Source organism: Phyllobates terribilis, unplaced genomic scaffold (genome assembly GCF_046119375.1).
Source record: "Phyllobates terribilis strain yellow unplaced genomic scaffold, ASM4611937v1 Scaffold_5__5_contigs__length_657084704, whole genome shotgun sequence".
In the NCBI taxonomy this organism is placed as follows: Eukaryota; Metazoa; Chordata; class Amphibia; order Anura; family Dendrobatidae; genus Phyllobates; species Phyllobates terribilis.
In genome coordinates, this window is record NW_027362765.1 from 650,489,588 (window position 1) to 650,633,766 (window position 144,179).

Below are 144,179 nucleotides of genomic sequence, written 5' to 3' on the forward strand. Positions count from 1 at the left end.
AGGGGTTAACAGGGAGTCCAATTTCAAAGTTAGATATAGAATCAATCATTTTTAGCGGACCATTTACACAATACAGGGAAAAAATTGTGATATTCATACCTGGCATCCTATATTTTAAATGTAGAACCCCAGGATAGCTATGGAAATTAATAAAGCAAAACTATAATCAGGGCCATTTGGTTTCAATTAAGGTGTCCAGCATTTGGCAGATACCCTAATAGAAAATAAACAGAACCCCATTATAGATAAAGAGATACGTCTCATGGTTTTTGCATCCATCATGCAACAAATACAGCTTGCACAAAACTGATGGTGAAGTATTCATGTACAAATGGTGGTTCTGGTGACGTATTCCGATTCTAGGGACATATTTGTAACGGGTCTGGGAGGCGGAACCTCTGGGCTACTATACAAGGGAGCGGTCCTTGTAAGGGAGCGGGTGGCGACCAGGCAGGCAGTCACAGCAGGTGACCGGGACAGTCTCTGGGTGTACGGGCAGGAGGTCACGGCAAGTGATCAGGGCAGTCTCTGGAAGAACGGGCTGGAGGTCACGGCAAGTGACCGGGGCAGTCTCTGGAAGAACGGGCTGGAGGTCACGACCTGTGATGGCTGAACCTCCAGGTAGGCTAGCAAGGCAGATGGAGGATGTGTGCTCCCAGGTGAGCAAGCGAGAGTCTCTGGAATAGCAGGTGGTCACAGCACGTGACGGCGGAGCCTCCAGGTAGGCAAGCAGGCAGGTAGCGGAGAAGCGCTCCCAGGTGAGCGGGCAAGAGTCTGGAATAGCTGGTGGTCACAGCACGTGACAGCGGAGCCTCCGGGCAGGCAAGCAGGCAGGTAGCTGATGTGCGCTCCCAGGTGAGCAGGCAAGTTGGTCCTTAGACAGACTGACCGGAGTTGCAAGGCAGACCGTCGGACCTCAGGCAGGCAGGCAGGTAACAGGAAATCAGGCAGGATTAGGACAGCAAGCTGGCAGGAATCTGGCAGGTAACTGGCAGGTAACTGGCAACGGGACCTGAGGGCTGAAGCAGAGTAGAACGGTGCAACAACATTGCTCGGGCACCTCCATTTTGGAGGAGGTGCCTTATATATGGTAAAGTCCTCCGGCCATTGGCCGGGGACTCCTTAGGACGGCGCGCGCGGCCCCTTTAAGAGGGAGGGAGGGCGCGCGCGCGCGCCCTAAGCACAGTGGCCGGGAAGGAGCGCGCGCTGCCAGCAGAGCGGGAGAGGGACGCCGGGCACGGAGCAGAGCGGTGAGGGGAACAGCGTCCCTGCCTAGCAGAGGGCAGGGACGCCGGCACTACAGTACCCCCCCCTTTAGGCCCCCCCTTTTTTAGGCCAGATAGAAATTTAGCTAGGATGAGAGGGGCATGGATGTTCTCCCGGGGCTCCCACGTTCTCTCCTCAGGACCAAACCCCTTCCAAGCTACCAGAAAAAAGGTCTTTCCTCTTACCCTTTTGGTGGCAAGAATGTTCTCTACCTCAAACTCGTCCTCAGCAGAAACCGGAGCAGGAGGCGTACCTGTAGACTTGGAAAAAGAGTTAAGCACCACGGGTTTGAGGAGAGATACATGGAAGGAGTTAGGGATCCGTAAGTTGGCCGGGAGTTTCAATTTATAGGCCACCGGGTTGATCTGACTGATGACCTCCAGAGGACCGATGAACCGAGGCCCTAACTTGTAAGAAGGTATCTTGAGTCGAACATATTTAGATGAGAGCCAGACTTTATCTCCTGGACGAAATTGTGGAGGATCCAGGCGTTTTTTGTCAGCGTGTCTTTTCATACGCTCGGATGACAGAAGGAGTGCGGACCGGGTACTCTCCCATATGGAGGAAAATTTTGCTAACGAGAGATTCCGCAGCCGGGTTGTCCACAGAGGTGGAGACAGGAAAAGGAATCCGAGGATGCTGACCAAAGACTACAAAAAACGGGGATTTGGAGGAGGATTCGCTCTCGTGATTATTATAAGAGAACTCGGCCCATGGTAGGAGATCCACCCAGTCAGAATGGTGGGCATTAACGAAGTGCCGGAGGTAACTGGTCAGGTTCTGATTGATCCGCTCCACTTGACCATTGGACTGTGGGTGGTAAGCGGAAGAGAAGTCCAGGGTGACGTCTAGTAGTTTACAAGTGGCTCTCCAGAAACGTGAGGTGAACTGTACCCCACGATCCGACACGATGTGGAGGGGCAGGCCATGAAGACGGAAGATGTGGCGGATAAAGTCTTTAGCCAGCTCGGGTGCAGACGGAAGGCCTGGCAGGGGAATAAAGTGAGCCATCTTGGAAAAGCGGTCAGCGACCACCCAAATGACCGTACAACCGGCAGAGACGGGGAGATCAGTTATAAAGTCCATTGCTATATGCTGCCAGGGGGCAGCAGGTACAGGAAGCGGAAGGAGGCGTCCGGCTGGCAGATGTCTCGGGACTTTGTTGCGGGCGCAGGACACACAGGCAGAAACAAAGTCTATTATGTCCTTGTGCAGGGTAGGCCACCAATAGTGCCGGGCAATAAGCTGGAGGGTCTTTTTCTGACCGGCGTGGCCAGCTAGTTTAGACGAATGGCCCCAGTGTAGGATCTTCTCCCGATCAGGTACTGAAACAAACGTCTTACCGGGAGGGAGACTATTTAGACTCACGGGAGCCACCTGCATTACTCTGGCGGGATCGATGATATGTTTAGGTTCTTCCTCGAGATCGGACACCAGAAAGGATCGGGACAAGGCGTCTGCTTTGACGTTTTTGTCAGCCGGGCGAAAATGAAGAACAAAATCAAAGCGAGCAAAAAACAAGGACCACCGGGCTTGGCGCGGGTTAAGTCTCTGGGCATGCTGGAGGTAAGCCAAGTTCTTGTGGTCAGTGTAAATTATTACCGGATGAAGAGCCCCCTCGAGTAGGTAACGCCACTCCTCCAACGCCAGCTTGATGGCCAATAACTCTCGGTCTCCTATGGAATAGTTGCGCTCAGAAGAGGAGAAGAGTTTGGAGAAGAAGCCACAAGTTACCATTCTCCCGGAAGATGATTTTTGAGTAAGTACCGCTCCGGCTCCAGAGGAGGAGGCGTCAACTTCCAGGAAGAACTGCTTGTTGCCGTCCGGGCGATGCAGCACCGGGGCGGAAGAGAAGGCCTGTTTTAGGGAAAGAAAGGCCTCCTCTGCTTCGGGCGGCCACTCTTTGGGATTAGTACCCTTACGAGTGAGCGCGGAAATTGGGGCAGTCCGGGAAGAGAAGTGCGGGATGAAGAGGCGGTAATAGTTGGCGAAGCCCAGGAACCGTTGAATAGCCTTCAACCCCTCTGGTCGGGGCCATTTCTCGATGGCAGACAGTTTCTCAGGATCCATTTGTAGGCCGGTCTGAGAGATAATGTAGCCCAGAAACGGAAGCGAGGTCTGCTCAAAGAGGCACTTCTCATATTTAGCGTAGAGATGGTTCTGCCTGAGCCTGAGCAGGACCTGACGAACATCCCTCCGGTGAGTCTGGAGATCCGGAGAGAAGACCAAGATGTCGTCCAGGTACACCACTACGCAGGAGTAGAGAAGGTCCCGGAAGATGTCATTGACCAACTCTTGAAAGACGGCAGGAGCGTTACAGAGGCCAAAGGGCATTACCAGATATTCATAGTGGCCGTCCCGGGTGTTGAATGCCGTCTTCCATTCATCCCCCTGACGGATACGAACCAGGTTGTACGCCCCACGGAGGTCCAGTTTGGTGAAGATTCTAGCCCCCCTCAGACGATCAAATAACTCCGGAATGAGCGGAAGGGGGTACTTATTCTTCACCGTGATCTGGTTAAGGCCTCTATAGTCTATACAGGGACGGAGAGAGCCGTCCTTCTTTTTGATGAAAAAGAAGCCTGCTCCCGCCGGGGAGGTAGATTTCCGGATGAATCCCCTGGCCAGATTCTCCTCAATATATTCGGACATCGACCGGGTCTCAGCAGCGGATAATGGATAAATACGCCCACGGGGAGGAGAAGTACCAGGTAACAGGTCGATAGGGCAGTCGTATGGTCTATGAGGGGGTAGTGTCTCTGCCTCCTTTTTATTAAAGACATCAGCATAAGACCAATAAGGAATCGGAAGTCCAGGTAGATTAGCTGGGGTAGGAGAAGGACGGACGGGATGAACGGGAACCAGACAGGTCTTATGGCAGCCCTGTCCCCAGCGAAGGACTTCTCCGGTCTGCCAGTCAAGAACGGGTGCATGTTTCTGGAGCCAAGGTAGGCCTAGCAAGAGGGCGTGAGAGAGTCCAGGCAGAACATGGAAGGAGATACTTTCAGAATGCAGCATTCCCACCTGCAGAGTAATGGATTCGGTGATGAGTTGGATGGGGCGTGGTAAGAGCCCCCCATCCACGGCAGCAACAGACAAGGGTACAGCCAGAGGTTTGGTGGGGATGCGGTATTTCTCTACCAGGGACTGTGAAATAAGATTCCCGGCTGCTCCAGAGTCCAGTTGGGCTAGTTCGAAATAACGGTTCTCCCCGTAGACGATTGAAACTGACAACAGCAGGGATGGAGAGGATTTATTCTTGTCTAGGTGGACCTCTCTGAGCGAACCTAGACACAGGCGTTTCCCGACCTCTCCGGGCAGGCACGGATCCGGTGCTCTTTACTGCCACAGTAGAAGCAGGTCCCCTCGGCACGGCGTAAGTCCTGACGGGTCTTGACCATCTTGGTCTGGTCGACCTGCATAGGCTCAGGAGGGTGTACCTGGTTAGAGACAGAAGGAGTGACGGGTTTCTGAAAAGTAGGAGCTAGACGTGGTAACCTCCTCTCACGGGTGACCTCTCTGGCACGCTCCTGGAACCGTAGGTCAATCCGGGTGGCAAGAGTTATTAAGTCATCGAGAGTGGTAGGAATGTCCCGACCGGCAAGTTCATCTTTAATACGGCCGGACAGACCCTCCCAGAAGACGGAAACCAGGGCGTCGTTATCCCAGGCCAGCTCCGAGGCAAGGGTACGGAAACGTATGGCATATTGGCCCACGGTGAGACTTTCCTGACGGAGGCGTAGCAACGATGATGCGGATGAGGTCTTCCGTCCGGGTTCGTCGAAGACTTTCCGGAAAGCCGTGAGAAAAGCAGGCAAGTTGGACACCAGGGGGTCTCCTCTCTCCCATAGAGGATTTAGCCAGGCCAGGGCCTCCCCGGTGAGATGGGACATGATGAATGCAATTTTGGCTCGGTCGGAGTTAAACTGGTGGGACAATAGTTCAAAGTGCAGGGTGCACTGATTTATGAAGCCCCGAGCCTGGGCTGAGTCGCCTCCGAAGCGAGGAGGTGCAGAAAGCCGAGGTCCGGGGTAGGATATCATGGTGTTAGTGGACAGCGGAGCTGCCGGATTGCGAGACATGGCACTGGCGGAGGTTGTTGGTGGAACAGTCAGAGTGTCCAGGCGAGTATTGACATTCCGCAGGTGACCCAGGATGGACTCCTGTTGGGACCTTTGACGGGACAGTTCATGACACAGGTCCGAGAGCGAGGGAGCTTGGGTGCCACCGGGTTCCATGGCCCGAGCAAACTGTAACGGGTCTGGGAGGCGGAACCTCTGGGCTACTATACAAGGGAGCGGTCCTTGTAAGGGAGCGGGTGGCGACCAGGCAGGCAGTCACAGCAGGTGACCGGGACAGTCTCTGGGTGTACGGGCAGGAGGTCACGGCAAGTGACCGGGGCAGTCTCTGGAAGAACGGGCTGGAGGTCACGGCAAGTGACCGGGGCAGTCTCTGGAAGAACGGGCTGGAGGTCACGGCAAGTGACCGGGGCAGTCTCTAGGTAAGGGGTAGGTACGACCTGTGATGGCTGAACCTCCAGGTAGGCTAGCAAGGCAGATGGAGGATGTGTGCTCCCAGGTGAGCAAGCGAGAGTCTCTGGAATAGCAGGTGGTCACAGCACGTGACGGCGGAGCCTCCAGGTAGGCAAGCAGGCAGGTAGCGGAGAAGCGCTCCCAGGTGAGCGGGCAAGAGTCTGGAATAGCTGGTGGTCACAGCACGTGACAGCGGAGCCTCCGGGCAGGCAAGCAGGCAGGTAGCGGAGAAGCGCTCCCAGGTGAGCGGGCAAGCTGGTCCATAGACAGACTGACCGGAGTTGTAAGGCAGACCGTCGGACCTCAGGCAAGCAGGCAGGTAGCTGATGTGCGCTCCCAGGTGAGCAGGCAAGTTGGTCCTTAGACAGACTGACCGGAGTTGTAAGGCAGACCGTCGGACCTCAGGCAGGCAGGCAGGTAACAGGAAATCAGGCAGGATTAGGACAGCAAGCTGGCAGGAATCTGGCAGGTAACTGGCAGGTAACTGGCAACAGGACCTGAGGGCTGAAGCAGAGTAGAACGGTGCAACAACATTGCTCGGGCACCTCCATTTTGGAGGAGGTGCCTTATATATGGTAAAGTCCTCCGGCCATTGGCCGGGGACTCCTTAGGACGGCGCGCGCGGCCCCTTTAAGAGGGAGGGAGGGCGCGCGCGCGCGCCCTAAGCACAGTGGCCGGGAAGGAGCGCGCGCTGCCAGCAGAGCGGGAGAGGGACGCCGGGCACGGAGCAGAGCGGTGAGGGGAACAGCGTCCCTGCCTAGCAGAGGGCAGGGACGCCGGCACTACAATATTCATGTAGTGATGGTTGTTATGGTGTTGTATTCATGTAGTGAATATGATTCTGGTGATATATTCATCACAGGAACCATCATCAGTACATGAATACAAAGCCAAAATTATCATCAGAACCCAATTAACGCACCAGAGCCAGTAATAGTACATGAATATAGCACCAGAAACATCATCAGTAAATAAATACGTCACCAGAACCTCCATCAGTACATGAATGCATCACTCACTAGATCAAAATTCAGAACATGAATACAACACACCTACCATGACTATATCACCAGAACCACTATCAATAAATTAAAACATCACCAGAACCTTCATCAGTACATGAATATGTCACCAGAACCACGATAAGTACATGAATACATCACCAGGACCACCATAAGTTCATGAATACATGAATAGAACCAAAAGTACTTAAATACAAGAACCAAGCTTAATACAATGATCAATTGTAATATCAAGTCAGCCCCATAAGCAATTGTATCGCATGATCTGCAACTACCAGTATGCCCTTAACAATGGTAAGGAGACACTGGGAGATGTTATTAACAGCCATCATCACACTGTGGACCATACAGGAACCACAATACTGATGAGAATTAGTATCACAAATAAACATTTACATATAGGTCAGAGGCGTAGCTAGGGATTTGGTTCAGGGGGGGGCGAAACTTCTGAGTGGGCCCCTAACCATGTAACCATGATTACAGCTATGGTGGCACACCCTAATAGTGGATGTAGAAGTCCCTAGCAGATGACTGTGTTGTTACTAAAAGAAATCTTTATATAAAGACCAACACTGATATTACCGCCATATAGTGGTAGATACCAGTCCTGCAGAACATATAAGAGATTACAGTACAGTTATAGATGGTGATTTACAGATGATGTTCTATCTGATGGAGTTATTAACTTTTCCCATCTTTTCCATCTGGCCCAGACTGACATGGCAACTTCTTCCAGCCAGGACTTGGCTGCAAAGATTATAACAAAGACACATCTGACTTCTCACATTTCAGGCACCGTTATCCCCAACCTGGACAAACTCCTCCTTATCGTGCTGATACCCCAATACTGAGCCGCTGCTGCCGTATGTGTCCCTATTACTGCACCTGCTGTGTTGTACTGTGTGCCCTCTAATTTTCCTCCTACTGGAGCCCTAGATTCCCCTTTCATTGCATTTATAAAGTATATGGCCCTACTGTACCCCACCTCTCAACTCACCCAGAAAAGTATAGTGACCCCAACACAGTATGATCCCCCAGCTGCACTCCCATATAGTATAATGCACCCCAATTCAGTATAATGCACCCCTTATAGTATAATACACACCCATATAGTATAATTACACCCCATATACAGTATATATAGTATGGGCAGCACAGTGGCTCAGTTGTTAGCACTGCAGCCTTGCAGCGCTGGAGTCCTGGGTTAAAATCCCACCAAGGACAACATCTGCAAGGAATTTTTATGTTCTCCCCGTTTTTGCGTGGGTTTCCTCCCACACTCCAAAGGCATACTGGATTTAGATTGTGAGCCTCAATGGGGACAGTGCCGATAATGTGTCTTAATTGTTAAGCGCTGCGGGATTTGTTGGGAATATGTTGGCGCTATATAAATAAAAAGATTATTATTATTTTATCATTATTATAGTATAATGCACCCCATATAGTATAATGCACCCCCATTCAGTATAATACACCCCATTCAATATAATGCACCCCCATGCAGTATAATCCACTCCCATATAGTATAATACACCCCCATTGTCCTCAATACAATTTAATGGTCACCAAAATGTTTTTTAAAAAATAATAAAATACAATACTCACCTCTCCTCCTCCTTCCCCACAGCTTGAGTTCTAAGTGTCGCACATCTCAGCATAGAGGATGCCACTTGGTGACGTTATTGACGCGCCCCCTGGGCCAGTGCTGTAGTGCGGCGCACGTGTGCGCGGGGGAATACCTGGAGCCGGATCCGATGGGGGTAGTAGTCTCCGAGTGGCGGGGACCCAGTCCGTGCCCAGGGTGGTCAAACTAAGTGTGTGGCAGTCTTTGTAGATGTTGTTTAAGTGTCGACTACGCCACCCGTTGATTTGCGGTCGCAAGGCCGCCGCTGCAGAACAGTCCGCTGAGGCCGGTGGTATGTGTGCAGCAATGGTGGTATAACCCCCAACGGGAGAGGTATGGCCTCAGGGCAGCTGGTGCGGGTGAAGGGAGTGATAGAAAGGGCGTCCCGGTACCTTTAGTGCTGGTAGTGCGATGGAACACAGAGACTGATTGCAGTTTTCAATGCTTTACTCACAGATGTTATCAGTGTCAGTCCTGCAGGTGATGACGACCCGAGCCGTGCTGCGTCCACCAGGTACGGGGCTCGACCAACCCCCAGGCAGTTCCAGAGTGTGACCTTGAACTCCTTTCTCCGTTCCTTTCTCTGGCCGTCCCCACTAGGGACCCACCCATGTCCAGCTTCCTCGGGCCTTCTGGTGGCGAAACCTATCTCCGGTTTCCCTGACCCTATGTGGCGTGCCTTCGTGGTGAGTGTAGTGAGTGGTCGCGCCAAGACGTGGCCACGACCTCCGGTTCCTGGCTGAGGATAAGTGGCCTCCACCAGTTCGGGATCCGGTACCCTGATCTGCCAACCCTTCACCTGCTGACTCCTAGCGTGTTCCCTCTTCCTTCATGTCTCTGGGCCTTTCTCCAGGTTCCATTCCTTCCTTGTTCCTTGTTCCTTTCCTCTTGTCTTTCTCTCTCTTGCTCCCTTCAGGAGCAGCACCCAGACAGGGCTGCTGCTCCCTGTCACTACTCTTCTCCTCTTTTTCTGTCTGACTGAACTCCTAAGATGGTGCCCACCTTTTATACTCCCTCTGACACCCGAGCCCAGGTGACTAGCCACCAATGGGCTCCTTCCTATGCCCAGAGTCCCTCCCCTCTCTGCTCCTGCACCACTGGGATATTCCTCCCCCCCTCCCACTCCAGCCAGGGACAGACGCTGTCGTACCTGCACATCTATCTGGTGGGAGTACCGTTGATCTGTCCCCCGGAAATGGGATGTATGTGGTGCATGCAGCTAACTGAGTTCTAGTCCACACTCCATCCTTACCCGGGAGTGGAATACCACACCTCTGGTTCGAGGTGCAATACCCCTGTAGCAGCCGAGCCCTCGGGGTGCTACATTATCGTGCTGAGACGTCAAACGCCGAGGAAGAATGATGGCTGACGCTCCCTCCTTTATCGCTTTCAACTGTATGAGCAGTGGATTTTCCATCTAAAAACGGTTTCCCCTTTGGGCTTTAACAAACAGCTACATTTTGGGTGTTTTATATAAATGTTCTAATCTGTATTTTCTATGCAATTGTTTGGTCTATGGTATGAAATGCTCTGCACAAAAATCCAGTTTTTCTCCTATAACTAACATTCTAATTGTTAAAATGGTTACTCTAAGGGTAACCTAAAGAGTGCAACATTTGAGTATCAAAATGATTGTGATAATAAATAATTTCCACTTTTATCCTTGAATTGTTCCTAATCCTCACACCCACCACAAGAAAAGGTGTTTTCTGTAAGCTAGGGCTGAGACCAGGGGTGACACCCAGCTGCTATCCTTGTGCATATGCTGCCTACACTGGTACTGTAAATTGGCAGTTTTTAAGACGGGTTGTAATATCATTCCTCACTGGTTGATATTCTTGTGAGTTTGGTTTCTGCTGACCTTGAGAAATTGGGGGAGTCACGTTCCTACTCTCCATACAACTGTTCCAAAGAGGAGATCCGTGCAATCAATGATCTCAAACAAAACCACCACGTTGTCATTAAGCCCTCAGATAAGGGTGGCAATGTGGTGGTTCTGGATACGGATCAATACAGAAACATGTATTTGGATCTGTTGAAAGATGGGGAGGGATATGCGACTCTTGTTGGCAATCCTATGTGGAAATTTCATTCCGAATTGAAGAGTCTTCTCGATGAGGCACTTGAGAGGAGACGAATTATGAAGACAGAGTTTGGGTACCTCCTTCCTCAGAACCTGATACTCGCAACCTTTTATAGTCTTCTCAAACTGCACAAAGGGGTTAATTCCCTCAGAGGGAGACCTATAGTATCGGGGGTTGATGGGTTGTGACAAAACAATGGACAATATCTAGACAGGATACTAAGACTGTTCGTATTCTCATTACCATCATATACCAGAGATACGACAGATCTTTTACGAAATATTGATAACATCCCTGTGAGGACCTGGCCATTAATAAATACTTTTCCAGCACTGAGCACCCATTTTCATCGATCTTATTTTTGCATTTCGTTAGAAATGTGCTTGCTGTGTTTTGTTAGGATTTGTTTGCTCATCAGTTCAACCTAAGGTATCAATTCCATTCAGTGACCTTATCTCAGGGGCCAAGATGTAAAGAATGCATGCAGAGGAGCCGTCACCACAGGAGGTCTGACATGCAGTCTCATGTTAAAGTAAATGATTAAGGGGGAGGGAGTCATCACTTCTGGGCTTTTGAAGGGGCTGACCCCAGGGAGTAAGAGAGACACATGCTTTCCACTTGGATGGAAGGACATTGAGGCTATGTGCCCACGTTGTGGACCTGAAGCATATTTTTTACGCTTCTCCCTGGCGGGAAAATCGCATGCTGATATTACATGCGGTTTTCCCGCCAGGTAGAAGCGTTTGTGAGGCGTCTTTGCATGCATTTCCGCATGCGGGTTATCAAGCACTTCTCCAAGCATCACTTGGAAAAGTGCTTGACAACTTGTTCAGAATGGTAAAAAATAAAAAAATAAACTTTATACTCACCTTCTGATGCATTCTCTGCCCCGTCCGGAGGCATGAGCGGCTCACGCTGTTGTGTGCAGGACCTGCGGTGACGTCATTGAGTCATGTGGTGGGTCACATGACTCAATGACGTGGCAGGTCCTTCAGACAACAGCGCGACGGAGGGAAAACATCAGAAGATAAGTATAAACTTTATTTTATTCTTTTTTTTACAGGTTCTTTGGTACCCAGGTCTGGAGGAGAGTCTCCTCTCCTCCAGACTTGGGTACCATCCGCACATTGATTCCGCTGCGCTTCCGCAAAATTAATGAACATGCTGCGGATTTTTGACTGCAGCATATACGCTGCGGAAAAATCCGCAGCATGGGCATTGACATTGCGGAATGCAATTGGGGACCATGGGGTGCGGATCTACATGCGTTTTTCAAGCGTTTACGCTGTGGAAATTCCGCAGCATATACGCTTGAAAAACGCTACGTGGGCACACAGCCTCAAGGAAGAGAATGGAGACTGTGTACTTGGAAGGATGGATGGATAAACATGTTACCATTATGGATTACATCTTTTGGATTTAAACTTTCTTAAAAGGACTGTTGCTACTAGATACTTGGGCTTTCATCGTTTTATCTGTCGTCTAGAAGATTGTGGACTGTGGCTACAGACTATACTGGCTGGAGATACGAAATCTGTGGGCCAACCAAAAGTTGGGAGACAGTGAGTATGGTGTTATACAAAGCCAATGGAACTACTGAACCCAGATTGGGAACTTAAGGACTGAGAGAACTGCATTTTGGCCATTTACCTGAAGTTACATAGTTACATAGTTTATAAGGCCGAAAAAAGACAAGCGTCCATCCAGTTCAGCCTATTTCTTGTGCACTGCAGCTATTCCGCAGCGTTGATCCAGGGGAAGGCAGCAAAAAACCATGCGGTATAGGCCAATTTACATCATTGAGGAAAAATTCACTTCCCGACACCAATCTGGCAGTCAGATTAAATCCCTGGATTAATTAATGAAGCATAAGATGTAATTTTATTGTTCTCAAGAAAGGCGTCCAGGCCTCTCTTGAACTCATTAAGTGAGTTGGACATCACCACTTCCTCTCCCAGAGAGTTCCAGAGTCTCACGGCTCTGACCGTAAAGAATCCCCTTCTATGCTGGTGCAGGAACCTCCTTTCCTCCAGACGCATAGTGTGCCCCCTCGTCTTTGTCACCATCCTTGGTATAAACAGGTCATGGGAGAGATCTCTGTACTGCCCCCTGATGTATTTATACATGTTTATGAGGTCTCCCCTAAGCCTTCTCTTTTCCAATGTAAATAGGCCTAATTTTGACAACCTCTCTGGGTATTCTAGTCCCTCCATTCCCTTTATTACCTTAGTCGCCCTCCTTTGTACCCTCTCTAGCTCCAATATGTCTTTCCTGAGCACCGGAGCCCAGAACTGTGCACAATATTCTAAGTGCGGCCTTACCAGGGCTTTATACAGAGGAAGAACAATGTTCTCATCATATGCCCCTATTCCTCTTCTGATGTATGCCATGACTCTATTTGCCTTCGCAGCTGCTGCCTGACACTGGGCACTCCAATTTAAATTGCTATTTACCAAGACGCCCAGGTCCTTCTCCATGTCAGATTTCCCCAACGGTTTCCCATTTAATATGTATGGGTGACTGCTGTTTTTCTTTCCCATGTGCATGACCTTACATTTATCAGCATTGAACCCCATTTGCCATTTTTTGGCCCAACTCCCCAATTTATCTAAATCCTCCTGTAGCTGTGCCCTATCCTCATCTGTATTAACAACTTTACAAAGTTTAGTATCATCTGCAAATATTGCTATTTTACTCTGCAACCCTTCCACTAGATCATTAATAAATATATTAAATAATATAGGGCCCAAGACAGACCCTTGAGGTACCCCGCTAGTAACCCTGACACACCCTGAGCTTACTCCATTGATAACCACCCTCTGCTTTCTATCACTCAGCCAGCTATTTACCCACTTGCACACATTATCCCCCAGACCAAGCATTCTCATTTTATATACCAACCTTTTGTGTGGCACGGTATCAAACGCTTTGGAGAAGTCAAGGTCTACAACATCCACTGACTCTCCCCGGTCCAGCTGTGAGCTCACCTCCTCGTAGAAGGCCATCAGGAGCGATCCCTCATGAATCCATGTTGATATGGAGTTAGACAGTTATTATCATTAAGATATTCTACAATAGCATCTCTAAGAAATCCTTCAAACAATTTACCCACAACAGACGTTAAGCTGACTGCTCTATAGTTCCCAGGGTCACTTTTAGACCCCTTTTTGAATATTGGTACCACATTTGCTTGGCGCCAGTCTAGTGGGACAGTCCCTGTCCATAAAGAGTGCTTGAATATAAGATACAGTGGCCTGTCTATCACATTACTTAATTCTTTTAGTACCCGGGGTGTATGCCATCTGGGCCTGGTGACTTGTCTATTTTGATATTATTTAGGCGTTTCTGAACTTCCTCCTGGGTTAGGTGGGTGATATTTAGCGGAGGGTTTACTTTATCACTCTGCATTTCCTCCGATAAATTGTTTTCTTTTGTGAAAACAGTGGAGAAGAAGCTATTGAGTAGGTTTGCTTTACCCTCATCGCCCTCTATGATTTTACCCAGGTTATTTTTCAATGGGCCAACTCCATCAGTTTTAATCCTTTTACTGTTTATATAGTTAAAGAACAGTTTGGGATTCGTTTTACTTTCCTTGGCAATTAGTCTCTCTGTCTCCTCTTTTGCTATTCTTATTTGCTTCTTACAGATTTTGTTTTTTTCTCTATAAGATATTAGCGCTTCCTCGCTGCCTTCTTGTTTAAGTTTACCGAAAGCCCTTTTTTTGTTTTTCATTGCCCTCTTGACTTCCTTATTTAGCCACATTGGCTTCCTCCTATTCCTAGCCCTTTTATTCCCATAAGGTATGTACCTTCTACAGTGACTATGTAGGACTGTTTTGAAAATGTCCCATTTTCTATCCGTGCTCCTATTACTAAAGATACTATCCCAGTCTATAAGGTGAAGGGCATCTCTTAGCTGAAGTTCAGTGTTTTTGTGACTCCCTTGCTGGGCACCCTACTGAAGCACATGTGGAATTGTATAATGTTGTGGTCACTATTTCCCAGGTGCCCCCCGACCTGCACCCCAGTTATTCTGTCTGGCCTGTTAGTTAATATTAAGTCTAAAAGGGCCGTCCCTCTAGTTGGTTCCTGCACAAGTTGTGACAAATAATTGTCTTTGATAATTGACAGAAACCTGTTTCCTTTCTGAGATCTACAGCTTTCGGTTTCCCAGTCTATATCGGGGTAGTTGAAGTCCCCCATAATAATCACCTCGTTATTTTTTGCTACTTCGTCTATTTGTCTCATTAATAGACTTTCCGTGGCTTCTGCTATATTTGGTGGTTTATAACAGACTCCTATGATAATTTTATTTCTGTTTTTTGCCCCATGTATCTCCACCCATAAGGACTCTACCTCCTCATTTCCCTCCCATACATCCTCCCGTATTGTAGGCTTTAGACACGTCTTTACATATAGACAGACTCCACCCCCTTTCCGACTTCTTCGATCCCTTCTAAACTGCCCAGTCATAGCTTTCATCTAACCATGTCTCGGTTATTCCCACTATGTCATAGTTACCTGTAGATATTTCTGCTTCCAGTTCATCCATCTTGTTTGTCAGGCTCCTGGCATTTGCTAGCATGCAGTTTACACGATTTTGTTTTGTTCCAATCTTCTCCCTGTGGATTGTATTAGAAATTTTCTTACCTCCCTTCCAAGTATCTTGTCTTGGACCTTCTTTGTCGCACTTCATATCTTTCATTAGTATGTTCTCTGGTTGCATGTTCGTGTCCGGCATTTTTCTTCCCATCCCCTCTTCTTCTAGTTTAACGCCCTCCTGATGAGTGTTGCGAGTCTCCTGGCGAATGTGTGTTTCCCGGGTTTGTTGAGGTGTAGTCCGTCTCTAGCAAGGAGTCCGTCATAGAGGTAATTCACACCGTGGTTCAGGAATCCAAATCCTTGTTGTCTGCACCATCGTCTCAGCCAGTTGTTCACATCAAGGATCCTGTTCCATCTCCTGACGCCATGCCCGTCTACTGGAAGGATAGAAGAAAAAACTACCTGCGCATCCAGTTCTTTTACTTTCTTCCCCAATGCTTCAAAGTCCTTGCGATTAGGTCCTTCTTTGCCGTGTCATTGGTGCCAACATGTATCAGAAGAAATGGGTGGACATCCTTGGAACTGATGAGCTTCGGTATCCTATCGGTAACATCCTTGATCTTCGCCCCTGGGAGGCAGCATTGCTTTATTACCATGGCTGTGATTAATAAAATATTGTTGCATCGTTAACCTACCAAGGGGATTACTTACAACCCACAACCTCAGATCTCTACAAGTGGTGGCAAGCGGTGGGATCACCTATCTCTGGACAGCATACCAGGGAAAGTTACTGAGAGGTGACTTGGCTGAAGAGATGGCAGACTCCATCTACAAGAGGCTCAATAAGGAAGATCTGAGAGCTCTTTGCTCTGAGAGAGAACTAGAGTGGTTGCCGGAGGACAATCGCGCTACCCTAATGCAACACTTGGACGATTGGGACCAGGAACAACCACATGAGGAGGTCAGTTCAGACATGTATGAGGGACGACTGTCATCCAGATGGGGAACAACCGACTGAGTTGAGGAGGATGCTGGACGCGCTAGGATAGCGGGCCATGGAGATAGAGCGAGCGGCAGTGTTAAGCAAATATCTGGGTGTGCACATAGCAGTACCCCCATCCGCCCCAGCGCAGAGGACAGTGGATAACAGGAGAAAGGGACCTTGTACCTTGTAGGATATCTACAATAAAGGGTTACAAGCTACAAAACATTTTCTGTCCACCAGGGGTACACAGTTTAAGGCACACAATGACTTCACATTGCTGCTGTTAGAGTTCTGTTTCAAGAGGAACTTCTTTGTGTTTGACAATGTGTTCTACCACCAGCTCAGGGGCACTGCGATGGGGAGCCCTTGTGCTCCCACATACGCAAATCTGCTCCTGGGCTGGTGGGAAGAAACAATTGTCTTCACTGGGGATGATGAGGAGTTTTTAACTGACAAGATCAAAATGTGGGCCCGTTATATAGATGATATATTCATCATATGGCGTGGCACCACAGAAGAATTGGATCTTTTTGTAAAACGAGTAAGACGGAATTGCTCGGATGAAGTAGTCTTTAAACAACTAGCTGACGAGGTTATGAGGATATGAGGTTGAGAATCAAACAGAGGGAGTATCCTGATCGTGTCCTAATAAAAACGTTTAAGGACACTAGGTTTCTATCCAGACCAGAAATGTTGGTGTCTAAAACAAAGGTTACAGAAACTGAAAATGAAGTGATAAGATTCATACTACATTTTCGAATGGCTCGGCTGGGGTGAGAGATATTCTCTCGAGACAATGGCCGGTCCTGATGTTTGATTCTGACTTGAGAGGTACCCTAGGTGATTGCCCACAGATAACATAACTTAGGGGTAGGTCCCTTAAAGACAGATTGGTTAGGAGCCACTTTTTGGTACATAAAGAACGTAAATGGCTGAACCATAATGCCCAGGGATGCTATAGAGGTGGAAGCAGAGGAGTAGCTAGGGTTTTTGTTCGGGGGGGTGGGGGGGGGGCAATACTTCTGAGTGGGCCCCTAACCAGGTAACCCTGATTACAGCTATGGTGGCACACCCAGATAGTTGATGTAGGAGAGCCTCAGCAGATGACCACGCTGTTACTAAAAGTAATCTCTATACAAAGATCAGCACTGATACTACCGCCATATGGTGACCATATATTGATAGATGCCAGTCCTGCAGAACATATAAGAGATCATAGTACAGTTATATATAGTACCTTACAAGTGACGTTCTTACTGATTAAATTGTTCACTTTTCCCGTCTTTTCCATCTGACCCAGACCAACACAACAACTTCTCAATCCAGGACTCAGTCTCAGGTCTGCAGAGATCACAACAAAGACACATTTGACTCCTTACATTTCAGGCCCCGTCCCCATATATTCCCAACCTGCTCAAACGCCTCATCCTGCTGATAATCCAATACTGAGTTGCTGCTGTTGTGTCGCTATTACTGCACCTGCTGTGCGCCCTCTAGATGGTAAAACAAACCTCTAAAATATAGTAATGCCGTGTGTAAGTGTCCTAGAAAACAGTGCCCACATTGTGCCCCCTAGAAAGTAATAGTGCCCACTGTGTCCCCGTTTGAAAGTCATAATAACCTGAGTTCTCCTATAACAATAAGTGCCCACTTAACATTTAATAATGTCTTGAGTCTCCCCCATGTACAGCTCCCCTGTACACAGTATGATGCTTTCTTATACAGAAAGTGCCCCCTCACTGTATAGTACCCCCCACAGAGTATACTGACCCCTTAGTAACCTCCAAACTGATGGCTCCCACACTGTATGATGGCCCCCACACTGTGCAAAGACCCCACATTATCTCCCACACTGTATGATGGCCCCCACACTGTGCAAATACCCTAACTGTAATTCACACACTGTATAAATAGTCCTCAATATAGTATAATGCTCCCCCCATAGGCAGAGTCTGTAGTATAATCCCATCCATAGGCAGAGTCTGTAGTATAATGTCCCCCCCATAGGCAGTCTGTAGTATAATGTGCCCCCATACACAGAGTCTGTAGGTAGTATAATCCCCCCATAGGCAGAGTCTGTAGGTAGTATAATGGTCCCCCCCATAGGCAGAGTCTGTAGGTAGTATAATGCCCCCCCATAAGCAGAGTCTGTAGGTAGTATAATGTCCCCCCCATAGGCAGAGTATGTAGGTAGTATAATGCCCCCCCATAGGTACAGTCTGTAGATAATATAATGACCCCCCATAGGCAGAGTCTGTAGGTAGTATAATGGCCCTCCCCCATAGGCAGAGTCTGTAGGTAGTATAATGCCCCCCCATAGGTAGAGTCTGTAGGTAGTATAATCGCCCTCCCCCACAGGCAGAGTCTGTAGGTAGTATAATGCCCCACCATAGGCAGAGTCTGTAGATAGTATAATGCCCCCCCCATAGGCAGAGTCTGTAGGCAGTATAATGTCCCCCCATAGGCAGAGTCTGTAGGTAGTATAATGGTCCCCCCTATAGGCAGAGTCTGTAGGTAGTATAATGGCCCTCCCCCATAGGCAGAGTCTGTAGGTAGTATAATGCCCCCCCATAGGTAGAGTCTGTAGGTAGTATAATGGCCCTCCCCCACAGGCAGAGTCTGTAGGTAGTATAATGCCCCCCCCATAGGTAGAGTCTGTAGGTAGTATAATGGCCCCCCCATAGGCAGAGTCTGTAGGTAGTATAATGGCCCTCCCCCACAGGCAGAGTCTGCAGGTAGTATAATGTCCCCCCCATAGGCAGAGTCTGTAGGTAGTATAATGTCCCCCCCATAGGCAGAGTCTGTAGGTAGTATAATGCCCCCCCATAGGCAGAGTCCGTAGGTAGTATAATGTCCCCCCCATAGGCAAAGTCTGTAGGTAGTATAATGCCCCCCCATAGGGAGAGTCTGTAGGTAGTATAATGCCCCCCCATAGGCAGAGTCTGAAGGTAGTATAATGTCCCCCCCTTAGGCAGAGTCTGTAGGTAGTATAATGGTCCTCCCTATAGGCAGAGTCTGTAGGCAATTTAATGGCCCTCCCCCATAGGCAGAGCCTGTATGTCAGGACTCTGAATGTTTTGTTTTCCTTTGGGACATTTCTGCCCTTTTTCAAGATGGAATCTTCTGTATCATGTGCCCTTACCTCCTGCCCTTATAACTACACCCCAGCCTCTAGTCCAGTGCTAGTGTATTTTGCCTGAGATCCTCCTTCAAGTGACTTCCTGGCTTTCTGCATGCTCCTGAAGTTCTGCTGGAATCTCCTGTTTCCTGAGAGCCTGCTTCATACTCTAGTTTCCAGCATTTCTCGTGCCCCTGGCTGTTTTGTGCTGGTTCCTCTGCACCTCTGCCCTCCATCGGCTTTGGCTCTCAAATAAGCTGCTCTGAGTTCTCACTCTCCTTATTCGGATGGTTGCTGAGCACGGGACTGGTCTGCACTGTCCGAGACTTTTACCCGGGCCTCTTTGATTGCTTCTGCATTGTATGGACTTGCTGATATATACATATATAACGGTGAACTAACCTTGCAAAGACTCATTATTCTGTGAACTTAAGACTTTGAGATTTCTCTGCATTTTTGTGTAAAACACTGTGTGCTTTAATATAGACTTTTCACCTATAAACTGTGTACTGTTGTGTCTAACTCCACGCAAACAGTCTCCTTAGTTATCCACAATAATTGTTACAGGATACTCTAGCCACTTTAGGAGACTGCTGGAGCAATGACTGCAGAAAGCAAGTTAGAGCAGGTGTACGCCATAATTAGATCTCTGCAGAAAGATGTGGAAGGTGTGCAAAAGAGACTTGGAGGCCTTGAGCACAATCAGCAAGTGTTTGGACAAACTTTACAGGACTTAAGTACCCATATGGCGGCTCAGGAAAACAAACTTGCTGGCTTGGAGTCCCAATATGGACGAGCTTTCCAGGACTTAAACACGCAAATAGCGGCACAAGTGACTTTACCCTCTGGTCAACCGCCACCAGTCAGTCCACCTAAGTTGCCACCATTCAGGTTTAATGGTGATCGTGACAAATTTTGCGGTTTTGTGAACCAGTGTATGCTATATTTTGATGTGCATGCTGACCATTTTCCTACTGATCATTCTAAAGTATTGTGTGTAATTATGCCGCTGACCTCATGAGCGCTCGCCTGGGCGAATCCGATCGAGTCTCGTGATCCATGGTTAAATGATTTGGATGAGTTCTTGGCCGCTATGACATTAATGTTTGATGACCCCAATCGTCGCGCAACTGCGGAGTCTGCTTTATTATCTGTACGCTAGGGTAAACTCTCTGTTATTGAATATGCGACTGAATTTAGGAGATTAGCGGTTGATACTAATTGGGACAGTTATGCACAATTGCCTATTTTTAAGAAAGATCTGTCTAGCATTGTGAAGGATGAACTAGCCCGTTCAGAGTCACCACAAGAGTTCGAAACGTTTATACAGCATTGTGTACGCATAGACATTCGTCTTACTGAGCGTAGACAGGAGAAATTGGCTGTATTTAATCGTATGTCTAATTTTTCCTTTCCTCCAAAAGAGCCTTCAGGTAAATCATCTCGGGAGGTAGAGGAGGTGGCCATGCAGATTGATTCTGTGCAGAGGCGTGAGAGTAATGAGCACCGGGAGCACCGCCTGCGAGAGAGGCTATGTTTCTACTGCGGTCAGTCAGACCACTTCCTAATCAACTGTCCTAAGCGGCCTAACAAGGTGCTAGCAGCAGTAGGGGAGTATGATAACTGTGACGATGAGTCTGACATCTCTGAATGTAGCCTGCCATTAAACCCTGTTTTCCATTCTGTCTCTCTGACTACACCTCCCAGGGAGCTGCAGGAAAAGAACTCTCACTGTTCTCTCCCTATTAAGATTCTGTGTACAGGGCAGTGGATTTCCAGTGCGGCTATGATTGACTCTGGCGCAGGGGGCAACTTTATGGACATTACTTTCGCCAAGGAACATGGCATTGAGATACCGCGTAGAGCCTCTCCAATTACCATGGAAACAGTGGATGGGTCACCCTTAGTCTCTGGGCCTGTGGATCAGGAAACGGTACCCCTTGAAATTTTGTTGGAGCCTAATCATCAGGAGCAACTTTCTTTTCTATTAATTTCTTCTCATTTTCCTGTGATTTTAGGCATCCCTTGGTTGCGTGCTTGGAACCCGATTATCAACTGTGAGACCAAGGAGATTACCTTCCCGACAAGGAGCAACTCAGCGATTACAGAAGCCGTTCCCGAGTCCAGAGATAAAGAATCTCCTGCACAGGTTTTTTCTTTACCTTCTGTGTATAAAGAATTCTCTGATATTTGTGACCAGAAGAAAGCAGGTCAGCTTCCTCCACATAGGCATTATGACTGTCCCATTGAGCTGCTTCCTGGGGCAGCTATTCCTTTCAGTAACGTATACCCTTTGGCGGCACCTGAGCTTCAGGCCCTGAAGGAATATATTGATGAAAATCTGGCTAAAGGCTTCATACGCCCTTCTTCCTTGCCAGCAGGGGCGCCTATATTTTTTGTGAAGAAAAAGGATGGGACCCTGAGACCCTGTATTGACTATAAGGAACTTAATAAGGTAACCATACGGAATCTCTATCCTTTGCCGTTGATTCCCGAATTATTGGAGAGAGTTCGTCATGCCAAGATATTCACTAAACTGGACCTTCGTGGGGCTTATAATCTGGTGCGTATTCGTTCCGGTGATGAATGGAAGACAGCATTCAGATGTCGGTATGGACACTTTAAATACCTCGTGATGCCCTTCGGGCTTTGTAATGCCCCTGCGACATTTCAACATCTTGCTTATGACATTTTTATAGATCTATTAGATCAGTTTGTGGTGATCTATTTGGACGATATTCTAATTTTTTCTGACTCTCTGCAGGAACATGAGAAACATGTCAAATCTGTTTTGAAACGTCTGATAGAGAACCATCTGTATATCAAGCCGGAGAAATGTGAGTTCCATCGTTCTGAGATCCAGTTTTTAGGTTATATCATCTCTCCTCAGGGGCTGAACATGGAATCTGGTAAGATTCAGGCAATCCTTGACTGGCCGGTACCTAAGAACGTTAAAGAGGTCCAACGTTTTATCGGTTTTGCAAATTTCTATAGACGTTTTATTCGAAATTTTTCTGATATCGTTTGGCCCATCACTTGCTTGACCAAGAAGGAAAAGCCCTTTAAGTGGTCATCACAGGCTCAAGAAGCTTTTCATCGGTTTAAGACCCGTTTCACCTCCGCACCGCTGTTGATCCACCTTTCATTGTGGAGGTGGACGCTTCTGATAATGCTTTGGGGGCTATTCTCTCCCAAAGAACTGGAGAGAAGAGTCTGCTACATCCTTGTGATTTCTTTTCCTGTAGACTTACCTCAGCAGAAAAGAACTACGATGTGGGAGACAAGGAATTGCTGGCTATTATTGTAGCTTTCAAGGAATGGAGGCACCATCTGCAAGGAGCCGCACAACAGATTGTAGTATTGACTGACCATCGCAATTTAGAGTTCCTTAGATCCGCTAGATGTCTTTCTCCTTGGCAGGCTCGTTGGAATCTATTTTTAAATCAATTTAACTTTGTTATTTCGTACCGCCCAGGTTCTTGTAATGGGAAAGCTGATGCTTTATCCCGAATCCATGCTGCGGATTCCGTACCTGGAGCCCCGTCCAAGACCATTCTATCTGATGCCAACTTCATCGGAGTGATCCACAATCAAGAATTATGGAAGGAGTTCAAGGAGGCCTATGACGGTGATGTATTTTTGGCCAATCCTCCTGCTGATATCAATCTCTTTCTTAGGGGTGGCATGTGGTTCAGAGATCGACGTATCTACGTCCCTGAGGCCGTCCGTCTGCAGATCCTCAAGTTGGTCCACGACTCCAAGTTGGCTGGTCACAGGGGGGTACAGAAGACACAAGAATTCCTAAACAGATTTTTCTGGTGGCTGACCTGCCTGAAGGATACTAAGGACTATGTGCTCTCCTGCGAGGTATGTGCTCATTACAAGACTCCTCATGTGTCACCTATGGGTCTTCTGCAACCATTACCTGTTCCGTCCCATCCATGGGGGTCTATCTCAATGGACTTCATCGTGGAGCTGCCTACATCGGGTGGTATGAATACGATCCTGGTGGTAGTTGATCGTCTGACCAAGGCTGCTCATTTTGTTCCTTGCACTGGCCTCCCCTCAGCTAAGGATACAGTGAACTTGATTATACAAAATGTTTTTCGGCTGCATGGGGTCCCGGATGAGATCATCTCTGACCGTGGAGTGCAGTTTACCTCAAGATTTTGGAAGGGGTTTTGCTCTGCACTCAATATTAATGTCTGTCTTTCTTCCGCTTATCACCCTCAGACAAATGGCCAGACCGAGCGTACCAATCAGACTTTGGAACAATATCTAAGATGCTATATCAGCCATCTTCAGGATGATTGGTTGGAGCTTCTTCCATTAGCTGAATTCTCTTACAACAACTCTCAGAGTGCCTCCACTAAGTTAACACCTTTCTTTGCCAATTTGGGTTTTCATCCGAGTATTTTTCCTAGGTCTCCGATTAATGCTCCTGTTCCAGCTGTAGAGGAAAGGCTGACTGCAATGAGGCAAAATTTGGAGGTTCTGAAGGAATCTCTGACCTCGGCTCAGGAACGTTACAAAAGATCGGCTGATAGATTCTGTAAACCAGCACCCATGTTCAAGGTAGGAGATTCCGTGTGGTTATCCACTAAAAATCTAAAGTTGAACGTCCCTTCACAGAAGCTTGGACAGAAGTTCATCGGTCCTTTCAAGATCAACGGTATTGTGAGCTCTGTGGCCTGCCGTCTGAAGCTGCCTAGGAATATGAAGGTACTTCCAGTTTTTCATGTTTCCTTACTGAAGCCTGTGTCTCCTATTACCTTCCAGGGACGTGTTGTGCCACCTCCACAGCCTGTAGTGATTGATGGGCAAGAGGAATTTGTGATGGAGGAAGTGATTGACTCAAGGATTCGCAGGAATCGGCTTCAGTATTTGATAAGATGGCAGGGGTATCCCCCTGAAGAAGACTCTTGGGAACCTGTGGAAAACATCAATGCCCAACAGAAGATTTCTCGTTTCCATCAAAGGTTCCCTGAGAAACCGGGTCCAGGATCGTCCTGAGGCCGCTCCTAAAAAGGGAGTAATGTCAGGACTCTGAATGTTTTGTTTTCCTTTGGGACATTTCTGCCCTTTTTCAAGATGGCATCTTCTGTATCATGTGCCCTTACCTCCTGCCCTTATAACTACACCCCAGCCTCTAGTCCAGTGCTAGAGTATTTTGCCTGAGATCCTCCTTCAAGTGACTTCCTGGCTTTCTGCATGCTCCTGAAGTTCTGCTGGAATCTCCTGTTTCCTGAGAGCCTGCTTCATACTCTAGTTTCCAGCATTTCTCGTGCCCCTGGCTGTTTTGTGCTGGTTCCTCTGCACCTCTGCCCTCCATCTACTTTGGCTCTCAAATAAGCTGCTCTGAGTTCTCACTCTCCTTATTCGGATGGTTGCTGAGCACGGGACTGGTCTGCACTGTCCGAGACTTTTACCCGGGCCTCTTTGATTGCTTCTGCATTGTATGGACTTGCTGATATATACATATATAACGGTGAACTAACCTTGCAAAGACTCATTATTCTGTGAACTTAAGACTTTGAGATTTCTCTGCATTTTTGTGTAAAACACTGTGCGCTTTAATATAGACTTTTCACCTATAAATTGTGTACTGTTGTGTCTAACTCCACGCAAACAGTCTCCTTAGTTATCCACTATAATTGTTACACTGTAGGTAGTATAACGGCCCTCCTCCATAGGAAGAGCCTGTAGGTAGTATAATGCCCCTCCCCATAGGTAGAGTCTGTAGGTAGTATAATATCCCCCCATATAGACTTTATAGGTCTACACAACTGCCTAATAATCAAGTAGGGACTGATGTTATCAAGAGAAGGATATGTGATGAAAATAATTTTATTTTTTATTAATATGATTTTCTGTACCCGTATGATGCCTGGTTTATGTTATCTGTATATGTATATATACCTATTGGGCGATTTTTGGCATCAAGTCATTATATTTAACCTTCCCTCGTGTTGATGTAACATAGGTAGTTCAGCATGCCATCGCAAATTTGCGGTTCAGCGACCGGATGTGACGCATGTTACCTTCCCCTGATTCTAAGCAATACAGGAAGGTGAGCATGCGTGTCACTGCGAATCTGCGGTCCAGAGACTGGATATGACGCAAGGATATCCGGATTTTATGCTGCTCTACACCAGCATCAAACGTGCAGATGGAATAAGGGCTACTAAATTTTTCCTGGGTACTTGAGTGCGGACATGATTGCACTCATTTTGGAATTGCTTTAATTCTCTTTAATGCATAATTTTTTCATGTTCAAGGGGTCAGCTATGGGGGCATCTTTTGCCCCCTCATATGCCAACTTGTTCCTGGAGCTGTGGAAGAGGGACCTCACCCTCCCAGATCGGCAGTTGTCAACGGACTGCGTCCCATTTTGGATGGGGTACATTGATGATATACTGCTGATCTGGCAGGGGCCCGTGGATTCATTATGGGAGTTTATGGAATTGATAAACAAAAACGACATGAACATCCGCATCACTTACCAACATGATGCGAATGAAATACATTTTATTGACGTTACCATCAGGAGGGACAGTAATAATTTCCTTCAAACTAACATCTTTAAGAAAAGTACAGCTATGAACATGTTGCTGCACACCTCTTCATCTCATCCCAGACACATGGTCCAGTCAGTACCAGTAGGTCAGTTTCTCCGGTTACGGAGAATCTGTTCAGATGGTTCAGACTTTGAAGAACAGGTGGAGGACCTTAAAGTGTGGTTCTATGAGAGAGGGTATAGTAAATGAGTGGTGAAAAAAGCTTACCATCGGGCCAAGTATTTCACACGCCATGACTTCCTCTATAAAAAGAGGGAAGGAAAGAACAATGAAAAAGTCAGGTTTATTACAGACTATCATGCCCTGTTCTCTCGTATGAAGGAATGCTTGGCAAGAGCATGGCCAATCCTTCAAACTGACTCTACAATTTCTAAATTTATACCAGAGGCACCAAGTGTCACAATTAGGAGATCTAAGAATTTAAGCGACCATCTAGTGCGTAGTCACTATTGGGGTGAGTTAAGGACCACATTTTTGGACTGCTTTGGAGCCTGGATGCATGCCGTGTGGTCGGTGTGTTGCATGCCCGAATTTGGAACGTACTAACACCTTCTATAATTCCTCTAGATCTAAAATGTATGAAATCCGTAGACACATCACATGTACATCTAGATGTGTCATATATTTTGCAACATGCCCGTGTGTCATGATCTGTGTTGGTTTAACCACTCGCCAACTAAAAGAGAATTCGGAGACCACGTACTAGGTATTGAGGCTGCCGCTGGCCACTCTAGAGCATCCACACTTAGGACCATACTCTGCCATTTTAAAATATTCCACAATTGTGACAGTACTCAACTTAAGGTGAGGGGTATTCACCAATTGCAGGTTAGTACCAGGGGTGGTAAGATAAGCCAACGTTTGGCTAGGCTGGAATCCAGATAGATCTGGACTCTAGACACAGTATATCCTAAAGGATTGAATGAGAATCTCAGTTTTGTCGCCTGTTTGCAGCCACATGTTCATTTGTTGCTTTTAGGTGTTTTTAACGTTTTATTTATTTTTAGATATCTACATAATCATCTCTATATCATCTATTAATTATACCATGGAATTGATTAGGCCCTCATTTTATTAACATTGAGCTGGAATTTATGACTACATCCTACAGGATTCATCTTACACATTGTTTATTGTGGTCGGTGTTGAAATGTATTTACTAATGCATAAACATGTTAGTAATTTTGTGCATGATGATTCATCAATATGCATATTTATTGATTCATTATTTATAAATTAACTGATGTAGAAATTTGATAACATTCTCATATATGACCATTGGTCAACATGCATGTAAATTGATGCGATGCCCACATTTGATTATTGAATTTATGTATGTCTATTGTATACGCAGGCTTCAGCATTACATACAGTGGTCTATGTATTGATAGGGATATTACAATCAAAAATTCCCTATTTCATAATTGTTTTCCTTTATGGAATTGCACCCTTATCTCGCAAATTGCGATGTTATTGTAATAATATTACTGACTAGATGTTTTAGGCATCGTATATTTGATTGTATTATATAGAATTGTGGACCACTGTACATTGCTGAAGCATGCATTGGTTTATTTGCTCGATGGGATTAACGTGGCCTCTTCCATTAAGTCGTCTCCACTGTTATGTGTCTGTTCTATCTGTTGTTATTGACGCGCCCCCTGGGCCTTGTGTGTAGGTGAAATACCCGGAGCCGGGTCTCTGTATGATACTGGGGGTTGTAGTCTCCGTGGCGGCAACCCGGTCCCGTGGCTCAGGGTGGTCAAACCAGTGGGTTTTAATGATTAAATGTCTGACTACGCCAGCCGTGGATTGCGGTCACTGAGAACCGCCGCTGCAGGCAGACCGCTTAGGCTGATGTTGTGTGCGCAGCAGGGGGTAGTATAACTCCCCATGGGAGGAGTATAGCCTCAGGGCAGTGAGTGCAGATGGTCGGGGTGATGGTGCGCGGGAGCAGCAGTAATGACTCAGAGTCCAGTAATGCAGTCCAGGGTCTTTACTCACAGTTTTACACTCCAAGCCACTTCTGCGCAGGTAATGGCTGCCCACGTCGTACTGTGCTCACCAGGTGAGGGGCTCGGCCAACTTCCAGGTATCTTTGGAATGCTTTTCAGGACCCCCTTTGTGTGTCCTTTCTCTGGCCTGTCGTACCCCACAAGTGACCACGTTTCTGTCCAGCTGCCTAGGGCCTTGGCGGGCAAGCGCATGTTCCGTTTCCCTGGGTCCTATATGGTGCCTTCCTAACGGGTGTAGTGAGGGGCTGTGCATGTACAATGCCACGGCCTCCGGTTACTAGCTGAGGGTAGTTGCTCTCCTCCACTAGATGAGGGATCCGGTTCCCTTTTCTTGGCCTGACCCCCCTACTTCTTCCTTCCTTCTCCTTCTGTTTCCTCCCTTCAGGCTCAGGCCTTAAGACTTGGCCTGCCTGCAGAGCAGAGCCCATTCAGAGCCTCTGCTCCCAGCCTCCTTCTCTCTCTCTTCTCCACTTCTTTCTCCATGACTCTAAGATGGTGCCCACCATATATACTCCCCTATACAGTGCACCTGGGATCTACTCTCCCCACCCACACACTACCGGGTTCCCCCTTTCTAGGTGTTCCCTCCCCCCACTCCAGCCAGGGACAGGGACTGTTGTGCTCACTCTTGGGAGCATTGTCGCCCTGTCCCCCGGAAATGTGGTGTAGTGCATGTGGGTGTTAGGGTCCTGAGCCATACTCCATCCTTACCTGGAAGTGAGATATCACACCTCTGGGTGAGATGCAATACCTCTGTAGCGACCGAACCCTCGGGGCGCTACATTATGATCCCATGTGATCCTCCTGGGGACCGGTACGCATGCGCGTCATGTCCTCTGTGCGCTCCCTGACTTTCGGAGTCTCCCTGTAAGGACCTGTGGGAGTCACGTGACCCACATGACTCTGATGCTGGACTAACGTGACGCCGCGGACCACCCATATCATCATGACACGGCATGTGTCATGAAGGTCCTTCTGGATTTTGATTCGCGTTTACACATTTAAAAAGGTTGTTTGCACAGTATAGCACCACCCCCTGACGAAGGATCGCCAAAATGCGCATTGGGGCGGACGTGCGCCCACCCAGTAAGCCAAGCATCCCCAGATCCCATTATTAAAGGTATACAAGGACCCTGCGCATTGTATTAATGTTATTTATAGGGGCACTGTTTTCTATAGGCACTATTATGCAGCGGTATGGATCATGAGGGCTTAAAATCATTGGATTTACTGCATGCTTATGTTTTTGTGACATTGTTTATCTAGCGGCCGTCTGGGTGGACCGCAGGTCCGGTTTGTATCTGCACATGGGTTCCATGTCCATTATCCACATATTTGTCACATCAGGGGCGGACACTGACAGCTTGGGACCCCTGTGCAAGAAATGCGTATGGGCCCCCCTCCTTTTATTGTGACAAAGCTACAGATATATACTGTATATACACACATATAGTCACACACATATGTATATCTTACATAGTCTCCTTTATTATGTATATTGCCGTCCCTTATTACACAGTGCTATCTCTTGTTATGTACTGCACCGTCCCTTACATATTGGATTACTTATAGCCCCCTGTTCTTTATTACATACCGTCCTCTCTTATTAGATATATAATGCATTGACGGCTGATGGAGCATGGGAAAGCTTCTTTTCTGATGGAGGAGCTGAAGGACTGATCTTCTGGTCATCAGCTGCTCCATCAGCAGTCATTTTATATCTAACAAGAGAGGACCATTTAATAAAGAGAGGGCGCGCGCTGTGACTGCCAAAAATAACTATAATACACTCTGTAAGAGACAGCACTGTACATAATAGCAGAAGAACCTATATAATAAGAGACGGCATCATATATAACTAGAGCGGATGGTACATAATAAGGTATGGGGGGTGTTATACATAATAAAAGTGGAAACTATGTACCGTATTTATTGGACTATAAGACACATTTTTTTCCTCCAAAATTTTGGAGGAAAATGGGGGGTGCATCTTATAGTCCGAATGTTGGGGGGGTGTATATTTATGTGTGGTGTGGGGGGAGCGATATCGGTGGAGGAGCGGGGCACAGGAGGCAGCAGCCACCCGCTGCAGCCTAAACTGTCCCCGCGGCTAAAAAAAATGAATATTCACTGCTCCCCATGCCCATGGGGCGTGGGGAGCACTGAATATTCATGCTCCTTAATAGCTGTACACAGTGTAGCGGCGCTGCGACTCCTGCTGCTGCCGGCTATCTTCTGTGCCTGCTGTTAAAGGGCATGAATATTCAACCTCTCTCCACGCCCATGGGTGTGGGGAAGGAGAGTGAAGTCACTGCTCCCCGCGCACACAAACCCGGCGTGGGGAGCAGTGACTTTAGCCAGCTGATCTCTCCTTGTGAGCCGCGCATGGCAGTGACGTCATGCGCGGCTCACATGGAGAGATCAGTGCAGGCAGACAGGATGCAGCGCTGGAGAAGAGAAGAGAGGTGAGTAGGAGTGTTTATTTTTTTTTAATGTGCAGCATGATGGGGATTAGGGGGACCATGCATACCAGGACATGGATTAGGGGTGCCATACATACCAGGATAGGGATTAGGGGTGCCATGCATACCAGGACAGGGATGAGGTGTGCCATACATACCAGGATAGGGATTAGGGGTGCCATGCATATCAGGATAGGGATGAGGGGTATAATGCATACTAGGACAAGGATGAGGGATGCCATGCATATCAGGATAGGGATGAGGGGAGCCATGCATACCAGGATGGGGATTGCTGTGCCATGCATACCAGGATGGGGATTTCTGTGCCATGCATACGAGGATGAGGATTGCTGTACCATGCATACCAGGATGGGGATTGCTGTGCCATGCATACCAGGATAGGGATGAGGGGTGCCATGCATGCCAGGACAAGGATGAGGGGTGCCATGCATACCAGGATAGGGATGAGGGGTGCCATGCATACCAGGATAGGGATGAGGGGTGCCATGCATACCAGGATAGGGATGAAGGGTGCCATGCATACCAGGATAGGGATGAGGGGTGCCATGCATACCAGGATGGAGGGATGCCAGGCATACCGGGATGGGGACCACGTATAAAAGGAAGGGGGGGGCATATATACCACGATGGGGGATATTGTCAGAATTGGGGGACATTACCCCTATACCAGTGTCAGCAGAAGACCCCTTCCCCCTTAAAAGTGCATCATGACCACATTTTTTGCTGAAATTTTTTTTTTCCTCCTCTAAAACCTAGGTGCGTCTTATGGTCCGGTGCGTCTTATAGTCCGAAAAATACGGTAACCAAGGATGGCGCTATACATAATACGTGAGTATACTATATACTAAGGGACTGTGCTATACATAATAAGGCTACATTCCTGCATCGGTGTGCAGTGTCGGTGTGCTGCCTGCTTTTACAGGCACATTGAGCATGTCCTATTATAATCCTCAAAATCAGATTAGAACAGGATATTCTCTGACCCTCATATATCTCATTCTCAGATCCGTGATTTTCATGGATGTGTGAATGGACCTATAAAACGCTAGAAGTCCTTGTGCTGTCCAACAAAAAAATCTGGCATCACATTGACATATCACACGAATGTGAGAATGCAGCCTAAGTGATTTTATAGATAACATTATCACTCCCAAGTCACACAGTGCAGATACAGAATAACATTTACATCCAGGCACTTACCACTGACGTCTCATCTGAGACCAGAACTGCACGGCCAACTACAGACCTGTTTCCAATCTTCCCTTTATCTCTAAACTCCAGGAACGCCTGGTCCATTCCCGTCTAATCCGCTATCTCTCAGACAACTCTCTTCTTGACCCTTTACAATCTGGTTTCCACTCTTTACATTCTACTGAAACTGCCCTCACTAAAGTCTCTAATGATTTATTAACAGCTAAATCTAATGGTCACTACTCCCTGCTGATTCTCCTGGATCTCTGCAGCATTCGACACTGTGGATCACCAGCTCCTCCTCACTATGCTCCGCAGACAAAAGAGTAGTCAGATAACAAGCAAATGGTCAAAATCCAGGTAAGGGAAAATAGTCAGGCTGGGTCAGGCACAGAGCACAGAGAGATCAGTCCTACACAGGTAATACCAAGTGTACAAATGACACTGGGTGAAGGAGCTAGCATGCTTAAGTAGAAGACTAATCAAGGGAAGTGAACAAAGATGATTGCAGAAACAACCCAGCACACCCAAATCAGACTGACAGTCTCCACACAATAGTAACCTAGAGACAAGGAAAGTGTGGAGACCGTGACAGGGAAAATACGCAACAAAAGTATGTCAAAAACATGGCAAAAAAAATATTTTATACAGCTTTCTTTCTGCCAACACATTAGGACATGCAGCAGAGTTTTATCCTGCAAATCCTGAACATGTACACATAGCCTTAGTCCCTGCCCTGTGTCCCCCTATTTATTATAAGTCCTTGATAGAATCATAATGAATTTGGGGATGGGAGAAGACATTATCAGGTACTGAGCATCCTCCACCACCTCCCAATTCCTTACAAGCCCCTGACAGTGTTCCTCCCACCTTTCAATTCATTATAAAGTGTCCTATGCACCTTACCCCCATCATTGTTCTCGCCCCTTGTTCTCCCACACCACACCTCTGTGTCCCCTCCCCCACCACCCTCATCATTGCTCTCCCCCACCACCTTCATCACCCTCATCATTGCTGTCCCCAACAGCCCCATCACCCTCATCATTGCTCTCCCCCACCACCTCCATCACCCTCATCATTGCTGTCCCCAACCAGCACCATCACCCTCATCATTGCTCACACACCACCTCCATTACCCTCATCATTGCTCTCCCCCACCAGCCCCATCACCCTCATCATTGCTCTACCACACCCCACACCTCAATGTACTCTCCATCTCCCTAGTGTATTGGAAAACAAAAAAAACCAAAAACACTTGCCTCTCAGCCCGCTCCCCCGCAGCATTGTCCTCACAGGCAACTTTCTCCCTGACACAAACGTGCGACACGCGCTGCTTGCTGACGTCATCAAGCTGCGCGCGTCTGTGTCTCAGGCAGGAAGCGCTGGGCAGGATGCAGAGGACAGATCTCTGCTGCTCCGCTGCCTATTTTCCCATATAGGCAGCGGAGCTGGAGGGATTGCTCCCTGCCCGCCGCGTGTGATGAGGACAATATGGCCATGTGCCCACCGGAGCCTCAGGCTCTGAGAAACTGGTTGGATTGCCCTTAGTATTAGCCAGCTGGCAAGGGCCCCTGGTGCAGTTGCACGGGCGGTATGTCCACCCCTGTGTCACAATTATTTTTGTAATTCATACATTTAATACATTTTCTAATTTTTATATGATACAGCTTATGAGGACTTTTTTGATTGTCTCTTTTCTTCTATCTTGCATATACTGGATTGTTAGCGATCTGTCCTTTTATTTTTAGTCCATGTTGCATCCTACTAAGGCATTTATTCTAACAGTGATTATACCATGCATATTTTTTGGTGGAATATTATATTAAAAGATGGGATATTGAGAAGAGCCGGGTTACCTTCAGAATTGGACCGTTCAACGTGACAGGTCACCTCTGAGGTGAATGCTGGGTGGTGTTCTTAGGGTGTGAAGGGACCAATAATATCCATGGACCTTCCCATCCTGATAGTATCAGTTTGCTGTGAAGGTCTTGAGACAGCTCACTGGTTTTACCAACATGGGATGTTTCTTGTGTGGCACCTTGGTCATGAGACACCTTTTTATAAGCTATCAGTTGAACCACCTGCTATTATTTTTCACTAAGTGGCAGTATTGCTTTCTAATTACTGATAGATTTCAGATGGTGTTATGACTTTCCATGGCTTTTTTCACCTCTCTTTATTCATGTGTTTAATACTTTTTCCCTGCGCCATTGCTCATTATAACACATAACTTAATTTATGGACATCAATGGTTTGATTTCTTTACCCGTGTGGATTGAATCAGTTGTTACTGACATCTGGAGAGAATTTCATGACAATAACACCTTTAGAAATATATTTGGATAGAAAATTGGTGACGTGTTCAATACTTATTTCACCCGCTGTATCAATAAGTTAACCAAAGAATCAAATGTGTCACTTAAACCAATATTTTTAGCTATAAACAGTTGATGCAGTAGAACGACATTGGAAGAACTCCATACCTTTATTGGTTTTCCATTTCACAGATGTGCACTTCACCGTAAGCCGCAACTAGGAATTATACCGGATATAGCATTGACTATGACACTTGTCAGGGCACATTGTCTTTATCTTCAATGGACGGATCAGGATGATCTCTTGCTTTATAAAGGATCTTGCAGTGCAGCGCAGGAGCTTAATCAATAGGGGTGGAAGCTCTCATGGAGTCAGTGGTTAGGTAGGCACTATATGCTCCTCTTAAATGGCAAGTATAGATGTCAAAAAACTCTAAATGCATTTAGAAGCCCCACTCCCTCCCCCAAAAATCTGCAGCATTACAGCCCTTAGGTACCTAACTAGTTTTTCTTTCAGAGCTAATTTTCCAGGTTATTTATTACCCTGCTGACATTTTGTATGTTCTTCCTCATATATTTCCATTTCTCAATGATCAGATCTATTTTTTTTTTTCAGACTTCCAATAAGCCTGAGTGGCATTGCTGCAAACATTTCTCTGCTATTGGACTCTTGTTCACATATGTCATCAGATAAAGGCCATCACTGAGCACATACCTCCTCACCGCTTTCTGCTGGTGGTAGAAGTATTCTGTTATATTGTTTGTTAGCATTACTGGGCACTATCTTTGGTGTGCTGTCAGTGATATTCTCCGACCCCTTATAACAGTGGTTCTCAACTTCAGTCCTCAAGACCCACCAACAGATCATGTTTTCAGGATTTCCTTAGTATTGCACAGGTGATGGAATTATCTATTACTAATGAAATGCTGAAAAATGATGTGTTGATGGGTCTTGAGGACTGGAGTTGAGAACCACTGTTCTAAGAGGTCGGAGAATAGCACTGACAGCACACCAAAGATGGAATCACTGTCTTAGAAGAAACCAGGACTTTCTATGGATTAGTGCTGGCTGTGCAGGTAAAATGCTTCAGTCCAGCCATCATCTCCACCAATCTGTCTTTGCTAGAAGTGTTGACTAACACCACCAGGTTGGCCATGCCTCTATCGCCCTACTTGCTCTTTCGCTTTCCATTGTCATCGCATGTACTTGAACTACAGTAACCCTAGCACTAGTAACCAATACCCTTTAGAGATATATCACACTACTATTGAGGTCAGTTCAGGAGTGTGTAAAGGGAGATCATTCCAGTTGATTAGTTGGAGTCACCAGCTTCCCATTCACTCACATTCTGTAATGGGCCACGAAGATCGCAGATTGTCATTTTCGGCATACTTCCACTCAGAACAAAAGACCAGGACAAAGGTAGTTGTGGGTATAGTGTTAATTAAACTTTTGTGTTGAGGTCCATTAAAGCTTCTTGAAAACATCTTTGTAATTCATATTGTCCTCTATTCTAATCTCCAAAGTTAAATTAAATTAAAATACAGTATTGTGCAAAAGTTTTAGGCAGGTGTGGAAAAAAATGCTATAAATAAAAATGATTACAAAAACAGACGCTTTAATAGTTTATCTTTAACAATTCACAAGATAGAAATCTAAATAAAATCAATATTTGGTGTGAGCCCATGGCTTCAAACACAACATAAATTCTTCTGGATATACTTAGGGATTTTGTAGGATTACTGTCAGGTGTATGAATAACCAATTATACCAAACAGAGGATAATGATCTTCATTTTCATAAATAGGTCAAAAAATGTCTAACAAACAGGCATTCCTCACAAGTATTAAAGCTGTCAAACAGTCGTAAATCATGCACACGGAGTGACTCAAACATAACATTCAAGCACGCCGAAGATACTCGGAAAACAACCGAACATGCTCGTAAATCTCGAGTAATGAGCATGCTCGCTCATCACTACTGGAGAGTAGTACCACAATGAGTGTGTGCAGGCAACAGTGAAGCATGGTGGAGATTCCTTGGAAGTTGGGGGCTGCATCTTATCAAATGGGAGTTGGGAATTTGGTAAGGATAAATGTCCTCAATGCTGAAAAATACAGGTAGACACTTAACCATCACGTAATACCATTAAGGAGGCATCTGATTGACTCCAAATATATTCTGCAGCAGGTCAATCACTACAAACATACAATCAATGTAATTAAGAACTTCAGTGTAAAGACGAACAAGAAGTCCTGGAAATGATGATACGGCTGCACAGAGCCCTGATCTCAACATCACAGAGACTGAAGGATTTACAAAAGTCCACATCCACAGAAGATCTGTGGTTAGTTCTCCAAGATGTTTGGTACAACCTCTCTGTTGACTTCCTTCAAAACTTGTGTACAAAATGTCTCTAGGAGAATTGATGCCATTTTTGAAAGCAAAGGGGGGTCACAACAAATATTGATTTGATTAACCCTGCTGTTGTGTTTGTATTGGCTATATACTTGTACTGTTTGGGTCAATATGACCCGACCTATTAAACTCTGTTAATTTTGACATTTAGCTACTCTAATTATATTATTTGAATACCAGTTGCATTATTTAACTGTATGCAAACATGGCTGGTCAATACAAATTAAAAATAAAAATCAAAAACTGCAGTTTGCTAAAAAAAAAAAAAAAATTAAAACAGAGGGTTGTACAGGATAATTTATAGGTATATTCAGGCAATCTGCACAGATATAACTCACATGTGCGTTACATAAATATTTACTATAACATAAAACAAATATTACATCACATGAAGATGGACAAATGCTACATCTTTTCCTTTTTAGGCTTTTTCCAGCGCTGGTGGAGGCCGTGGGTTTGCTTTGTTGAGCATGCTGCTGAATACGGTTTACTATGGCTGCTGCTCCTTCATTTCAGGGTTTTACATTTCTTCCTAAAATAAATGGCATAACAAGCGATTTTTCTAATTCTTCCAGAAAGTCTTCATTTATGTAGTTTATTGGCGTTCCAACTGGGGATTATTTCACGCCATAAAATAAATGTACTGTAGGCAGGTACATCAACAATGTTATAAAATAAAACCATTGGCCACTGATTGGTTTTGCGTTTGGTTGTGGCTTGTGTATGTAGCTATTAGTTGATCTTGTATATCAACTGCCCCTTTGGTGGAGTTATAATCTAATAGCATCAGCGGCTTTTTGTCGTCTTGACTACTTACTGCAATGTCACGGTGCATTGTGCTCATTAGAGAGACCAGGGTTTTTTTTTTTTGGGGGGGGGGGGGATGTAAGAAACCAACGTCGTATCTCCAGTAAAGTAAAACGTTGAAGTATGAACATCTCTTTAACCAAGGAAACCTTGCGGCAGTTCAGGCTTGCTTTTTCTTACAGTGCCCACCAATGTAAGTTTTCGTTTTAGCAACAGCTGCCCCAGTTCGTGTGATGTAAAAAAGTTGTCACATTTTGTCCTCTTAGTCCATACATCTAATCTGAAACGACTTGTATTCCCTGATTCTTGTTTTTTCTCCAGGAGTTTTCCTGTATATACCTCAGTGTTTAGAGCGTATGAACTGCTGCTGATACAAAGTGTCCATATCTTGTTGCCGTACTTTGCTGGCTTACTTTGTATATATTGTTTGAACGGGCACCTCGCTCGGAATACCCCAAATAGTTCATCCACAGTGATATTTGTATAATTTTGGAAGAATCTCTATCCATTTATCACAAACTTCTCTTTGTGGAGCTTGGTGTTTGCCACATGGTTTTTTTTTTTTACTTCCTCTGAATCAACATGTTAGGCTATGGGTTGAACTAGATGGACTTAGTCTTCCTTCAACCTTAAAAACTATGTTACGAATAGTGGCTAGTTATTAGAGAATTATCTGATGTGAGCAGAGAACAACTTTCCTGCCTGGGCAGAAGGCTGCAAGTTCCAAATTACATTTTTGTTTTCAGACTGAACTGATTTTATCAGACTAGTTGTCTGGGTATCATGAGCCTCATCAGATTCAACTTCAGAATCAGAATTCTTGTAATCACTTTCCCCGCCACTTATGTGGTCCTCCTCTTCGGACACTTTCTCCAGTTGGATGTCTTCAGAATCTGAAGAGTTGGCAGGGTTTTATTATTCAGCTTCACTCAATGGAAAACTTTGCCACATTTTTATCCAGCTTTTGAAATAATGGACACTCACGACTTTCAAGGGGTTAAATCAGCGTTGTGGAATAAAATAGCACTATATAAACAAGCAATAATAATAATAATAATAAATCGCAACAAACACTAACCAGTGTAGTAACAATAAGAGCTTATATACTACAGCGAAACAAACCCGCACAAACCTGTACTTAAAGCCCATTCATCTGCAGTAACTTGCAAATGTATTGAGTGCACAGACCTGCAAGAACTGGAGAAATCGATAAACAATAGTAGATGCAATAAATAATCCACAATGATAATACACTGCTCAAAAAAAATAAAGGCAACACTCAAATACCACATCCTAGAACTGAATGAAATATTCTCATTGAATACTTTGTTCTGTACAAAGTTGAATGTGCTGACAACAAAATCACACAAAAATCATCAATGGAAATCAAATTTATTAACCAATGGAAATCAAATTTATTAACCAATGGAGGTCTGGATTTGGAGTCACCCTCAAAATTAAAGTGGAAAAACACACTACAGGCTGACCCAACTTTGATGTAATGTCCTTAAAACAAGTCATAATGAGGCTCAGTATTGTGTGCGGCCTCCACGTGCCTGTATGACCTCCCTACAACGCCTGGGCATGCTCCTGATGAGGTTGCGGATGGTCTCCTGTGGGATCTCCTCCAAGACCTGGACTAAAGCATCCGCCAACTCCTGGACAGTCCGTCTGTTGTGCAACGTGACGTTGGTGGATGGAGGGAGACATGATGTCCCAGATGTGCTCAATCGGATTCAGGTCTGGGGAACGGGCGGGCCAGTCCATAGCTTCAATGCCTTCATCTTGCAGGAACTGCTGACACACTCCAGCCACATGAGGTCTGGTATTGTCCTGCATTAGGAGGAACCCAGGGCCAACCACACCAGCATATGGTCTCACAAGGGGTCTGAGGATCTCATCTCGGTATCTAATGGCAGTCAGGCTACCTCTGGCGAGCACATGGAGGGCTGTGAGGCCCTCCAAAGAAATGCCACCCCACACCATTACTGACCCACTGCCAAACCGGTCATGCTGAAGGATGTTGCAGGCAGCAGATCACTCTCCACGGCGTCTCCAGACTCTGTCACGTCTGTCACATGTGCTCAGTGTGAACCTGCTTTCATCTGTGAAGAGCACAGGGCGCTAGTGGCGACAATGCCAATCCTGGTGTTCTGTGGCAAATACCAGTCGCCCTGCAGGGTGTTGGGCTGTGAGCACAACCCCCATCTGTGGACGTCGGGCCCTCATACCACCCTCATGGAGTCTGTTTCTAACCGTTTGTGCAGACACATGCACATTTGTGGCCTGCTGGAGGTCATTTTGCAGGGCTCTGGCAGTGCTCCTCCTGTTCCTCCTTGCACAAAGGAGGAGGTAACGGTCCTGCTGCTGGGTTGTTGCCCTCCTATGGCTCCCTCAACATCTGGTATCTGCTCCATGCTCTGGACACTACGCTGACAGACACAGCTACCCTTCTTGCCACAGCTCGCATTGATGTGCCATCCTGGATGAACTGCACTACCTGAGCAACTTCTGTGGGTTGTACTGTAGACACCGCCTCATGCTACTGTACCTCTAGGGGTGAGAGCATTGGCAAAATGAAAAATTGACCAAGACAACAGCCAAAAAGGATGAAAACAGAGAAATGGTCTGTGGTCACCACCTGCAGAACCACTCCTTTATAGGGGGTATCTTGCTAATTGCCTATTATTTCTACCAGTTGTCTGTTCCATTTGCACAGCAGCAGGAGAAATTGATTCACAATCAGATTGGCTTCATAACTGGACAGGTAGATTTCACAGAAGTGTTACTGACTTGGAGTTACATTGTGCTGTTTAAGTGTTCCCTTTATTTTTTTTGAGCAGTGTATAAATCTCTTATGTTACTGAAAATGTGGCAGGAGATCTGTATAAAACACTATTGGCTGATATTGACCCAAACAGTACATACAGGTGCATCTCACTAAATTAGAATATCACCAAAATGTTATTTATTTCAGTTCTTCAATACAAAAAGTGAAACTCCTATACTATATAGAGTCATTACACACAGAGTGATCTATTTCAAGTGTTTATTTCTGTTAATATTGATGATTATGGCTTACAGCCAATGAAAACACTAAAGTCATTATCTCAGTAAATTAAAATAATTAACAAAAAACATCTGCAAAGACTTCCTAAGCATTTAAAAAGGTCCTTTAGTCTGTTTCAGTAGGCTCCACAATCATGGGGAAGACTGCTGACTTGACAGATGTCCAGAAGGCAGTCATTGACACACTCCTCAAGGTCCCAGAATCTGGAGGAAGAGGGAAGATGCCACAATCCAAGCTGCTTGAGGTCTAGTGTGTAGTTTCCACAATCAGTGATGGTTTGGGGAGCCATGTCATCTGCTGGTGTAGGTCCACTGTGTTTTATTAAGACCAAAGTCAGCGCAGCCGTCTACTAAGAAATTTTAGAGCACTTCATGCTTCTCTCTGCCGACAAGCTTTTTGGAGATGGAAATTTCATTCTCCAGCAGGACTTGGCCCCTGTCCACACTGCCAAAATACCAATACCTGGTTTACAAACAACAGTATCACTGTGCTTGATTGGCCAGCAAACTCGCCTGACCTTAACCCCATAGAGAATCTATGGGATATTGTCAAGAGGAAGAGGAGAGACACCAGACCCAACAATGCAGACGAGCTGAAGGCTACTATCAAAGCAACCTGGGCTTCCATAACACCTCAGCAGTGCCACAGGCTGATCGCCTCCATGCCACGCCACATTGCCGCATTGATGCAGTAATTGATGCAAAAGGAGCCGCGACCAAGTATTGAGGGCATTTACTGAACATACATTTCAGTAGGCCAACATTTCGGATTTTTAAAACATTTTTTCAAGCTGTTGTTATAAAGTATTCTAATTTACTGAGATAATGACTTTTGTGTTTTCATTGGCTGTAAGCCATAATCATCAACATTAACAGAAATAAACACTTGAAATAGATCACTCTGTCTGTAATTACTCTATATAATATATGAGTTTCACTTTTTGTATTGAAGAACTGAAATAAATTAACTTTTTTGGGATATTCTAATTTAGTGAGATGCACCTGTAGGCAACAATCATTTCATACAGAAAGTGTAAAAAAAAAAAAAAAAAAAAAGACAGAACACTCATATTAACAACACCTATCCATGTACAAACTCACCTAAGCATGATTTGCAGATCCTCATAATAATTAATCTGCTGCTTCACAAACTTTTTTTCAGGTCAAATAGACCCGAACAGTACAGCAGGGTTAAAGGGAATTTGTCAGCAGGTTTTTTGCTACTTAATCTGAAAGCACTGTCCTACAGACTTGTTCACTGTGTGCATGGCCCATGTGTTTGTATTCAATTTAATCTGAAAGCAGCAAGAGAGCCTGAATACAGGGATGTGGCACTTATTAGACTAGGTTACAGTATAATAATAATAATAATAATAATAATAATAATCTTAAAGGGGTTGTCCACTACTTTATATCCCCCCCCCCCCCCATGTATCCCCCCGGGGCCCCTAAGACTTTTTGTAAATACCTTCTGTTGCTGATAATGCCTGTGAGTGGAGCTGTCGGTGGCCGCTCACAGGCATCACGTGACCCCCGCTATCGCTGACCGCTCACAGGCATCACGTGACCCCCGCTATCACTGACCGCTCACAAGCATCACGTGACCCCCGCTATCACTGACCGCTCACAGGCATCACGTGACCCCCGCTATCACTGACCGCTCACAGGCATCACGTGACCCCCGCGGCAGCCGGCTTCCGACATCCACTGATGTCACGGCAAGTGCTGGCAGCAGCCGGGGGTCACGCTCTTCCTGGTTCCACGGTGGCTGCTGGGCTGTGGACGGGGTTACCCTCCCACATCACACCCGGCATCCACCGCACGCTCTGCCTCTCCCCATTCATTGGGAAAACACGTGGTGGATGCTGGGTGTGATGTGGGGAATAACCCCGCCCACAGCCCAGCAGCGACCGTGGGTCCCCAGCGGTGAGTTACGCCTCACTTGTCGCGACGTCAGCGTGGGGTCACGTGATGCCGCCTGTGAGCGGCCACCGACAGCTCCACTCACAGGCATTATCAGCAACAGAAGGTATTTACAAGAAGTCTTAGGGGCCCTGGGGGGATACATTGGGAATGGGAAATAAAGTAGTGGACAACTTCTTTAATATTATATAGTTTCAATGCAATTAGTGTTTAAATCAACAGATTATCAGTGCCTGACTAGGTCTCACTTGCAGGCTAGTCAGGATAATCTGTGTAACTGTGCCCAAACCACTGATTGGCAATATGCTGACAATGTACACAGGAAGCCGCCAATAAGGTCTGTGAGCGGCGTAATACAGAGCTCAGCATTCTGACCACTGCTACATCTGTAACTATGTAAACTTGAATTCTATCCAAACTGTACCAAGCAGTGCAGTAAGTGATACATCGCTGGAATTGGGGTCTCTGCCCCTACGTCATGCTGCTCTAAGATTACATAGGAAAAACTTGCTGACTAATTCAGTTTGCATTATGTCAATTGATAAAAATAAATTATTAACACTTCTATTATTGAAAGCACTTTTTACTTTGTAGCATTTTTTTCACACCTGCCTAAAACTTTTACACAGTACTGTATTCTAGTTGGTTTAATTTACCTTTAGTCATCATAAAAAAAGACACCCCATCCATGATCTACAGGCAAATAAACGCGTTTATACTTATCATATCAGCTAATGAATGCAGAAACACTCAACCAGATATACTGAAATAAAATTCACCCACTTATAATCTAGTTAAAAGGTGATTTTGTCAAGGTTTCATTCAAGAGGGGAAGCCTCAAAAGCTTTCCTAGGTTGGGTTCAGGTACTTATTGTCCATATAGATAAACTTGCATGGATGGCTATTACGGATATTTGGATCAAAACATTTATCAAAGTAACTGTGCAGACAAATTAGATAAATCTATTACTTTCGTTCTCCATGCATTCTTTGATGCCGAACGAGATCTGATTTCTGTGTGAAACATCGGCCACAATCAGCACATGGAAATGGCTTCTCTCCCGTGTGGATCCTCTGATGATACACAAGATTTGCCTTTTGCACAAAACATTTTCCACACTCTGCGCACGGAAAGGGTTTCTCACCTGTGTGAGTTTTCTGATGATTGATAAGCATGGTCTTATGTGTGAAACACTTCCCACAATCAGAACATGAAAATGGCTTCTCCCCAGTGTGAATTCTCTGATGTATAACAAGATCTGATTTCTGAGTAAAACTTTTGCCACAGTCAGAACATGAAAAAGGCTTTTCTCCCATATGGATTCGCAAATGGTAAATGAGATCAGACTTCTGTACAAAATACTTCCCACATTCTGAACACAGGAACGGAGTCTCCATAGTATGGATTCTCTGGTGTCTTAAAAGCACAGATTTCCGAGTAAAACTTTTCCCACACTCAGAACATGGAAAGGGCTTTTGTCCCGTGTGGTTTATCTCATGCTTAATAAGGTCTGACTTCTGAGTAAAACACTTGCCACAGTGAGAACATGGGAAGGGTTTTTGTCCACTGTGAATTCTGTCATGACGAAGAAGATCTGATTTCTGCTTAAACCGCTTTCCGCACTCTGAACATGGGAATGGCTTCTCCCCGGTGTGAGTTCTTTGATGTGTTAAAAGACTTGAATTATGAGCAAAATATTTACCACATTCAGGACAGGGAAATGCTTTATGAACTCGGTAAGAGTCATCCTGTTCTGCAGAATCTGAATTATTGGCAAAAGGTTCCTCAATATTAGAAGGCTCAGATGACTGATCCAGCAGTTTATCATCTAGATTGACTTGGACAATGTTATAATCTTCCATTTTACATTCTTCAAGAACATTGATGCTTTCCTCTGAGTTGTTCTCTGCATCTCGTCCAGCTAGTGAAAATAAAATGAATACTTGTAAATACGAAGATACACACACCCACAAAGTCAAAATGTTGTATATGTTACAATTATAATGAAGGTTTCAAGTGTAGCTCCAGCTATGAAAACCCTTTCACAGTTCATTTCAATGATCTACATGAAATATTAAGGTTGGGAATACTACTCCTAATATCTTTCACCAATTTTACATTACTGGAGATATTGAAAAGGGCTGTTCAGCGACGGGAAAATCGATTTGCAGGACTCTGATCTATTCGCCATTTCCCAGGTCAGTAATCTGTGGCTTCTGGACGGGAGCTATGCAAATTACTGTACCTCCCTGCATTACCAGCTCTTCTTTTGATTAGCAAGGCTGGTCCGACATTGTGTGTGGATCACACCACAAAAATGATGTCACGCTGACATGGCATATGGACCGGTGTACTGCAAATCAATTCTTCTATCTATATTCAGGAAGCTATCATGGCAGCTTTCTTTTGAAAAATGCAACACAGATGTTCATGCCTATTATTGCAGTGTAAATTCTAATGAACCTCAAAGAAAAACAAAGAAAACAAATGAAGAAAGTACTGTAGGTATTCACAAGTTTCTGATAGCACCTGTTGTTGGAAAGAAGAGGCCAAATCTTTCAAATCCCATACAAGCCCTTTAACCCCTTTACCCCCGAGGGTGGTCGGCTCATTAATGACCACACCAGTTTTTACAATTCTGACCACTGTCACTTTATGAGGTAATTACTCTGGAACGCTTCAACGGATCCCCCTGATTCTGAGATTGTTTTTTCAAGACATATTGTACTTCATGATCGTGGTAAAATTACTTCAACATCACTTGCGTTACTTTGTGAAAAAATAGGAAATTTGGCGAAAATTTTGAAATTTCATGCCCTTAAATCAGAGAGATATGTCACACAAAATAGTTAATAAATAACATTTCCCACATGTCTACTTTACATCAGCACAATTTTGGAACCAACATTTTTTTGGTCAGAAAGTTATACGGGTTAAAGTAGACCGGCGATTTCCCATTTTTCCAACAAAATTTACAAAACCATTTATTTTTTTTAGGGACCACATCATATTTTAAGTCACTTTGAGGGGCCTTTATGACAGAAAAAAAACATTCTAAAAACTGCACCCCTCAAGGTGCTCAAAACCACATTCAAGAAGTTTATTAACCCTTCAGGTGCTTCACAGGAATCTTTTTATTTTTGCAATGGTAACAGGAAAAAATGGACCCCAAAATTTGTTGTGCAATTTCTCCTGAGTACGCAGATACCCCACAGTGGAAAACTACTGTTTGTGCAGAAGGAAAGGAGTGCCGCTCTTACCTTGGATCGGGACCCCGCGCTGTGTGTTCAGGGTCCTGATCGTTGTCATGGTGACCCGATGTTGAAGTAGGTAGATCGTGCTCAGTACACGATCTATCTAACTTGAGTCTGCAGGGCTGACTGCCTGTATAGCATAGGGAATGCTGCTGCATCCCTATGCTGTGCAAGTGATCAGCTTGCAAAAAATGAAAGTCCTATCGTGGGACAAAGTATAAAAGTAAAAAACTGTGCAAGAAAGTGAAAAAATAAATAATAATAATAATTATATATATATACACATACACAGTACAAACCAAAAGTTTGGACACACCTTCTCATTTAAAGATTTTTCTGTATTTTCATGACTATGAAAATTGTACATTCACACTGAAGGCATCAAAACTATGAATTAACACATGTGGAATTATATACTTAACAAAAAAGTGTGAAACAACTGAAAATATGTCTTATATTCTAGGGTCTTCACAGTAGCCACCTTTTGCTTTGATGACTGCTTTGCACCCTCTTGGCATTCTCTTGATGAGCTTCAAGAGGTCGTCACCGGAAATGGTTTTCACTTCACAGGTGTGCCCTTTGTCCCACGATGGAACTTTAATTTTTTGCAAGCTAAACACATTCACAGCATAGGGATGCAGCACGTCCCCTATGCTATGCAGGCAGTCAGCCCTGCAGACATAAGTTAGATAGATCGTGTACTGAGCACGATCTACCTAATTTCCTGATGCATGGTGACCCGGATGTTGTCATGACGACATCGGGTCACCATGGCAACGATCTGGACCCCGCGCTGACGACGCGGCGTCTCCGACTCAAGAGCAGAGGGGCTTTTGTCCCTCTGCTTGCTCACTAAATCCTGCAATCGCAGTTTTTAGGGGGTTAAAGTGCTGGGAGCGATGCGAGCACCCAGCGGTCATCGCGTCCGCACAGCATGTGTGCGGGCACAATTGCCATGTCTTAATAATACGTACCTAGTCCACACAGCGCTGGGTCCAGATCCAAGGTAAGAGGGGTGCTCTTACCTCTTCTTGCCCCAGAAATGCTGCGATCGACTTAGATCACAGCATTTTGGGGGTTAAGGTGCCAGGAGTGGTGCGGTACCGCTCCTGGCACATAGTACCGAGAGTCAGCTGTGAGAATCAGCTGACACAAGGCGGTGATGGCCTCGCACAGCTTCTGTATGGACGCGATCACATTGTGCGTAATAGTACGTACCTGATCCATAAGGCCCAGGGCACAGAGACGTACTATTAATGACAATGTCAGTAAGGGGTTAACCCCTTTCCGAAATGTGCCGTACATGTACGGCACATGTTGGGTTTCTCCCTTTGGTGCAGGTTCCGGCAATGAGCCTGCACCTTTCTGGGAACATGACAGCTGATCTGATCAGCTGTCATGTGCCCCTAACAGCCACGGGTATAATCGTGATCCACTCAATCTCTGACAGCGGCATTTAACATGGCCATGGCGGAAGGAAGTCATAAGTCTCGCCCATCGACGCTCGTGTCACATGACCGCGGGTCGCCGATGGGTTGGCATGACAACTAGGGGTCTGCAGGAGAGTCATAGCCAGTGAGCAATTCTGCTACACACAGGTGATCTGATGATTGCAGCTTATAGTCTCCCATGGGGACTATTGAAGGTAATGAAAAGTAAAAAAAAAAAAAATCTAAAAAGCTTAAAATCACCCCTTTCGCCCCATTCAAAATAAAATAATAATAAAAAAATATCACATATACACATATTTGGAATCACCGCATTTAGAATCGCCCGTTCCATCAATATACAAAAAGAATTAATCTGATCGGTAAACGGCGTTGTGAGAAAAAAAAATCAAAAAAGACAGAATTACGTTTTTTTGGTCACCACAACATTGAAATAAAATGCAATAATGGGCGATCAAAACATCGTATCTATGTCAAAATGGTATCAATAACACTAGCTTGGTGCGCAGAAAATAAGCCCTTACACGGCCCCAGATCCCGAAAAATTGTAACACTACGAGTCTTGGAAAATGGCGACTTTTTTTTTCTTAGGATTTTTTTCACCGCTTAAATAAAAATGAACCTATACATGTTTAGTATCTACAAACTCGTAATGACCTGGGAAATCATCATGGCAAGTTTAGCATTTAGTGAATATGGTAAGAAAAAAACTGTAGAATTGCACTTTTTTTTGCAATTTCACTGCACTTGGAATTTTTTTCCAGTTTTCCAGTACACGGTATGGTAAAATCAATGGTGTTGTTCAAAAGTACAACTTGTCCCACGAAAAATAAGCCCTCACATGGCCATATTGACAGAAAAATAAAAAAAGTTATGGCTCTGGGAAGAAGGGGAGCAAAAAACGGCGCAGGGGTTAAAATATTTTTGAATTTCAAGTTTAATACTCTGATGATCACAGTGTGGACTCCATTAGATGAAAATATTGAGCCCAAGAGCTGTGCTGTCCCTTTTCTGAGGGAACTTTACCAATGAAACCCCTCAGCTTTAAAGAGGTTGTCCACTACTATTAACATTGCCCCCATCTATTTAAATTGTGGAAACAAGTCTTTTTGTAAATACCTTGCATGATATTTGTTGCCTGTGAGGGGTGCTATTGCACGTCACAGCCTAGCATCCACCACACGCTTTCCCAACGAAAGCAGAGGAGAGGGAAAGAGTGCGGTGGATGCTGGGCTGTGACGTGCGGTGAAACCCCGCCCACAGCCCGTCAATCAGGGGGGAAGCGCGTCGCTGGGTCACTCCCTGCTGCAGCCGGAACTTGACGTGACATCAGTGGCTCAGTGATAGCGCCGTTCACAGGCAACAAAGACCACGCAAGTATTTACAAAACACTTGTTTACACAATCTAAATCGATGGGGGCAATGTAAATAGTAGTGGGCAACCTCTTTAAATATGAATTGGAATGTGGAAGAAAGTCAGTAAGAATCACCCTGTAGCAGAAGTACTGAGGATAAAGAATGAATGTATCTATGTATAATGAACCTAACTCCAGTATGCCGACATAGAAGATTTGGTGCTACTTGCTGTCAGGGACTCCTCACCAAGGCCACGATGTCCAGTATGGGCGTGTTATACATGCCGGCAGTACTATCAAAAGGTTTGTGAAGACTATTAAACTGGGCTCTATGGTAAGAGAATGCAAAGAATGCAGTCAAGGTGGCAGGTAAAGCATCGGTGTTGGATGAAGGGAACAATTCTGATGTAATTTTCCATTTTTTAGTTTTTCCTTCCCCTCCTCTAAGAGCAGTATATTTTTTATTTTTCCCTTGACACAGCCATATGAGTGCTTGTATTTTTGCGGGAAGACCTTTAGTTTTGAATTAACCCCTTTCTGACACGGTACATAATAGTACGCCCCTGTGACCTGGGCCTTATGGACCAGGTACGTATTATTAAGACATGGCGATTGTGCCCGCACACAGGATGTGCGGACGCAATCACCGCCCAGTGCCCGCATCGTTCCCAGCACTTTAACCCCCTAAATACTGCGATTGCAGCATTTAGTGAGCGAGCAGAGGGACAAAAGTCCCTCTGCTCTTGAGTCGGAGACGCCGCGTTGTCAGTGCGGGGTCACAATCGTTGCCATGGTGACCCAATGTCGTCATGATGACATCCGGGTCACCAGGCACCAACCAGCAAGTTAGTTTGATCATGCACAGTGCATGGTCAAACTAACTTGTGTCTGCAGCACTAACAGGTTATAAAAAAAATAAACAATAAAAGTACACATATTTGGTATTGCCGCGTCCGGAATGACCTGACCTATAAAACTTTCCTACTAGTAATCCCCTTTAGTGAACAAAACAAAAAAAAAACCAAAGCAAAAAAGCCTTACATACCGGTAACGGGATTTTTCGGAGCCCATGACAGCACCACGAGAGAGAGGATTCACCCATCAAGGACAGGAAACCTACAGGTTAAAAAGGGCGGCACCTCCCTCCCGCCTCAGTTTAGTTAACAGAGCATGAGAGGACCGCCAAGGTTAATTACAACAAAACAAATTAATTTTAAGCCAATTACTTTAACTAACTTCCCCCAAGGGTGCAAAAAAGGAAATTAATTCTACGGGAGTGCGAAAAACACCAGTGTACGGAGGGAATATAAGGGTTCTGTCATGGGCTCCAAAAAATCCCGTTACCAGTAAGTAACTAAGGCTTTATTCGTACTTCCATGACAGCACCACAAGAGAATTACAGAGACGAAAGGAGATTAGGGAGGGACCACAGCTTGAAGCACCCTTCTCCCAAAGGTGAGATCAGAGGAATCACCCAAATCCAATCTATAATGCCTATAGAAGGTGGAGGGAGAAGACCAGGTGGCAGCCTTACATATGTCTTTGATGGAAACCCCCGTCTTCTCGGCCCAGGAGGTTGCTACTGCTCTGGTGGAGTGAGCCCTCAACCCCTCTGGTACTTCCTTATCCCCTGAAGAGTAGGCGAGGGTGATGGCCTCTCTAATCCACCTCGCAATTGTAGATTTTGAAGCTTTACAACCTTTCCTAACCCCCTGATGGCATATAAATAGGGAACTATCTTTCCTAAAACTGTGTGAAACCTCAGGTATTTAAGTAGGCACCTCCTAACATCCAATATGTGTAGTTTCTCCGCTTTCTGATTCTTAGGGGGAAAACAAAAAGTTGGAAGATTAACCTCCTGAGTCCTATGGAATCGTGAGACTACCTTTGGAAGAAAAGCCGGGTCAGGCTTTAATACAATTCTATCATCCAGAATTTGAGTAAATGGTGGGGATATAGAAAGAGCCTGTATGTCACTTACTTTTCTGGCTGAAGTCAGGGCAACTAACAGGGCGGTTTTAAGAAGAATAATTTTATGGGAGGCTGAATCTAGGGGTTCGAAGGGAGGGTTAGTCAAGGCATTTAGGACTAGATTTAAATCCCAGGGAGAGGATTTAGTTTTAATAATAGGTCTACACCTAAAAGAGGCTTTAAGGCTATGTGCCCACGTTGCAGAAATGAAGCAGAAAATTTCTTCATTTCTGCAAGTCCTCTCCCGGAAAAACGCATGCGGAATTCCGCACGTGTTTATCGCGCGTTTTCCACATGCGGAATTGCCTTGCGTTTTTTAATGCATTGCACAAAGGCAATTCCGCTTGCGGAAACGCAAAATTAATTGACATGCTGCGGATTTTTGAACGCAGCATAAACGCTGCGGAAAAATCCGCAGCATGTGCATAGAACTTGCAGAATCCCCTTGGGGACCATGGGGAGCGGATTACCAAGCGTTTTACAAGCGTTTCCGCTGCGGAAATTCCGCATCAAAAACGCTTGTAATCCGCAACGTGGGCACGCAGCCTTATAACCGTGCTACCCAATAATTAGCCGCTATATCGGAAGCAAACAAAGCTCCTAAAGCCGAAACTTGTACTTTCAATGTACTAGTGATAAGGCCCTGTTCTGAACCCCGCTGTAGAAATTCTAGTATTTTCCCAATAGGGGGCCCATCCTCTGGTTTAAATTTTGAAAAGGACAGAAACTTCCTCCAAGTCCTCTTCCTCTTAGATGAACAGCAGAAAGGAAGAGACAATGATCCTCTGCATTCTGAAGAAGTCTGTCTGCTACTCTTATTAAGTCTTTTGAACGGGTTCCCCCTTGACGATTTATATATGCTACTGAGACTTGATTGCCTGAGAGTATAAGGACATCCTGGCCCTGTAAATATACAAGGAACTTATTGAACGCATAATCAACCGCCAAAAGTTCCTTAACATTTGAGGAAAACTGTACCTCATTTTCTAACCAGGTCCCCTGAATTAAGTTTCCTTCAAAATGAGCTCCCCAACCTGTAGCACTTGCATCTGTAGTCAAGACTGCAGTAGGTTTACATTCCCAAGGGACTCCCCTAGAAAGATTAGTGTGTACCAACCACCAACGAAGGGATTGTAAGAAGCGAGGGACCAAGGTAAACTCCCGGTCTAGATGTCCATCTAGGATTGAGTCGTTATACAATATATCCCATTGAAGTGCCCTTGAGTGAAATTGGGACCAACACACTGCGGTAAAACTTGAGGTCAGGGACCCTAATAATGACATGGCTTTATGGAGTGACATAGAGGGTCTATCCATACAATGTTTCACTAAGCCCTGGATTTTTGCAATCTTTTCTTCTGATAAATAGCATAACTGTCTTTCAGAATCTAAAATGTCCCCCAGGAACTGTTGAGCTTTTAGTGGAGTCAACCTAGATTTTTCCAGATTTAGAAACCAACCTAGTCCTTCTAGGACAGAAATAGTTACCTGAAGGTGGGCCTCGCATTGAACAAAGGAGTTCCCCACTATCAGGAAATCATCAAGGTAAGGGATTATTAAGATGTCTTTTTCTCTTATATGGGCCATAACCTCAGCCACTAGTTTGGTAAAGACTCTCGGGGCTAGAGCTAACCCAAAGGGAAGGGCGGTATACTGGAAGTGTTTAACCACCCCTCTTATTTCAATGGCCACCCTCAAATACTTTTGATAATCATTATGAATGGGAACATGGTAATATGCGTCTTTAAGATCCAGAACTACCATATAACAGTGGGGAAAAAGTAATTTTATTATCGTTTTTAAGGATTCCATTTTAAAGGTGTCTATTTTAAGAAAGCTATTTAAGGATCTTAAATTTATGATTGTCCTGAAACACCCATCCGTTTTGGGGACCAGGACGAGCGGGGAGTAGAATCCGTGACCCTCTTCCGTTTCTGGAACCTCAATCAGGACGTTTTTCTTTATTAGGTCTTGAATCTCCGATACGAGGGCTGTCTGCCGCTCTGGGGAGGAACTAGAGGGAATAATCATGAATCTTCTGTAAGGAAGAGTTTGAAATTGAAATTTTAGACCAAATCTATTCAGGCTCAAAATCCAATTACTATGTGAAATACGTTCCCAAGCCGGGAAAAATAATGACAATCTCCCTCCCACCTGGGCCGATTGTGATTCCCCTGGCTTCTGCTCATCTTTGGAAGAACCACCAAAGAGTAGGCCTCTACTTTTGCAACCTCTTTCTTCGAATTTCTCTTGTTCTCTGAAAAATCTTCTTCGGACAAATTTCTTTTTCCAAAACGATTTCTTAAAAGAGGGTAGAGGTACAGACAGAAATCCTTTCTTAGGATCTCCGGCTTTTTCCAACAGCTCATCCATAGTCTGGCCGAAAAGATATTCCCCCTCACAAGGAATTGTACAAAGTCTAGACTTCGTTTGTACATCTCCAGGCCAGCATTTAAGCCATAGGGCTCGCCGAGCAGCATTTGATAGAGCTGATGATTTTGCTGCCAATCTAACAGAGTCCGCAGACGCATCAGCAAGAAAGGCCGCTGCACCCTGGACTAGGGGAAGGGAAGAAATAATCTCCTTCCTGGAGACACCCTCCTTTAGCTGGCTGTCTAGCTGTTCCAGCCAGACCATCAGGGCTCTGGATGTGCAGATGGCTGCCACTGCTGGTTTCAGGGCTCCTGCAGCTGTCTCCCATGCACCTTTTAGGAAGGTATCGGCTCGTCTGTCCAGGGGATCTCTTAATGCTCCCATGTCGTCAAAGGGGAGAGAAGACTTTTTTGATGCCTTAGCAATGGCAACATCTAGCCTTGGTGCTTTTGACCAAGAGGAACATGCGGCATCATCAAATGGATACCTTCTTTTGAAGGAGGGAGGAATGCTGCCCTTCCTGTCTGGCTTTTGCCACTCTCTATCAATAAGATCTTTAACTTTTGTATTCATGGGGAAACATCTCTTTTTCTGACCTAATCCCCCAAACATTACATCCTCTACAGATTTTTCTGGTCTCGTGTCCACAATGCCCATGGTAGTTCGGACAACTTTCACCAAGGCATCAACCTCCTGCAGAGGAAAACACTGTCTATCCAATTCGCTATTAGAGGAAGAGAGGGAAGAGGAAGAAATGTCTGAGATATCAGAGTCTGAGCCTGGCTGAGGGTCCCGAGGAGAATGCCTGGACTCAGAATTCCCTCGCAAAGCCTTGCCTATTTCTTCTTTAATTAAAGTCTTTAGACCTAAGGAAAACCCCGGGGTTTCTTCCGTCATTACCTTGTCAATACAAGGCTGGCACAATTTCTTAATACACTGTGTTCCAAATTATTATGCAAATAATATTTTCTCAGATTTTCCCAAATTACCTATATGAATTGCAGTCATTGTAATTTTCCAGTCAAATAACTATTAGAGGACAATTGAAAGGTTTTTGTACAAACTGCCTATGATAACAGTATATTTTTAAAAAATAAAAAACTCAAACTGCACTCAAAATGCATGTTCCAAATTATTATGCACAGCAGAGTTTTCAACATTTTCATTTTAATAAAGAACAAAAAACTGGTCATTTTTTAAATTATAAGCATTAGCAGGTTATTACAAACTGAAATCAAACTGTTTTCAACTCAAAACTTTATTCTAGGTGATGTTACATTTGCACATAGGACCCCTTGTTCGAAAGGAGCTTCTGAACTCTCTCGTCCATTGAATTTGTCAGGTTTTGGATGGTTTCTGCTTTAATTGTTTTGCATGAGGACAGAATACCCTCCCAGAGCTGTTGCTTAGATGTGAACTGCCTCCCGCCATCATAGACACTCCTTTTGATGATGCTCCAGAGGTTCTCAATGGGGTTGAGGTCAGGGGAGCATGGGTGCCACACCATAAGTTTGTCCCCTTTTATGCCCATAGCAGCCAGAGATGCAGATGTTCCCTGGCTAGATTACAGGGGAACCCCAGAAAAAAAGTTAACGTAGGGTCCCCCTATCAAATCTAACCAGCAAAGACTAAACAGACAGCTGCGGGCTGATATTAATAGCCAGGGAAGGGGTCATGGATCCTGGCCCCCTCCGCGGCTAATAATATCAGCTCTCAGCAGTCCCAGAAAGATGCGCCAAATCTGGCGCTTAGCCTCGCTCTGCCCACTGCCGTGTAGCGGTGGCGAGTGGGGTAATAAGGTTGGGGCTCATGTCAGTCTTACATTGGCAGCGGAAGATTTACAATGCTTTTTCAATAAAGACATGGCCAGAATAAAGTCTTTTATCGAAATAAATTATTAAAACAGTGTGCAATTTTATTATTCGCCTAATCGCCGAATCCCTCGTCTCCTGTAAAAAACAAAAATAAAAAACAACCATATCCCTCACCTGTCCACCGTCATGAAGTAATCCACAGTGTCCCATGACGACCCAGGTCACTCTACAGCAGCCACATCAAATCATTGATATGACTGCTGTAGAAGACAGCACTATACACTGACAGGAGTGTAATCACTCCTGTCAGTGTATTTCGCTGCACTACTGGCTGAGTTCACCTGAGTTCATGAGTTGATCAGTTCTGCTGACCTCATTTACTGCATCAGTGTTGCGGGGGAAAATTCCCACACAGCACCGGTGCCGTAAAGTGGGGTCCTGGAGCTCTCAGCTGATCTTCAGCTGATGAACTCCAGTGAACTCGGCCAGCAGCACAGCGATGTACACTGCTGGGAGCGAACGCACTCCCGTCAGTGTACCGCCGGGTTATCTGGTCGCCGGGGGACATCAAGATGACGCCAGACAGTTGAGTATACGGTGTTTTTATTTTAATGTAGAGTTTTAATTTATTTTTTTTTTAACATAGCACACAGACGCCGGCTCGGCTGAGGAGACTACTTCTCCCCTCAGCCGCACCGATCTCGCTGTTATCAGCGAGAGCGGCGGTCGGTTGAAGCGAGGAATAGTCTTCTTCCCCGGTCCGGGTACCATTCTTTTGTGCGTTTTTGACTCATTGACTTCAATTGAGTCAGTCAAATACGCAAACATCCACAGCAAATCCGCATATATATTTATACCGCGGGTTTGCGGCGGTTCAATTGACCTCAATGGGCGGGAAGCGCTGCAGAAACGCTACAAAGAATGGACATGCCGCGGATTTAAATGCAATGACAATCCTGAGCGGAAAATTCCTGATCATGTGCACAGCGGATCAGGATTGTCATTGCATTAGCTGGCACACGGATTACCTAGCGTTTTTGGTGCATTTCCGTGTGGAAAAACACCGCAAAAAAGCACAGTGTGTACATAGCCTTAGGGTTGTGTTAGGTTTAGGGTTGGAATTTTTTCAAAAGAAAAGAAAAAAAAATGATGACAAGGCAACTAATGTTGAGTGCAAGTGCTCACTACTTGAGTTTGCATCGGGTGCTCAGGTATGCACCAAGTATCGCGGGTGCTCGAGTGACATGCTCGAGTCACCGCCCCGCATATTTCGCAGCTGTTACACAGTCAAAAAAATACCCGAGGGGATTGTCTGCCATACACGAGCAATCCCAGCATGTTTGTTTTTTGGGTGTCTAATAACCATGAAACATGCGGGGTGGAGACTCGAGCATGTCACTTGAGCACCCGCGATACATGGTGCATACCTGAGTACCCGATGCAAACTCAAGTAGCAAGCACTTGTGCTCAAGACTAATGGCAACATGTTCAATATGATGACCTAATGTTATCAAATTCTGTGTTGTACATCTGGGTTCAAAATGTTCCCTATACCAATTGATAAAATCCTTGAGGGGTGTAGTTTCCAAAATGGGGTCACTTGTGGGGGGTTTCCACTATTTAGGCACATCAAGGGCTTTCCAAATGCGACATGGTGTCCTCTCTCGATTCCAGCCAGTTTTGCATTCAAAAACTCACACAGTACTCCTTCCCCTCCAAACCCTGTCGTGCACCCAAACAGTGGTTTTCTCCCACATATGGGGTATCGGCGTACTCAGGAGAAATTGCACAAATTGTATGGTGCAATTTCTCCTGTTACCCTTATGAAAATGCAAATTTAGGGGCTGAAAAACATTTTTGTGGGAAAAATGTGAAAATTTTATTTTTACAGCTCAATGTTATAAACTTCTGCGAAGTACCTGGTGGTTCAAGGTGCTCACCACACATCTAGATAAGTTCCCTGAGGGGTCTAGTTTCCAAAATGGTGTCATTTGTGGGACAGTTTCCACTGTTTAGGCACATCAGGGGTTCCCCAAATGCACATGGCGTCCGCTAATTATTCAAGCAGATTTTACATTCAAAAAGTGAAATGATGCTCCTTCCTTTCGGAGCCCTGCTGTGCACGCAAACTGTGGTTTTCCCCCACATATGGGGAATCGGTGTGCTCAGGAGAAATTGCACAACAAATTTTGGGGTCCATTTTTTTCTGTTACCCTTGCGAAATTAAAAAAATTGGGTCTAAAGTATAATTTTTGTGAAAAAAAGTTAAATGTTCATTGTTTTCTTTAAAGTTTCAAAAATTCCTGTGAAGCACCTGAAGGGTTAATAAACTTCTTGACTGTGGTTTTGAGCACCTTGAGTGGTGCAGTTTTTAGAATGGTGTCACTTTTGGGTATTTTCTGTCATAAAGACCTCTCAAAGTGACTTCAAATGTGATGTGGTCCCTAAAAAAAATGGTTTTGTAAATTTTGTTGGAAAAATGAGAACTCGCTGGTCAACTTTTAACCCTTATAAATTCCTAACAAAAAAATGTTGGCTCCAAAATTGTGCTGATGTAAAGCAGACATGTGGGAAATGTTATTTATTAACTATTTTGTGTGACATATCTCTCTGATTTAAGGGCATGAAAATTCAAAGTTTGAAAATTGCTAAATTTTCGCCAAATTTCCAATTTTTGTCACAAATAAACACAAGTGATATCAAATAAATTTTACCACTATCATGAAGTACAATATGTCACGAAAAAAACAATCTCAGAATCAGGGGGATCCGTTGAAGCATTCCAGAGATATTACTTCATAAAGCGACAGTGGTCAGAATTATAAAAATTGGCCCGGTCATTAACGTGCAAACAACTCAAATCAAGAAAAACTAGTGAAAAAAATTCCAAGGGTGGTGAAAAAACAAAAACAAAACCAGTTTTGCAATTCTTTTTTGGGTCTGTACAATTACGGCGATATAGTTTTCTTAGTTTATTTAAGTAGTGAAAAACATTTGGAAATCTATGATTTTTTTTTCCCATTTCTGCCACTATTTTCACTATTTGTAATATACTAATTTGTACATGAATGGAGCTATGTTGGGGGCTGGATTTTTGCATAGCAAACTAACATTTTCAATCATACCATTTGGGGGTTTATAAGACTAGCTATTGAACCCGTTCTACGCCCGGGTGGCGAGCATTTTTATTGGTATATGGTCCCCCATCCTGGTATTTGTGCTGCCCCCAGCTTGTTATTTGTGCTTGCCAATCCTGCTCCCCCATCCTGTTATGTGCTGCCCTCATCCGTATCCTGGTATGCATGGCACGCCTCATCCCTATCCTGGTACGCATGGCACCCCTCATCCCCCAATCCTGGTATGCGTGGCCCCTCATCCCCCAATCCAGCTATGCATGGCACCCCCCTCACTCCTGGTATGCATGGTACCCCTCATCCCCCAATCCTGGTATGCATGGTACCCCTCATCCACCAATCCTGGTATGCATGGTCCCCTCATCCCCAATCCAGCTATGCATGGCACCCCTCATTCCCCCAATCCTGTTATGTATGGTACCTCTCATCCCTCAATCCTGGTATACGTGGTTCACTCACCTCCAATCCTGGTATGCGTGGTCCCCTGATCCCTCAATCCTGGTATGCGTGGTCCCCTCACCCACCAATCCTGGTATGCATGGTACCCCTCACCCCCCAATCCTGGTATGCATGGTACCCCTCACCCCCCAATCCTGGTATGCATGGTACCCCTCAAACCCCAATCCTGGTATGCATGGTACCCCTCACCTCTCAATCCTGGTATGCATGGTACCCCTCATCCCCCAATCCTGGTATGCATGGTACCCCTCATCCCCCAATCCTGGTATGCATGATACCCCTCATCCCCCAATCCTGGTATGCATGGTACCCCTCATCCCCCAATCCTAGTATGCATGGTACCCCTCATCCCCCAATCCTAGTATGCATGGTATCCCCCCCTCACTCCTGATATGCATGGTACCCCCCCTCACCCCTCAATCTTGGTATGCATGATACCCCTCATTCCCCAATCCTGGTATGTATGGTACCCCTCATCCCCCAATCCTGGTATGCATGGTACCCATCATACCGCAATCCTGTTATGCATGGTACCCCTCATCCCGCAATCCTGGTATGCATGGTACCCCTCATCCCGCAATCCTGGTATGCATGGTACCCATCATCCCCCAATCCTGGTATGCGAGGTACCCCTCATCACTCTAATCCTGGTATATGTGGTACTCCTCTGCACACATACAAAAAAATAAACACTTATACTCACCATTCTTCCCTGTGCTTCAGCGCTGCTGCGTCCTCTTCTGCCGGAGGTCGGGGGGAGGAGTGCGGCGCCGGAGCACCACGCTGTCCAGCGCCATTTTGCTGTAGACACACTGTAAATGTGTCTTCAGTAAAATGGCGCCGGATAGCGCTATGCGCATGCGCCGATTCCGAGGCCTTCACTCCGCCCCCGGTCTCCGGCCAGAAGAGAGGTGCCGCGGCAACGCTCCTCCCGGTCAGGTAAGTATGTAAGTATGGCGCCGGAGATCGTGGTATGCGATTAGTGTCTACGCTTACCGTGATCTCCGGCGCCATTCACTACTCTTACCTGTAACGGTTCCATGCGGTCTTCTGTCTGGAGCCAGACTGCGCGTCGCGCATGCACAGTCTATAGAGGCTTCAGACAGAGGGATGTTTGGCCGGTTATATTATAGATGCCATACAAGTCAAAAAGTGCAAATTCTGACATTTCAATTTGTTTTCTCCTTATGGTGTTTGCCGATCGGGTTAATTTTATATTTTGATAAATTGGACTTCTACAGGTGTAGAGAAACAAAATGTTTATTATTTGTATTTCTTTTTTTAATGAAGGAAAAGGACTCTAATTTTTATGTTTAATTTTTTTTCACTATTTAGTTTTCATAGATAACTTGAACCTGTGATGTCTGATTGCTTGTACTATTTACTGCAATATAAGAGTATTTCAGTACATATTAAATATCTAGTTCTCCCATGAGGCCCAGTCAATGTGTCTGGTCTTCACAGGAGCACCATATCATGGCATTTTAGCAACAGTGTGCCCAAGGATCATGGATTTTAAATGCCGCTGTCAAAGATGGACGGTGGCAATTTAAGGGGTTAACAGTAGTGGAGGGAATTCAGCTCTGCTCGCTGCTGTTAGAGGCAGCTTCTGAGTTAGCATCATACCTGGGACGTCACATGTCGTGAAGGGGTTAACACAATGGCTCAAAGCTCATTTGGGTCACTTGCCAAACTGCATACTTAGAAACATGATTAAAAGGATTAAACCCCAGAAAATCACTAGGTATGTGACCATCTAACTAGTTGAACTATACTTGTGTAGGTGATTTAATAGGAGCAAGACGAAAAAAAAAAATGTTAATCAGTAAGACCACAAAGTTAATTCTTCCTTGGGTGTTTCCTAACTGTGAAATCTCCTGGGCTCTTTGCAGTAAACTCTCCTTTAATCCTACCCAAGAGGACACAGGGTATTATTACCTGTTAAGAAACACCCAGCGGACACTTGGAACAGCGACCACTGGCATCAAAATTCCTGACAGATCCCTTTTAATAAGTAAGAGCATCTCATTTTAAATGATGCTAATGGCTCCTCACTTCTCCACTGGGGGAGATACGTTATGTATAAGTCTATACTGAATGTGGAGCATCGGTACAAGTAAAATGTGACTTTCTATATTTGGCCATTACTCACATCTACTGAAATCTATAGGTGCATCTTCGTCTTCATAGAACTGATCATCTCTCTCATTTTCTTCCTCTTCTTCATCGGTTTCTTCCATCTTAACAATAACCAGGCCTACATCCTAGAAAAAACAAATGTATTCCAAATTAAAATTATTCAGCAGCAACAACACATTTAAAGAAATGTATTAATTATACTATTTTAATAAAATAAAACCATTGTACATATATGGGGACAGCAATGACATGGGGCCATAGATAACAATAGTCTGGCGATAGCCTACTTCTGTGGGAGACAGCTCTATGCATTCTCTGTGATCTGTGCAGATATTATACACAGAGAGGGAGAAGGTGAGCTGTAACTTATTGTGAATGCTCCTCTGTTATCTATATTTAAGGGATACCTTTTATTGTAATCCTGATTATAGCGAATTGTATATGTATCCAATAATATCACACAGGGGAATTATGATAAATCCTTACATTTCTATCATTATTTGATGCTGCAGTTATTCAATGCAATTATGTTCTTAATTTATGCATTGATTTACTGGCTGCAACATTGAATGGATTTGGACATACTGGGTTTATTGATTTTCTTATTCTTTCTGTGACTATCCAGTATGAACATGTTCTTGATTTTTTATGTATATTGACTTTCTAATTATATATTTACTAGATGGTGGCCCGATTCTAACGCATCGGGTATTCTAGAATATGTATGCGGCCGACCGGGAGCAATCAGCTGAGCGGTGTTTAAATTTGGCACCAATATCGCTGATTGGTTGCGGCCGGCGAACGCGACCAATCAGAAGAGCGGTGTTTAAATTTGGCGGCAATATCAGTGATTGGTCGCAGGCGGCGGCGGCGACCAATCAGCAAATCTTATTAGTGAGGACCGGGGGGCGGCGCTGCCTCTGTGGGTACTTCCGCTGCGAGTAGCCGGGAGATGAGCGGCTGCTCGCAGCAGAAGTATCCAGACTGGCGGCGCCGCTCCCCGGTCCTCCCCATTTCCGATGACTACCTCTTGAAGCTCATCAAGAGAATGCCAAGAGTGTGCAAAGCAGTCATCAAAGCAAAAGGTGGCTACTTTGAAGAACCTAGAATATAAGACATATTTTCAGTTGTTTCACACTTTATTGTTAAGTATATAATTCCACATGTGGTAATTCATAGTTTTGATGCCTTCAGTGTGAATGTACAATTTCCATAGTCATGAAAATACAGAAGAATCTTTAAATGAGAAGGTGTGTCCAAACTTTTGGCCTGTACTGTACGTACTGATGGAAAAAAAAAAGTTTCTGCACAAAAAAAAAAAAAAGACTGAGGAGTCCCCCCTTACCACCTTGTGTCATTCAGAACCAAAAGCCATTAGCTATAGCCAATTGGTATGGAAATCTTCATCAGTCCTTAGTCCTAGTAATAGAGGTACTCCAGTTACATTTTTTTCTTGAAATTTTTTGGACCATAAGATGCACCCCAAATTTTCAGGACGAAAATAGGGGAAAAAATTGAATGCGTCAAATGAGGGTCCGTCTTACAGTCCAAATTCAACAACTTAACAGAGGGGGCGGCGACGGAAGTGCGAGGTTAGAAGGGTCCCGAGATCTCAATCTGCATAAGCACCACCTCCAGCAGCCATTTTCCCGGAGACAGCAGCATTGAAACCGTGTGGGGGCTCTGGGCTTTCACAAAATGTCGGCGGAGTCCCTGCACCACCGAACACCCCCTTCTACCAGCCTGGGATGGTACTTGCAGCACCACCCCGCAGCGTCGAGCACCGCCGAGCACAAGCCTGAGCTCGCAGCATAGCCCTGCAGCGTTGCTGCACCTCCGCACACACCCAACTCCTAACCCAGGGCCCGCAGTATCGCCCGAGCTCTGCTGCTGTGTCCTCCTGGTAAGCTACATTCGGTCTATAAGACGCACTCCCATTTTCCCCCCAAATTTGAGGGGTGGTTGGAGTGTGTCTTATAGTCCAAAAACACCAAGGTTACTTACCGGTAGAAGGTTTTTCCTGAGCCCATGACAGCACACCTTGAGAGGATCCGCCCCACCAAGGACAGGAAACCGTCTGAAATAAAAGGGCGGTACCTCTCCCTCGCTTCAGTTGTTTACAGAGCATTGAGAGGACCTCCCTAAACAGGTTAGGCACATAACCAACACCACAATATACATATACACACCACCCCAAACAGTGCACACCAGGGTGTGAGAAACATAGAAAAAATAAGGGGGGGAAACTACGGGTGCTGTCATGGGCTCAGGAAAAACCGGCTACCGGTAAGTAACCTTGGTGTTTTCCCCTCCCCCATGACAGCACACCTTGAGAGAATTTTGGAGAATTTATGAGCACCCTAGGGAGGGACCACCGCCTGAAGTACCCTTCTCCCAAAGGTGAGATCAGAAGAGGATAGATCCAACCGATAGTGCTTAAAGAAGGTGGATGGTGTAGACCAAGTAGCAGCCCTACATATCTGCTCGATCGAGACGTCTGCTCTCTCTGCCCAGGAGGTTGCAACGGCTCTGGTGGAATGAGCCCTCACATTGTCCGGGGCTGGAACCCCTGTGGACGTATAGGCTAAGCAAATGGCCTCCCTGAGCCACCTAGAGATGGTACCCTTGGACACCCTGTGACCTTTCCTACACCCTTGAAAGGCCAGGAACAGAGAACCGTCTTTCCTCCACAGACTAGTCATATGAATGTACTGTAGCAGGGACCTCCTAACATCTAGGTTATGGAACCTGACTTCCCCTGAGTTCTTGGGATTGCTGCAGAACGAGGGTAGCACAATCTCCTGACTACGGTGAAATCTAGATACCACCTTGGGAAGGTATGCTGGATCTGGCCGCAAGGTGACCCTATCCTCAAAGATTTGTGTGTAAGGAGGATTAACCGAAAGGGCCTGCAGATCACCCACCCTACGGGCTGACGTTAAGGCCACTAGGAGGATGGTCTTAAGGGTGAGAATTTTTGGAGAAACCTTGTGTAGAGGTTCAAATGGTTCACTAGTAAGAGCGTTCAAGACTAAGTTCAGGTCCCAAGGAGGAACACCCAAGGATCTAACCGGTCCTGCTCTGGCACAGGACTTGATAAACCTCGAGATCCACCTATTCCCAGCCAGATTACAATTGTAGAGTGCTCCCAAAGCTGAAACTTGAACCTTAAGGGTCCCTGTAGCTAGACCCAGGTCCCGCCCCTTTTGCAGAAATTCCAGGATCCCTCTGATCGGAGGTTTGCTCAATAGCGGGATATCTATAAACTCTAGGAATTTACCCCAAACCCTGCTATAAATCTTAGTTGTAATTGGTTTTCTGCTCCCCAATAAAGTAGAAACTAAGCCTGGTGAAAACCCCTTGCTACTCAATAGCGACCTCTCAAATTCCATGCCGAAAGATGGAACCCCCTGGCCTGGGCATGGAATACTGGTCCCTGCATGAGAAGGTCCGGCCTCTCTGGTAGAATCCAGGGATCTGACATTAGCCGAAGCAGAGAGAACCAAGGCCTCTTGGGCCAAAAAGGGGCTATCAAAATCACCCTGGCGCCTTCCTCCCGGATCTTCCTCACCACTACTGGAATCATCACTAATGGCGGAAAGGCATAGGCCTTCCTGAACCCCCAAGGAATCTGGAGGGCATCTACGGCATGGGGATTTTCTGCCGGATTTAGGGAGCAAAATCTCTGCACCTTTCTGTTTGCCCTTGTGGCGAACAGGTCTATGTCTGGCTGCCCCCATAACTGGACAATCTGATGGAAGACCTCCGGGTTCAACCCCCACTCCCCCTGTCTTAGGGTATGGCGGCTTAGAAAATCTGCTTTCACGTTTTCTATCCCCTTTATGTGAAGGGCGCTGAGGGATAGGAGGTTTCGCTCTGCTAGACCAAGGATCCTGTCTGCCACCACCATCAGAGGGCGTGACCTTGTCCCTCCTTGGTGATTCACATAGGCTACTGCTGTCCGGTTGTCAGACCTGACCTGGACATGGTGATTTTGGATGTGAGGGAGGAAGCCCCTGAGGGATCTTTCTACGGCCCAAAGCTCCTTTAAGTTTGAGGATGCTCCCCCCTCGTGGTAAGCCCAGTGACCCTGTATTGCGAGTTCTGCCAGATGACCCCCCCATCCGGAACTGCTTGCGTCGGTCGTAATTACCCGATCTACTGGTCTGGACCATTGAACGCCTGCGGTTAGATTTCCCCTGACTGTCCACCACGAAAGGGAATCTACTACTTGTGGGGAGAGAGAGAGCCTGCCTTCTAAATGCCCGTTGCAGGACGTCTGTGCTGACAGGACCTCCCACTGAAGCCACCTCATATGCCCCTGGGCCCACATTACTGCTGGGAGACAGGCCGTCATAGAACCCAGGAGGGACATTGCCTCTCTCAGAGACATCTCTGGAGCTTGAATGGCCTTCGAGACTAATGCAATCAACCTGCAGATTTTGTCCTCTGGGAGGAAGCAGGTTTGGCGACGAGAGTCTAGGATTAGACCCAGAAAGGTCCGAGTCCTGGAGGGGGTTAGTCTTGATTTTTGGAAATTTACTAACCACCCCAGCTGATGCAACACTTCCGTGACCACTAGGAGCTGACTGGAGCAGTGGGCTTCTGTTTTCCCTATTATCAAGAAGTCGTCTAAATATGGCACGATCACTACATTCTTGATCCGTAGGAAGGCTGTCACTTCTGCTATTAGTTTCGTAAATATTCTCGGGGCAATGGAGAGGCCAAAGGGTAGGGCAGCAAACTGAAAACGCCTCAGCTTCCCCTGAATAAACAGGGCTACTCTCAGATACTTCTGATACTCCGGATGGATTGGGACGTGATAATATGCGTCCTTCAAGTCTATTACAGCCATAAAGCAGTTGCGATGTAAGAGCTTCACTGCCGAGCTTACTGACTCCATCTTGAAAGTCTGGTTTTCTACTACTTGGTTCAGACTCCTGAGGTTGATGGTCCTTAAGGACCCGTTTGTTTTTTTTATCATGAATAGTGGGGAATAGAACCCCCTCCCTCTCTGTGTTGCTGGTACTTCGAGAAGGACCTGCTTTCCTACTAACTCTAACACTTCTGTTTCCAGGGCTAATTGTTCTTCCTGGACCTTTCGTAGGGGGGTAACCACAAAGGTCCGCCAGGGGGTCTGGCTGAACCGGATCTTCAGGCCCCCACTGATAATTTTCAGAATCCAGGGGTTTGCTGTTATCGCATCCCAAGCTGGAAGAAAGTGGGAAAGCCTTCCACCCACTTCCAGCCTGGCGTCATTGGGAGGATCTCTTCGAACTCGAGGATGGTCCTCCAAACATGTAGCCCGATTCTTTTTTGGACTTGGCTTCCCATTTCTTTTTGTCTCCCGGAGGACGACCCCGGTTAAATTTTCTCCTCCGAAAACTAAATCTTCTTGGTTCCCCCGAAAATCCCGGGAACCCTTTGGTTTTATCGCCTGCTTTTTCCAACAGGTCTTCTAACTTTTGGCCAAACAGGAGTCTACCATCACATGGGAGGGAGCACAGTTTCTGTTTCGAAGGTAGGTCGCCTGGGCAACCTTTGAGCCACAAGGCCCGCCTGGCTGCATTGGATAGTCCCGCTGCCTAGCTGACAGTCTGACCGAGTCAGCTGAAGAGTCGGCCAGGAAGGCCGATGCTGTTTGTATTAGAGGTAGCTCTGCAAGTATTGCCTGTCTGGAGACCTTTTTATCTTTAAGCTGGTCTTCCAGCTGTTGGAGCCACACCATCAAGGACCTCGCCACACAGGTGCTAGCCACCGCTGGTTTTAGGCCACCTGCCGCCGCCTCCCACGTGTGGCGCCCCTAACCAGTTTGTCTGTATTCTCAATGGGGAAGCAGGGTCTACCGCCCCCCGATGAGGAAGAGGACGATGAATCCCACTGCTCCTCGGACTGGGAGGAATCAGAGACGGGGGAAACCTCTCTACGGGGCCTTTTCTTCCCTCTAAGGAACCCTTTCAGGGATCCCTGAACTTCTGCATGTACTATGGACTTTAAATCTGCAGCAAAATCCCGGGAATTCTCAGCTATGGTTTTGGTCACACAGCCCTGGCAAAGTGGTTTCTGCCACTCTACTGAGAGAGAAGCTTGGCAAAGGGCACACATTCTATGCTTTTGCTTGGCACTACTCTTCTTAGGCTCCTAAAAAAAGGAAGCACATAAGAGACTTCCCGTTATTAACCAGTGACATTCACGAAGCTCACTCACCCTCGGAGGTCACAAACGGGTACCGGATTCGGAGGCTGTCGCGGAACCGATGATTCCATTCTGGATGGTCCCGAGGCACTCGAAGCCTTACTCCTGCGGCTGCCACTACGATTACTCGAGCGGCTGTCTGTATACGATGCATCCCTCTGCTTTTTCTGTTGCTGAGGTGGGGGGGCAAGCTGCTGCTGCTCCTGGCTATCTGGATCAGCCATGTCTCAGAAGCGCACCACGCTTCCAGGATAGCTCCCCCCCCTTAAATATAGGGCCATCCAGCCTCCTCCGGTCTGTGGGCCCTCCCCCTTCCTCAGGCCGGAGCTCCGTTGAAAAAAAAAAAATAAAAATAAAAAACCGGCCTGGGACGCTCCGATGGGCGCCGCCATCTTGGATCGGTGCCGCCTCCTGACGTCACCCAGCGCGCCGCTCCCAGCGTGCCCTGCGCCGTGACGTCAGGCGCGTCACACCCGGAAGCGTTCCACAATGCAGGGGGAGGACGGCGCCGCGGTCTCCGGGAGGACAAAGCCTGCCTCACCGCGTGCGCCCCGCTCGGCGCAGAGACCCCAGGGGAAGCTGCGGACGGCGCTTCTGGGATACTGAACCCAGTGCACAGGCCAGTGCCCGCTCTTCCACACCGGGACAGCCCCAGGTAAGTCTTCTTTCTTCCAGACAGGTTCCCCATCAAGGACAGGAAACCAACTGAAGCGAGGGAGAGGTACCGCCCTTTTATTTCAGACGGTTTCCTGTCCTTGGTGGGGCGGATCCTCTCAAGGTGTGCTGTCATGGGGGAGGGGAAAAATACGGTGCTTGCTTAGTATTGGGCTCTTTCCAGACTACCTTCTCAGTACTTCACTGCTACCATCCACTTTTAATTTCTAGAATGCAGCCTTCAACAAAACATTGCCGACACAGGAAATGAAAATCGCATTTCAGATCAGTGTGGGTGCCAATCTTCAGAATAAAGATAGCAGTTTGCATTTCCTCCTACCTTATAATCCTCGCGACTGGGACATCTCTCTGGTGTATTATCATTACTGGATTCATCTAGAGGAAACACACAGTGAATGAATGAATGAATGAATGAATGAATGAATACACTATCTAAATGTGGTAATCAGATGAAGGCTGTATTCAAAACTGCTCTTTGCTTTAGAGCTCATTCAGATATCATTTTTTTATTGACATACAAGAAAACCTGTCAGAGTATTATCAGTGATTTTGTTCAGCGTTTCATCAAAATAAAACAAAAAGTTTCTCAACTTTCTCCTATCAAGCAGTCCGTGAAAAACAGGCAGCACTTGGATGGCATCTAAGTGCTGTCTGATTTTTTTCACAGACCCATAGACTTGCATTGCCAATTTTGATCCAACACTTGGATCAATATCAGACATATCTCTGCGATTTTTCACGGACCACATAGTCTGGAAAAGAAAAAAAATGAAATCAGACATGTGAACTACTCCATAGACTACACTAGGTACGAGATCTGTGAAAAACTGGCGTCTGAATGAGCCCTGACATTGAATTAAAGACTTTTCTTACCCGATGATGAAAGAGGCTGGGGTTTCGCCATCATAACGTCCTTCTAGTGATTCTTGTGTCTTTCTAAATACTCCCACTCCTCCATGGAGAAATAACACCTTATTAGGAACCTGACAGAGTGATACAGCCTTTATTCAGATTAATTATTCCTTGGTATTTCTGCATAATGTCCCAGTATGCCCAGCAATACTCACCCTTCCAGACAACACCGCAAAATCTTACTGGTGATTTCTAGGATTGCCTCTTCATGTTTCCAATCCTGTGTCAGTGAGTGAGGTGAAGGAGATTTGAATTTGGCTAAATCCACCTCAAATACGAGGGGGGGGAGGGAGTCAACTGGCACAAAATAGTAATAATATTAATTTATTGTCATAATATAAATTAAAAAAATAAAAAGTTTAATATTAAAGGGAATCTGTCAGCAGGTTTTTTTCTACCTCATCTGAAATCAGCATAATGTACAAAAAAAGAGCCCCTGATTCCAATGAGGTTGTCATGCCAGGTGTGGGAAAGACTTAGTGCAACAAAGAGAGAAAAGGGAGCCCAGACACTAGGGAAAGGGGGGAGTGGAGACCTCCTAGTCTGGTCTAGTGTCACCCTGTCTCAACCACTATCCCTATATGGCCTCTTCAGCAATCGCTGCACGCGTGCCTCGCCCTGTCTTTCCCTGGCGTATTGCTACGGCTAGGGATGGGAGGAGATGAGCACTAGTCGATCTCCACTAAACTCTATAGACAACAAGGGCAGACAAACAGGGGGAAAATTGCTTAGCTTTAGACGACTCCAGACAAATGCGAACTCCGCCTCAAGCTCCAGAGAGGACGAAGTACTGCTCTTGCTAAGCCTTCACAAGTAGAAATGAATATAGCCGGCACCTCCCTCTCAGACACACCAGGTATATATACAGCCAGGCCAGGGAGCTAATTACCAGAGGGAGGTAGCCGCTAGGTCCTAGAGACAGCATCTCATCTAAGGAGATGTCTGTTATGTCAAACGTAGAGATCTCCTGCAACTAACTGCAGGGCGACTGTCTGTCATCTCTGATACACCCGTGACAGTACCCTCTCCCCCCCCCCCCTACGAGTGGCCTCCGGACACTCAGGACCGGGTTTCTCAGGAAAAGAGGTGTGGAAGGAGTGAACCAATCTGGGAGCGTTCACCTCTGATGCTGAAACCCACATCCTCTCCTCTGGACCATAGCCTTTCCAGTGCACCAAGTATTCTAGAGAACGACGTAGGAGACGAGAATCTACAATCCTCGAAATCTGGAACTCCAGATTACCATAAACCATTACTGGGGGCGGTGGTAGAGGTGAGGGCTCAAGAGGTACCACATACTTTTTGAGTAAGGACCTGAGGAACATGTTGTGGACCTTAAGGGCCTGAGGAAGTTCAAGACGAAACACTGCTGGGTTAATAACGGCGGTTATTTTACAGGGACCAATGAACCTAGGTCCCAGCTTTCAAGAAGGAACTTTCAATCTTATATTCCTGGTAGACAACCACACAAAGTCATTCACATTCAGGTCTGGACCTGGCAAGCGTTTTCTGTCAGCCATATGTTTATACTTGTCTCCCATGATCTTTAAATTACACAGAATACCCTGCCATACCGAGGAAAGCGACAAAGCAAACCGTTCCTCCTCAGGGACTCCTGAAGCTCCTCCCCCACTAAAGATACCAAACTGTGGATGATAACCGTATGTACCGAAAAACGGTGACCTGCCAGTGGATTCTTGACAATGATTATTAATGGCAAATTCTGCCAGCGGTAAGTAGGATGCCCAATCCTCCTGGAGACAAAACACCTGAGGAAGGTCTCCAAATTCTAATTGACACGCTCGGTTTGTCCATTTGACAGAGGGTGGAAGGCCAAGGAAAAGGACAGCTGCACCCCCAGTCGAGAGCAGAATGCCTTCCAGAACTTGGAAACAAACTGGGTCCCCCGATCTAACACCATATTGGAGGGAACCCCGTGAAGCTTCACAATCTCTTTTATGAACACCTTAGCAAGTGTCTTGGCATTTGGAAGTGGAGGCAATGCGACGAAGTGAACCATTTTACTGAACCTATCTACTACCACCAAAACCACCGTTTTGCTTGCAGAAAGAGGTAGGTCAGTAATAAAATCCATGAACAAGTGTGTCCATGGCCTACTAGGGATAGGTAGCGGAAGAACAGTACCAGACGGATGGGTATGCGAAACCTTAGAACGGGCAAAAATACTACAAGAAGCTACATGTTCAATCACATCCTGATGCAAACCCGACCACCAAAAACGACGAGAGAGGAGGTCCGCGGTTGCCTTACCACCTGGATACCCAGCAACCACAGAGTTAGGATGTTCTTTCATTTCTTTGCGGTGCAGATCAAATGGTACAAATAACTTTCCTAAAGGGCAAGAGGCAGGGGCGTCCCCCTGTGCCTCCAACACCTCACCCTCCAGTTCAGGATAAAGTGCCGAAATGACTACCCTTTTCTGTAATATCGGGGCAGGGTTCTCATGGTCACCATCACCAGGGAAGCTCCGGGACAAGCATCAGCCTTGACATTTTTGAAACCTGGATGAAAAGTGACAACACAATTGAACCTAGTAAAAAACAGGGACCATCTGGCTTGCCTAGGGTTGAGACATTTAGCTGACTGGAGATATGACAGGTTGTTACAGTCAGTAATAAGAGTAATAGGATGGACAGCCCCCTGCAACCAATGTCGCCATTCCTCAAATGCCAATTTGATCGCCAAAAGTTCCCTATTACCAACATCAATTTCTCTCAGCCGAAGACAATTTTTTAGAAGAGAAGGCGCATGGATGCCATTTACCAGGGGACGAACCCTGAGACAACACAACCCCAACCCCGACATCCGACGAATCAACCTCCACAATAAAGGGTTGAGAAACATCAGGTTGACTGAGTATAGGTGCAGTGGCAAAATAATTCTTTAAGGAAGAAAGAGCCTGGAGGGAAGCATTCGACCATTTGGAAAAATCCGACCCCTTCTTAGTCATGTCAGTAAGGGGGGTTCACAATAACAGAGTAATTTTGGATGAATTTCCGATAAAAATTAGTAAAGCCCAGAAAACGTTGTAGAGCCTTCAAGTTCTCGGGACGTTCCCAGTCAAGGACTGCACGGATCTTCTCCGGATCCATCCGAAAACCCAAAGATGACAACAAGTACCCCAAAAACTACACCTCCTGAACAGCAAAAACACAATTTTCTAGTTTGGCATAAAGTTTGTTATCCCTTAATACCTGGAGCACCAGCTTAACATGCCCCCTATGTGTCTCAAAATCAGGTGAGTAAACCAAAATATCGTCCAGACAGACCACCACAAACCTCCACACCAAATGATGGAAAATATAATTTATGAAATGCTAGAATACCGCAGGTGCATTGGTCAAACCAAAAGGCATAACCAGACTCTCAAAATGTCCTTCCGGGGTACTGATCGCTGTTTTCCATTCGTCCCCTTCTCTGATTCTAACCAGGTTGTAGACTCACCTTAAATCCAACTTGGAGAATAACTTAGCTCCCATAACCTGGCTGAACAAATCAGGAATCAGAGGAAGAGGGTACGAATCACAGAGGTAATTTAATTTAATTCCCGGAAATCAAAACAGGGACGTAGAGCGCCATCTTTTTTCTTCACAAAGAAGAACCCTGCCGCCACGGTCGAAGATGAGGGTCTGACATGTCCCTTCTCCAGACTCTCCGCAATGAAATCCTTCATGGCTTGTCTCTCAAGGCCAGAAAGATTATACAGTCTGGACTTCAGTAGTTTAGCTCGGGGGGGGGGGTTAGGTTAATAGGACAGTCATAAGCACGATGAGGCAAATCCTGACACCCTCTCAGAAAAAGACGTCCTCAAAACGAGACAGAAAAGCAGGAAAAATTTCCGTAGAGATGGTAGCAAGGGAAATTTCTTAACAGTTCTCATGGCAGTAATCTCCCCATTCAATAATCTCCCCGATTTGCCAATCCACCAGCGGATTATGTTTAACAACAACTTTCCCATTTTGACTTCCATGCAGACTTCTCTATACCTCTCTGCTCCTATTTACTAATAGTATATTCTTCAAGTTAATCCAGCTACCCCCCACTTTCTTTTATGACCTTATTTACTTAGCCTTCGAGTATCCAGCGTCTGGTTCAGCCTTAATCAGCTGATCAAGAAAGGCACAGACCACTCCCCTCTAGTTCACAGCATTCTGTTACAAATATATTGGGGGCCAGGAGTCTGTGTCAGACTTTAGTCTGTGTCCATTAGCTGAAGTGTGAGAAACATGAATTAACCCTGAATTGAACCTGAAGGGAATTGGATACTAAGTCAAGTAAACAATGTTGGGTTTGTTTTTACTCACACCCCCTTAATCCTTCACCTTTTCCAACCACCCCTAATCCCTACACCTGGTAACGAATTCTTCATCTCTCCCTCCATTCTCCCCACCCATCTCACCTCCTCCTCAGAGCTATTCCTCAACATACAATCCTTTGCCTCCAAACACAGACAGCCACCTCATGCCCTCTCCTGCTCCTCCTCACTGCCGGCGACATCTCTCCACATCCCGGCCCTCCTCACCACATCCCCACAGTCACTTCCACCTCCTACCCACGATCTATCCCAAACTCTCGTAACCCTTCTAACCTTATACCCATCCGCCCAGCCCCCGCTTCCCCAGTCCCTCTAATAGGAGCTCTATGGAATGCTCGCTCTGTCTGCAACAAACTTTCCTACATTCACGATCTCTTCATCACTAACAAGCTTTCCTTCCTCGGCATCACTGAAACCTAGCTCACCCCCTCCGACACGGCCTCTCCTGCTGCACTTTCGTACGGCGGATTCCACCTCTCCCATACCCACCACCCCACCAGCAAGCACGGAGGAGGAATAGGTTTCCTCCTCTCAGATAACTGCTCCTTCACCAATATCCCACTGCCACCCTCAATTACTCTTGTCTCTTTTGAAGTGCACTGCGTGCGCATCTACTCCTCCTCCAACTGGCTGTCATCTACCGCCCCCCAGGATCAACCACCACTTTCCTTGACCTCTTCACCACTTGGCTACTTCATTTCCTCTCTATTGACATCCCCACTATCCTCATGGGCGACTTTAACATCCCCATTGACACTTCCCTCTCAGCTGCCTCTAAGCTTCTATCCCTCACTTCCTCCTTCGGTCTTACCCAGTGGTCTTCCGCAGCCACTCACAAAGACAGACACACTGAACCTCATCTTCACCCGCCTCTGTTACCTATCTAACCTCTCTAACTCACCTCTCCCTCTCTCTGACCACAACCTACTTACATTCTCTACCCTCTCCTCTCCAGGGCAACAATCCCTACTCCACAAACTTGCATACCCTCGCAGAAATCTCAAACACCTTGACCTACACTCACTCTCTGAATCCCTTCTCCCTCTTACAGACATTAGTTCCTTACATGATGCAGATGTTGCTGCCACTTTATACAACACCACAACAGCTGCAGCTCTTAATTCAGTCGCCCCCCTTACACATACCAAACCTCGCACAATCAACAGACAACCCTGGCACACCAGCCTAACTAAAGAACTGCAACGGGCCTCCAGGGTTGCTGAGCGTAGATGGAAAAGGTCCCACTCCAATGAACACTTCATCGCATTCAAACATTCCCTCACTACCTTCAAGTCCACACTCACTGCTGCAAAACAAACATACTTCGCATCTCTCATATCCTCCCTGTCTCACAACCCCAAACAACCATTTAACACCTTCAATTCTCTCCTCCGTCCCCCAATGCCTCCTCTCTCTCCTCTTATTTCAGCCGAAGACTTTGCCTCATTCTTCAAGCAGAAGATTGACACCATCAGACAAAGCTTTTGCCTAAAGCCCCCACAGCCCCTCCCCCACACCTACTCAACCCTCCTCCTCCAAAACCACCTTCTCCACCATTACAGAAGATCAAATTTCCTCTTTACTCTCAAAATCACACCTCACCACCTGCAAACTTGACCCAATCCCGTCCCACCTCATCCCAAACCTTACCACTATCTTTATCCCACCCCTAGCCCACCTCTTCAACCTGTAACTAACAACTGGTGTCTTCCCCTCATGCTTCAAACATGTCTCAATCAAACCCATCGTCAAAAAGCCCTCCCTTGACCCATCCTCTCTGTCTAGCTATCGCCCCATATCACTTCTCCCCTATACCTCAAAACTACTGGAACAACACGTCCATTATGAGCTGTCCTCCCACCTCTCCTCCTGCTCCCTCTTCGACTGCCTACAATCTGGTTTCTGACCGCACCATTCTACTGAAACTGCACTGACCAAAGTCACCAACGACCTACTAACCACCAAATCTAAGCGACACTACTCTGTCCTCCTCCTCCTAGACCTGTCATCAGCCTTCGACACAGTGGACCATTCCCTCTTACTACAAACTCTCTCATCTCTCGGTATCACAGACTAGGCCCTATGCTGGATCTCCTTTTACCTAACAGACAGGACATTCAGTGTCTCCCACTCACACACCACCTCCTCATCTCGCCCCCTACCTGTTGGTGTCCGCCAACGTTCAGTTCTAGGACCCCTGCTCTTCTCCATCTACACCTTGGGACAGCTCATAGAGTCTCATGGCTTTCATTATCACCTCTATGCTGATGACACACAGATCTACCTCTCTGGACCTGATATCACCTCCTTACTAACCAAAATCCCACAATGTCTGTCTGCTATTTCATCCTTCTTCTCTGCTAGATTTCTAAAACTTAACATGGACAAAACAGAATTCATCAACTTTCCGCCATCTCATTCAACCCCCCCAACTGACCTATCTATCAACGTCAATGGCTGTCCACTCTCCCCAGTCCCTCAAGCTCGCTGCCTTGGGGTAACCCTGGACTCTGAACTCTCCTTCAAACCACATATCCAAGCCCTTTCCACTTCCTGCCGACTCCAACTCAAAAATATCTCCCAGATCCGTACATTCCTCAACCATGAATCTGCAAAAACACTAGTGCACGCCCTCATCATCTCACGCCTTGACTACTGCAACCTCCTGCTCTGTGGCCTCCCTTCCAACACTCTCGCACCCCTCCAATCCATCCTAAACTCTGCTGCACGACTAATCCACCTGCCCCCCCGCTATTCCCCGGCCTCTCCTCTCTGTCAATCTCTTCACTGGCTCCCCATTGCCCAGAGACTCAAGTTCAAAACCCTAACCATGGCATACAAAGCCATCCACAACCTGTCTCCTCCATATATCTCTGACCTAGTCTCCCGTTACATACCCGCACGCAACCTCCGATCCTCACAAGATGTCCTTCTCTACTCCCCTCTTATCTCCTCCTCCCACAATCGCATACAAGATTTCTCCTGTGCTTCCTCCGTACTCTGGAACTCTCTACCCCAACACATCAGACTCTCGTCGACTGTGGAAACCTTCAAAAAGAGCCTGAAGACCCACCTCTTCCGACAAGCTTACAACCTGCAGTAATCACCACTCCACCAATACAGCTGCACGACCATCTCTACCCTCACCTACTGTATCCTCACCCATCCCTTGTAGACTGTGAGCCCTCACGGGCAGGGTCCCCGCTCCTCCTGTACCAATCGCTGTCACATTGTGTTCAAGATTATTGTAATTGTTCTTGTATGTATACCCCTTCTTCACATGTAAAGTGCCATGGAATAAATGGCGCTATAATAATAAATAATAATAATAATAACAACAAGCCAAGGTATTCCAGTTTTCTGGAATGCACTACCCTAAACGATCCGACTGATAGCCAGCCCCCATGTCTTCAAACGTGCTTTAAAAACACATCTGCTTAGACAAGCCTACCAACTCAACTCACCAACCTAACTCTCCCCTGTTCCCTCCTAAATATTATTCTTAACCTGCCTCTGCGTATTCATCTGTCTCCACATCCACCAAATAACACATGGTAACGGCCCTTAGACAGATACTGGCTGATGACCATGTTCTATGTATTGTGTTCCCCCATTTCCATATAGATTGTAAGCTTGTGAACAGGGCCCTCACTCCTCCTGTAACTGTTGAAATGTGATACATTGTATTGTTTATATTGTCTGCACATGTCCCTACTTAATTGTAAAGTGCTGCGGAATATGTTGGCGCTATATAAATAGAAATTATTATTATATTATTATTAAGGTATACCCAAGACAATCGGTGTGGGAAGATTGTCCAGAACATAGCAAGGGATTATTTCACAATCAACTGACCCCACCCTCAGTTTTACATTATGTACAATCTGAGTAAATGCTTTCTGTACAAGTGGCGCCGAGTCGATGGTGAAAATGGAAATAGGTTCAGCCAAAGTACAGCAAGCAAGATCATGAGTTTTCACAAACTGAGTATCATCCATACTGACCCCACCCACAGTCTTACATTATGTACAATCTGAGTAAATGCTTTCTGTACAAGTGGCGCCGAGTCGATGGTGAAAATGGAAATAGGTTCAGCCAAAGTACAGCCAGCAAGATCATGAGTTTTCACAAACTGAGTATCATCCATACTGACCCCACCCACAGTCTTACATTATGTACAATCTGAGTAAATGCTTTCTGTACAAGTGGCGCCGAGTCAATGGCAAAGATGGAAATAGGTTCAGCTAAAGCACAGCAAGTGAGACCATGAGTTTCCACAAACTCAGCATCAACCATGCTGACTCCAGCTCCACTGTCAACAAACACAGAAATTTTCTCGGTTTTGATCTCTAGCACCACCTCTGCTGACAGGACAAAGCGGGATCTGCAGTTTGGACACAAATGCACCCCTTGTTTATCCAAGTCCAGACTACCGAGAGTTAATCGCGTCTCCTTTTGTTTTGGAATTGAAGGACAGGTCCCAACAAAATGTCCCTTTTTCCCACAAAAAAAAACATACGCCTTTTTTCTTGCGAATCTCTGGGGAGATGTATGATGCAGAGACACCCCCTCTCTGCATGGGTGTCTCCACTTCCCCCACTACTGGTTCATCCCCAGACCGCTCCCCTGGCAGAGGTACACAACCCTGACAAGAAGGCCCCGGAGAAGGTGGTGTCACCCATCTGTCCCGAAGGCGTCTATCAAGACGTATGGAGAACGACATGGCAGCTTCCAAGGACTGAGGGGTTCTATATACTGCCAAGGCATCTTTCAACCTTCCAGTAAGCCCCTCACAAAATTGACTTTTAAGGGCTGAGTCATTCTATTTGGAATTCATCGCCCATCTACGGAATTCCGAACTGTACGTTTCCACTGACCGAATCCCCTGCTGAAGGCGCCGTAGCCTAAACTCAGCCAAGGCGACTCAGTCAGGGTCATCATAGATGAGGGCCAGAGCCCCAAAAAAAACCCTCCACAGACTGGAGACAGAGTCCTGCGGTAACGAAAACAACCATGACTGAGGTAGCCCTGCAGTATAGAGATCACAATACCAACTTGTTACTCCTCATTACTGGAGGAGTAAGGACGAAGTTTGAAATACAATTTTTATGCCTCCTTAAATACAAAAAACTTGTCCCTACCTCCTGAAAACCTGTCCGGGAGGGCAACCTTGGGTTCAGGCTGGAGAGGCCTACCTGCTGAGACCCCCACATTGGCGACCTGTAGCCACTGATGCTGCTGCTGTACCTCACCGCAGAGGTCATACACCTCCGAAGACAGCCTGTGCCCATACCAAGGGAGAAAGGGGAAAAAAAAAAAAGGTGCACGCCTAAAAACACAGTTTTTTTTTTCCCCTTTTCAAAACATGCTCGACCGGCTATAATGTCACGCCAGTTGTGGGAAAGACTTAGTGCAACACAGAGGGAAGAGGGAAAGGGAGCCCAGACACTAGGGAAAGGGTGAAGTGGAGACCTCCTAGTCTGATCTAGTGTCACCCTGTCTCAACTACTGTTCCTATATTGCCTCTTCAGCAATCGCTGCATGCGTGCCTCGCCCTGGCGTATGGCTAAGGCTAGGGATGGGAGGAGATGAACACTAGTCGATCTTCACTAAACTATATAGACAACAAGGGTAGACAAACAGGGGGAGAATGCTTAGCTTTAGACGACTCCAGACAATTCAGAGAGAACGAAGTACTGCTCTTGCTAAGCCTTCACAAGTAGAAATGAATATAGCCGGCACCTCCCTCTCAGACACACCAAGTATATATACACCCAGGCCAGAGAGCCAATTACCAGAGGGAGGTAGCCTCTAGGTCCTAGACACAGCCTCTCATCTAAGAAAATGTCTGTAATGCCAAACATAGAGATCTCCTGCAACCAACTGCAGGGACTGTCTGTCACCTCTGATACACCCGTGACAGATGTACCACTTAGTTTACTGGGTGCTGTAGTTCTGACACAATCAGAGTTTTTACATTTATCATGTAGTAAAGCTGAGAAAGCTTAGTTCCCCGGCACCTACCACGCTCTGTACCTACATTTAGTCACATACGTCCCAAAGACAATAACAATATGTTGCTAAACTCTTGGTAAACTAGATAAACAACCATTATCCGTGACAGAGAATAAAATAAGTCACGGGATACAAAGAGATACAAGCTAAATTAAAAAATATATTTTTTATTGAAAAAAAATCCATAAAATAGGAAAAAATAGAACAGGATAAGAAGCCTCCAAATGATGAAGAACACGGACTACAAATCAGAAAGTCCAAGTCAATCAGTTGGACATAGGATTAATGAGACCCATATCTGCCAAATACCAGAAGCATACTATATAAAGTGCTAGTGCCTATGCAAGTGCAATAATATGCAGAAAAAGAAATGCATTTAAGTTCAAAGGACTATATGCGCTGAAGTAATCGAATGTCCAGTTGAAGTGCTAGTAGAAAGTATAGCCTCAATGCTATTTATGCCTATATATGAATCTAACATTTGTCATGCCCTAGGTAGCAAAAAGATGAACAGTATCAGTATAAGCATAAGGCTATGTGCCCACGTTGCGGAACTGAAGCATATTTTTTATGCTTCTCCCTGGCGGGAAAATCGCATGCGGATTGTACATGCGGTTTTCCGGCCAGGTAGAAGCATATGTGAGGCGTCTTTGCAGCGTATTTGCATGCATTTCCGCATGCGGGTTATCAAGCACTTCTCCAAGTGATTTAAGCATCACTTGGAAAAGTGCTTGACAACTTGTTCACACTATATAAATCCATGCAACCGGCATGGATTTATATAGTGTGACCAAGTAATAGTTAAAAAAAAAAAGAATCAGAATGGTAAAAAATAAAAAAATAAAGTTTATACTCACCTTCCGATGCATTCTGTGCCCCGTTCGGAGTCTTGAGCGGCTCACGCTGTTGTGTGCAGGACCTGCGGTGACGTCATTGAGTCATGTGATGGGTCACATGACTCAATGACGTGGCAGGTCCTTCACACAACAGCGCGACGGAGGGAAAACATCAGAAGATAAGTATAAACTTTATTTTATTCTTTTTTTTACAGGTTCTTTGGTACCAAGGTCTGGATGAGAGTCTCCTCTCCTCCAGACTTGGGTACCATCCGCACATTGATTCCGCATGCGGAAACGCAAAATTAATGAACATGCTGCGGATTTTTGACCGCAGCATATACGCTGCGGAAAAATCCGCAGCATGGGCATTGACATTGCGGAATGCCATTGGGGACCATGGGGTGCGGATATACATGCGTTTTACAAGCGTTTACGCTGCGGAAATTCCGCAGCATATACGCTTGTAATACGCAACGTGGGCACGCAGCCTAAGTACTTACATGTGAATGCTACCAGGGTAATATGCTGAGCACTGTGTCTCCAACCACCTCAAAGCCATTTAGCCTTGCTTCTTCAGTGGGCATGTCTAACCACAGGGGCCACGATCTATTTAAATACCCATCCGCCAATAGAAAGGTGGCACGTTATAAGGGGAGTGGTCATATGTTGGTGTCGCGGTGCGTCCGAGTCGTCTCTTGGTAACTAAGGGGACTTTCTGGCCAGTGCAACATGAACCGCAAACTGGAAAGCAAGCCTATCATGTGGTAAAGCACTTCTTGAAGTCAGAAGAAACCCAGAAGCGGCGCGTGCACACAACCAACTCCAACCCTATGGTGAATATCAGATCAAATATACAGTACAGACCAAAAGTTTGGACACACCTTCTAATTTAAAGATTTTTCTGTATTTTCATGACTTTAAAAATTGTACATTCACACTGAAGGCATCAAAACTATGAATTAACACATGTGGAATTATATACTTAACAAAAAACTGTGAAACAACTGAAAATATGTCTTATATTCTAGGTTCTTCAAAGTAGCCACCTTTTGCTTTGATGACTGCTTTGCACAATCTTGGCATTCTCTTGATGAGCTTCAAGAGGTAGTCACCGGAAATGGTTTTCACTTCACAGGTGCTCCCTGTCAGGTTTAATAAGTGGGATTTCTTGCCTTATAAATGGGGCTGGGACCATCAGTTGTGTTATGCAGAAGTCAGGTGGATACACAGCTGATAGAATTTGTATTATGGCAAGAAAAAAGCAGCTAAGTAAAGAAAAACGAGTGCCCATCATTACTTTAAGAAATGAAGGTCAGTCAGTCCGAAAAATTGGGCAAACTTTGAAAGCGTCCGTAAGTGCAGTTGCAAAAACCATCAAGCGCTACAAAGAAACTGGCTCACATGAGGACCGCCCCAGGAAAGGAAGACCAAGAGTCACCTCTACTTCTGAGGATAAGTTTATCCGAGTCACCTGCTTCAGAAATCGCAGGTTAACAGCAGATTAGAGACCAGGTCAATGCCACACAGAGTTCTAGCAGCAGACACATCTCTACAACAACTGTTAAGAGGAGACTTTGTGCAGCAGGCCTTCATGGTAAAATAGCTGCTAGGAAACCACTGCTAAGGAGAGGCAACAAGCAGAAGAGACTTGTTTGGGCTAAAGAACACAAGGAATGGACATTAGAGCAGAGGAAATCTGTGCTTTGGTCTGATGAGTCCAAATTTGAGATCTTTGGTTCCAACCACCGGGTCTTTGTGCGACGCAGAAAAGGTGAACGGATGGACTCTACATGCATGGTTCCCACCGTGAAGCATGGAGGAGGAGGTGTGATGGTGTGGGGGTGCTTTGCTGGTGACACTGTTGGGGATTTATTCAAAATTGAAGGCATACTGAACCAGCAAGGCTACCACAGCATCTTGCAGCGGCATCCGGTTTGCGTTTAGTTGGACCATCATTTATTTTTCAACAGGACAATGACCCCAAACACACCTCCAGGCTGTGTAAGGGCTATTTGACCAAGAAGGCGAGTGATGGGGTGCTACGCCAGATGACCTGGCCTCCACAGTCACCAGACCTGAACCCAATCGAGATGGTTTGGGGTGAGCTGGACCGCAGAGTGAAGGCAAAAGAGCCAGCAAGTGCTAAGCATCTCTGGGAACTCCTTCAAGATTGTTGGAAGACCATTTCTGGTGACTACCTCTTGAAGCTCATCAAGAGAATGCCAAGAGTGTGCAAAGCAGTCATCAAAGCAAAAGGTGGCTACTTTGAAGAACCTACAATATAAGACATATTTTCAGCTGTTTCACACTTTTTTGTTAACTATACAATTCCACATGTGTTAATTCATAGTTTTGATGCCTTCAGTGTGAATGTACAATTTTCATAGTCATGAAAATACAGAAAAATCTTTAAATGAGAAGGTGTGTCCAAACTTTTGGTCTGTACTGTATATGATAAAAAAAAGGGTTGTAAACAGTATATAAATAATGAAGTAGGGTTACGAGTCACACACCAACATATGGCCACTCCCCTTACGACGTGCCACGTTTCTATTGGCGGATGGGTATTTAAATAGATAACGGCCCCTATGGTTAGACATGCCCCCAGAAGAAGCAAGGCGAAACGATGTTGGGGAGGTTGGAGACAAAAAGCACAGCATATTACCCTGATAGCATTCATACGTAAGTACTTCTTATGTTTTTGCTGATACTGCCCATCTTTTCGCTACCTAGGGCATGACAAATATGTTAGATTTATACAGTTGAAACCAGAAGTTTACATACACTATATAAAAATACACATATGCAAGTTTTTCTCAATATCTGACATGAAATCAGAATAAACCTTTCCCGTTTTAGGTCAATTAGGATTACCATAATTTGTAATATTTGCAAAATGCCAGAATAATGAGAGAGAATGTTTTAAGGGTCCGTGCCCACGATGTGTTTTTCAAGCGTTTATGCTGTGGATTTATTGCAGCGTAAACGCTTGGGAAACGCTTGGTAAACCTTCCCCCAGGGTCTCTATTGCAATTCCGCACTTTCAATGCCCATGCTGCGGATATTTCAGAGGGGTTTATGCTGCGCTCAAAAATCTGCAGCATGTCCATTAATTTTGCAGGCACGCAGCGTAATCGCCGCCATTGACTTGCATTGGACCGCGTGACATCCGCATCACTGCATCTGTACATGCGGAATCCAATCGTTTCAATGTGCGGATGGTACCCGGGTGTGGAGGACAGGAGACTCTCCTCTGGACCCGGGTACCATAGAACCTGTAAAAAAAAGAATAAAATAAAAAATAAATATCATGTTTACCTTCTAAAGGCCCCCGCTGCGCTCGTCCTCCTTTGCCGGCAGGACTGAAGGACCTGCGCTGACGTCATAGTCATGTGCTGGCAGGTCCTTCAGTGTAGTGTACCGCGAGCTGCCGGCAGCCAGGACGGAGAGAAGCAAGACACCGGGGGCCATCAGAAGGTAAGTATAGATTTATTGTTTTACCATTCTTTCGGTCACACTATATAAATCCATGCTGTTTGCATGGATTTATATAGGATGACCAAGTTGACAAGCACTTTCCAAGTGATGCTAAAATCGCTTGGAAAGCGATTGTCAACCCGCATGTGGAAATGCATGTGAAGAACGCTTCACTTCCGCTTGTCCCTGGCAGGAAAAACACATGTACAATCCGCATGTACAATCCGCATGCGTTTTTTCTGCCAGGGAGATGCAGAAAAGCTCAGGAAAAAATCCGGAGCATTTCTGCATCGTGAGTACACAGCCTACGGCATTTTTATTATTTACTGCAAAGTCAAAAGTTTACATACATTTCATTAGTATTTTTTTACCATTGCCCTTAAACTGAATGACTTGGGTCAAACGTTTGGGATATCCTTCCACAAGCTTCTCACAATAGTTGGTCGGAATTTGGGCCCATTCCTCCTGACAAAACTGGTGTAACTGATCCAGGTTTGTAGGTCGCCTTGCTCACACCCGCCTTTTCAGCTTTGCCCATAAATTTTCAATAGGATTGAGATCAGGGCTTTGTGATGGCCACTCCAAAACATTGACTTTGTTATCCTTAAGCCACTTTGTTACCATTTTGGCAGTATGCTTTCGGTCATTGTCCATATTTTTTATCTATTGTATGGATTATTTTAAAAATTATTATTTTTAATAATTTAACTTGTATCTTTTTGTATCCGGTGACATATTTGATTCTGTGACACATAATGGTTGTTTACCTGTATGTACATTGTAGTGTTGAGCGAGTATGTTCTGTTCCGAGTATGCTCGGGCCGAGCTCCGAGTATTTACAGCTGCTCGGTGATATGGTTGAATCGCTCCCGTGTGCATGATTTGTGACTGTTTGACAGTTTTACTACATGTGAGGAATGTCTATTTCTTACACATTCCTCCCATGTAATAAAGCTGTCAAACAGTTGCAAATCATGCACACGGGAGCGATTCAACCATATCACCGAGCAGCTGTAAATACTCGGAGCTCGGCCCGAGCATACTCGGCGAAAGGGTTAACACAACATACTCGCTCAACACTAATACATTGTCTATTAACAGTGAGCAGCCCATCACAGGAGTGAGCTGAGTCCGACCAGGGCTCCCATAATCTGTAGTCCAGCAGTGATAATATCCAGGTGATAAACCCTTCATTGTAAGTAAACAACAGCACAAAGCCTAATCAAGGACACATTGTTGAAATCTGTATTTCAGCCTTTATCTCCTACTGTCTTCAGATTACATAGCAAAAACTTGTTGACAGATTCCCTTTTATACCTATCTCATATGCTGGAAATTTTCACTTTAAAACCTCCATTAAGTGATGCAAATTTTCATCACAGGTTGAATGCTCAGTGTAGGGCGTCGGCTAGAGAGATGAGCCTGCTCCATAGATGCCTGCTGCGTTATGGAGCTGACATCTGCCTCTGACAGCAGTGACTATAGCTAGCTTCCTAGGAGATCATACTATGTGCTGCAATACTAAAGCAATGCAGGTTCAAAGCCTCCAAAAGGTCTAACAAATATTGTGAAAGGTAAAAAAAATAAATGTTTAAATATATAAACAAATATTGCCGCATTCATTGAAGTAAGATCTATCAACATATCAAAATATTTAACCCAAATAGTAGACACCATATAGAAAAAGAAAATTAAATCATATCTCCTCTAAAAACTGCAATACAAAGCGATCAAAGTGTGGTATGTTCTCCAAAAAGTTACCAATAAAAATTACAGCACGGTACACAGTAAACAAGCCCTCACCCACCTCTATTGATGGAGAAATAAAAAGGGTCTGAGATAATGGAGACACAAAGCAAATAAAAAAGAGAATCTGAATTTTTTACTACATAGCCTATAAACTTAGTATCAACATTATCGTACTGACCTGAAGAATCGTGTTGTCAAGTCATTTTTACTACACATTGATCAGTGTAAAAGTGAACGATCACCACAAAAAAAGAAAACAGAGAAATTGTGAGGGGTTTTTCCTAAACATTTCATTTCACTTGGATTTTTCCCCCATTGTTAGTACATTCTATGGAAGAATGAACGGTGACATTTATAACTACAACTCGTCCTGCAATAAACAATCCCTCATACAACTATGTGGATGGAAAAATAAAAAAGCGGAGGAACAAAAAGGAGAAGAAAAAACAGAGAATGGCCAGTGCTAAAGTGGATAAGATGAAACAAAGTAAGAGCCAAAATAGGAGGTCGTTTGGGGTGCGCTGGCGGAAGGGGGGACAGAGGCGGGAAGCGCTGGCGGAAGGGGGGGCAGAGGCGGGAAGCGCTGGCGGAAGGGGGGACAGAGGCGGGAAGCGCTGGCGGAAGGGGGGGCAGAGGCGGGAAGCGCTGGCGGAAGGGGGGCAGAGGTGGGAAGCGCTGGCGAAAGGGGGGGCAGAGGCGGGAAGCACTGGTGGAAGGGGGGCAGAGGTGGGAAGCGCTGGCGAAAGGGGGGGCAGAGGCGGGAAGCGCTGGTGGGAGGGCGGGGTCGGGAAGAAATGGCGGAAGGGGGGCAGAGGTGGGAAGCGCTGGTGGAAGGGAGAGCGGGGTCGGGAAGAAATGGCGGAAGGGGGGGCAGAGGCGGGAAGCGCTGGCGGAAGGGGGGGCAGAGGCGGGAAGCGCTGGCGGAAGGGGGGGCAGAGGCGGGAAGCGCTGGCGGAAGGGGGGGCAGAGGCGGGAAGCGCTGGCGGAAGGGGGGGCAGAGGCGGGAAGCGCTGGCGGAAGGGGGGGCAGAGGCGGGAAGCGCTGGCGGAAGGGGGGGCAGAGGCGGGAAGCGCTGGCGGAAGGGGGGCAGAGGCGGGAAGCGCCGGTGCTAGGGAGGGCGGGGTCGGGAAGCGCTGGCGGAAGGGGGGCAGAGGCATGAAGCGCTGGCCGAAGTGGGTGAAGGAGTCTTTAAGAGGGGGCAATCAAGTGATCTCATGTTGGACAGAAACTAAGCGGACCAGACCATAAGGGCACTGCTAATAGGGGGGAAGGTCATGAGCAGGCTGACAGGATGGCTGTTAGGGGACCATGGCGACAGCTGAGAAAATGACTATTGGGTGAGAAGCAGGGAACATGGTTGATGACAAGGAAGAGGCGCTGATTAGTGAAGTCATGCCCATACGTGCAGTATCATGAAGATGGAACCATTAAAGAAGTTGTCCACTACTTTATATCCCCCCCCCAATGTATCCCCCCGGGGCCCCTAAGACTTCTTGTAAATACCTTCTGTTGCTGATAATGCCTGTGAGTGGAGCTGTCGGTGGCCGCTCACAGGCGGCATCACGTGACCCCACGCTGACGTCGCGACAAGTGAGGCGTGACTTAGTGCTGGGGTCCCCACAGTGACCGCTGGGTTATGGGCAGTGTTACCCCCTGCGTCACACCCAGCATGTCAGAGCCAGCTGCGGCCAGGGGCCATGCGATGCCTGTGAGCAGCCAGTGATAGCGCCACTCACAGGCATTATCAGCAACAGAAGGTATTTACAAGAAGTCTTAGGGGCCCCGGGGGGATACATTGGGGGGGGGGGGGGGGATATAAAGTAGTGGACAACCCCTTTAATTAGGGGCTTGTAAGGAGTTAGTGGTGAGCAGGTGCTGTACTGGGGGGATGCAAACATGGCAAGTGACAGCAGCAGGCCTACAGCCATTCCCACCATCCTCTGCGCGTGTCGGAGCATTTATTAGGGACCTGTGTACCTAAGGAGGGGAGATGGGAGCCCTCACCTCCAGTACTTTCCCTCTGTCCTCACGAAACCGGAAGTCCCTGGTCCTTCACTTGCACTCCCGGAAACTGCTGGTGCAACTCGGCTGATTGGAACGTCAGAAAGGTAGTGAGCGGACACTAGAGGGAAGAAGCGGACTCGCATGTCATTACAGCTCTGCGGCGGCCATGTTTGTGTGGTCCTGAGCGGAGAGGAAAGGCGTCCTCCCGGCTGCCCCGCACTACAAGTCCCAGCATACCCGGAGGCCTCTTCATGACTACAAATAGCAGCAGTCCCAGCTCCTTCTCCTCAGTGACACGCTGTGTTAGTGGACCGGGATTCTTCTGACTGATGTAATGATGGCGGCGGTCTGAATGATCTCCTCTGGTGCAGGGTCTTTGTTACGGGTTGGTATTGGGCGGAGGATGAGGGTCACACACTATGAGCCCTGTACAATGACATAGCCGTGTTCCGCACCATTGCTGTGTATGCCCACAGTATGGCCCCCAGTGGGACGCCACAGTGAGGGAATGCCGGCGCCCAGACTGGCCAAGCAGCAGTGCCCACGCTGTGCCATCATGGTGCTCAGGAACTTGCCATAGTAGTGCTGGCACATTATTGCCCAGCATCTAAAAATTACCAAAGTGACCGCAATACCCACAAAGTAGCCCCGTATCCGGCATTAGCAGTGCCTATGCGGTAGAGCAAATACATGAGGCCAGCCTTGCCCACATGGCGGCCTCTAATTTCCTTCTTTACTTTCCCACTCTGCTCACTTCAGCTAAATTTGGGGTGGGCATAATAAAGTGAAAACAATTTATCACCTAGCTTATTGATCAGTCAGGGTCCGACCACTGGGGTCCACACTGATCGACAGAATAGGGCACTTTTAGCCCGGTTACAATGGATTGGCAGTGCACATGTGCCACCACCACTCCACAGTCCCTGCCGGATGTTGCGCTCAGCATTTTCCTACGGCCCCATGGAGAATAAATGGTGCAGCGGTATGGCATGTTCATTGGATACTGCCAGTGTGCCTGTGCGATTAGCTGCAATACGGAAGTTCTAGCATTGTATGTTGCATTGTTCACCGTGCTGCTTATATAACATGTTCTGTTTGTTCAACAAGTCATTATTATCAGGACTTGGTCACAAGATCACAATTTGGTACGAGTGCTGTCAGTGAAAAAAAACAGCCAGCACTGGGACTAATGTTATTCAATTTGGCAGGGTAATTAATTCATCTTTTTTTTTTTTTTCCCTTACTGCATATGCGTGTGGAAAAATCATAGCATGCTTAATTTTCTTCCGAAAATCAGATGAGACTTGCCCATTCAAATCTAAGGGTGTGTAAAATAATCAGATGCCATACAAAGCCACAATATAGCATCGGATATTTACGGATACATTACAATTCTGTAACATGGGTAACTGTAAATTATCAGGGAGATATTAATGTCAGGAAAATATTAACCATTTCTCCCCCCTGAAGACCCCCTCAAGCCCCCCTCACCACTTGTCAGTACAAGAACTGTCTCCTTAAAAATCTCAGCACAAAACCCTAATTAACACAGTCATGAGTAAGGCCTTGTACACAAATGCTGGCCAGATAGGTGCCAGCAGCTTACTTAAAATGCGAGTAGATTTGCCCTGGAAAAGGCAGGGGGTGATTAAAACGCAGGCTTGTAAGAATTTACGTGTAACTGTGGAAGCTACTTCCCGAGCTTCAAAAAGAAATCTCCAGGCACTCCGGAGCCGAAAACGAAATATGAAATATTCTAAGTTCCATGCGTCCGACAATAACAGGACATATATTTTTCCCCTTCTCCCATGACAGCATCACCTGAGAGAGGGTATCCACCCACCAAGGACAGGAACCAACTGAATAAAAAGGCGGTACCTCTCTTCTACATCAGTTTTTGGTTCCTGTCCTTGATGAGAGCCTCTCTAGGTAGAGTTCAGTTCTCTTCTTCAGGGTCATCACATCCGGATAATGTCGGACAACCGAACGACAGTCGCCTACATCAATCGTCAGGGGGGTACCAGATCCTTCTCTTTGCGGAGAGTCATCTATTTTCGCATCTCGGCGCTGCATATAAGAGGAGAGGAGAACGTAAAAGCTGATTTTCTAAGTCGACACATCTTGAGACAAGGAGAATGGGAATTGAATCCAGTGGTATTCCAGCAGATTGTGGGCAGATGGGGACAAGATAGATCTGTTTGAGAACCAACACAATCGGAAGACCAAAATCTTTTGCTCCCTGAATCCAAAGGAGATGCCGTTTGCGGTAGACTCGCTGCAAATTCCTTGGGACTTTGCCCTGGCCTATGCCTTTCCCCCTCTAATACTGATCCCTACTATCCTGAGGAAGATCCGAGAAGAACAGGCGAGGGTTATATTGATCGCCCCGTTTTGGCCCAAGAGACCATGGTTCACTTGGATGATGAGAATGTCCCAGGCGGATCCATGGGTTCTTCCAGACACCCCAGATCTCCTCAGGCAGAGCCCAGTCTTCCATCCCCAAAGATCCGGCCTGGATTTTGAAAGGTCACTACTAACGAGGGAGGGGTTCTCTCCAGGTCTAGTTACTACTCTACTGGCGAGTAGGAAGCCGGTGATTACTAGGATCTATGGCAGAACCGGGGCTAAGTTTCTGTCTACCTTGGGTCAGTCTGCCAAAGGGAGGGTTCCTATTGGGGCCATCCTGGAATTCCTTCAGAAAGGCTTAAGCATGGGATTAGCCACCAGTACCCTTTAAGGTACAAGTATCAGCTCTGGGGGCACTTCATTAAAGCTTGCAGTAGATCTAGACCTATTCCTACTCCAAGGATGCCTCCTTGGGACCTTAATCTGGTTCTAGAAGCACTAACCAAGTCCCCCTTTGAGCCCTTAGAGGAAGCTTCGGAGAAAATTCTCACCTTAAAAATAGCCATGCTGGTAGCTCTAACTTCAGCTCGTAGGGTAAGTGATCTGCACGCGCTGTAAGTTAACCATCTGTTTACGCAAATGTGTATGGATAGGCTGGGTCTGGTCTTAAGATTACTCTATCTTCCAAAAGCGGCCTCCAAATTCCATAGGACACAAGTAATTACTCTCCCTTCCTTCTATCCTGACCCTAGGGATTCGGAGGAACAAAAACTTCACACTCTAGATGTTAAGAGGGTATTAGTCCCGTATTTGGAGGTAACAAAGGCCTGGAGAAAAAAATGACGCCTTATACTTTTCAGGGGGCTAGGAAAGGGCTTGAGGTTACAAGGGGGACCATAGCTAGTTGGGTCAGGGAAACCATTGGCTTAGCATACTCTTCTAGCAATCTGCCAGTTCCAGAGAACCTGAAGGCCCACTCCACCAGAGCTGTAGCCGCATCCTGGGCGCAGAAAGCGGATAATATGTAAGGCAGCAACTTGGTCATCCCCCGTTACATTTTACAAGCATTACTGTCTTGACATTTCCTCTGCTACTGATCTGTCCTTTGGTAGGAAGGTGTTGCAAGCGGTGATCCCTCCCTCTGGTGTCTGATCTCTCTAAATCTCTCAGGTGGTGCTGTCATGGGAGAAGGGGAAAAGATCCTAGTTACTTACCGGTAACGGGATTTTACTGAGCCCACGACAGCACCCTATTAACTCCCTCCCCTTTATCACTTATGGTGTGCACTTCTTAGGGTGTTTTATTAAGAAATATTTAGGTGGCAGTTATGTACTAACCTATTTTTCGGAGGCCCTCTCATGCTCTGAAACAAAAACTGATGTGGAAGAGAGGTACCGCCTTTTTATTCAGTAGGTTCCTGTCTTCGGTGGGCGGATACCCTCTCTCAGGTGGTGCTGTCATGGGCTCTGTAAAATCCCGTTACCGGTAAGTAACTAGGATCTTTTAGTGGCAGGGACAACCAAGAAACAAGATGCTCATTTTTTTGTAGCCGTAGGCCCTTCTGGGGAGCTGTGGTGCAAAAGTAGCAAAATAGCAGGTGGCAACTGTATCATGTGTGGTCTCTAAATGAAGGTAAATTCATAAGGGAAAAGATGGCGTTGTTTGCAAGCTTCTGCGATCGAGCCATAAGTTATTGCGGAAGTTAGAGTTTTTAATATAAATGTACAGGCTGGAGACCAGCCCCATGATGTCAGCACAAGGGGCGTGAGGGTAGGTCTTTCCCTTCAGCTTAAATAATTTGCTGAGGTTGGAGCAGTGTTCTTTTGTCCAGGAGTATGTCTATCATAGCGGAGTTCGATAACCGTTTAAGCGGAGCGTCTCCCCTCCACCCATATTGAATCGTCGCAGCGATCTTTATAGTGTAAGTTTCTTCTTTAATCCTTATTATTTTGTGTAACTGCTTGTGTATTTTAATGTCTCCTTTGTAAAATACTTGTATATATATTTTTCCTAAACACTGCCTCCCTTTTGGATTAAATATAAAATTTAATAGTTCTGTTTCTTTTGTCCTGTAATCGTTCCCTCCCCCGAAGCATATATGCTATCAGAATGCAGGCGTCCGGCCAGGCCTGTAGTATATTTCAATTATGATAACTAACACTGCACTTCCGGGTATACTTCTGTTCACAAGTAGGACCCCAATCCTTTAAACAATGTAAGAAAGACTTGGCACTCGCTTATTCACATAGACTGAAATATTTTATTGTTCATAGAAATTCCAGATTCAAGACGTTTCTGTCAGTAAGACCTTCATCAGTCAGGATCCACTGCTCAGACGGATACTGTAGACACCTTTCCAGTGCTGCCTGCTGCAGTGTAATCAACTCCCAGATGACTGAGGAAGGTCTTACTGACCGAAATGTCTTGAATCTGGAATTTCTATGAACAATAAAATATTTCAGTCTATGTGAAGAAGCGAGTGCCAAGTCTTTCTTACACTGTAGTATATTTCAAACTCGGCCGATGGTGGCAGAGAATAATAATTGGGCTATCGTGAAGCTGACAGTGACAGTACGGGACGTAAACACGTATTCTATGCATTGGAATCCAGAGGTGTGACGCCATACTCTCACTGGTCTCTTGCCGTTACCTAAGCAGGGAGTAGTCTGGATCGCGTGCTCGCGATTCCGGACAAAATCACGGACTTGGTGAAATATTGCGTGATCTCCCCGATGTCGATTCTGTGGGATCCCGGACAGTCCTGTAAAAGATTAATATCTGATATCTGCTGAGTGAAAAACAGATTGCATGTACATGGATGACAAGGGAGAAAATACTCATAGGGCAGCAGGGTGGTTAGCACTGCAGCCTTACAGCACTGGGGTCCTGGGTTCAAATCCTACCAAGAACAACATCTGCAAGGAGTTTGTATGTTCTCCCTTTGCGTGGGTTTCCTCTGGTTTCCTCCCACACGCCGAAGACATACTGATAGGGAATGTAGATTGTGAGCCCTAATGGGGACAGTGCTGATAATGTGTCTGAATTGTAAAACGCTGTTGAATATGTTGGCGCAATATAAATAAAAAGATTATTATCCAACTTTTCAGGATGAAACTCTGAACAACCCCCGATTAGTACTTGGTGAGTTTGTGGTGTTGCAGATTTTCTGCACCTATTATGTAAGTTAGGTTAGTTGTGGTTTTTTTTTCATTGTTTTTTTGACTCTGCGGTTTTTGTCACGTGTTGGTATGTCATGGTTTAAATAAAGCTGCTTTGTTTTTGATACTGTCTGGTATTTGGCTCTTACAATACTTTGATAGTCATGTGTGGATTACATGCGGTTTTGATGCGTTTCTGGTGCAGAAACACACTGAAACACGTGTTTTTTTGTTTTTTTTACCTGTCAGATTTCCACATTTAACGCAATTCTATGCAGAAAATCTGACATAAAACTCAGCGTACCCACAAGAGAAACTGAAATGTTGCTGATCTGAAACACGCACCGCAGGTCAGTTTAAACTGAGCAAAAAAAAGCACAGAGGGCAGATTTATATACATCCCACCCACTCTGCTGGAACCCTGCATGAGCTTTAGGCTACGTTCCCACAATGAGCTTTTGATATTGCAGAATTTGTGCACCTATTCTTTAAAGGGAATCTGTCACCCCCTGGCACTTAACTGACCTCTAATATACAGGTGATAGAAATGTAAATCTATACCTACCTGTATGTCCCATATTAGAGGTCTTGTTGCTGTGAAATGTCTTTTTATTCCATCAAGTTTCTGATGCTGTGGAGCCGGGGCCTAGAAAAAATCCCGGCCTACTGAGTTAATTACAATGCCGCAGCCAAATCCCACGCCTCGCACTTCGCTTTTTACGCAAGGCATACTTTTCCTGGCGTCTATGTTCATTGTACTGCAGGGGTTTTGTGCGCAAGCGCCGGGAAGTCACAGTGACTCATTTTATTTTTTTCATGGTGCGCACCGAGCAGTCTAAACCCTTCTATCACCATGATACAACAGTACATCATGGTGTGGGGGTGGATGTATATAGACATTTAAGGTCTCATTCAGATGTCCATCTTGCATGCACATTTTATATCCATTTTTTTTTTTTTTTTCACTGATACAACAGGTACTTATTATAATTTATGGTGGTATTCAGATGTTCACTTATTTTCACAGAAATTATTGCAGTTATATGTTATACACATGTTTATTTTCTTTGTGTATTGGAACAACACAGAAAAAAAAGGCAAATTGGACATAATTTCACACAATTCCACCCCCCTCCTCCCCCAAAATGGGACGGACAAAATTGTTGGCGCCTTCAACTCATTTGGTTGCACAGCCTTTGGAATAAATAACTGCAATGAATCAAGCTTCTTACACGTCTCAACTGGAATTTTTGACCACTCTTCTTTTGCAAACTGCTCCAGGTCCCTGATATTTGAAGGGTGCCGTCTCCCAACCGCAATTTTAAAATCTCTCCACGGGTGTTCAATGGGATTTAGATCCGGACTAATTGCTGGTCACTTGAGAACTGTTCAGCGCTTTGTTTTCATCCATTTCTGGGTAATTCTTGTTGGGTCATTGTTCTGCTGGAAGACCCATGACCTAGGACCCAAACCCAGCTTTCTGACATTTGGCACTCTATTGCGACCCAAAATCCTTTGGTAATCTTCTTGCTGTCATAAAGTCTTTTCTCTCTGGTAGACTTATATACTGAAACACCAACTAACTGGAGTGTGTGCTTCACTTGGGTGGATATTGTGAAGTGGTTTTTATTCACCATGTAAAGGATTCTGCGATCATCCACCACTGTTGTCTTCTGTGCAAATTCAGGCCTTATTGAATTCCCAAGCTCACCAGCGCCTTTTTTTTTTTTTTTTTTTTTTTTTTAAAACACAGAATGTACCTAGTTGTTGATTTGGCCACTTCTACATTTACTGCTTCTCTCTGGAAAAGAAACAGACCATTAGGCTGAAAAAATAAAGAAATCCATCATTGAGAGCTCATTTGACCACCTGTTGTGAGTTCACAGAAACAGCTTCCAAATGCAAATGCAACATTTGAAATCGGCTCCAGACTTTTTTCCTGCTTGATTTTGAATTAACAAGGGAATAGCCCTCAGTGCCTGAGGTGCATAGCCTGGATTGGAGAATGGGAATGACCAGTACCACCCAGCTCTTCCAGTGGTTCCCAAATCCAGTCCCTTTAATAAAAAAAAAAAAAAAAAAAAACCTTGGCACTGTGCGTGCTGGAGCCTGCTCTTCCGGGTTTCACATCACCTAGGTTATGCACCTCGGTGACACACATACTCCATCCAGGACTTTACCTTCCTGCTTTCATACACACCCCACTTCCCTGCCCAAAGCTGGGGTCTGGGCAACTTCTGCTAACCAACAGTGAACCCTATCCTGCCAAGGCTCTATTGACTCGATTTCATAACTGGATTATCAGGACAGGCTCTGGGGGAACGCTGGGAGCCATCTCTTTAGTGGAGTTGTGTGAGTGGTGGGACATGGAACCACAGGACTTTTGGTTGAGATTTTCCATTCTTCTGGGATCTTTGGGCTAAAGCTATAGCACAAAGTAGTCCGGTATGCCACTAGGAGTCGGCTATGGTAAAAGGTACTCTGGAAAATGTTAAATGGTGTTCCCCAGGAGCCTCCCGCTCGGGTCAGTTTAAGCAATGTAGGCACTGGGGGTTGGCAGATGGTGCCCAGCCCTTGTGTTTGGGAAGTGGGGTGGAGGAGTATGTAGCAAAGCCTCTTAGGACTGGGTTTAATCCTAGCACTGCATGTCTTAATTAGATGCACCTGGCTAGCTTTGACTAAGAACAGGGAAATGGGTTTTGCTGGGGGTTGAGCAGACTGGAGTGTGTTGAAGTTGGTGAGTGGCCAGCCAAAATTTGAGCTGTAGCTAAGAAAGACAAGCCAGAGTCTCTCTCTGAATGGAGACTGAAAGGGTCAGCTAAAAAAGCTGAGCAGTCTGTGTTGGAACCGCAGCGAAACGTGTAGAAACTGCTGCCTGTTCACTGTGAGCTAGTCATGGATTGGACACTTCTGTTTGGTGGTGGAAGCTGCTGGAGCTCAGGCTGAAGTTGATACCGGGACTGGTAGGACTGTGCCTCTTCTCAGGGAAGTAACTGTATCCAGTCATCCTGACGGGCAGAGATAAAGTGGCATAGCTAGTTCTCGAGAACCTCATTGACCCACTCGACCATTGTTCTGAGCATAGGATGTGGAAGAGAAATCCAGCTGTACATTCAGCAGCTTGCAAAGAGCCCTCTAAAATGTTGATGTGAACTGGACCCCATGATGAGAAACAATGTGGAAAAGAACATGGAGACAAAACACATGCTAAAAGAACTCCGTAACGAGCTTTGGAGCAGAGGGAAGGCCAACCAGGGGAATGAAGGTGACCAGCAGGCTTGTTTCAGGGGACCTTGTTTCTGGCGCACTGTGTACAGGTGATTACAAAGTCCCGGACATCCTTGACCAGTGAGGGCCACCAGAAGTAGCGAGCAATCAGATTAGTAGACTTATGTATGCCCACGTGGCCGGCCAGCTTGCATTCATGTGCCCAGGACAAAATTATCCTTCTATCAATAAGAACAAAGGTTTTACCCAGAGGAATGTCTTTTACAAGAATAGGAGCCGCTTCTTCAATCCTAGACGGGTTAATGATGTGCTGTGACTCCTCTTCAAAATCAGACATGTCAAAGGATCGAGACAGGGCATCTGCTTTGACATTCTTCTCTGCAGGATGGAAGTTCAACTCAAAGAAGAAGAGTGCCCACTTGGCTTGACAAGGATTTAACTGTTGGGTGGTCTACAGAAAGGTCAAATTCTTATGGTCCGTGCATATTACCGGAGAGCTGGCACCTTCCAGTAGATGTCGCCATTCTTCAAGTGCCATCTTAATGGCCAGTAGTTCACGATCCCCAATAGTATAGTTTAGCTTTGCTGGCAAAAACAGATTAGAGAAAAAGCACAAGAGACTGACTTCTCAGAAGTTCTTCACGGAAGAACTGCCCCAGTACCAATAGAGAAGGCTTCCACCTCCAGGAAAAACTGTTTGTTAGGTTCGGGATGGTACACCACTGGAGCTCTTGCAAAGGGCTCTTTCAAGTGCTGGAAGGCTGACATGGCCGACTCAGGCCAGATTCGTGGCATTGGCCCCCTTCTTGGTTGAGGCGGCGATGGGTGCCATGAGGGATGAGAAGTGCGGAATAAATTGTCTGTACAGTTGGCGAAACCCATGAACCACTGAATGGCATGCAAGCCTTGGGGACAAGGCCAGGAGAGAACAGCAGAACACTCCAGATCCATTTTGAGACCCTGGCAGGAAACCATGTAACCAAGGAAAGTCAAGGAGGGTCTTTCGAAGACTCATTTGGACAACTTGGCAAACAGATTATTCTCCCATAGGCACAAAAAAAAAAAAAAAAAAAAAAAAAAAAGAAGAATCAAAATGTTGTCCAAATGCACGACCACAGAAATATAAAGAAGGTCCCGGAAGACGTCATTAATAGTGTTGAGCGAGTATGTTCTGTCCGAGTATGCTCGGGCCGAGCTCCGAGTATTTATAGCTGCTCGGTGATATGGTTGAATCGCTCCCATGTGCATGATTTGCGACTGTTTGACAGTTTTATTACATGTGAGGAATGTGTAAGAAATAGACATTCCTCACATGCAATAAAACTGTCAAACAGTCGCAAATCATGCACACGGGAGCGATTCAACCATATCACCGAGCAGCTATAAATACTCGGAACTCGGCCGGAGCATACTAGGCGAAAGGGTTAATAGAACATACTCACTCAACACTAGTCATTAACAAATTCCTGAAACATAAGTTATAAGCCCCTTTTTAGATCCAATTTCATGAAAATTCTTGCCCCACAGATTGTCACCTAGTTCAGAAAGCAAAGGCAGGATGCACTTATTCTTAATGGTGATCTTGTTAAGGCCCAAATGGTCAATACAGGGACGTAGGGAACCATCCTTCTTGGTCACGAAACTGGCAACGGCAGGAGAAGAGGACTTGCGGATGAATTCTTTGGCTAAGTTCTCTTGGATTTACTCCGACTTGGCTTGAGTCTCTGATAAATCTAGAGGCTATACCTTACCCCGGGGTACTAAACTGAAGATTGATGGGACAGTCGTAAGGTCTATGGGGTAGCAAGACCTCTGTCTTCTTTTAATAAAATACGTCAGAAAAGGCATCATAATAGGTGGGCAGAGAAGAGAGGTTCGAAGGCATGGCAGGCGAAGACTTGGGCAAGACCTTGGCAGGGCAGTTGCTACACAACATGGTCCCCACTGAAGCACCTTGCCGTTGGACCAGTCAACTGACACATGTAAACGCAACCATGGAAGGCTCAGGAGAACAGAGTTTACAGATTTAGGTAGCACATAGATTCTTTCAGAATGCAGGGCTCCAATCTGCGACTTGACTGGCTGAGTGATATATCTGATAGGCTGCACCAGGGGTTGTCCATCAATGGAGGCTATAACCAGGAGTCGATCGAATCGTTGTGTAGGAAGCAGAAGTTGGAAAACCAGATCCTGATGGATGAAGTTGGCAGTGGATCCGTAGTCTAAATGTGCTGCCGCAGACAGAGACCTCTCACCCCTGGTCAGGGTGACCTCTGTTAATAGTTTTGGAGAGCAATCTTTGTCACTTAGGGTCATCTCTAGTACCAACCCTAGGTACTGGAGTTTCCCGGCCTCACTGGATAGAGACTAACATAATGTTCTTTGCCTCGACAGTATATGCACTCGTTCTCTCTCTACCTTCGCTGTTGTACAGAAAGTTTGACCTGCTCTGCTTGCATCGACTCTATAGCAGGAGATGTTGCTTGCAATAGCAAGGGAGCAAGGGATACTGGAAGGTTGGAGCCAGTCTGGGTGGTCTTCTGATGCAAGAACATACTTGAGCGTGTTCTAGAGCTTACTCATGGTAACTGAGATCAGTCCTGGTAGCCAGGTGTATAATGGCATCCAGGGAAGATTATAGATTTCAGCCTGTCAATTCATCCTTAATACGGCCAGACAGCCCTTGCCAGAAGGTTGCCACCGAGCTTCTTCATTCCTAGCCAGCTCCACAGCCAGGGTACAGAAGCATAAAGCATACTGAGCCACTGTGTCCGCGCATTATCTGAGTCAAAAGGGACGAGGAGTTGCTGCCTGATTCCTTGAACACCGTGCAGAACATCACCAGAAACTTCCCTAAATCGCAAGTCTCTGGACCTCCATGCTTCCAAAGGGGATTTGCCCAAGCCATGGCTTTTCCAGATAGCAGAGAGACCATAAATGCAATCTGAGCTGACTTAAATCCCTTTTTTTTCCCCCCATAAATACAATCTTGGTTTGGTTCAATGGAAACAGATGGTTGTGGAGCGTGAAATGGATTTGGCACTGGTTTATGAAGTCTCAGCTTTCCTTGGGATCTCCTTTTGTAGTGGGACGGGAATGGAAGCTGGAACTTTGCTGCTCCACCTGAACCTGGAGCCTGGAGAGGCTGCAAGTCCCAAGGAAGGACGACCTGACATAGTAGAGATGCGGGACAAGGTAGAGTATGAGGTGGACCAATCCTGCACCTGAGTTGCCACCACACTGATCACCTGCATCAGCTGGTCTTGACACTCAAGTTAAGCACGGCATTCCTTGTTCAAGACATGTACATTAGGCTTGGGGTCTCTGGTTCCCGATTTGTCAGTGGGGTCCATGACCTGAGCTTACTGTGATGACTGGGCTTACCCTGGAGGGGCGTGACTAAGTGGCTATCTTATCTTCACTAGAGCCTCTGATGGTGAGGATAAGCTTGGACCGTAGGGTAGCCACTAGGTGACACTCCAGGGCAGTGCCCGGACCTGCAGAAGCTGACCAACAGGTCAAGGCAGGGATACGTGGTACAGTGGGCTCAGGCAGAGACTTAGTCAGACAGTCTGAGGTCGGGGCAGGCAGCACAGGTTCAGAATACAAAGTCAATGTCATGAACAGAGAGGTCAGACAGAACAGGTATACAAGTCGGGTCGGTAACAGGAGAGATAAACAACAAGACACCTTGGTGAGAACTGACTGCAAACTAGAAACAAAGCTCAGGCAAAAAGTGGAGGAAGGTGCTGCTTAATATATCACCTGCTGACGGGATAGGCCGAGGAAGCAGAAACCCGCAGGACACATCAGAATTAAATCCCTACAAAGTCTGGCCGTGCCTCCCTATAATCAGGTGGAGACAGCAAGAAGATGCAGGAGTGCTATAAGACGCAACTCAGCTAGACGGCCTGACACAAGGCGAAGAAGAGCAGAGACTGCAGTGAGTAGGACAGCTCTGAGTAGGCGTGCAAGTTAACGGCATGACAGTTAATAAATATAGATACAACAGGTAAAATAAGTATTGAACATCTCAACAATTTTCTAAGTAAATATATTTCTCTACCCCCAGAAGAAGGCACAGCGCCGAAACGTGCGTAGGGGTGACAGTACCTGGTCTCACATCACTTGATATCCCCACATGTAAGTTCTACTACTTTGTACTTATTACTGTTGTTTAATGGTGACTATCCCCCTTTTGGCCATGCACTGTGCACTTAAGTGGCTCTTTGGAGCCTTTCTGATAGTCCTTACACTATCAATTTGGCTATGGCATATGTTTTACATATCCATATCTATATATGTCCCATTTCAGTAACTTTTTCATTATCAATCTACATCATGTGTTGGATTATATATATTTCACTCTAATGTTCTCTTTATTACTTATCTATATCATGTGTTTGATCAGTCCGAGAGTACTCTGTCTTTTTGCCCACCACTAATGTATCTGCGCCATTATGGTTTATATGTAAGTCATTTTTTTTTTTAACTTTGGATAATAAACTTTGTATTTTTAATATCACTATGTTCTTGTACGTCATTCTCTTTATATGAATCCATATTTCTAAAGGTGTTATCGACATGAAATTATCATCAAATGTCAGTAACCATAAATCCAATCCACACAGGCGAAGAAATCAAACCATAATGTCCATAAATTAAATGTATTTACCTGTAACAACCTACTTTTTGAACATCAACACAAATGTAAGAAAATGTACAACCCTTTTTCCTCATTCCATGAGTTGTTCAATTTTCCTAGATTCACTGTGTCCTGTACGGTAATAAGGCCTTTAAATATGTTTATTTTGAAGCTGCTGTTTCCCTGTTCTTCTCTTCTTCTTTTTTTTCCAATTAACTACATGTCAAATATGTTTTACATGAAAAATTTGGATTTTTAGTTGTTATATTTTATAGATAGAAACATCAGTAATGGTGCTCATATAATGTATTTTGTTCTCCTGCAGAGGTAATATTCCACTTTTTTGTTACTACCAAGAACGGACCAAGATCAGTCATGATTGAGAAAGACAAATGGCACATGACAGAGAGGATATTAAATATCACACTAGAGATCATCTACCTTCTGACCGGAGAGGTGAGGGTTAGTCTCATAGCTGACTAATAGGTTAGACTAGAGGAGTGTGTGTTCCAATTTTAAGTTAAATTATTATCAGATTTCTTTGCTTTTTTATGTAATTTAGGATTACACAGCCATGAAGAAGACCTTAAAAGAACAAAAAATATCCTGTGTTTTCCAAGGATGGAGCAGGACTCCGAGCCCCATTAAGGGCAATGAGCAGAAGATCCTAGAACTCAGCAATAAGATAATTGAGCTGCTGACTGGAGAGGTGAGCGCTGCTGGTAAAATCAGTAAATTAGGTCTCTAAAATAGTGGGGTTTTTTTTACCCTGCCTACATACACCACATGGAGTACTCAGCCTTACACCAGGACTAAATAAAGAATAAAATAATTCTTAGACTGCCCTAGTTTCCAGCAGTGTTTCATCGCTTGAGTGGAAGATATGAAAAAAATAGCTTTTTTTTTTTTTTTTTTTTTTTTTTTTTTTTTTTTTTCAGAAGCAGCACCAACCCTGACTTCATGTTGTCTGGTATTGCAACTCACCCCATTGAAGTCAGTGGAACTGAGCTGCAATACCATGCACAACCATCGGTCACGGGGGTTGTGTTGTTGAAAGAAAGCAGGCATGTTTTTCTAATCCTGGAGACCTCTTTAAAACTTGCCCCCTTTGCCCCTTTGGTACCATCCATGTTGTAAATAATGAATAAACATGAAAGTTCATTTAAAATGTAATAGTTTTTATTCATATACATGATAAAAAAACAACAAAGGAAGGGATTACAAGGAGAAAACTCAGGAATAAGCAGTATTCCCAGAATGTTTATACATGGAGTATAGCATATAGATGACAATGACTGGTTAATCCTGAATATATGATAAAGTGCATAGATACAATAAATAAGTGTAGCAACAAATAATCTATATAAAATGTTAATTTTAAGGAATTCCATTTGCTATAAAAAAAAATGATCTGATAACATGATAATCCTTGTCAGTACGATTGCCGTGATACCAAACTCATAAAGTGTGTGTGTGTGTGTGTGTGTGTGTGTGTGTATACACACACACACACACACACACACACACACACACACACACACACACACACACACACACACACACACACACACACACACACACACACACACACACACACACACACACGAAAAAAAGTATTTAGTTAGCCACCAATTGTGCAAGTTCTCCCACTTAAAAAGATGAGAGAGACCTGTAGTTGACATCATAGGTAGACATCAACTATGAGAGACAAAATGAAAATCACATTGTCTGATTTGAAAATAATTTTTTTTCAAATATTGGTGGAAAATAAGTATTTGGTCACCTACAAAAGTTCATCTCAATACTTTGTTATAGATCTTTTGTTGGCAATGACAGAGGTGAAACGTTTTCTGTAAGTCTACACAAGGTTGGCACACACTGTTGCTGGTATGTTGGCCCATTCCTCCATGCAGATCTCCTCTAGAGCAGTGATGTTTTGGGGCTGTCGCTGGGCAACACGGACTTTCAACTCACTCCAAAGCTTTTCTATAGGGTTTAGATCTGGAGACTGGCTAGGCCACTCCAGGACCATGAAATGCTTCTTACGAAGCCACTCCTTCGTTGCCCTGGCGGTGTGCTTGGGATCGTTGTCATGCTCAAAGACACAGCCACGTGTCATCTTCAATGCCCTTGCTGATGGAAGGAGGTTTGCACTCAAAATCTCACAATACATGGCCCCATTCATCTTTCATGTACATGGATCAGTCGTCTTGGTCCCTTGGCAGAGAAACAGCCCCAAAGTATGATGTTGCCACCCCCATGCTTCACAGTAGGTATGGTGTTCTTTGGATGCAACTCAGCATTCTTTCTCCTCCAAACACGACGAGTTGTGTTTCTACCAAACAGTTCTACTTTGGTTTCATCTGACCGTATGACATTCTCCCAATACTCTTCTGGATCATCCAAATGCTCTCTAGCAAACTTCAGACGGGCCCGGACATGTAATGGCTTAAGCGGGGGGCACGTCTGGCACTGCAGGATCCCTGGTGGCGTAGTGTGTTACTGATGGTAGCCTGTGTAACGTTGGTCCCAGCTCTCTGCAGGTCATTTACTAGGTCCCCCCGTGTGGTTCTGGGATTTTTGCTCACTGTTCTTGAGATCATTTTGACCCCACGAGGTGAGATCTTGTGTGGAGCCCCAGATGGAGGGAGAATATCCGTGGTCTTGTATGTCTTACATTTTCTAATTATTGCTGATTTCTTCACAGCAAGCAGCTTGCCTATTGCAGATTCAGTCTTCCCAGCCTGGTGCAGGGCTACAATTTTGTTTCTGGTATCCTTCGACAGCTCTTTGGTCTTCACCATAGTGGAGTTTGGAGTGTGAGTGTTTGAGGTTGCGGACAGGTGTCTTTTATAATAAGTTCAAACAGGTGCCAGTACTACAGGTAATGAGTGGAGGACAGAGGAGCCTCTTGAAGAAGTTACAGGTCTGTGAGAGCCAGAAATCTTGCTTATTTGTAATTGACCAAATACTTATTTTCCACCAATATTTGAACAAAATTTCTTTCCAAATCAGACAATGTGATTTTCAGGATTTGTTTTCTCATTTTGTCTCTCATAGTTGAGGTCGACCTATGATGTCAATTACAGGCCCCTCTCATCTTTTTAAGTGGGAGAACTTGCACAAGTGGTGGCTGACTAAATACTTTTTTTCCCATAAGATTATATTTTATATTATACTATATTATTTCTGGGGGACATAGAACAGTCCACACCGGAGAGACGTTATTTACTTGCTCAGAATGTAGTAAACCTTTTACACAAAGAGCAAATCTTGCTATGCACTGCAAAGTTCACTCACAGAAATAATTCATGTGAATTTATTAAGGGGGTAACAATGAAGCTCTATACTGTAATATATAATTTTTTTTTCCGACATCCCTCTTTTAGATTTAAAAAAAAAAAAAAAAAAAAAAAAATATTTTATTTCATGTTACATTGATTTGGAAAACTATAAAATGAATTCAGATGTGAGTGCAATCCACTTCACCTCAAACTCAACATTTATTTATATATAATAAATTATGTGGTAGATCGCTCACTCAGCTGCACAAGGAGGTAGACACAGGTACGCTATCTCTTTTTAAAACTTCTGGTTGGTTTATTAAAATAATGTAGCATAAACCAACACGGAGTCCATAACAGAAAACACAGCCCGCTGGGCAAACAGGAAAAAACAAAGCAAAATGGCAACACAAAAGCAGTCTTTGTGGCAGCAGGGATCTACCTGCTCAGCGTGCAGACACTCTGTGTGGTTCAGGATCGCTCCACACAAACAGATCTGGTTCCTCACTCCAGACCTACTGAACACTGAATGCTGCAGCTGGTCAAGTATTTAACCCTCCCCCAGACCACACCCTGAGGAGGAGATAGTAAATGCATGCATTTAAGTAAAACATATTGCACCCATAGGTATCCAATGCTATTGTATTTATGTGTGCATTAGCAGTTAAATAATTTTTTATTTTGTTTTACAAGTTCTACAGTGATTAATTTTAAAGGGGTTTTCTCATCTTGTTGCTATAGGTGCGCACTATTGTTCTGCCTCCCAACATCTTTGTTAGGGAGCCGTGCAATCTAGTAGATTGACAGTACAGGAAAAGCCTTGATAGACTGGGGTTGGCTGAATCAAACACAATCCGGCCAGTTTCAGAGCTGCGCAAGGAGGCTGTAAAGCATAGAGCGTGCAAGCGGCATGCGCTCACTTGGGTAACAAGCTACTCTGAAGACTGCAGGGTGGCTGGTCACCTACACAAGAAGCTGTACCCTATAAATTAAAAAAATATATCTTTTTGAGAACAGAGAGGATTTTTAGTAAGCTGTAAATTGCAAAATTGCTTTTTTTTAAAGCACTTTGCAATTTTACCCATATAAAAACTTGAGACAGCTCCTTTTTTAAGTTATTTTTCTTCACATTTGTAACAGATGGCTATCTTGGGGCTACTCAGTTGAATCTTCTTATTAGGGGCTTACTTGACTTGGATAGGTTGAGAATTCTTATTAGTTGGTTACTTGGCCTTTAAAGGTTGAGAGAAACATGTCTGAATGATGCATCCTTGTGTGACAGGTTCCTATTAGATGTCAGGATGTCACTGTCTATTTCTCCATGGAGGAGTGGGAGTATTTAGAAGGACATAAAGATGTATACAAAGACGTCATGATGGAGAATCCCCAGACTCTCCTATCATCAGGTTAGAAGTGCTTATCAATAATTCTGTTTTTTTGTTGTTGGTTTTTGTTTTTTTTAAGAATTCTTCATTTATTAAAACATTAAACATGCATAATAATGACTGTTATGTAAAACAAAAATGAGGGTACAATCTGGGTCATTAGAATATAAGTAACAACAAAATACAAAGAAACATTGAGTAGTCAGTATCATATGGTATTGACTGGAGTGTCTAAGGTCATAAGGAAGCTTAAAGAGGAACCAAGGTCTAAAGATGGGCTGAGAAGAAAGTTGCAGTGTAGAACAGAGTAGGGGAACCATACGGGGAGAATTACAGCGTGAGGTGGTATAAAACGGGATTCAATGACAGGGTGATTTAGGGAAGATGTAACGTGGGTTTTGCAATTTGACTTGGTAGGTTTGGAGGCCTATATATTAACCCTCCGTCAGGGGCAATATGTTTCATAACGAGTTTAGGGGCATTGCGCCGGTCAGGCACAGGCTAGAAAATTGGCTATATTTTCCTTTTTTTAAAAATTTTAATGCTCTAAAAGTGATCAGTTACCTTAATAGGAATGTAATAAATGGCTTCTCAGGCTTCACACAGCCTTTAAAGTTAGGAAGGTACTGGGAGGAGGTTATTTCCCAGACAAACCACTGAAAATAGAGAAATGAAACGAAGTGAGCTGCGCCTGTCAGATCAGTTGCCCCTGACGGAGGGTTAAGGAATTGTGGGTGTGTATGAGATTCCTAGCTGGATTGTTTTTCCAGTCGGTATATTGAGTGAATTTTCTCTATTCACTCAAAGTGGGTGGGGGATTTGTTTGTTTCCAGCACAGGGGAATCAAGTGTTTAGCAGCTTTCAGCAAGAGTGCAAAGAGATTGTGTATTTTAGGGTTGTAGGTAGTGTTGAGAGCAAGTGCTCATTACTTGAGTTTGCCTAGGGTGCTTGGGTATGCACAGAGTATCGCGGGTGCTCGAGTGACATTTTCGCGTCCCCACAGCCGAATGCTTCATGGCTGTTAGATGGCCTCAAAACATGTGGGGATTGCCTGACATACACGAGTAATCCCCTCCATGTTTTGTGGTTGTCTGACAGCCGCAAAACATGCGGACGCGGAGACACGAACATGTCACTCGAGCACCCGCGATACTCTGTGCATACCCAAGCACCCTAGGCAAACTCGAGTAATGAGCACTTGCTCTCAACACTAGCTGTAGTGCATTTAAAATTCTGTTGTGTTTTTTTTATTTCACATAGAGACACTCATCGTCTGATCCCACATAAAGAAATATTTTCAGTGACTCATGTTTATTTCAGATGGATCCAATGAACATTCCTCAGTAGTGCAACATCTCAGTCCTCTGTATTCCAAAGATTGCCAAAAGGATATTCACCCTGTCCCACAGGATTATCTGGAATCTGAGGTCTACACATTTTCTGAAGTAATACAATTATACTGTTTATTCCTAAAATATTGCATCATTATGTTGTACTGTTGTTTTCATAGGATGAAGATTTGATTAATATTAAAGTTGAGGTAAGAAAACTAGAAGAGGAGACTTGTGTCAAGAATGATCACCTATGTAAGGAGGAAGAAACTCCTCCTTATATCAATAAGGATGGAAAATACATCGGCACTAATGCATGGGACACATGTATTGATTTACCTCAGTGCTGTAAAATAGAAGACGATATTGCACCAGATTCACCAGAGCGCCCCATCACTCCGGTTATGCATCATATCCATCACCAAACATCTGATATTGATAATGAAAGACATTCAAAAACAACAGAGGCCTCTAAAGCCAATGCAGTTAGAAGAAATTCTAAATCTTACCAGTGCGCTCAATGTTGCAAAACTTTCACCCAGAACGCAGATCTCATCCGGCATTCCAGAGTTCACACGGGTGAGAGACCATTTTTATGTACGGACTGTGGAAAATGTTTTACCCAGAAGTCTGCTCTTGTTTATCACAAGAGAATACACACGGGGGAGAGACCTTTTCTGTGTTACGATTGTGGAAAGTGCTTTGCGCATAAATCAATTCTCATCAATCACCGTAGAATCCACACAGGGGAGAAGCCATTCTCATGCTCTGATTGCGGGAAATGTTTTGCTTACAAATCCTATCTTGTTGATCACCAAAGAATCCACGCAGGAGTGAAGCCTCACCAGTGCATCGAGTGCAGAAAATGCTTCACTCACAAGTCAGATCTTAATAGACATAGACGAGTCCACACCGGAGAGACGTCATTTACTTGCTCAGAATGTGGTAAACATTTTACACAAAGAGCAAATCTTGCTATGCACCGAAAAGTTCACCGACAGAAATAATTAATGTGGATTTATTGAGGGGGTCACAATGAAGTTTCTATACTGTAATATATGTTTTTGTCCGACATCCCTCTTTTTTTTTCAAAAAAAAAATCTCAATTTATTTCATGGTGCATTGATTTGGAAAACTAAAATGAATTCAGATGTGAGTGCAATCCACTCTACCTCTTAAAACAAAATGGAAAAGATGCTATCTTTGCCTTTTAATTCTTGTGCCTAGTTGGCAGAAGAAAGGGGTGGTTAATGTATGGTTTGCTTGTTAGTATTACTGTGGAGAAGGCAGTTCTGACCCCAAAGCTCATTTATTATGAATGTCATTGGCGCGAATCTGTGCTGTCACAGTTTCCTTAGCTGAACAGTGTCTTCCAATATGGGATATATACCCATTTTTGTAGAATTTTGCATACTTAAAGTCACTGTAAGGAGAGTTATTAAAGCAGCATGATGGAAAAAAAGAAGAGGATAAGTAAGGAATGTGTTTGTCCCCACAGTGGGAATAATTGGTGTAAAATGCTACAAAACGTAGAGACAATTTAGACAGGCTCCTCTTCTAAATGTCATTCAACACCTGTCAGGTCCCACGAGGGTCTGCCACTGCTGTTATCACACTATGGGTGCAGATTTCTCAAACTGATGAGGTGTTTTTGTGCATAATAATGCTACAGTATTTTAAGACTGATGCAGGTGTCTCTTTTCAAGTTCTGCATCAGATCTTCTAGTCACATCTCTCTGGGCGTAAATAATGCAAAAGGATGTGGGATGAGAGATTTTGAGGCAGAACTAGTCCAGGCATATAGACGCCCTGCCGGGATAGTACTGCTGTAATAGTATATGCGAGAATGCAGAAAAAAAGTAAATTATTCAAAAACTGCAGCATTATTATGGACATGAAACTTTTTTTTTCAGATTGAAGAGTTAGAAATATGTAGTCATACTGCTATTATCGCAGTAGGGGACAGACAGGAAACCTGACCTGTTCCCTTTAAATGTCACTTCATGTAATATTTAATATTTTAGAAAAATGCTCCATACACTACATTAGTATTATTTTTACTGCTATACACCTGATTACTATATCTAGAGAATGTTTTTATTAATTCCCTGGAGTATTCACTTCTTTCCATACCAATATTTAACATTTTGCATTAGCTAAATTGTTTTTTGTTAAGTTTTAATGCTTTTTGTGGAGTTTTTATAAATTCAATATATATTTCTTTCGCAACAAATATTCTTGTGTTTTACTCTATTTTTGTTATGAACCTTCTATTTACTAACTGAGTGAAACAAGCATTTTGCTAGGTAAAACTCTAAAATGATAATTACAGTCATGGCCAAAAGTTTTGAGAATGACACCAAAATTATATTTTCACATGATCTGCTGGCCTCTGGTTTTTATTAGTGTTTGTCTGATGTTTATATCACATACAGAAATATAATTGCAATCATATTATGAGTACCAATAGGTTATATTGACAGTTAGAATGAGTTAATGCAGCAAGTCAATATTTGCAGTGTTGCCCCTTCTTCTTCAAGACCTCTGTAATTCTCCCTGGCATGCTCTCAATCAACTTTTGGACCAAATCCTGACTGATAGCAGTCCATTCTTGCATAATCAATGCTTGCATTTTGCCAGAATTTGTTGGTTTTTGTTTGTCCACCCGTCTCTTGATGATTGACCACAAGTTCTCAATGGGATTAAGATCTGGGGAGTTTCCAGGCCATGGACCCCAAATCTCTGTTATGTTCCATGAGCCATTTAGTTATCACCTTTGCTTTATGGCAAGGTGCTCCATCATGCTGGAAAAGGCATTGTTGGGCGCCAAACTGCTCTTGGACGGTTGGGAGAAGTTGCTCTTGGAGGACATCCTGGTACCATTCTTTATTCATGGCTGTGTTTTTAGGCAAGACTGTGAGTGAGCCGATTCCCTTGGCTGAGAAGCAGCCCCACACATGAATGGTTTCAGGATGCTTTACAGTTGGCATGAGACAAGACTGGTGGTAGCGCTCACCTCTTCTCCGAATAAGCTGTTTTCCAGATGTCCCAAACAATCGAAAAGGGGATTCATCCGAGAAAATGACTTTGCCCCAGTCCTCAGCAGTCCACTCCCTGTACCTTTTGCAGAATATCAGTCGGTCCCTGATGTTTTTTCTGGAGAGAACTTGCTTCTTTGCTGCCCTCCTTGAAACCAGCCCTTGCTCAAAGAGTCTCCGCCTCACAGTGCGTGCAGAAGCACTCACACCAGCCTGCTGCCATTCCTGAGCAAGCTCTGCACTGCTGGTAGTCCGATCCCGCAGCTGAAACAGTTTTAAGATACGGTCCTGGCACTTGCTGGTCTTTCTTGGGCGCCCTGGAGCCTTTTTGACAACAATGGAAGCTATCTCCTTGAAGTTCTTGATGATGTGATAGATTGTTGACTGAGGTGCAATCTTTGTAGCTGCGATACTCTTCCCTGTTACGCCATTTTTGTGCAGTGCAATGATGGCTGCACGTGTTTCTTTAGAGATAATCATGGTTAACTGAAGAGAAACAATGATACCAAGAACCAGCCTCCTTTAAAAGTGTCCAGTGATGTCATTCTTACTTAATCATGACTGATCGCCAGCCCTGTCCTCATCAACACCCACACCTGTGTTAATGGATCAATCACTAAAACGATGTTAGCTGCTCCTTTTAAGGCAGCACTGCAATGATGTTGAAATGTGTTTTGGGGGTTAAAGTTCATTTTCTGGGCAAATATTGACTTTGCAAGTACAGTAATTGCTGTTAAGCTGATCACTCTTTGACATTCAGGAGTGTATGCAAATTGCCATTACAAAAAATGAAGCAGTAAACTTTGGAAAAATTACTATTTGTCTCATTCTCAATACTTTTGGCCATGACTGTACACTAACCGATAATGATTTTCTGGTGCCCATGACAGCACCAAGAGAGCGGGTCCGCCTCGCCTAGGACAGGAAACCTGTGGATACAAAAAGGCAGAGCCTCCTACCACTCTTTAGTGGTTTCTGAGAAAGAGGTCGCGTTCATACGGTTAGCTTGTATATAATTTTTATTTTTTTACGACCCCGACTTCCTCCCCCAAGTTATATGAACCTCACCAATGTAAAGACTGAAGAGAAAGGAGGGAATGAAGGGGTTTCATCATGAGCTGTGGAAAATCAGATTACGGGTTGGTGTAATTATCGTTTTGTTCCTTCATGCATAACAGTACAATGAGAGATCGCAGAAGAATAGTCTGTTAAGGTGGAACCACCGCTTGCAGAACTTTACGTCCAAAGGACAGATCAGAGGAAGGCAAGAGATCTAATCTGTAGTGTTTGAGGGGAAAAAAAGTAAATGAGGAAGACTAAGTGGCTGCTTTACATATAAATTCTATAAGCCTTCTGTGCCTAAGAAGTGGATATGGCCCTAGTGGAGTGCGCTGTAAACCCCTCCTCCCCCCTCAACCAGAGTAGACTTGTAGGCCACAGCAATTGCCTGTTTAATCCATCTATTTAGGGGCCTTTTGCTAGCTGCCTTCCCTTTGTCTGCTCTCCTGAACTGAATGAAAAAAGGAATTCGTTGAAAGGAAAGATGTAAGGCTGTGTGCCCACGATGCGTTTTTTAAGCGTTTCCGCAGCGGCAAAAACGCAGAAATGCTTAAAAAACGCATGGTAGAAGGTCAGCCATGTTCCGCAATGATAATCCGCATGTGCTGTGCACATGCTGCAGAAATTTCCGCTGCGGATTATCATTGCGGAAAAAAACGCAGCACTACCAATTATTTTGCGGAAGTGCTGCGTTTTCGCCGCCATTAACTTGCATTGGAACGCATGGATTACGCATCACTGCATCTGTAGATGCACATTCCATGCATTCCAATGTGCGGATGGTACCCGGGTGTGGAGGACAGGAGACTCTCCTCCGGACCCGGGTACCATAGAACCTGTAAAAAAAAGAATAAAATAAAAAATAAATATATACTTACCTTCTGGCGGCCCGCGGTGCACTCCTCCTTGCTTGGCAGCAGTTCGCGATGGAATGAAGGACCTGCGCTGACGTCAGTCATGTGACGGGTCATGCGACGCTGACGTCGGCAGGTCCTTCACTCTACCGCTGCCGGCAGCCATGACGGAGGAAGTCAAGACACCGTGGCCATCGGAGGGTAAGTATATATTTATTTTTTTCTTTTTTGACATTCTCTCGGATCACAGTATATAAATCCAAGCCGTTTGCATGGATTTATATAGTGTGACCAAGTTGTCAAGCAGTTTCCAAGTGATGCTAAAATCATTTGGAAAGCGCTTGTCAACCCGCATGCGGAAATGCTTGTGAAGAACGCTTCACATCCACATGTCCCTGGCAGGAAAACGCATGTACAATCCGCATGTACAATCCACATGTACAATCCGCATGCATTTTTGTTCTGCCAGGGAGATGCAGAAACGCTCAGAAAAAAATCCTGACCATTCCTGCATCGTGGGCACATAGCCTAACTTTGAGATATTTAATAACGCATCACCTCACATCTAAGCAGTTAAACGCGTATTCTTTTCCTGACTTGGTACTTCCCTTTTTTTTGTGACTATCCTATCTCCTGAGACCTATGTAATTTGGATATGACTTTTGGAAGGAAGGACAGGTCTGGTTTTATGACAATACCGTCCTCTAGAATAGTAGTGTACAGATGAGAAATGGACATTGCCTGGAGTTGCCCAATGCACCTATCCTATGTAATTTTCTAAAAAGATAATTTAAGTAATAGGGATTTAACAGAAATTATATTAATCGGCTCAAATGGAGGTTACTTGAGAACCTTCAGAACTAAGTTTATATCCCATAGGGGCATTCTGGGAACAGGAACGGATTGGGACCTAGTAACTACCCTAAAAAATCTTATATAATTCATAGATGGTCAGCAATTTTGTGTTTGAAAAAGGGAGCTAAGGGCGTAAACCTGTCCTTTTAAGGTGTGAACCCCTAGGTCTTTTTTGAAACCTGATTTAAGAAAATGTAGAAAAAAAACAAGCAAAAGATTTGTATTGTATGTATTTGAATTGTATTAAATGGATCTATCTCTGAACCAGATAAAAACTTTCCAAGTCCTTAAATATATCCGTTAGATGACTGATTCCTACATCTCAGGAGCATGGAACCATAACCCTGAAATAAAAGGTCCGGAATTCGAGGAAAAGGTTAATGCGTTGACTCCTGCAAGAGGGGAATCCTCAAATATCATGCCCTTTTAGACCAGTACGGAGTTCTGAGAATAACCCTGGTTCTGTTCTCCCTTTATCTTACTTAAACTTTGGGTATTAAATTGAGAGGTGGGAAGGTATAACAACAAGAGAACTTTCATTCCTGGCTGAAAGCATCTAATAAACTTCATCTTTGCTTTTGTCGCAAATCTATCGCTAGACTTCAGCACACCGTTCTGACTGGGTCAAAGGCTGACAACCGAGGAAGCCTGGTCTCATGTTGTCTATCCCTTTCAAACGAACTACCAATAGGGAGAGAGCTTTCACTTCTAAGAGATCCCCAAGATCAGACTGGTCACCTTCCTTAAAGAGGACCGATCACCATCAAACATAATCGGTTATATTTCAGTTGGTAGCATAGTGTGTACTTCAGTTTGTAGTGGGGCTGACTTGGTGCTCACCCCTCCCGCTCCCTACCTAGGGCCTAACCTTGGGGACAGCTAGGGCCAGGTTTCCTGCTCTGCGATGGGTACAGAACCTATTAAGGGTCTATAGGGGAGTTAGCGTTTGTCGTTACATCTGTTTAGGGGTCTCCACTCTCCCTTTCCCTAGTTGTAGGGCTCCCTCCCTGCAAGGGCATGTCAGATTTGACAGGCAGTCGCTCTGTAGTTGGCTGCAGAAGATCTTTGTTTAGCATTGCAGACACCTTAAATCTGAAAAGGAAAAAAAAAATGTTGAAGCTGGTAGTAAGAAGCGCTAGGATGTCAAAATGGGGGGCAAACAATCCATGAGCTAAAAAAAGTAAGGCAAAGCAGCTCACCAGTAACCCCAAAAATGTTAAAAGATGCATTTAATTGTATGCGCTAAAGGAAGCTATTATAAAACTTATTTCATTATATTCTCAATAGTAAGATTATGTCCTTCTGGCGCTAAAGTGCCCAACTTAAAAATCCAGAAGCTTTCTTTTTTAATAAGATTGCCCAAACAATTTTGCATACTTTTATCTATATGATCAATAATTGTAAGGGTCATTTGACTAGGGTCCCTCTGATGCACACTATTAAAATGCCTTGATAGACTGCAATTGATACCCATTTCTAATATTCTCTCTGTTTGTTTAAACGGGCATGCATGGTCTGTACCGTGCGGCCCACATACTGAAGACCGCACGTGCACTCCAACAAATAAACCACATAGGTGGATTGGCATCACAACCTATGTTTGATGAAAAAGCGTTCACCTGTGGTTCTAGATGTGAAACTCAAAGTCCCATTGATAAAACTATGGCACCACAAGCACCTAGGGGTACAGCATTGGTAACAGCCCACATCACTAGAATCCTCAATGTGTGTTATTATTTTCTTACAGGTTGTGTTACTGGGGGCTACCAAATTTTGTAAACACTTATTCTTCCTATATATTACCATTGGTTTATCTGGGAGAACATCTGAGAGAAATGATTCTGCCTTCAAAATATACCAATATTTACACAATAACTTATGAATAATCAGACGGGGCTGGCAATATGTGGTTATCAAACTCCATTTCGCTAAATCACTAGATTTACAAACAGATGACCTGGAATCCATAACCTTATTTACACAGAATTTCTGTGTTAGTGATTTTGTTTTATTAAATGCATCACATAAGTTTTTCTGGGAAACCTTTTGCGAGGAACCTCTTTTTTAATATATGGGATTCTCTACAAAAATCACGATCACGTGTGCAATTTTTACGGATTCGTCACTACTGACCGTAAGGAACATTACGAATCCAGCTTGAGAGATGTCCGCTGTCGAATCGCAAATAACTGTTCACATCAACTTATTTAAAAAAGGTTGATGTGAACAGCCCCCCTGCATCATCTGTTTGAATTAATAGGTCTAGAAACTGGATGGCTAGAAAAAGATTAAGAAGCCGTGAAGGTCAGGCCCCAATGATTTCTATTGAGTTCCTCGACAAAAAGAGTGGCCTCCTCCTCAGTGCCATCCCACAAAAAAAATGAGATAGTCTATGTATCGTCTGTAGAAGGTAATGTGGGAACCCGCTGTGAGGGACTGCGCAATGAAGACGGATTCAAATGCACCCATAAAGAGATTAGCGTAACTGGGTGCAAATCTCGTCCCCCATTGCGCAGCCCCTCAACTGGCGGTAGATGGATCCCTCAAACAAAAACACGTTGTTATCCAAAATGAAAGCTATGGCAGACAGAAGAAAATCCCTCTGTTGCACAGGTAACAAATCATCGGATTCAAGATAAGACCCTACTGCCTTAACCCCTTCGCAACCCTGGGATTTTCCGTTTTTGCATTTTCATTTTTTGCTTCTTGTTCCCAGAGCCATAGCGTTTTTATTTTTTGGTCAATATGGCCATGTGAGGGCTTATTTTTTGCGTGACGAGTTGTACTTTTCAACGCCATTACTAGTTTTACCATATCGTGTACGGGAAAACGGGAAAAAAATTCCAAGTGCGGTGAAACTGCAAAAAAAGTGCAATATCACAGATGTTTTTTTTTTGTTTTTTTTTTACCACGTTCATTGAATGCTAAAACTGACCTGCCATTATTATTCTCCAGGTCATTACGAGTTCATAGACACCAAACATGTACAGGTTTTTTTTATTTAAGTGGTGAAAAAAAAAATTCCAAAGTTTGGTTAAAAAGAAAAAATGGCGCCATTTTCCAAGACCCGTAGCGTCTCCATTTTTTGGGATCTGGGACCGGGTGAGGGCTTATTTTTTGCGCACCAAGCTGAAGTTTTTATTGATACCATTTTGGGATAGATTCGATGTTTTGATCGCCCGTTATTGCATTTTATTGCAATGTTGCGGCGACCAAAAAACGTAATTCTGGCGTTTAGAATTTTTTTCTCGTTACGCCGTTTACCTATCGGATTAATTCTTTTTTTATATTGATAGATTGGGCGATTCTGAACGCGGCGATACCAAATATGTGTATGTGTTGTTTTTTTTTAATTATTTTTATTCTGAATGGGGCGAAAGGGGGTGATTTAAACTTTTATATTTTTTTAATATTTTTAAAAACTTTATTTTTTTTCACTTTTTGTTTTCTTCTGTAGTCTCCATAGGAGACTAGAAGCACCACTTGTCTGATCGCCTCTGCTACATACAGGCGATCAGCAGATCACCTAGTATGTAGCAGAAATGGTCCTGTGCTATGAGCGCCGACCACTAGGTGGCGCTCATAGCGACCAGCTCATGACAACCACAGGCGTCTGCTGCAGACCCTGGGTTGTCATGCCCACCCATCGATGACCCGCGATCACGTGACGGGGTCATCGATGGGCGGAGTATGTGACACGCTTCCAGCGCGGCGCTGTTAAATGCCGCTGTCAGAGATTGACAGCGGCATTTAACATGTTAACAGCCACGGGTGGATCGCGATTCCACCCGCGGCTGTTGCGGGCACATGTCAGCTGTAATAATCAGCTGACATGTGCTCTGTTCAGTGTGGGCTCAGCGGTGGAGCCCTTACTGGACCGGGGGATTACAACCTGTGCATACTAATACGGCACAGGCTGTAAAGGGGTTAAGACCCAATTCGTGGGAAATGTTGCTGTACAATGCCGATACATCAAGAGTTAGAAGAAGACCCAATTTGGGGGGTATGGCTTTCAACTCATTAATTAATTGAGTAGAATCCTTAAGATATGTAGTTCTTTTACCATCCTATTTCTGTAAAAATAAATCCACGTAGTGGGACAGATTGCAGGTAATCGAACTTATACCGAATATAATGGGACGACCGGGAGGGTTTTTGGAGTCCTTATGGAGTTTGGGGAGAAAATTAAAAAAAAGGCATTCTATACTGAGCAATGTCTAAAAAACTTTTTTCTCTTTTATTCAAAAGACCCGCAGTATGAGCTTTCTTGATAAGCTTATTATATTCCAAAAACATGGAGATAGATGGATCCTGGGTGAGTGACTCATAATAGTCTTGATCACCCAGGATCCGCCTACCTTCTCCCAGATACCAGTCTCTATTAATAAGCACAATATCCCCCCCCCTTTATCTGCGCTTTTTATAATTAGATTTTCATTTTTCCGTAGGGAAGTGATGGCCTTCCTCTCCACCCATGTAAGATTATTTCTTAACCTGGGGGGAACAAGCAGCTGACCTCCTTCAATACCAACTGCTGAAAGGTCTCAATATGAGCCCCTTTGTGATGTATAGGGTAGAACTTACCAGATCGATCTTTAACCCCTTTAAAGCCCAAGACGTACTAATACACGTCTGTGCCCTGGGCTTTAATAGCCTGACCCGTATTAGTACGTCATCGCGATCGCGCGCGCACACAGGCTGTGTGGGCGCGATCGCCGCCAGGTGTCAGCTGATTGTCACAGCTGACAGGTACTACGTGCAGGGAGCAGTCCCGCACCGCTCCCGGTACATTAACCCCCGCAATGCTGCGATCGAAGTCGATCGCAGCATTGCGGTGGCTAAGAGGAGGTGATCGGTATACTCACCTCCTCTTCCGGCCTCCAGCGCTGTCTGCCGTGGCTTCCAGGATGTTGCCATGCCGACCCGATGTCGTCATGACAACATCCTGGTCACCAGACAGCAGGAAGATTTTTTGGACATGCGCAGTGCATCTCCACACTATCTTCTCCCTGTCCAGCGCTGACGGCCTGTATGGCACAGGGATGGTGCTCCATTCCTGTGCTATGCAGGCGATCAGAGAAAAAAAAGTGAAAGTCCCAGAGTGGGACAAAGTAAAAAAGTATAAAAACTCCCAGAAAGTGAAAAAAAAAAATAAAAAAAAATTGTAAAAATCTTTAAAAAAAAAAAAAATAAAAAAAATAATCCACTAAAAATATAATGCACCCATCAATAAATATTATTATGAACAAAAAGCAAAAAAAAAATAAAAGTACACATATTTGGTATCGCCGCGTCCGTAACGACCTGACCTATAAAACTGTTCCACTGGTTAACCCCTTTAGTGAACACGGTAAAAATAAAAAATAAAAAACGCAGCAAAAAACAATGCTTTATCATCATACCGGCAAACAAAAAATGGAATAACGCGCGATCAAAAAGACGAATATAAATAAAAATGGTACCGCTGAAAAAGTCATGTCGTCCCGCAAAAAAAAAAAAAAGCCGTCACATGACTCTGTAGGCCAAAATATGGCAATGCAAAAACTAGATTTTACAAAATATGTGTCTTTTAGTGTGTGACAGCTGTCAATCATAAAAACCCAATATGATTCTGGTATCACTGTAATTGCACCGACCCGAAGAATAAAGTAATCTCATCACTTATACCGCACGAGGAACGGCGTAAAAAATAAACGCTGGGGTTGGGGTTGTGCTAATGTTAGGGTTGTTTTTTTCTTTTCAAAAGTAAAAAAAAAAAAAAAAAAAAAAGATGACGATATGGCAACTAGTGTTGAACGCAAGTGCTCGCTACTTGAGTTTGCATCGGGTGCTCGGGTATGCACGGAGTATCGCGGGTGCTCGAGTCTCCGTCCCATATGCTTCGCAGCCAAAAAAACCTCGCGGGGATTGCCTGCCATGCACGAGCAATCCCCGCATGTTTTTTTTGGGGTGTCTAATAACCGTGAAACATGCGGGCGGGGACTCGAGCATTTCACTTGAGCACCCGTGATACATGGTGCATACCTGAGTACCCGATGCAAACTCAAGTAGCGAGCACTTGCGCTCAAGAGTAATGACAACTTATTCAATATGATGACCTAATGTTATCAAATTCTGTGTCGTACCTCTGGGTTCAAAATGTTCACTATACCCCTTAATAAAATCCTTGAGGGGTATAGTTTCCAAAATGGGGTCACTTGTGGGGGAGCTCCACTGTTTAGGCACATCAGGGGCTCTCCAAACGCGACATGGTGTCCGCTAACAAATTGAATGGAAAATCGGCTCAAATTGTTAGCGGACACCATGTTGCGTTTGGACAGCCCCTGTGTGCCTAAACATTGGAGCTCCCCCACAAGTGACCCCATTTTGGAAACTAGACCCCCCAAGGCACCTATCTAGATGCATAGTGAGCACTTGGAACCCTCAGGTGCTTCACAAATTGATTCGTGAAAGTGGAAAAAAAAATACTTTCATTTTTACGAATCAATTTGTGAAGCACCTAGGGGTTCCAAGTTCTCACTATGCATCTAGATAGGTGCCTTGGGGGGTCTAGTTTCCAAAATGGGGTCACTTGTGGGGGGTTTCCACTGTTTAGGCACATCAGGGGCTCTCCAAACGCAACATGGCGTCCGCTAATTATTCAAGCAAATTTTACAATCAAAAAGTCAAATGGCGCTCCTTCCCTTCCGAGCCCTGCCGTGCGCCCAAACAGTGTTTTTTCCCCACATATGGGGTATCTGCGTACCCAGGGGAAATTGCACAACAAATTTTGGGGTCCATTTTTTCCTTGTTACCCCTGCGAAAATAAAAAAAATTGGGTCTAAAGTAACATTTTTTGTGACAAAAGTTAAATGTTCATTTTTTTCTTCCACATTCCAAAAATTCCTGTGAAGCACCTGAAGGCTTAATAAAGTTCTTGAATGTGGTTTTGAGCACCTTGAGGGGTGCAGTTTTTAGAAGGGTGTCACTTTTGGATATTTTCTGTCATAAAGACCTCTCAAAGTTACTTCAAATGTGATGTGGTCCCTAAAAAAAAATGGTTTTGTAAATTTTGTTGGAAAAATTAGAAATCGCTGGTCAACTTTTAACCCTTATAGCTCCCTAACAAAAAAAAATGTTGGTTCCAAAATTGTGCTGATGTAAAGTAGACATGTGGGAAATGTTATTTATTAACTATTTTGTGTGACATATCTCTCTGATTTAAGGGCATAAAAAATCACATTTTGAAAATTGCAAAATTTTCAAAATTTTCGCCAAATTTCCATTTTTTTCACAAATAAACGCAAGTGATATCGAAGAAATTTTACCACAATCATGAAGTACAATATGTCACGAAAAAAAATTCTCAGAATCAGGGGGATCCGTTGAAGCGTTCCAGAATAATTACCTCATAAAGTGACAGTGGTCAGAATTGTAAAAATTGGCCTGGTCATTAACGTGCAAACCACCCTCGGGGGTAAAGGGGTTAATGTCCACATGGACAAAATTCACTTCCTGGGCCATGGGCTCCACGGATTCAACCGACGGGCGGGCAGCAGAGGATTCAATATCTATATGAACAAAGCTCGCCATCTGGGCCATAGGCTCAGAGGATACAACCGACGGGCAGGCAGCATTGGATTTACCTCTTTCCTTTAAAGCAAAGTGCCGCTGTATTGTAATTTTTCTAAAAAACTCATTAAGATCTAAATAAAGTAAAAAAAGGATCCAAAGGGGACGTGGGACAAAACGACAGTCCACGTGCCAAATTTTGATTTCATCATTGGTAAGAATGTGATCCGACCGATTGAAAATGCCTGATTTATTACATATATTCTCATTTTGTGGAGTATCAACTTCTAACCTTATTGGGCTTTTGTTCTTTTCTGAGAGAACGGTGGTCCGGGAATCGAGGGATCTAATAGATCTGCGACCCCCTCTACACCCCCGTTTCCTCTTTTTCGTTTTGCTTGTCTCCCCTGTACAACCTGAAAAAACTGAGTGATCTTAGTGTTCCTAGAAGTAGAACCACTACTGCTGGGGAAGGGGGGGGTCAAAGTATTGAAAACCTGGTCTCCAGCTGAAGTAATAACATTAGAGTTAGACATGGTATTAGTACCCAACGGTACATCCAGGATGGGGGCCCTAAAAGATGAAGAGAAAACCTCCACATTGGAGGAATCACTCAATATGGGCATAATTTCCAGTGCTACATTATTATTACAATTTGGGGTGGTATAAGTAGAGTTTTTACCCTTAGATGATGAGTCCTCCTGAGGCAGGACAGGTAAATCCACAATCTGCCTCACAGATGAACCATCACCAGTTTTAAGATTAACCTTAACCATAGATGGAGCAAACTGGCTCAACATCACAGATTCATCTGACAAGGGGGAATCCCCAAGGATCTCATATTGAATCGAAGTCTGTATATCAGTACTATCATGGACAGTGAAGGTAGAAATATTAGGAAAATTTGAACCCACCTCAACCTGTATTGATGTAACAGCCTGAGTCGTTGTCTTGGGAAAATCCCCAATTATATCCTCCTTCCCATTTTGGGTATTACCAACAATCAAGGGACCAGTAGTTTGATTTGTCAATCTTGTTACCAAAGGGATCACATCCAACACCCTAGATGCCCGGGGTGCATCACAAGTAGAATTATCAACATTTGCTGGTACAGGGTCCAGACCCACAGTTGGTAAAAAATCTTGAACCACAATAGAGGGATTACTAAAGGTGGGCAGATTGGATGATTGATTAGCCTCCTCTATCGATACAGAATTAGTCCCAACTGACTCCATACAGCTTATTTTCTTTTTACTTTAATTTTTACCATTACTGCCAATATTTGGCCTTCCAGTTTTTAACTTATTTCGATGCTGATCATAAAATACTTTTTGCTTATCAGATATCAATAACAACCAAGAGTTTTGAGGAGTTTTACCAGGACAATCATTGACCAAAAAATGGGGATTGAAAATTCATTCAGAATTATTCTCATTAGGGGTTTCCACAAAATGAGAATATATGTAATAAATCAGGCATTTTCAATCTGTTGGATCACATTCTCACCAATGATGAAATCACGCTTTTGGCACGTGGACTGTCGTTTTGTCCCACTTCCCCTTTGGATCCTTTTTTACTTTATTTAGATCTTTAATGAGTTTTTTAGAAAAATTACAATACAGCAGCACTTTGCTTTAAAGGAAAGAGGTAGATCCGCCCGTCGGTTGTATCCTCTGAACCTATGGCCCAGTTGGCGAGCTTTGTTCATATAGATATTAAATCCTCTGCTACCCGCCCGTCTGTTGAATCCGTGGAGCCCATGGCCCAGGAGGTGAATTTTGTCCATGTGGATATTAAAGATCGATCTGGTAAGTTCTACCCTATACATCACAAAGGGGTTTATATTGAGACCTTTCAGCAGTTGGTATTGAAGGAGGTCCGCTCCGGAAAAATGAAAAACTAATTATAAAAAGCACAGATAAAGGGGGGGTGGGGTATTGTGCTTATGACTAGAGACTGGTATCTGGGAGAAGGTAGGCGGATCCTGGGTGATCAAGACTATTATGAGTCACTCACCCAGGATCCGTCTATCTCCATTTTTTTGGAATATAATAAGCTTATCAAGAAAGCTCATACTGCGGGTCTTTTGAATAAAAGAGAAAAAAGTTTTTTAGACATTGCTCAGTATAGAATGCCCTTTTTTATTTTCTCCCCAAACTCCATAAGGACTCCAAAAACCCTCCCGGTCGTCCCATTATATTCGGTATAAGTTCGATTACCTGCAATCTGTCCCACTACGTGGATTTATTTTTACAGAAATATGTAGTTCTTTTACCATCCTATCTTAAGGATTCTACTCAATTAATTAATGAGTTGAAAGCCATACCCTCCAAATTGGGTCGTCTTCTTCTAACTCTTGATGTATCGGCATTGTACAGCAACATTTCCCACGAATTAGGTCTTAAGGCAGTAGGGTCTTATCTTGAATCTGATGATTTGTTACCTGTGCAACAGAGGGGTTTTCTTCTGTCTGCCATAGCTTTCATTTTGGATAACAACGTGTTTTCGTTTGAGGGATCTACCACCGGTTGAGGGGCTGCGCAATGGGGATGAGATTTGCACCCAGTTACGCTAATCTCTTTATGGGTGCATTTGAATCCGTCTTCATTGCGCAGTCCCTCACAGCGGGTTCCCACATTACCTTCTACAGACGATACATAGACGATCTCATTTTTTTGTGGGATGGTACTGAGGAGGAGGCCACTCTTTTTGTCGAGGAACTCAATAGAAATCATTGGGGCCTGACCTTCACGGCTTCTTAATCTTTTTCTAGCCATCCAGTTTCTAGACCTGTTAATTCAAACAGATGATGCAGGGGGGCTGTTCACATCAACCTTTTTTAAATCCGTTGATGTGAACAGTTATTTGCGCTTCGACAGCGGACATCTCCCAAGCTGGATTCGTAATGTTCCTTACGGTCAGTATTGGCGAATCCACAAAAATTGCACACTTGATCGTGATTTTTGTAGAGAATCCCATATATTAAAAAAGAGGTTCCTCGCAAAAGGTTTCCCGGAAAAACTTTTATGTGATGCATTTAATAAAACAAAATCACTAACACAGAAATTCTGTGTAAATAAGGTTATGGATTCCAGGTCATCTGTTTGTAAATCTAGTGATTTAGCGAAATGGAGTTTGATAACCACATATTGCCAGCCCCGTCTGATTATTCATAAGTTATTGTGTAAATATTGGAATATTTTGAAGGCAGAATCATTTCTCTCAGATGTTCTCCCAGATAAACCAATGGTAATATATAGGAAGAATAAGTGTTTACAAAATTTGGTAGCCCCCAGTAACACAACCTGTAAGAAAATAATAACACACATTGAGGATTCTAGTGATGTGGGCTGTTACCAATGCTGTACCCCTAGGTGCTTGTGGTGCCATAGTTTTATCAATGGGACTTTGAGTTTCACATCTAGAACCACAGGTGAACGCTTTTTCATCAAACATAGGTTGTGATGCCAATCCACCTATGTGGTTTATTTGTTGGAGTGCACGTGCGGTCTTCAGTATGTGGGCCGCACGGTACAGACCATGCATGCCCGTTTAAACAAACAGAGAGAATATTAGAAATGGGTATCAATTGCAGTCTATCAAGGCATTTTAATAGTGTGCATCAGAGGGACCCTAGTCAAATGATCCTTACAATTATTGATCATATAGATAAAAGTATGCAAAATTGTTTGGGCAATCTTATTAAAAAAGAAAGCTTCTGGATTTTTAAATTGGGCACTTTAGCGCTGGAAGAACATAATCTTACTATTGAGAATATAATGAAATGAGCTTTATAATAGCTTCCTTTAGCGCGTACAATTAAATGCATCATTTTGTAAGGGACACAGGGTGGTAGTTATGGCCAGAGGCTGATGTGTTCCCATACCCTGGTCCCCTGACAAAGATAAAAGTACACATTTTCCCATGTTGTGTGTGTGTGGTGCAGAACACTCACATCTGGATCATAGATCTCTGCCGTCTTCAGTCTTCTCATCTCAGGAACGGCCGCACACACATTTAAGGAGTTCTGTTCCATTTTATAAAAAAGAGCTTTACTAGAACATTGGTAAATATCTTCATACAGCACATTACATTGCATACCGACTCCACCAGGGTCACCGTTCGACACACCGCACGTAGAGATGTTCAGTGTCCATTTGTCCCGAGTTGTCCCTTTCATAGTGAACACTCCTGGTCTATAAGACCCTTGCAGTAGTAAGAATCCCTGTACGGACTGTTTCCCGTCCGGCTTCCCCTTCTCTGAAGGCTTGTGGAGACACAACTCACTGTGAATCCTATGGACCGTAGGTCCCGAACGTACTGAAATGTCTATTCAGATTATCTGAGTACAGGTTCTTCTCTGCTGGACAACTTGTGCCAAAGGTGCCCCCTGGACCACCAACTGTACTTGTCTTACATCTTTCTCTTTCTCCCAGGAATTGACTACAACCAGGAAACTGCTCTCTGATCCACTGAATCTGCTCCTCCCACACTCAGCAGCTCCCAAACTCCTTAACCCTTTCCTACACTACCCTCTACTAACATGTAGGGCAATTAATCATAAAACCTTTTCATATTGCAAACAGGACATGACATTATATGTACACATACAGACAAGGTGCATGACCAGATCCTGGTCACCCTCTTACATTTCCTCCCTCCTTAAACATGGTCGTCCTGACCATGACAGCACCTGTAAAAACACAATGCACATTTAAAACATTCGACACATATATTTATATTAAAACACACAATATATCAATTCACGTTTTCTTGGTGGTCAATCTTGATCTCAGTCCCACTCGGTTGGGACCCTGGAACACAGAGTTCAAGTTCTTTTGGATATGAGTCCATCGGACTCCGGTCCCCTTGCTCCTGGGACCAAGAAAACAAACATGAAAAAAAACTTTGTCCACCACAGGCCCGCTGGCCAACAAATCCTGCTCCGACAGTCCTGGAGCAGTGACCCGGCTCGATCCTCAGGTCGTCCTGACAGTTTCTCCCCCTCCCTCCTTTTACTGGGTACGGTCCCGTTGAAGACCATGAACCGCTCGACAGTTCTTTACTAGGACACAGTCCATGAAGCAGTTGCGCACAGTCCTTTGTTAACCCTGTTAGGGTTCAGTCCCGTAATCCAGCAGGGGAATGCGCAAACGTGCGCAACAGAACTTGGAGGGGGGGGGGGAGAAAAAAAAAACACACATAAAAAAAATTATCTTCTGGCCGTCCGGCCAGCACCATTGCTCCATGGTGCTATAAGGGCTGGTTGCCCTTTAAGAGACGCGGAACAGTCTCTCTTTAGTGGCCGCATCCTGGGCCACCTCTGGTCATCACCAGGCTGAACAGGGGCTCCTGCCCCTAGGAACTCAGAACAGTTCCTTATCTTCCTCCGTGCAACGAGCACAACCAGATGCTTTCCTCTTTTTTTTCTTTTTAAAGCAGCCGCTCACTCGGAGATTCCCCTGTGTCCACCGTAATGGGCCACTCCTTGACCTTGAATATAAATGACGGTGGTCCCAGAGGACGAATCACTAGAGGCCGATCCACTGCTGTTACTCCGGCTCCTCGTCTGCGACACAGACTCAGAGACTCCGACTGTATACTCCCCTGGGAGTCGGCCGTCGCCCCCAGTGACTCCGGAGGAGGGGATGCTGCTCTGGTGCTCACGCTCTCACTCGCGCCCACAGCCAGCTGCACTGCAGCCACTACCGTCGGCCGCACAGGCTGGTTCATCGCCTGCTGCTGCTGCTCCATCTCCTGGCGCTTCTTGCGCCGGTCCCATTTCATCTGCCCGAGGCCTCCACGATAGGACATGGTGTTGCGTTGCTGTAGCTTTACTGTCTCTCCCAGCAATGGCGCCGCAATGCTCACCACACGAGGTCTTCCTTCTAAACTCCGCCCGTCCATTGGTGGAGCTGCCTTCGGCAATTCTTCCCACTCCTGTCTCTGGGGTTTTCAATGGTAGGCGGAACTTCTTCTTCCTTCGCCGCCCCCACCGTGGGCGGATACCACTCACAGGGGGCCGTAATCTCCATCTGGGCCTGCGTCCATACCATACTGCTTTCCGCGCCGTTTTGTGCTCAGGACGCCCACGATGGGCGGGACCTTCGCCAATCTCCGAGCCATCCTCCGCCATCTTTGGACTCACGTTACCGGCCACCATCTTGGCATCACCATGTTCATCCGCAATCTCATTTTGTACACTTTTCAATTCTCTCCGCTGCATTTGTTTATCTTCAGGCGCCTCATCTGCGCCACAGGTCTTCTCCACCCCGCTCTCTTCATGCGAGGTACTCGCATCCTGCCGACTACGCCAATTTTGTAAGGGACTCAGGGTGGTAGTTATGGCCAGAGGCTGATGTGTTCCCATACCCTGGTCCCCTGACAAAGATAAAAGTACACATTTTCCCATGTTGTGTGTGTGTGGTGCAGAACACTCACATCTGGATCATAGATCTCTGCCGTCTTCAGTCTTCTCATCTCAGGAACGGCCGCACACACATTTAAGGAGTTCTGTTCCATTTTATAAAAAAGAGCTTTACTAGAACATTGGTAAATATCTTCATACAGCACATTACATTGCATACCGACTCCACCAGGGTCACCGTTCGACACACCGCACGTAGAGATGTTCAGTGTCCATTTGTCCCGAGTTGTCCCTTTCATAGTGAACACTCCTGGTCTATAAGACCCTTGCAGTAGTAAGAATCCTGTACGGACAGTTTCCCGTCCGGCTTCCCCTTCTCTGAAGGCTTGTGGAGACACAACTCACTGTGAATCCTATGGACCGTAGGTCCCGAACGTACTGAAATGTCTATTCAGATTATCTGAGTACAGGTTCTTCTCTGCTGGACAACTTGTGCCAAAGGTGCCCCCTGGACCACCAACTGTACTTGTCTTACATCTTTCTCTTTCTCCCAGGAACTGACTGCAACCAGGAAACTGCTCTCTGATCCACTGAATCTGCTCCTCCCACACTCAGCAGCTCACAAACTCCTTAACCCTTTCCTACACTACCCTCTACTAACATGTAGGGCAATTAATCATAAAACCTTTTCATATTGCAAACAGGACATGACATTATATGTACACATACAGACAAGGTGAATGACCAGATCCTGGTCACCCTCTTACATTTTAATTTTTTTTTACATTTATTAAATTTAAATTAAATATACATGCATGTGTTCATGTATGTATATGTGTATGTATATATATTTTTATTTTTTTTTATTTTTTGTGAAATAATGATTCAAGGTATCCTATATGCTGGTTTGTGTTTACACACTGGCTTGCAAACAATAGTAGGGGTTAAATTACTGATTGGACCGCTCATTAATGACATAATAACAATCGGTTTGTTTTTTGATCCTATATAACATTCCTGAGGTCATTTCCTTGTATCACCTGATGAAGAAGGCTGGCATGTCGTCGAAACGCGTTGTGTTTTTAAAAGGCCTATAATAAAGGTAATAATTGCTGAATTTTATATGCCTTAGCGCTTTTTATCACTAGCTTTTACCTTTTGCATTTTCCACCTTCTTAAATCTGTCTTACTTTAGGACCTAGCAGCTACCGCCCTCCGGCCCTGATTGACACCCTGGCCTGGGTGTTTAAATACTTTCATTTTGCTCCAGGAGGCGCCGGTGATATTCACATGTTCCCTTGTGAAGGCTTGGAGCTATTGCAGTCTGCTTACTTCCTTTCTGGTCATTGGAGGACATTTGGTGTCATCTCTCTGAAGTCGGCTCAAGCTAAGTTGCTTCCTCCTGTGTTTGTCTCCCTTGTTGTCTTTAGTTGTTAGTGGGGACTGACCAGTGCTCCCTCCCTCCCTTCCCTATCCAGAGCCCAGGGCCTAGATTTCCTGTTTGGCGATTGGTGAGGAATCGTGTTGAGCGAGTATGTTCTGTTAACCCTTTCGCCGAGTATGCTCGGGCCGAGCACCGAGTATTTACAGCTGCTTGGTGATATGTTTGAATCACTCCCGTGTACATGATTTGCGACTGTTTGACAGCATTAGTACATGGGAGGAATGTCTATTTCTTACACATTCCTCACATGTAATAAAGCTGTCAAACAGTTGCAAATCATGCACACGGGAGCGATTCAACCATATCACCGAGCAGCTATAAATACTCGGAGCTCGGCCCGAGCATACTCGGAACAGAACATACTCGCTCAAGAACCAATATAGGGACGGTAGGGGAGACAGGGTGATATTAGATCAGCCTAGGAGGTCTCCACTCCCCTTTCCCTACTGCCTGGGCTCCCTTCCCCTCATCACTTCGTGTTGCACTGTCTTTCCTACAGTGTGCGTGACTCTCCCCTTTTCCCGTCGTTATACTCTGGGTTCTCCCCATACCTAGCATGACATTATCACCAGCCAGTTTAAAAAATAAATAAATAAATAAAACGGACTTTGAGGTTTTTGTTTATTTTTGTGTTGTTTTGGATTCCGTTTTGGTGCTGGTGGAGCGGCTTTGAAGTTTGTCACTGGCGGTAGCTGACCTTCGAACAGTTGTTCATATTGCCCTCCCAGACAGGTTTTCAGGAGGTAGACACAAATTTTTAGTATTTAAATAAGTTTGTAAATTTTACTTTAAGCTTCGACCCTACTCTTCTGGAAATGAGGAGCAGCGAGTGGCGATCCTGGGTTTTCTCTTTGGCACAGGGGTCTGCTTGTCTCCGATCGGTTGAAGGATTTTTCAGGGCTCTGGCCCTCATCTATGATGATCGTGTCCGAATCTCCTTGGCTGAATCGAGGCTGCGTCGCCTTCAGCAGGGGAATCGGTCAGCGGAGACTTATAGTTCTGAATTTCGTAGATATGCAACCAATACCAAGTGGAATGACCTGGCTCTTAGAAGCCAATTTTGTCAGGGTCTTTCAGAAAGGTTGAAGGATGCCTTGGCAGTTTATGAAACCCCTGGGTCCTTGAAGGCTGCCATGTCGTTGGCTATATGCGTAGATTGACTCCTTCGGGATAGGTGGGTGGGACCACCTTCTCCAGAACACCCTATTGCTGGGGGGTGGCTGTCTGGCCTTGGACCTGTACACATGGATTTGGAGGAGCCCATGCAATTAGGGTGCACTACTGCTTTGCATATTTTCCCTGAAATCCGCAAGAGAAAAGGGGTGTTTTTTTTTTTTTCTGTGGTAAAAAGGGATATTTTATTGAGGTCTGTCCCTCGGTTCCTAAGCAAAAAGGAACATCTGGAACTTGATTAACCGTTGGTAGTGCTTGTTTGTCTTCTACAGGCAGCTCTGTTTGTCCTGACGGCAGGCAGAGGTGGTGCTAAAGAGCAGGACTAAGAACATTTCTGTGTTTTTGGACAGTGGAGCTGGAGTCAGCATGGTTGATGCTGGGTTTGTGAGAACTCATGGGCTTACTTGCAGTACGTTAACTAAGCCCTTCCCCATTCATGCCATTGACTCAGTGCCACTTGCTCATAGATGTCTGCCATACCGTAGATTGTACATGATATAAGCTGAGGGTGTGGCCCCTTCATTATGAAGTAACTCCTTGTTATGTCCTGGAGGGCCTTCCCATTCCGATTGTACTGGGTAAACCCTGGTTGGTGAAACGTAATCCCGTAGTGGACTGGCAATTAAGGGAAATTGTGGAATGGGGAGATTACTGTCATGAAGACTGCTTAAGCACTTCTCTGAGGTCTCGACGGAGACCTTACCTGCATTTCTGTCTGGTTTTGAGGACATATTTTTGAGAAGGGGTGTCAGGATCAGCCTCCTCATCGTGCATATTACTTGATTCCCAGAGCTAAACTACCCCAGTCCAGACTGTATAATCTTTCTAGGCCTGAGAGAAAAGCCATGAAGGATTTCATTGCTGAGAGTCTGGAGACAGGACATATCAGACCCTCCTCTTCGCCGTGGCCGAAGGGTTCTTCTTCGTTAAGAAGAAAGATGGAGTCTCCGTCCATGTTTTAGATTTCCGGGAATTGAATCAAATTACCATCCGAGATCCGTAGTCTCTTCCTCTGATTCCAGATTTATTCAACTAGATTGTGGAAGCTAAAGTGTTCTCCAAGTTGGATTTAAGGGGAAAACCAAAAATATGTATTCAAAGACTAGACAAATATTTGTAAGAGTGAATTTATTATATATAGACTGCATAGCACACAAAGGAATAAAAACACAACAATATAAAAACGCTAAATATAAAAAGAGGAGACCTGGGTGTATCCATAATGACGACAATAGGCCAACATGCAATAAATTAATAAATAAATACTGGTACTACATGGCATATACGCAAAAGGTGTAATGCCTAAAAAAAATATCTGTATATATATCATAAAGTGCAATATGGATGAATATAAGATTATTAAAAATACATAATGAATACCAATATGAATCAATTAAATGCAATATATCATGATAGTAATCTAAAGTGCCAAAAAAGTGCAATGTGCATAGCACCAGAAAAAATAAGTTGAATGCAATATACAACCAATATATACCCAAATATGCAATCATAAGGTGGCCTTTATCTAAATATAAAAAATATATATTCCAAGTGGAAAATATGACCATAAAGGTAGAACAGTATAGGTTATAAACAAAAATGATATGCCTACTAGTGTTTATAATAATGATAGTAGTTCAAGCTCATAAAATTAGCAGCCCCATCCTAGATGCGACACAGGTACTTTAGATGCAGTGACACAGAAACACAGAGCAGCTAGTACAGGGTTAATAAACAGGGGGGATTTATTGTAACAGGGTCAGTCTCCACGCAGGGAGTAACATGGGAAATATGGGGACAACAAGGGAAGTAGCAGGTAACAGGCTATAACCGACAATTCACAGTTTGGCTAGATGTAGCAGAGTCGAAACGGTTGTAATCGGCAGTTTTACACTTAGCTGACTCTTGTTCCCCACAAGGCAGTTGCTGGCTGATGCCGGTGTTGTTTTCTTCCGGCTTCCCCGCCTAAACAATGCTCAGTCTTCTGGCGGCAGCGGGCGGTCTCTGGTTTGACCCGCTGAGCCCCTAGTCCATAACACTGCACCTCACTTGCTCAGCTCCACGGACCCTGCTTCTCTTCTCCGTCTAGTCGGGCTTGACTCCAACTGTCAAATGCCTGCTTTCCCACGCAAACCTCCTTTTTCTCCCTCCTCCTAGACACACCCCCAGCTCCCCGGTCACCTGACTCCGGAGCTCTTGCTCTGGACACGCCCCCAGTTTCCCGATCACCTGACTCTTGTGCTCGCAAGAGCTTGTGCTACTGTGGTACTGCAGTACTTTTTATCAGCCACTAGATGCCACTGCTGGGCACAGTTGTCAGTGAGAGGCAAGGCAGTTGCTAACCAGATGGCTTAGTGGGTGGAGCCTCTGGGTGTGCTAAAAATAGCTGCAGTTATTTTTGAGTTCAGTTGAAGCCCTGTCAGGGAAGTGACAGGAACTCTTATGTACGAACAGTCAGGGAAATTGGCTGCTGGGTATACGGGGGCTCTCTACCCTCAGACAGTGAATTCGTAGTGTGAATATCTCCTCAGCCAGGAGTCCCATCAGCCGGCCGGAGAAACTCACTTCTAGTCTGCAGGTAGCAGAGGAAAATAGGACTCCAGGATAAGCGGTGAGGGAGATAAAGGATCTGGGCACATTGTTGCTGATGAGAAACCGTCTCTTAGGCTAAGGCATAGAAACAGAGAGATGCTTCACCTAAAGAGGGCACCAGGGCTGAAGATGATTTTAGCACCTGTATGGGAGACAAGAACCTGTTGGGCCTTATCCAATCTACCAGACTGTAAATATTGTAATTACTCCTTTCCCCCAAGTAAAACGTCAGTTATGGTTAATGACTTTGTCCTCTGAAATTATTACTGCCCTGGTCCCAGAAGAGAAATGTCTGTAGACAGCTGCGACCGGATGGTGTGAAGTAAGTGAAGAATATCACATGCACAGCCACACATCAGAGGGAGGACACAAATTGTCTGTAAGGTGCCAAAGTGAGCAAGGGCCACAACTCGCCCACAAATACCTCGCTGGGGCACCTTACATTAGTACGTCCCAGGCCATCACCCCCTGTTCAGCACAGGCTCCGGCGCTGAGCCCGCACTGAACCGGGCACATGTCAGCTGATTCTTACAGCTGACTTGTGCCCGCAACAGCCGCAGGTGGAATCGCGATCCACCCACGGCTGTTAACCAGTTAAATGCCACTGTCAATCTCTGACAGTGGCCTTTAACAGCACTGCGCCGGAAGCGCGTCACTTACCCCGTCCGTCGGGGCCCCCGTGATCGCGGGTCACTGATGGGTGGACATGACAACGCTGGGTCTGCAGCAGGCACCAGTGGTTGTCATGTAAAGATTGCTATGAGCGCCACCTAGTGGTCAGCGCTCATAGTACAGGAGCATTTCTGCTACATACAGGTGATCTGCTCGTCCCCTCTATGTAGCGGAGGCGATCAGACAGTTGCTGCTTCTAGTCTCCTATGGAGATACCAAAATGGTATCCATAAAAATGTCAGCCCGGCGCGCAAAAAATAAGCCCTCACCCGGCCCCAGATCCCGAAAAATGGAGACGCTACGGGTCTTGGAAAATGGCGCCTTTTTTTTTATTTATTTATTTTTTTAGCAAACTTTTGGATTTTTTTTTCACCACTTAAATAAAAAAGAACCTATACATGTTTGGTGTCTAAGAACTCGTAATGACCTGGAGAATAATGATGGCAGGTCAGTTTTAGCATCCAGTGAACACGGAAAGAAAAAAAAACAACTGTGGAATTGCATTTATTATTGCAATTTCACCGCACTTGGAGTTTTTTTTCCCATTTTCCAGTACACGATATGGTAAAACTAGTAATGGCGTTTAAAAGTACAACTCGCCCCGCAAAAAATAAGACCTCACATGGCCATATTGCCCAAAAAATAAAAACGCTATGGCTGTGGGAACAAGGGGAGCAAAAAAACGAAAATGCAAAAATTGAAAATCCCAAGGTCGTAAAGGGGTTAAATATACCTGGGGGGGCATTTCAAGAGTCTGGTTATGCCTTTTGGTCTCACCAATGCACCTGCGGTATTCCAGCGTTTCGTAAACTATATTTTCCACCATTTAGTGGGCACGTTTGTGGTGGTCTATTTGGATATTTGATTTACTCACCTGATTTAGGGTCACATCAGGGTCATGTTAAACAGGTACTTCGGATTTTAAGAGATATAAACTTTTTGCCAAACTGAAGGAATGTGTTTTTGCTGTCCATGAGGTGCAATTTTTGGGGTGCCTGTTGTCACAGTCTGGTTTTCGGATGGATCCAGAGAAGATCCGTGCTATATTTGATACTTGCGATCGTCCTGAGAACTTGAAAGCATTGCAGCGCTTTCTGAGGTTTACTAATTTTTACCGGAAATTTATCGAAAATTATTCGGTAATAGTGAAACCCCTCACTAACATGACAAAAAAGGGGTTAGATTTTTCTAATTGGTCGAATGCCACCCAGAAGGCTTTTTCCTCTTTAAAGAGATATTTTGCCATAGCACCTAAACTCAGTCAACCCGATGTTTCTTAGCCTTTTGTGGTTGAAGTTGATGCATCGGAGGTGGGGGTTGGGCTGGGTTGTCTCAGGGTCCATCCCCTGGTAAATGGTGTCCATGCGCTTTCTTTTCCAAGAAGCAGTCTTCGGCCAAGAGAAATTATGACGTGGGTAATAAGGAGCTTTTGGTGATTAAATTGGCTTTCCAGGAATGGCGACGTTGGTTGGAGGGGGCAATCCATCCTGTTACTGTTATCACGGACCATAAGAGCCCGTCATATCTCCCGTCTGCTAGGCGTCTCAACCCTAGGCAAGCTAGATGGTCTTTGTTTTGTACTAGGTTCAATTTTGCTGTCACTTTCTGTCCAGGGGTTAAACAAACTCCTTGCAGATGTTGTCCTTGGTGGGATTTATACCCAGGACCCCAGCGCTGCAAGGCTGCAGTGCTACCCACTGAGCCACCGTGCTGCCCATAATATAATAAGTAGCACTATCTAAATTTTGACTGTGCTATTATAAATTATGTGTTTAGCTACAATGGCTCAGAAGAAGGGTGATACTGCACCACATATGTTAGGCTTAGATACACTATAGCCACGATTCATCATTTGCATTTTTTTAATTGATTACTCTTTTTTTGTCTTGTCTTCATTGTCCCTTTTTGTGTAGATTCTTCAAAATGGCTCATGTAGTTGATTAATTTTGCACAAAAATCAAACTTTTTTTTTACCTTTTTTGCACCTTTTTTGCAGTAAAGTCGTATGGTCCTTTAAAAATGTTATATATTATTCTGCAATTGTGGAGTACAATTGCGCAAAAATTTCACAACTTTTCTAAAGCATCTGTAAAAGGACAATCATGCCGACATTGTTGAAAGAAAGAGAAAAAACAAACAAACAAAAAACAACCTTGTAAAGTTATCTGAAAAAGGCACAAATTAAATATTGAATAAGGTATAATAATAAGTCATGATTAAAACCATTTTTACTCTAGAAAAAAGGTGCAAAGTCAATGATGAATAGGAGCTCATGTGTCTTGGCTGACTACTCCGTAGTAGATCCCCGAAGCCTTCTCCCCTCCCCGATCTCTTTAATGCACTTATACTGTAAGGCATACATGTCAAACTCTGGTACGCCGGCCAAATCTGGGCTGTAGGGTGATTATATGTGGCCCGGCACCGCCTCCCCCCCCCTTGCCCGGCATCGCATTGTCAACTGTATAGGCATTCTGGATGCCAATACAGTTGAAAACAATGATGGAAGAGAGGGCTACCCGCTCCCTCACCCATTATTCTCCCTCTACAGCGGACGTCTCAGCATGTAGGGGGCGCAATGACATCACTGTTTCCTGCCTGCTTTGCCGAGCTGTGAATAACTTCAGAGAGCTCGCTGCCAAGACCGGTGCAGCTGGGGAACAAGGAGAGGTATTTATTTTTTTAACGTGAGGCCCGTTATTCTGTATGGAAGACTATTTGAGGTCCGTTATTCTGTATGGAAGTATGGAAGACAATGTGAGGTCCGTTATTCTGTATGGAGGACTATGTGAGTCCCGTTATTCTGTATAGAGGACTATGTGAGTCCCGTAATTCAGTATTGCAGACTATGTGGGGCTCGTAATTCAGTATTGAGGACTATGTGAGGTCCATTATTCCGTATGGAGGACTATGTGAGTCCCGTTATTCTGTATGGAGGACTATGTGAGGCCCGTTATTCTGTATGGAGGACTATGTGGGGCTCGTAATTCTGTATGGAGGACTATGTGGGGCTCGTAATTCAGTATTGAGGACTATGTGGGGCCCGTAATTCAGTATGGAGGACTATGTGAGGTCCGTTATTCTGTATGGAGGACTGTGTGGGGCCCGTAATTCAGTATGGAGGACTATGTGGGGCCCGTAATGCAGTATGGAGGACTGTGTGGGGCCCGTAATGCAGTATGGAGGACTGTGTGGGGCCCGTAATGCAGTATGGAGGACTGTGCGGGGCCCGTAATGCAGTATGGAGGACTTGTGGGGGGCCCGTAATGCTGTATGGAGGACTGTGTGGGGCCCGTAATGCTGTATGGAGGACTGTGTGGGGCCCGTAATGCTGTATGGAGGACTGTGTGGGGCCCGTAATGCTGTATGGAGGACTATGTGGGGCCCGTAATGCTGTATGGAGGACTATGTGGGGCCCGTAATGCTGTATGGAGGACTATGTGGGGCCCGTAATGCTGTATGGAGGACTATGTGGGGCCCGTAATGCTGTATGGAGGACTATGTGGGGCCCGTAATGCTGTATGGAGGACTATGTGGGGCCCGTAAAGCTGTATGGAGGACTATGTGGGGCCAGTAATGCTGTATGGAGGACTATGTGGGGCCCGTAATGCTGTATGGAGGACTATGTGGGGCCCGTAATGCTGTATGGAGGACTATGTGGGGCCCGTAATGCTGTATGGAGGACTATGTTTCACCTTACAATCAATCCAAGCAGAGATATGAGTGTTCATTCAATATGACATTTTCCATTGATTTTTGCCATTTGGAGCCTTTTTCTCACATATCCGAAAAGGCTAAAAATGGCAAAAATCAATGGAAAATGTCATATCGAACGAACACTCATATCTCTGCTTGGAATGATTGTAGGATGACAATTTTTGCGTTTTTCTGCTACTTTCATGGTATTGGACAAAATTGGAACAAGGTGACTTCCAACGACTTTTATTTCAGGAGAAACTTAAAAACATTTCTGATATGTGAGAAAAAAGCCTCCAAATTGCAAAAATGAATGGAAAATGTCATATCGAACGAACACTCCTATCTCTGCTTGGAATGATTGTAGGATGAAAAAGTTTACGGTTTTCTGCTCCTTTCATGGTCCTGGGCAAAATTTGAACATGGTGACTTCCAATGACTTTTAGTTCAGGAGAAACTTAAAAACGTTGGATATATGCGAAAAAGGCTAAAATTTACAAAAAATCAATGGAAAATGTCAAGCAGAGATAGGAGTGTTCGTTCAATATGACATTTTCCATTGATTTTTGCCATTTTTAGCTTGGAAGTCACAGTGTTCAAATTTTGTCCAGGATCATGAAAGGAGCAGACAAACACAAAAATTTTCCTCCTATCATTCCAAGCAGAGATATGAGTGTTCGTTCGATATGACAATTAATAGCTGAACAGCGGCTTTGTGTAAGGGTTATTGCTTTTGATCAGTCTATTGGTAGACCTCCTGCATAACAGTATGTTAATGTGATCACGCAGGGAGGGGCAGTGTTCAGAGAGAGAGTAGAACAGCTGAATTGAACAATAAAGCAAGCAGAGATAGTAAAAAAGGGAAAGGTTCTAGCTTCAAATAATTGCAAAATGTATTAGATTAAAAAGGTTACATGATGAGGGTGGACACCCTTGAAGATGACGAGAGTCTTTGTGAGCTGGTTACTCTTCTTTTTGTGTTGCAAGCAGAGATAGTACAGAGAGATGGGTATGAATACTGGGATTTGCTAAAATGGGAGATATAGCAAAGGAGCAGGAGGTTGAGGAAGATAACATTGAGGACTGGAGACTTAAGGCCCCGTCACACTTAGCGACGCTACAACGATCCCGACAACGATACGACCTGTCAGGGATCGTTGCTGCGTCGCTATGTGGTCGCTGGTGAGCTGTCAAGCAGGCAGGCTCACCAACGATCAGGGGAGCAGCGACATCGTGGAAAGAATCTTTCCACGATGTCCTGCTCCTGGTTACCAGCCTGCTGAAGCAGGAGCAGGCTGGTAACTATGGTAAACATCGGGTTACTAGGGGCACACGCGCTCCTAGTAACCCGTTGTTTATCATGGTTACCACTCTGCTACGGTGAGCGGGAGGTTACCGCTCACTTTAGCAGGCTCGTAACCATGATAAACAACGGGTTACTAGGTGCGCGTGTGCCCCTAGTAACCTGATGTTTATCATGGTTACCAGCCTGATCGCTGCTCCCGCTGGTCACACACAGTGATGTGTGCTGACCAGCGGGAGAGCAACGACCAAAAAATGGTCCAGGACACTTTGCAGCGATCAGCGACCTCACAGCAGGGGCCTGATCGCTGCAAAGTGTCACACATAGCAACATCGCTGGTGAGGTCGCTGTTGCATCACCAAAACCGTAACACAGCAGCGATCTCGCTATGTGAGACGGGGGCTTTAGGATAGAAGAATGGATGGGAGAATATTTAAAGAAACAGAATGTGGGCGTGGCGATGTAGTGGAGCTGAGAGGACGCGTCTAGGCAGAGCTCCCATAATCCTGACCCAATTCCTGCATTTCTATTATCCAAAAAGGACGGCGCACCGGACTCACAGAGGTATACAGGGAGGAAGACGCGGTGTGAGCTTTGCAAAATGAGCCCCGCGCTCCCCCATCAGCGCTATAGATCGCTTGCTGGTGCCCGCCATTGTACTTGCACTAGTGCTTTCACTATCACCTCCGTTGCTCAGAACCGTTGCGCGGTTGCTATAGCAGTCTGCTGACAGCGCAGTAAACCAGACCGCACGCTGAGGTCTGCTACAGGACTCATATTTTGCATTCACCGCTCAGAGGCTGGGGTCATAGTTGGTATAACAATCTGCTGGCAGGGCAGCATACAGACCACATGCTGGAGTCTATCTCTATACTTTCACTTTCACTCCCCAGTCCCCTGAGGCTGGAGCCATAGGTGACGCAGCAGTATGCTGACAGTGCAACATATCATATCTGCAAAAAGACCTGCACAGCAGACTGGGCTAGTCATAAAGCCCACTAACCAGAAGGCGGATGACTTGGAGAATAGAATGCGCATAGTGCAGTATTGATTCCTAAATCTTTCTTCTCAAATCTAAATTCATTAATCTCGTCCTTCATATGGGGGAAGACTAGACCCAAACTCAAATTGTTCACCTTGCATAGATCTAAACAAATGGGAGGAGCGGCATTGCCGGATTTCTTTTCGTATTTGTCTGGGCAAATCAAAGCTTTGAGTAATTGGATGCCCAATAATTACCTACCTAATTCAGAAAGCTATATGGCCCATGCTGCAAAAGTCGATTGCCTGTTGGGTTTTTGAGAAACAGATAAACCTAATACCCCTAGATAATTACCCTTACTCCGATTGGCACGATCAGTCTGAAGACAAATTAAAAAAGTGATCCGCTTTGATGGCATCCTAGCTGAAATGCCATTATGGAATAATATTTACTCCCCAATGCTACTAAACCACCCATCCACTCAATTCTGGATCTCACATAATGTTTCCTCGGTTAAAGATTTAGATGATCACAATGTCCTAATCAGGGCCGGCCTTAGGGTATATGGCGCCCTGTGCGAAATCCCTCTTGGCGCCCCCCCCCAAAGAAAAAAAATTAAACTCATGTAGGTGAAAACAACAAGTGCATTTTTTATTAATCAAATGATCAAGTAATAACAAGCAACAAAAGTTGAACAGACGGTCATTATAAAGTATAAAGTGTTTTGAACAGGTACAATTTTTATTTCTGAAACAATCAATTTCAACCATAAAATACACATTCAAAGTGCATTGCAAAGAGTCCCAAATGAATGTGCTTAGAAAATAACTTTTCGGGCTTTTGTTCTTGCAAACTCATCGATAGTGGTGGTCATGTCCAGACTCTGAAGAATGTCATTTTCAATGGACAGGACTGCTAAAGCTGTTAGTCTGTCATCTGACATTGACGACCTCAAGTAAGTTTTTATCAGTTTTAATTTGGAAAAGCTACGTTCTCCTGAAGCCACCGTGACAGGAATTGTCAGCAAAATACGAAGTGCTACCCACAGATTGGGGAAAGTGTCAGTCAGACTATTTTTGTTTATGAAGTTTAGCACATCAAGAGGATTTATGGTATCACTAGGTAAAAGACTTTGAATGTGGTAGAATTCCTGGGCCAACTCTTCTCCGTTTACGTCAGATTCAGTTCCACTAACCAATGCAGCTTGTAGATTTAGGCAACTTCTTGTCAGGTCTTCTCTAGAAAAACTATTATTTTTTATGTTGTATAAGAATCCCCATACTCCGTTATGGTTTTCTAATTGTTTGAAGCGCTCCTCCAATGATGCTGACGCTGTGTCTACTAAAACGAAAAAAAAATCTACCTTGAATTTAGATTGCGGGTCTGTTATTGCTTCGTCCCGTCCTTCATAACTAAAACTAGCTTTCTTCACTCTGATGCGCTTTTCTGGCCTAAACACTGGCTCCAAATTCAAATTCTCAGCAATCTCCTTTGCACTCTGCAGTGCCATGTCAAATCCTTTTTCACGAAAGTTTCTAATAAATTCTAGACACTTGTGAATTAGTTCTGTCACTGTACTGAGATCAGAAGTTTGTCTTTGCATGGCTTTACTTACGATATTTATTTGAAACAATATGTCATACCAAATGATAAACGACATGATAAACTTAAAGTCCGTAATCTTCTGAGCAAGAGTCTTGGCTTCAAAAGATACATTTGGCTCAACTCTCTCTTCCTCAGATAGTGCAATTAGTGCCTCATGTATGTCTCCTAAATGATAACGAAAGGGTTTAAGGCAGTCTATTCTGCATTCCCATCTTGTAGTAGACATGGGTTTCAAAGTCAGACCTGAAATATGGTCAGTCAAGATTTTCCACCTTTTAACAGAGCCAGAAAAAAGAACATAAATACACTGGATTAAACCAAAAAGGTCCTTTGAGTCTTTACTAGATCTTGCTGCATCTCCAACCACAAGATTAAGACAATGGCATCCACATGGTACAAAGACAGCACGAGAATTTTTCTCTAAAATTTGAACTTGAACACCGTTGTGTTTTCCTGCCATATTGGCACCATTATCGTAGCCTTGACCACGACAATTAGTAATATCTAAATTTTTCTCACTCAGAAAGTCAAGAAGGGCATCGGTCAATCCCTTTCCTGTTGTGTCTACAACATTTTTGTATCCAATAAAATGTTCCTTAATTGTGTATATGCCACATACTTCATCCAAAAAGCGAATGGTAAATGACATTTGCTCCTTGTGGCTTAAATCAGGGGTGCAGTCTAGTATTATAGAGTAATATTTAGCCTGGTTGCAGCGCGTTACAATGTGGTTAATGACTTGGCTTGCCATCAGAGCAATAATTTCATTTTGAATAGTTTTACCACAATAGTGGTCTGATATTTCTTTGGAGACAACACGATGCAGGTGTTCTGACATCACTCTATCAAACTTTCCAAGTACCTGCACAAACCCCAAAAAGTTTCCATTATTGGGGGTAAAAAGACGATCAGAACTTCCTCTGAATGCCAAATTGCGTTCTGCAAGAAATTGAATAATACATACAAGCCTTTCCAACACTCCTCTCCAGTGTTGTCTTTCTCTATTCATAAGAGTTTGCATGTTGGAATCTATTGTTGTATTCGTCTTGAGCCGAACCTGAGTCTCCAACCATTTACGTTCTGCTAAAAAATGATTTGGTGAGGACTCGTGTGATTTTAATATAGATGATATATGTTGCCAGTCTTGAGATCCATCTAAAGCAAGAGATGACCTTGGTTTTCTATCAAATAATTTACAACAAAAGCAGAATACTTTGTTTGCAGATTTTGAGTAAACCAACCACTGTCTCTTGCAGTGTTGTCCATTAACCAAAACTCTCTTATAGAATTTAGCAGAAAAGTGACGGTCATTTGAATCTTTTTTAAACTCCATATCTGTTATATGAACAGGCCCAGTTTCCACAACATGATCTATAACTTTGGTAGTCAATGAAGGCCATAGAGCGGGATCAGTGTCAATCAGTATTAGATCTTGATTGCTTGGAAATTCTGGGATATCAGTTTCCTGGTGACCAGTGCCTGTGTCAGCTGCAGAATGTTCCTCTGGATTTTCAACATTTTCAGTTAAATTTTCTAAAAATTGAGGATCCTCTGCTATCTCTGATTCATCGTTTAGAGAGCCATCAGGGTTTGAAAATTGTCCTGACGTGGAAGGTTCATCCAAATCGATTTCTATTGGACCTTCTCTATGTGTCGCTACACTTTCATATTGTTCTGCAGCTGTCTCTTTAGAAGAGCATTGGTCGCTGGATTTCTGAAAAAGCTTTTTGAAAGACTCTGCACATTTTTTGTCTTCAACTTCTTTAAGTGCTTTTCGTTTTCGATTTTGTGCTCCTGATAGTTTTTTGGGGCCCATAATTAAACTGAAAAATGTATATAATATAATAATAACACTATTATTATTGAAACTTAAATATTCTAAATATTCTTCATCTTTTTATTATAATGCAGCAACAAAGAACAGATAGTCAGGGAACTGATCTTCTACCAACAAAGGCTGTCCATTTATGATGGGAGTCGTAGTTTTGCAATGGCTGACTCACAGGGTGGCAATGGGGACATTGGGGGGATGTCTGTCTGTCTGCACCTTATTGTTAACGTCTTTATTCAAGTTTGTTCATCATATCAGGCTCAGCAGCACAGCACTCACCAGTCACCACCACTTTGTAGCTGAGCTGCCTGCAGCATCCCCGGCGCGGCACTGTGTCTGAGCTGTGTGACGTCACAGTGCCGTGCCCGCGCCAATGGAAGGAGACGAGAGATGCTGCAGGCGGCGCCTCCCGCACTGTCTCCAGCGCTGGGGGTAAGTGTGTGAGGAGGAGAGAGTGCAGCGCGCCCGGGTCCCGGCCGGACATTTCAGAGCAGAGAGGGGGCGCCGGCGCCTGAGCACAGAAGAAACGCTGGGCGCTCCCTCTCTGCTCTTCCATAAGAAAAATACCGACGGGGAGGGAGCCAGCGCAGCGCCCCCCTTCACTCTCAAGTTTGAGGCGCCCTGTGCAGTTGCACAGCTGGCACGCCCCAAAGGCCGGCCCTGGTCCTAATGTCCTTTGAACAAATACAAATTAAATATAGAATTCCCAGGCCCCAATTTTTTCACTACCTACAGCTCAGATCAGCAATCACAAGGTCCCCAAGGCCTTATTTCCACTTTATATACATACATGTCCGTGAGTACTGATTCTACTTTGACAGTAAGAGGAAAATGGAAACTCCTCATTCCTGATATCCAAGATGAAGATTGGGAGGAGATTCTTGAATCTCCAACCAAGGTGTCCCCATCGGCTAATAACAAAATGACCCAATTATATATAGCACACCAATCATACCTGACCCCGTTATGGTTATTCAGAATGGGACGTTCTCAAACTTCAGAATGCTTAAGATGCCATACAATGGATGCAGATTTTATACATATGGTGTGGGGATGCCCAGCTATCCTATCCTTTTGGAATGAGGTGACCTCATTATTAACCTCCCTTAGATCTACTCCTGTTCCTCTTAATCCATTAGTATGCTTATTTGGTGTACTAGAAGAAGAGATATGGTGATACCATGTTAAAATTTTCCTACGGGAGACTCTTTTCTTAGCTAGGAAAATATTGGCCTTCCGCTGGATGAGTAATTTAATCTCTTAGAGCTTGGATTGAGGTGGTAAACTCAATTATACTTTACGAGCGAACAATGTATCAGAATAGAGGCTGCTTGGAGAAATTCAATAAGATTTGGGATGTGTGGAATTCGTCTCATCTTACTATCTCAACACGTAGATAATGACCTGGTACCATTATAATAGCTGTAGTAAAGGATACATTGACCCACACTTGATAGTATCACAATGTTATTAACAATGTCTCAATCTTAATAGGTTCTTTTTTGAAGAATATGCATAAATCGTTCTTTTCAGCAGGGTAGTCTTAGTTTTTTCGTTCTTTAAGATTATGATAGTTATGTTGGATGTATTGTATCATTCTGAGTTATGTTTAACCAAACATATATAAATCTGAATAATGAGTCTTTTAATTACTCCTCAATTGTTCCATAAGCCTCGCAAAAGAATATGGACTTGTGGAATTGAAGTTTATACAAATAACTCCTTATGCAAACTTGCTGTTTTCTTATAATAATTATTATGATGAGTGTGTATATGTTATATTGGTTATATACAAAACGTGTACTTTTTTTATTATTATTATTGCTGTTTAATAAACGAATTAAAAAAAAAAAGAAACAACGTGGTGACAAGATATATTGAAAGCATGGAGGAACAGTTTAGGAAATAGTTTATCTAATTACTGAATAGTTTGTAAAAAAAAAACCTTAGAGGGGACTTTCAAGTCAGGAGTCTTGCAGAATGCTGAATCTATTGATGATGTTGTAGAGCAGGGGTCTCAAACACGCGGCCCGCGGGCCGCATGCGGCCCCTGAGGCTGCTTTATGCGGCCCGCAGGCACAGACCCCTTGACGATCCCGACCTGGTCCAGGAGGAGCCGCCGACAGCAGCGCTGAATTGCCACACAGAGACTGTTTCCCTGCACTGCATTTCCAATGCCAGCCGCCGACCAATCAGAGGCCAGCAGCTGATATCTGCGTGTCGGCGCAGCGAGTATGACGTCATTGCCATATGCAGATGTCAGCTGCTGGCCTCTGATTGGCCGGCGGCTGGCATTGGAAATGATGTGCTGAGAGACAGTCTCTGTGTGGCAATGCAGCGCTGCTGTCGGCGGCTCCTCCTGGACCAGGTCGGGTTCGTCAAGCGGTCGGACTCTGTGGTGCCTGCGGGCCACATCTGCAGGAAGGCCGCCGAGGGAACGGAGGACAGGTGAGAATCATCTTTTTTTTTTTCTATTTTATGTGTGTGAAGAACAACACAGGGGGCACATAGCCACAAGAGGGGACCTGGATGGGGCACATAGCCACAGGATGGGGACCTGGATGGGGCACATAGCCACAAGAGGGGACCTGGATGGGGCACATAGCCACAAGATGGGGACCTGGATGGGGCACATAGCCACAAGAGGGGACCTGGATGGGGCACATAGCCACAGGATGGGGACCTGGATGGGGCACATAGCCACAAGAGGGGACCTGGATGGGGCACATAGCCACAAGATGGGGACCTGGATGGGGCACATAGCCACAAGATGGGGACCTGGATGGGGCACATAGCCACAAGATGGGGACCTGGATGGGGCACATAGCCACAAGATGGGGACCTGGATGGGGCACAGAGCCACAGGATGGGGACCTGGATGGGGCACAGAGCCACAAGATGGGGACCTGGATGGGGCACAGAGCCGCAAGATGGGGACCAGAGCCACAAGATGGGGACCTGGATGGGGAACATTGCCACAGGATGGGGACCTGGATGGGGCACATAGCCCCAAGATGGGGACCTGGATGAGGCACTTTAGTACAAGATGGGCGCCAGGATGGGGAACGTTGCTACAGGATGGGGACCTGGATGGGGCACATAGCCACAGGATGGGGACCTGGATGGGGCACATTAGTACAAGATGGGGACTTGGATGGGGAACATTACTACAAGATGTTTTCCATTATTACTATATGATGCTAATTGTAAGACAATATTACTGTATGTGGCCAATTGGGGGAAATAAAATTGTAAAAAAATAAAAAATAAAATAAAGCATGAAAAAATATTGGGCACTAAAAATGCTGTTTTATATGTCAACTAAAGTAAACACAAAAAAGTGCACGTTTATTATCGCCACATCCATAACGACCCAAGCCATAAAAAAATAAACACGGCAAAAATGTTCAAAAGGTGTATACAAAAAAAATGGTATCACTAAAAATGTCACATTGAACAAAGAATGCGGCCCCCCAAATTCAAATTTTTTCCATGTGCGGCCCATATACCCAGCCGAGTTTGAGACCCCTGTTGTAGAGGCTTTGTTAACCAATTATCTCCTTATCCTGTTGTGAATGATCCTAGGCACTTTCAGCAGTATAGCAGTCTTCAAATGGTTAACAAAGTCTCTCAGGAGCCTTCTGCTCCTGCTCCCTCTCAT

The 144,179-nt window shown here is 44.9% G+C and overlaps 2 protein-coding genes across 11 annotated transcripts; one reads left to right on the forward strand and one right to left on the reverse strand.

Moving 5' to 3' along the window:
- Positions 1 to 42,534: 42,534 nt before the first annotated feature.
- LOC141273835 (uncharacterized) lies at positions 42,535 to 86,502 on the reverse strand. 6 transcript variants are annotated; one of them, XM_073686250.1, is made up of 7 exons: positions 86,123 to 86,496; positions 84,297 to 84,326; positions 67,858 to 67,922; positions 67,664 to 67,773; positions 67,110 to 67,165; positions 59,934 to 60,045; positions 42,535 to 43,894 (listed from the first exon to the last, which is right to left on the reverse strand). In XM_073686250.1, the coding sequence occupies exons 4-7, from the start codon at positions 67,695 to 67,697 to the stop codon at positions 42,939 to 42,941; spliced, it is 1,158 nt and encodes a 385-aa protein (XP_073542351.1). In that variant the 5' UTR covers positions 67,698 to 67,773; positions 67,858 to 67,922; positions 84,297 to 84,326; positions 86,123 to 86,496; the 3' UTR covers positions 42,535 to 42,938. The 6 variants fall into 6 exon arrangements, with proteins under 6 accessions (XP_073542351.1, XP_073542349.1, XP_073542350.1 ...); XM_073686248.1 differs by having other exon boundaries at positions 67,858 to 67,999; positions 86,123 to 86,495; XM_073686249.1 differs by lacking the exon at positions 84,297 to 84,326.
- Positions 86,226 to 107,732, forward strand: LOC141273834 (gastrula zinc finger protein XlCGF66.1-like). Of its 5 annotated transcripts, none has more exons than XM_073686241.1 (7): positions 86,226 to 86,507; positions 98,927 to 98,997; positions 99,825 to 99,955; positions 100,062 to 100,208; positions 104,066 to 104,189; positions 105,489 to 105,595; positions 105,679 to 107,732. In XM_073686241.1, exons 3-7 carry the CDS (start codon positions 99,875 to 99,877, stop codon positions 106,504 to 106,506), a joined length of 1,287 nt encoding a protein of 428 aa, XP_073542342.1. In that variant the 5' UTR covers positions 86,226 to 86,507; positions 98,927 to 98,997; positions 99,825 to 99,874; the 3' UTR covers positions 106,507 to 107,732. The 5 variants fall into 5 exon arrangements, with proteins under 5 accessions (XP_073542342.1, XP_073542347.1, XP_073542345.1 ...); XM_073686246.1 differs by having other exon boundaries at positions 86,226 to 86,453; positions 100,035 to 100,208; XM_073686244.1 differs by having other exon boundaries at positions 86,226 to 86,453.
- The last annotated feature ends 36,447 nt before the right edge of the window (positions 107,733 to 144,179 follow it).

Bases quoted from the DNA above. Each gene is read 5' to 3' on its own strand.
- LOC141273835 (XM_073686251.1), bottom strand. From the start codon at position 67,697: ATGATGGCGAAACCCCAGCCTCTTTCATCATCGG. The intron at 67,166-67,663 runs GTAAGAAAAGTC...TGTTTCCTCTAG, and splicing joins CCAGCCTCTTTCATCATCGG to ATGAATCCAGTAATGATAAT. The intron at 60,046-67,109 runs GTAGGAGGAAAT...TGTTTTTTCTAG, and splicing joins CCAGTCGCGAGGATTATAAG to GATGTAGGCCTGGTTATTGT.
- LOC141273834 (XM_073686241.1), top strand. From the start codon at position 99,875: ATGATTGAGAAAGACAAATGGCACATGACAGAGAGGATATTAAATATC. The intron at 99,956-100,061 runs GTGAGGGTTAGT...TATGTAATTTAG, and splicing joins TCTACCTTCTGACCGGAGAG to GATTACACAGCCATGAAGAA. The intron at 104,190-105,488 runs GTTAGAAGTGCT...TGTTTATTTCAG, and splicing joins CCAGACTCTCCTATCATCAG to ATGGATCCAATGAACATTCC.